This window comes from Rhopilema esculentum, chromosome 10, assembly GCF_057945365.1.
Source record: "Rhopilema esculentum isolate cy_ngs chromosome 10, ASM5794536v1, whole genome shotgun sequence".
In the NCBI taxonomy this organism is placed as follows: Eukaryota; Metazoa; Cnidaria; class Scyphozoa; order Rhizostomeae; family Rhizostomatidae; genus Rhopilema; species Rhopilema esculentum.
In genome coordinates, this window is record NC_142824.1 from 13,486,112 (window position 1) to 13,603,167 (window position 117,056).

Genomic DNA, 117,056 nt, shown 5'->3' on the forward strand with positions numbered 1-117,056 from the left:
GTCATCAGTCTGGACTATTTCATCCTCTTAACTGTGAAAAAGATTTTAAATATTTCTTTTATCTTGGCCCTGTCCTATAGAATCTTGGTTATTTTCCGAATATATGCACAGCCATGGCCAGAAAATTACTATTAATATTTTGTTTATCTGAAAACAAAATACGTATCATATCTATGCCGCTTTGTGGAAACAATGGGGGTAGTTAGGAGTTTGACATCGGGGAGGGGGGCGCCAAAATTTTTTTTACCAACATATAGAAATCTCTTCAGTGAAAATGGCATATTTGCAAAAGTTTAAGTTTGCGGTAGTTTGGGTCCAGGCCAGGCGCCCCCTGTGAAGCACCAAATAAAACTTCAAAAAATTTCTTTAGGCTCCTATAGGAAGTACGGCCCAGTTGGAAGTGCGGCCCTGTGACGTGATACGAATAGAAAAAGTTATTAGGAATGAAAAAAGAATGAATTATGACAAATAAATTTCTCTTGATTCCTTGTCTCTTTTTACCGAGTTTATACCCAAATTTTCCCTGTCTCTTTTTCATTTCTGCATATCACTCCTAGAGGACCCCGGTTTACCATATTTGTGCTGAAATGGATTACCATACATGTTAGTATAACAATTAGATATCTTATGAGCGAATTTGTTTGAAACCTGCTCAATGTATCATAACAAAACGAAGGTCTGCACAATATTTTCTCGCTTCTTCAGAAAAATATAGAAAATGAAAAATGAAAGTGAAAACTGAAAGGAATAGGATACAGCCTCGCTTTCAGGTCCGGAGCAAATTGCATCGGTCATTGCTGCGTAGGAGGAAGTAAATAATGGCGGCCTAAGACCAAGCTGTGACTGGGTTCTTGACGATTTCGCCATCAAAATGTCATCAGAAAGATTCGAAGACCTTGAAGATGAGCTCAGGTCAACTCTTGACTCATTAGAGGGTGTGATAAAAACCAGACTACCAAAGATATCTGGTGGTAAGATGTCTCTTCAGATTCTATACTTTTCATATGTCTCCCTGTTGTGTTATTACGTGTCTGAACTTGATTTCAAATCCTTTAAACATAATATCTTTACGGGAACGGGGGAGGCATCTTTCAGAAACTGTTTTAAAAATGACATTGTATAACAGGGGCAGGGAAGGCCATACATACGTACGTGGAGGGTTCTCCATTCTTTAATTTCGGGTCGAAATTTTTGTCCTGAAATATATATATTTCCTTGAATGAAATTCAAAATTTTGTATCTCTTTATGAGTTTTTATGCTAATGTAAAGCTTGTTATGTAGGATGCACTAGTCAGTGATTAATAGATAGAGAATATAACAGCATGTTCCCACCAGCATCAGGCAAAAAAAGGTTCTGAAAAAATAACAGCAACGGTGTATTTGTGAAAATCAAAATGTCCAAATTAAATATAGATTTAATTATAATTGGTCACATTGCTCACAAATCCAGATGCCAAAACATATAGTGAAGACGATTTATGAAAAACAAAGGACCAATTAAACACATCTTTCTTCCGTTCACATTGTCTTCAATCCATGCCTGGATATAAATTTTCTGTTTACTTTTGGTCATTGTCCAACGTTTATACTCTGAAGAGTGTTGAACGAAAATACTTCTGTATGCAATGTTTCTGCTATTTCATTCCATCTTAAAAAAAGGTATTGGTTCAAGAGCCAAGATAGGTTTTGTGTGAGGGAGGAGCTTCTGTTTTCTTAAATAAAGTAAATACTGTACCACAAAGCAAAGTCCTTTAATTGCTTCTTATAAGGTCCTAAGGTACCTAAAACTTATTCTGGGTTGCAAATGAATCAGGTTTTGTCAGTAGTTTTTCTGTGGTGCATGAGTCATAGACAGAAAAAAACTGTATGGTTACATTGTTCACAATTCACTAACAAAAGCAACTTTGATGAAGCAGTAAAAACTTACTGGCATAAGAACTTTATTGTGAAACTCAAGCCTCCTAGCTCCCTGCTTTTACGGCCTTTGTATGAAATTGATATAGAAAGATACCAATTGGTATGAGTCAAATGTGATATAAAATGATGCAATTGGATATGATTCACTTGTGACACAAATTAGTATTAATTTGATATTTAATGATACAAGTTGGTAATAGTCATATGACTGTGTTAATTGTAAGTATATCATCTCAGTTAGTTGAAAATGGTGAAATTTATCTTTAATGGCTTGGCTTTTGATACAAAATGTACTGATGTGATCTACTACCTTCCAGTCTTTATACTATCACATTTGAAATAGCACTTTACAAAGAAACCTGAAAAAATTATGTCTATTGTTTGCTATAATTGCAAAGCTGCAGTAATTGTGTTGCAAATTTACAAATATGTAAATTATTTTAATAACAACATAAAATGAAGCCGCCTTAAGAAATAAAAATTTAATTCAATTTGAGTTTTAAGTGTGAATGTCTTTGGGTAGTAAATTTTGGATTAGATCGGTAGTGGTAAAGGACAAAATGGTAAAGGACTGGTAAAAAACTTTTAGATCAAGTTGTTTTGTTACGTTTTGTTGTATGAACAACATCATCCCCCATAATTATTATTATTAATTATTTTCAAAGAGCAACGCAAGTCAGAGTTAAGGAAGGCTGAAAAGCAGATGGAAGATGCTTCATCCCTTGTAAGTTCGTATTTTTCTATATCAGATCTTCTATTGGCAAACCTTCTATAAGGCTACAGAAATTGGCAAACCAATTTGTGGGTAAAAATTTAAAAATGACTTTGAAAAATGCAAACATTTTATTATCAACTCAAACTTTTTGCTTAGCGCTTTTTAGAGTCTAGCACATCAAAATGTCAATTTAGAGGATATTTTTACCCAACTGTGGATCAAAATAAGCAAACCAGAATGGCAAGCATGTGACTGTTGAGGTTGCCCAGTCGATGTTGCTTGCCAATAGAAAAACCAGAATTGGTCAGCCAATTTTGCTTTGCTATAAAATTTGAAATATATTTGTATCATTTAAGTAGAGGCTTAAGTTTTTTCTCTAGATTTCTCTATCATGAATTGTACTAGAACTAAAACAGGTAAAACAATTTGAAAATTGCAAAAAACATTTTTGCATTCCTGGAATTCCCTATGCAGTAATATTACTACATGAAAGGATAAATCTTAGGCCATTATCACAATGGGAAAGATGAAATTTCTTGCCTAAAGTTGAGTATACTGTACGCTTTTGCTCTCATTTAAGGCTGATACAGAAATGTTTGTTACTTTTTTCATTTAGCATTGCTATGCAGTAACATATTTTTCATAAAGTTCACTTGTTAGCCAAGTAAACATAATGGTAAAAGGTTTCCAAATTCAATTTATCTTTAGCTTAACAACATGATGGAGGAAACCCATGGAGTTCCTGGTGCATATAGGACAAAGATGCTATCCACTATAAGATCATATAGATATCAGCTGGAAAATGTCAAAAAAGAAATAGTAAGTCTTTTTACATGTCATTTATTATTTGAATCATAACTGCACCTTAGTAAACATTTTAAATTTTTGGCCAGAAGTTATACTGTTTTGTGATAACTACAATATAATCACAATAAATGGAACCCCTGATATATTTGTCTAGATGCCTTTTGAGTGTGATGAGAGAATCACCCTTTGTTAAGTATTAAACTTTAGTTTAGATTTATGTTCCAACAGCGAAGAACATTGCTGATGTCTTTACAAAGCCAATTGCCAGTTTCAAGCTCAAGAAATTTATTGCAGTAATGATGGGAATATAAACTTGAACTATTTGATAACATCGCATTTTGTTGTTCTTCATATACTAGAATTTATAATTATATAATTACTACATAAAGTTTAAGTGGGGGTGTTAAGTATTAAACTTTAGTTTTTAATTATAGTCACAAAATTTTGTTGTTGTTAGGAGGACTGGGTCATGTAACTTTGTAACCCTGTGATCTTACCTTGTGTTCTTGTTATTTCGTTCGCTTGATGTTTTAAAAATGGCGTTAAGTATCGCGTATTTATTCCTCTACTAGCTCGTTTATCCACCATGATGGCTAGTTCAACACCCTTAATCTGCTTCACTGCTATTATCATTACAGAAAGTAATTTTTAAATTTGCTTTGAGGAGCACAATCAGCCATGTTCCTGCTAGAATCTTATAGGAAAGGCCTGTATAGTCATTCCATGTCATATCACCAAAGCCATGTCACCCACCATCTCAGACTTTGCTTTTTTTCACATATTGATTCAACATGTTAGTATTAACCCCCTGGTATGAACAGCCTTTATGCTTGCATGTATGTTGAAAAATAAAAGTTCATCACACTGGAGATTGCTTAATTTTTGACTGGTAAGGAGATTGCCAATTTTGTCAAATGGGATCATCTTTGTACCTTTCATAGGCTACTGACTTGTATGCACCAGTATAACGTGAGTTTTAGACTGGAACTCATTGTTACTAAGCCTTACCAACCAATAGTAACACAAAGCACGATAGGAATACATTTTTTTAATGACACAGGTCCCTGGAAAGCAAGATGCTGAGTTGTTAGTCAGGCAGCTCTGTCAAAACATACTGTGTGTTATGTTTGTTGGCTACAATTGTTTGCAATATTTTGCAGTACTTTTGAAAGTGGAAAGTATTTCTCTTTCTTCTAGAATAAGGCCTCTGCGCAGACACCCAGTGGAAGGAGTGATCTGTTTGGAGATTTCTCTGATCCTTCTGTAAGTGATGGTTTAGTAAAATGATAATAAAGTTCTTTTTTTTAAATATTTTATTTAAAGACCAGTTAAAAATAATTCAATCAATCAGATTTATACATACATTTATACTAGTCAGTTATAAAGTTTTCAATGCTTTACAGTCTTTTATATGTTGAAGAGGAGAATTTGAAGCTTAACACAATCAGCAGATATCTGTTCAGCCATACAATTGTTATGCAATTATACTTTTGTGACTATACACAGTAACTGTATGTTTGATATACTAGCCTAAAAATGAATTGTTTCTGTGTCTTTAATACAATTTTTCACATCGTTGGCCTTCTGGGTTATTTAGGTTGCACACAAAAATCGTATGTTGGAAGGACTAGATAGTCTTCAGAAAAGTTCTGCGAGTGTTGAAAGATCACAGAGAATTGCTGCTGAAACTGGTAATCTTCTTTTGAAGTCAATGAACACTTGCATGTTGATTCGTTGTCTTGTTGGTTTCTACAGTCAAGAGCAGTTTGTACAGTCACTTGTTCTTTCAGCCACAATACCATATCCCCCAAAGGTTGCCATATTGGATTTATCTCACTTTGAAAAGGGTTTCGTTTAAATATGCAAAGTACATTATAAAGTATTATTGACACCAGCCAAGTACTGAAGCCTTTGAGACTGGGGTAGGGGCAGGGGATTGGTGGGGTTTTTTTTACAAACGCTTTTTTAACCTGAAAAATATTATGTAGATTCTAAACGTTGGCTAAATCTTGTTAATTACATCTCTCTTTGCAGCAAGAAGCATCAGGTCGTTCAACCCTACTTCGCCTTTCTTGTTTGTGGCATAGCTTTTACTGTTGTTATTGAGCTGAACGACCGTTCATTTGTAGCAACAGATTGATCTGCAGTGATGAGAAACCTGTAGAGTTTTGTTGCCAGCTTGACCATGCCGTATCTTTGCTCAGACTTTGAAGCAATCTCTGCAAATGCTGTGCAATTCATCTGTAGAGCTTCTTTTCTTCATCGCTTCATCTTCCCATTGTGACCAGCTGTACAGAGCACAGTTTATGACGTTCTGCTCATTCCTATTGGCTTTCCTTGTTCTAGACCCCTCAGTCCTTCTTCTTTATACATTCTCATTGTCTGTTTTTGTAGAATCTTGAAAAATCTGCAGCTGGGTCGCTGCAAAGATGTTTTGAACCCAGTTTTCGAAAAGCAGTGCTTCGAAACAATTCTAGTATCAAACATTACCAATCTTCGAGCTACTGTTTAAATCAGCATCTGGGCTTTTTCTTAAATATAATAGCTCTTAATTAAGATTACATTATTTAGTTTAAGTAACTCTATAATTCGTAAAATTGAAATGCCCCTTTTCTCATTTAGACGAAGTTGGTGTACAGATCATAGGAGATTTGGAAGACCAGAGAGAATCTTTACTTCGCTCACGTGACAAGGTAAGTGTGAGATAGTATGCCGTGGCAATGCCTCATATGAGCAGTGATGGTAGTTATTGAATGTTTTGGGGCCCTAGGGTGGTCTTCTGGTCTCCAGGCTTTTTATCATCGGAATGGTTGATTTGAAAATATTTGCTCATTACAATAGTGTCTTCGGCAATTCCTCGTTTCAAATTTCGATGATGCTACCTGTATTTGTGAACAAAACTTTTCACAATATTTTTTTAGTTTTGTAACACCCCCCCTCCCCCCCCCACCTACTTCCTCCAAGTGGTGTTCTGCTGTTTCGCTCTTCTTGTCGGAGAATCATAAACCTCGGCACCAAAAAATATAAAGTTTTCCCAATACTAATAAACATTTCATGTATTATTAGATCTCCTGTTTATATATTTCACATAAATTTTGTCTAATAGTCAGCTATAGTACTTAATTTTACCCATAAATACTTTTTAAGCTGCACTCATTTCATCGATCTACGAAGAAAACAAAATTCACATTCAACGAATCAGGGAAGCTTGTTGCAAAATTCAAAAACATGTTTGCGTTTCGATACAGTTTTGTTTGATTTGTTGAATAAAAGTTGATAAAGTATTTTAGAGTGCTCATTAAAGCATCTTGACTTAATTTAGATATTTCAGCGCTACTTCAAACTTGATCTGTTTTCATTAGATTTACGTCTTTGCCAGTGACCAATGTTTATAAACCTATTTTCAGGTTAAACAAGCTCACTCAGATCTTGGCAGAAGTCGAAGGATTCTCAACTCGATGGCAATCAGGTAGCTACCACCCCGTTTGGAAAAGGGGTGTTTATCACAAAATTTAAACGAACCAATAAAAGGGTAAAATTTAAGTGAATGCCCCAAATGTTTATTCGAAATTTAATTCTATGCAACATTTCTTTGATTGTCTCAAAGTTATTAGCTGGAAAAATAAGGATATGACATTTTCATGTTTAACTTTCATTTTTAGGCTTGCAACAAACAAAGTCATCCTTGTGATCATAATTTTCCTCGAACTCATCATCCTTGGTGCAGTCGTTTATATTAGATTTTTTAAAAGTAAGAAGAAATGATTTATTCAATTCCAAGTCATCAGCATGACGTCACATCAGCATGAAGTACATTTAGGTCAAGTAGCTCATTTTGAATACACAATTTCAACTTGATTTGTTTTCTAATGTCCTTGTGATAACAATTCTGATTTAGCTAGCAATTGTTTGTCGCTAATTAATGTACGTTAACTTCTCTGGTTCTTACGCAACCAGCATGCTTTGCGACCATATTTTCAAAACAGGCCTAATAACATATTGCATGAAAATTCCAAAAACAGCCCATTTCTTCTCATGTAAGAAAACAGATGCCGCAAAGCTTGCCGGTTGCTCAAGTGCCTTTGATCAAATTCTTCCCCTCCAGTTAAGGGCATCGAATAAATGGAGGCGTTGAAAAAAGGGTGAGGGGGCCATTATTTTACTATACTACCGCTGCATTTGTCATTTAAGAGTATTTCAAGATAATTGGCCCTTAAGAGCCTTCTTAAAAAGCCTAGATTCGCTGGATCCATGTTGTTGTAATGGGTTTTAACTAATCTCTTTTTTCTACGCCATCTCTTCACGGAAACCTTGATACTTACCAACTATATTCCACAGTTAACTACTAGTGCTGTACCTTGGCAAAAAGAGGCGTATACTCTAGAGCTAAGGTATACTAGTATTTTTTGTTGATGGTTTCAAGGTGTAAGATGATATATGTTTATAAAAGTGCTACACATTTAGAAGGCTAGTCTTCAACTATCAACATATGGCTATATTTCTATTGAATCATGGTGTCTTTTAATGATTCTACAGCAGTGTTTTGCCTCGACAGCATTTGTATTGCTCAAGAGGAACTTTCGTCGTGCTTGTTGCAGCGGTCAATAGAAATTTATGTAAGAATTGTGCTTATCGAAAGCCTGAAACCTCTCTAGGGTGGCGGACCCCTTTTTGAATGATTCTCTTGCTGTGTGGTCTGCCATAATATGTTTAAAAAATGTAACTTTTGGCGGGAAAATTCTAATATCGTGGAGCCTTAAACTCAGTTTGTTATGAAAGTTTCTCATACCAACACCGATTAATCAGCTCCTAAATTGTAGATTGTGTTCTGAAACTTTGAAGGAAGTGGAAGAATTTTGCTAAATAATATACATTTTTGTCAAGTGGAAAAATTTGTAGCTCAAGATTTACCCATCCCTTTTGAAAATTTGTTTTTTTTTACTTTTTTTGAGTAGAGAGTTACTTATCTCGACATGAAGTGGTCAGCCACAAGGTTATTGCATGCCACTAGCAGCATAACATTGTGGTTCGTATGTTTGCCTCACAGATTCATATCATGATATTGATCGTCACCTCTTGATTATTAAAGGAAATCAGCTACGTACTCATCACATTAAATTGACTTATGTTAAATATTTTGAATCTTTGCAATTTAGTTGTAATGAATGCAAAAGCAGATTTGTTGATAGTAAAAATATTCGTATTGTTCACTTGATATTTCTTCTTTGTTGCTGCTCTCTTTGATTTTCGAAACATTTTGTCTGTACTTCTGAAAAGAGACCCATGTAACCTGCAAGCCATTTGATTTTTCTTTGTAAACACAAAGTCCCTTTCTGGTAAGCCGTAATTGTAATTATTCTAGCAGAGTCAGGAAAACATCACGGTCGTACGGCCACTGACCGGAAGAAGGTCCACGAAAAACAATAGAAGCTCCTAGGACACACCAAAGCCACGCCCACTTTCTATTGTTTTGTTAGGAAGGTTTGCCTTCGGGGATGTTTTTGTCTCGAAGAAGGTTAACAACTTTTCTGGACTCTGTGTTCTAGAAAATGAAATGATTTAGTTTATAAGAATGTCCATAACATAGCATCACATCTTTGTTAGGTTCTAGTACGACAGTCAGCGCAAGTACATAAAACTTAGGATTGATCACCCTTGTACTTAACGACAACAGGTAATTCCTCTCTAAAATCTAAAAATTACTTGCCACATTTTGCAAGGGGCTAGAAAATAGCCACTGCTAATTTTAATTTGGATACGTGATAAAATGTATATCGAAAATACTTGTCGTTGTGTACGCATTGTTGCTGAGCAAATATAGATTTTCGCTTTGATCAGCAGATTACAATAGCATTTCTCTGTTAAAACCACTCAAAAAAGATAAAAAGGTTATGAAATATCGTAGCCCGTTGAAGATTTGCAATTATAGAACCGGGAAACTGAATATGCAGAGGAACAGTGAACCTAGCCTAGGCCGACTGATTTTCGAATCGTTTTAAACCTAAAGCGTTATGTTTTTGAATAGTAATTTAAAATTTCAGAACAGAACAGCTAGCCTGAACTTTCATTTATTGGTTCTTTTGAAAAAGTGTGTATGGCAATAACAGATAACAGAATCAAAGTGAAATTGTCATAGGAAAAAATAGCGAATTTAAACGACGTTTGAGCATAGCCCGTTATCAAGTCAAACAAAGTCTCAACCCGGTTCAAACTCACTACCTCTAGATGTTAGAAGGGTGTTACAAACATTTCCTTGTTGCCTTTGAAGCTGTGACTTAATGACAGTGATTACGCCCTTGCCTTTTCTTTCTTTTTTAAAATGCTTTCTAGACTAAGATGGCCTCTAACCTTTTTAAGTCCACATCGTTCATATCGTCTGAGAATTTAGAAAGGTGTTCCAGTGCAAAAGTGTTCCGCAGATTGACGCAAGCATATTGAAATAAACCTTAGCTACTAAAGCCCTGTGACAAGAACGTAAACCAACCAAGGCTAGCCTTGTTTGAGTAAACCCTTCGTGGCCTCGACCAGTGTCGTGAAATTGTAGTACAGAAAAAAACCTGGGGCCAGTACCGTAGGAAGCATAGAATTATTGGAAGAGCATAATTTTTAAAACAATAGTATGAGAAGAAAATCTGTACTGAAAACAACAGAATTTCATGATTTATAGGGCACAATGCCTCTTAAGACAAAAACAGTTTCGGGACTTGCATTATCGAGCGCAGTACCCAGGCTCATCAGTTGAAAGAAAAAAAAAATTTTAAATTGACAACTGTTCATTCTTTGGTCATGTCTACACAGATCTCTAAACTATTTCTGCCTGGAAAAAATCGATTAGTGCGTTCTCAACTTAGCCTGATGTAATTTTGCAGCCCTTCTCTTACAAAATGCATGGAAAAGTCCATAGTAATTACCTGGAGCACAACAAGGAACAAATACTAAATACTATTAGATGATGCTGAAGAAAGTATCCACCAGTATTGAACTTTTAGAATCCCTTACACAGTACATTTTCAGTTATGATGACGATGCTGTCAATTCTTTTACTCAAGAAATTATTGTTTATGTACGATCAAGGGCATAATCTGCAACAGTTGTTATCTGCCATGTGATCGGCACATGACGTCACTTAGAGTACTAGATCCCAGACCTTTGTTTTCGCGGGAGTTCGTGGGATGGTAAATGGCGGACGTGGTTAGCTGTGCGTCTGTCAGACTTTCAAAATGGTGTGCTCGTGAAATTATGATTATGAATTTTGCTCCTTGAAATCAGTCGTCGAAAGACAATTATTGTTATGGATCCAGATTGCTGTTCGGTTCTTTATGAGTTAGCTGAGAAATGTGAGTGCGATTAAACAACTTTATTTCTTGTTGTTTATTGGAACTAAAAACGAAAGATGATCAAGACTTGAAATGTAACTTACATATCGTAATATTGGGGGTTTCATAATATTAAGGGAACGAATTGTCGCTAATGAATATTTGTTTCCCAAATAGAAAATGTTCAGATGAACGTCTGCATTTATAACCATGGTGAATTAGGAATATCACCAACAAAGCAATCCGTCATTCTCCAAGCCAATTCTCTCCGCCTCACTAGAGACTGAAAGAGCGACGAAAACGGTCGAATATCATCATCAAACTGTTTAATAAATTGAACAAATGGTGGAAAATTTCGGTTCTTCATCAATCCGTTGACATATTGAGTTCAACGCACTGAAATCTGTCAGCTAATTTAGATTAGGAAGCAAGATATCAGACGTCTCGCATGAAGCATATTTTAATTTGTCGAATTTCTTCCTAAAAAGCTGTTTACATAATCAAGGGCAGCCATTTCGTTGAAATTGTGAAAAAATTGGTCTGTGTTTTGGTCAGCTCATCAAAAGTTTGTCTCACAATTAGATTAAATGGTTTTAAGAACAAAAGAGGGCTTGTAGTCAATTGTAAAATGACCAAAAAGTGAATCATCATCATCATGACTGTAGCCCTTGGAGGGGCAGTTGGTGCATTCATGTATGAACATCTGTCTTTCATCTAATTCTGTCTTCAGTTCTTTCTCATTGCTTCTGTTAAGCCCAGACAATCGTCTAATATCATTGCACCAAGTTCTCTTGGGTCTTCCCACTTCTCTGCTTCCTTCTACTTGCCAGACATAATGGACTTACAGGTGGCTTCTTTTTCCTGGTGATGTGCCCAAACCATTTTGATAAAAATCAGAAAAACACAAGCATAAGACCAGAGTAGTTGTCCACTCAGCGCTGCATGCCTAAAGAATAAATTACCACTGGAGTCCAAGAGAAAAAAGGAACTTCTTCTGTCTACATAATATTGTGCCACTTTTTAGCCACTTTTTTGTTTATGGACAGTGTGGGGAAAAATGCGCATGATGATTTTGGGAGTAAAAAATGTGCACCCATTTCTACAGCACTGTGGAGGAGTAACCAACAGTTTGAGATATGGTATGATAAACCAAACCTTTGATGATAGTTTCACTGAATACCAAATTCAAAAAGAGTGTGCTTTTGTTTTTCATTGTGTACTTGAAAAGCAGGAGCTCCAGTTTCTAATGATATCAGGTTTTCCATGACAAGGGTAAACTTTTCAATTTCTCAGCTCATTGACTGCATTCCAAAGGTATTATCACAGCATTACATTACTTCATTGTTGAGGTCATTGCCCGTAAACAGATGTTGTTGCTCCTCCCAAGTGGCATGTTTAGAGGGGCCTGCGTGTTTTTTAACAGCAGAATTTCATAACTGAGGGGGAAAAATGCCCACCATAAAATTATGTTTTTCCTTAAAAAAGAGACTGTCTATTCTTATAATAAGTTGCATAGGCAAGACTAAATTGAAACTCCACAACCATATGGATTTAGGAAGATTTTGGATATATTCTATTCATAAAACCCAGTTTTTTAATGAAGGGGCAAGTTATTACTTTCTAAAGGACCCCAACTCTTTAGAGCCCCCTTAGAGCGATTTACCTTTCTAAATATTCCTTTAAAAATTCAGATCGAAAGACGACTTTCATGGAATATATTAATGAGTTACTTAATTAATGATTCAATTTGATTTCGTTATGGCAATTGAACAGAAGGGGGGAAACTGGAGAGAGTAGCCAAAATAAAGAAGAAAACTAAGTAATCTTTTATGAAGAAGATATTTCCGAGAGTTCAATGGATTCTAACAGTGGTAAAAATAGATAAATAATGGGGGAACAGTTGAAGAAATTTAGGAAGCCAGAAAGCCAAGGTGATAACAAGAATGATATTTTCTATAGTGTGTCTACTACAGGGACCAGTTTTATTGAGAAAAGGTATATACAGAAAGACATGTCACAGATCTCAACTAAAATTGGTAACGCAGTGGGGATGAACTACCTCCAAAATCGTTGATTTCAAGTACCTGTTCCTGGGAGCTTGTAGTAAGACGAAGCTCTGCACAACCATGTTTCAGTACAATACGGAAAAATGACCTTTGTGGATGTTGAATCTATTGTTATTGGACATATTTATACCATATTGACCAATCTATTCTTTTTGTAATAATGATGTATTTTAATTTAGAAATCATTTCAAACAAGTATTAACCAATTTATTGAATCAAATTAACTTTCTTTGGTAATTGAGAGGTGCACAGTTTTTGCCACATGTGTGCATTTTTTCCCCTTTTGTGGTTAAATAATGCGCAGCAGATTTTCATTCTTAAAAAATAATCGCTTTATGAATGGATGGCCAGTATGGCTGTTAATGGAACATATCTGGGCTACTTTGTAACTATACAAAATTTTTTCCAAAAGGTGTGAATTGTGAGGGAGGAAGGGAAAATATTTAAAAATTTGCGCATTTTTTCCCCTCACTGACACGTAGATCCATTCCAAAACTGCTAGATGAAAAAAGACTGGGCTCTGCCAATTATCTGAAACATGTCCTCATTATAGAGTTTTGCACACTCTGGGCTGTCTAAAAGGTGTTGCCCGATGTCAGAATCAATTTTGATTATAGAAACCTCAATTTCTGCTACAGGTGATGATAAGGCAATGCACTAATTGGAACCTCTTCAGCATAATAGTATTTCAAGTTTTTGAAATACCATTTTTCTGCCTAAGGAGACCATTTATACACCTACAATATTCTATATCATGTTACAACGATCTTTTATTTTAAAGAATTTCTATTGTAGAAGGACTCTTTTTTGAAAAACTTTAGTTAGTATGATATCAATAAGACATATTCTTGAAATTTTGGTCATGTTTAGCATGTCTAGCTTGAAATCTAGATTTGTCGCTGCTCCAATTTTCTCTTTCACTCATTTTCTAAAACAAAGCCTTAAAAGGAGTTTTTGACATTTTGGTCAATTTCTTGAAATGTAGCAAGACACTGTCATATATTTCTTGTTATACAGACTGCAAATTGTGGTTTTAGGTAATAAAGAAGGAGAGCAATTTGAAGATGATGACTGGATCCGATTTGCAGATTTTACCCTCAATTCAAGGTAGGATATCTTGCAGAATATTAGCAGTAGCCGCATGGTTAAAATGTAGAACCAATCAAATGCATCATACTTCTTCCTGTGTTTCTTTTTATCTGATCTAGATATGAAATTCTGCAATACACTGAATTATAATAATCTACCTACAAACAATCAAGAGGAAGTCTAAAAGTTTACTTTGTTCAAAACAATAGGACTTACATCTGAAACTTAATCATCTGGAGTACATTCCATATTTCAAATTTTTCAAATTTAATTCATTTCAAACAACAAGAAATGCAAGTTAAAGTTTAGATTCATATACATGAAGAGATTACATTACAAATCTAAATCTTAATCAATGAGAATAGTTGCTACAGTAATATAATTGCCAATGTAATTGCTAATATAAAAACAGTTCCAATAACTTAATATATTACTTTTACTTGTTGTTTAGGACCCTTAGAAAGGAACTGTAAGAAGGTCTATCAAGCTAAGGGCCCTGCCTTGTTGAGCATTGCTAATTAAAAAAATTTAGATTAAGAACATTAACAACAGCAAAATGATTGAAAGCATAAAAATGAAAAAGCATATCATAAGAGTACAATTGCAATTGTTATATGTATATTTGTTGGGAAGGAGGCAATAAAGTGAGAAGTCTGTTTTGCTACTTTGTCAGGATGTTAATATGATTGGCATCAATTACAGCCAGTCATTTAGTTGGTTTTTGGTGAGGGCTGAGTTTCAGTAAAGCGTTAGTAATTATAAGTTGATAAAAATTAGTAGAAGCTTAATAACCTGTCTTTGTAACTTTGAGCAGAAGTATGTTTTGATAGGGCTTGCCTAATTTCAATGGCTGTCTTATTACAAATTTTGACTCCCATTACAGATGTGATTGTTGATTTATAATTAGTTCTTGTAGTCGGTTGGGCAAAGTTCCCAGATGAGCCTGTCGTGTGTTCACTGCATGTGTATATTTGATTGGCTTAAATTGTGTCTACCATGTTATTATTTGTTGCTTGATGCATAAATTTGGAGATTCAAAGTCAGCTATACTTAATTGTTTAAGAAGAGGTTTGCTAAAGGATTTCCGAACAGAAAGTATTTAAGTTTGCTAAAGTTATACTTTCCTGTTCTATCTTCAAATTGAAAAATGATGCCATTCGCAATTCATTTGCCATTGACTAAATTGAGTAGCTCTTTATTTATGCTACAAAATTGAATGCAAGAAGGGTTTTTTTCTTAATGAATTATTAATTTTGGGAAATATCATTCTTTAATCTGATAAGACAGTTAAACAGGACATTGTTCTTCTATATTTTCAGTTTTAAGGTTCTATAATTGCAAATTCTTAACAGTCTACAATATTTGATTTCTTTTTTGAGTGGTTCTAACAGGAAAATGCTATTTAAAGACAGTGTGTTTCACCTGACCCTAGTAATTTCAACTGTAGCTTAAAAAATCAAAGCCAGTTTCATATTCAATCCCTTTAATCCTGTGCATATTTTTTAGAAAATGGTGCTTTAAAAACATAAGTTAGTTATCATGATCTGTTTGTTTAATTTTCTGTTTCCTTATTTCACAGGCAATGCAAATGCCAATCACCTGAAGAAATAGTCGAAGAAAATATTGAAAAGTTGACAAATTTGTACATAAAATTCTGTATTGAGCTGATAAATAAAGTTTCAAATGGACTTCTTAAACAGCGAGGGAATTCTGGGATATTGGGTGAACTGGACCAGTTTTTTCAAGCCCTTGTAAAATTGTTCCAAGTTCATTTTTATCTAACAGATAGAGGAAAGAAGCTGCAGGTTAGTGAATTTTTATTTTTTCAATTTATCTTTTGATATTATGAATAAAAAAAATGCTGAAATGACACCCAGATTAATCTTTTTATAAGCCTCTTTACACCTGTCTTTAATGGCATTCATTTTTATGATGCAGTATTTAATGGCTTGTGTAAAATAAGATTGTTTTAAAAAAGCCAAATTTTTGTAAGTTTTCACCAAAAGCATTTTCCTAAACCCTTATGTTAGTTAATTTGAGGGTGAAGCTTGCTTTCCATTAGTGATTGTAAAACTTTCTTAACATCAATCAGTCAAAATATACAATAACTGTTCATCTTTAATATTGTTTCCTATCCCAAAAATATAATTTGCATACAAATTAGTTTATTCCTAATTTTCTGAAGGAAAAAAATTACTGGGAAAAAACTTCTAATTTTTTGTGTTTGCAATACCTCAAAGCAATTCTAATTTTGTAATGGTTGCACTTCGATTTGTGCCTACTCTTTTGACCAACGGAGACTGCGTTAATGTTGGTATGATACTCATTGGGCCTCTCCCTTCTGCTACTTCGATAGTACTAATAAAAGTAAAGCAAAATTTTAATTGGTGTATATAGTAGATAGTGTTGGTTTTCATTTGCCATATAATAAGGTTATAAAGTGTCATGTCCCAAATGTTTATCAATAAGATATTCTAAATTGAAACCATTATGTCTTTTTCATCTATTCTGAATATGTTTCATCATTCCAAGTCAGACTATCAAACATTTAATAACTACAACTTTTTATGCCTAAATGCTCTAACTCCTTTCCAATCTTATTGCATTCCTTCTGTTGTGGTTTACTTCTTCTCCTGATTTTTTACTTCCTTTTTTGGAACTTGGCTTTTGATTTCAGTTGCCCATTCTTTTCAAACCTCTAATGTATTTTTTGGTTAATTCCTTGCTGATAATGTATTTAAAATGTGAAATTTGTTGAATTGAGTCAGTGTAAAACTAACTAACCAGGACTTAAGTTTGAATATTGCAATCTTCATGCATTGCCTCCAATCAACCTTTATGTATATTAATTACATTATGATCAATCACATTATACATTTAATTATGCATTTTACCAATATACATATTTTTTAGGGTTTATTGTCTGTCAAACACAGTTTTGTATGGACATATTGTGATATTGCTGTGAGTATTTCTGCAACTTACCTTATTCTTTATTAAAATATTTTTAAAATATTTTGGTCTATAATCACATCAGTGAAATTATTCAATTACACTTGTTTGCAATAAGTTATTGTGTGCTTTGATGTGATGATGCAAGGTTGGCTCAGTAGTTAGGGTCACAGATTACAAATCCGAGGGTCTGGGTTTGCGCTCTTGATGTGACAAAACTTTTACCAAGAGTGAGGGTGTCACACCGAGAGACCAAGACATTGCTGAATGAGTATAGCTTCTCATTTTGTCCCAAAAACTACCTTCAGATGCTCAGTAGAAATAAATACTATCATGAAAAGGTTTATCCTGCCTGTAACACATCACACAATTTTTAGTTCTTGTTATTCAGCAAATTTTAACCTTAAATGTGTATTCCTGTACATCTATGTATTTTTCTATACATACAACTTAACTTTCTGTTTTTTATATGAATTATTTATTTATTTTGGTTCTCTTGTATTCTGGATATGTTGAATTGAAATTTAATAGTGTATGTATGATGCAGATTTGAGAACAAACCTGAACTAAACTGAACTGAACTGAAAGTAGATTTTGCCAATGGTTTTGCCCATCAGAAGAGGAAGCAATAGGCAATTTAGCCCATATAATGGCCAATGACTGAAACAAGTCTAAATAGTGACAAAGATCGAAATATTTATCAATTTTCTTCATTGTAGTTTGTGAATAAGACTTATGCTTGGCTCCAGCTTGACCTAATATTGCTACTAGTAAAAGCTCTTATTCGACCCTCTTAATCAGTTGTGAGGGGACAAGTCTGATGTGGAAACAATACTTTATAATAGATTAGTGTGTACTTGTCTGACGAAATTTCTAAGTACCTGAAAAACAGCATGAGATGTACAAGAGATGTAGTTCTGTGAAAGAACTCTCATGCAAATCTTTTTAGAAAGATCAATAGCGAAAGTAGAAATTGGCTACTATTGGTATTAACATAAGGGCTTAGCCTCCGTGAGCCTATTATCGCCACCTTCCTGGTTGTTACCTAAGGATAGGAATTGTATTTATATAAAGTCATATCTGTAGTAGCAAAATATGATTTAACTATTATCTTTATTTATGACATACAGGAATTTGCTTGAATTACTTGAATTGACTATTGTTCCTTTTTAGAATGAAGAAGCTCCGGCACAGATGCTTGAGAATGTCGCCTTCTTTTGCGAGCACGGTGGCTTGGACGCAATCAAGGACTGTTTTCATTCTGATGAAAGTAGCATGCCGATATCTCTTGCAAGCTGCCTGATCAGCATTATTGCACAGGTATGGCAATATCAATTACCAGATCGAAAAATTCAAATGCACCGCCTTAGGGCTGTTCATTAATTTTAAAAAATTGGCAAGCAAGCGCTATCATATATCTGTGATCCAGCTGGTCAGTTAAAGAGAATTTATCATTCATCAAACAACCAATCAATTTGTGGTCTGCACGAATCAGGATTGTTAAAATAAATCTATGTTTCTAGTTCGCATTATTCTTGTTCAAGACGCCGTGGAGCGTTGAGGAAAGTGGGAGGGGAGTCTAAAAAGTGGAGGGGGGCTAAAACCGAATAAAAGGAGGCTTTACTAGTGGTTTATTTCTTAATATTTTGCATTTTTTGAATTTTTTGCTAAAGCCCACACAGCCCCCTCCTGTTCCGCGGTGCCTGCCCCCCACACACTGCCCCCCTCCAATCTAGGTAAAACTTTGGCTCATAATTTAGTTTTGGCACCTCGTAAATTCATATAATTCTTTATTAAACTTTCTATGACATGTTACAGAAATCAAATTTCTTTGAGCATCAGAAATAGCTTTACATTAGTGCGGTTGAAATCAACATCTAATTGTCAAGGGGGCTATTATTTGCTTTCATGTTTAAGCGCGAACATCACCAAGGGATTCGCGGCACTTTTTTGCAAAACAATTGATTTGTTCGCAAAACTTTCTTACGAGTCTTTAATTTGCCCATCACCCTAGAATTTCCAACTTGGATCAGGCCCCTGTGTCGTTAACACTTCCAACAAAAAGGGAAAACATATTGCTTTCTTCCTTGTCAAACAAGGACAAACAATATGCATATTGTTTTCCCTTTATCAAAAGAAGGGCTGATAAAATCGAGTTTGAACGACGCCTTTCTACTCTATCCATACAATACCACTTTCGAATGACACATTTGATGATTTTTTTCATGGATTTCGCGCATAGTATGGAATTGTTTGGAATAATTTCCTGTATTTTTAATATTCATGAAATCACATCGAGCAGACCATACACATATTCTCCACACAATCTGCAATGCAAATAGTGTTTCGTAGAAAATCGAAGAAGTCAGTTTTGCTGCAGTAATCTTGTAATGGGACATTCTATTTCAAGTGTAACCACCTCAAAATTTTTAACCTCTTTGATTTTGCTCAAATTTTGTACAGAGTTTTCTGGTGCAAAGATACATCTGCTGTGAAAATTTCAGCTTCCTAGCTTGAGTGGTATTGAAATTACGACCGGTCAAACTTTTGAAATTTGTTGCGACCGGTCATTACTTGTGCCACACCTAAAATTGATATCTTCCTTCACACTCAACCTATAAAGATGGAATTGGTGTCAAATGAAAGCACTTGTCAAGTTGAAACTTAATTTCCAGTGAAATTGATGCTAGCCTCAAAGGCTCAAGGGCTGAGGTAAAATGTTATTTTTCAATGGCTGACCACGCCCAAATGGCAACGCCAATTTTCATGAAAAATTTTTTTCAATAAGATAAGTTCATGATAGAGCACCTCATTAAATTTAAAGATGGGGTGGGCATGGGTTTTATCACAATCAGTCTCAGAATACTGACAAGTCTTTATTAGATCTGTATCCTGCATAAGCATGACCTACTATGACATTGTTGTACTTTATGACATTGTTCTGTTATAGATGAATATTACATCAGTGCATGTGTGGAGTATAAAAATAAAGTTAAGCCTTATGCATCAACATGACAAGCCATCGCTGAAAGAAAAAAGCTTTTTTTCATAGCCAAAAACACCATTGAATGGAAACCTCCTGCTAATTCAGGAAATGACAACTTTCCATTAATGTCATGTTAGTGAAATTTAGTCTAGACATGTTATTTAACTTTATGATTTAAGAATTCCCATCAATTTTAAATAATTTCTGAAATTGGCTGTTCGTATCCTGTAATTGTCAAACCAGGAAGTCCTCTTCAATAGCACCTGTCTATTACAAGGAAACAGTAAATAAAAAACCAATGTAAGAAATGTGCTTTAGAAACTTCAAACAGACTTCAGACTTTGGTGAAAGCATTTAGTATATTACTGAAAAGGCAGTTTTCTAGTTTACGAGATTTAAGATGGCAGAACAACTTTCAAAACTGACAAGTATACAAAACAACCGAAAATATTGCTGTGACCCATTCCAAGTGCATAAAACCAAAAGAACAAAAGATTTGAGACTCGTAACTGCAGAGCAAGCGAAGTGCAATCCATCTTTGGTTCAAGTTGGAATGAAAATATGCACTAACTGTAGAAAACAGCTACAAAGAGTGGTTGGAGTGGAGCCGCCACTCGAGAATCTGCTCTCTGAAGAGGAGGATGACTTTGTTCCGCCTGAAATTGAATTTGAAAGCCTAAATGAAACTTTAGGGAAAATTGGAGAAAGCCCTCTGAGTCAAAGAAAAATAATGTCAAGATCCCGCTACCTTCCTCAAAAAAAGAAGAGAGTGCATGACACCCTTGAAAGAAAATTTGATGCTGCATGTGGCTCCTCTCCATCGTTGATTATGGATGTTTCTTCAGATGAGGAAGATGGAATGCCAGCAGAAATTGTGCAAAAACTAATTGCAAAATTTCGCAGCACTGAAAGTAGAAGTGAAAAGATAACAGTTCTGACTATTTTTGTGCAAACATGGAGTCGTAGGAAAATAATGGCCACCTTTGGCTGCTCTCAAGGAATGGCTACACAAGCAATGCATTTATCATTGGAAAAAGGCATCCTTGCTACCCCAAATCCAAAAACTGGAAAAAAGTTGCCAGAGAATGTTTCAGAGGCTGTAGAAAACTTCTATCGGCAAGATGATATCAGCAGAGTTATGCCTGGAAAAAAGGACTGTTTAAGTATTCTTCGCAAGAAGACTCTGTTTCAAAAAAGACTAGTTTTAGGAAACCTTCGGGAAATTTATCAAACATTCAAATCCCAACATCCATCAATGAAGATAAGCTTCTCAAAGTTTGCAATGGTTCGACCTAAAGAATGTGTTTTAGCTGGAGCAAGTGGCACTCATTCTGTCTGCGTTTGTACAATCCATAACAATGTAAAATTGATGATGAACGGATCCATGATGGCGTCTGTGACAGCCAATGAAGTAGTTCCTGTTAGTCATTATGGACACGCATTGGCTAAGATGATGTGTAACCCCGCAGTACCAAACTGTCATCTTGGTGAGTGCCCATACTGCCCTGGTAAACAGCCCCTGAGAGAGATGCTTTTAAAATGCTACGAAGATAACGATGTCGATGAAGTAGAGTTTAAGCAGTGGACATCTACTGATCGCTCAAAACTAGAGACTATGGTAGAGCCAATAGAAGATTTTGTGGAAGCATTTATTGAGAAACTTGACACTCTTAAGCGACATGATTTCATTGCAAAACAGCAATCTCAGTATCTTTGCAAACGAAAGGAAGGTCTAGTAGAAGGAGAATTTCTTGTGATAGGTGACTTTTCAGAAAACTTTTCTTTTGTTGTCCAAGATGAAGCACAATCATTCTACTGGAATAACAGCATGGCAACACTGCATCCATTTGTTTATTATTTCAAAGAGGATGGACAAATCAACCACAGCAACTTTGTACTAATATCAGATTGCCATACTCACGACACTGTTGCAGTCCACCTTTTTCAGAAAGAATTGATGAGACATCTTTCAGAAAAGTTTCAGGTGCTGAAAGCAATTATCTATTTTTCTGATGGCTGTGCAGGCCAATACAAAAACCTCAAGAATTTTTGTAACCTGTGCATGCATCAATATGATTTTGGTGTGCCGGCTGAATGGCATTTTTTTGCAACAAGCCATGGCAAGGGGCCTTCAGATGGCATTGGAGGCACTATCAAAAGAGAAGCAACCAAAGCAAGTCTGCAGCGACCTTACCGTGATCAAATTTTGTCAGCTCTGAAGCTGTTTGAGTTTGTTGATTCCCATCTTAAAGGCATCAATGCAAAATTTCTCACTGCTGCCGACTGGTATTCAGAAGAAGAAATTCTTCATGAAAGATTTCAGACTGCTAAAACGATTGCTGGAACACAAAAATTACATTGTTTCAAACCAATTTCAAAATATTCTCTTCTTGTCTCAGAATACAGTGAAAGTGAAGTGACAAGGGAAGTTCAAGTAGTCAAAGCAGGCTGTGGTCATATTGAGCTCAGTAAGATTACAGGCTATGTTGCTGTAGTTTATGACAGCAAGTGGTGGGTGGCATATGTTTCCAGCATTCAACCAGAAGCCAATGAAGTGACAATAAGCTTCCTGCATCCCCATGGCCCAAACCCTTCATTTGTGTATCCAGAACCTTCTGAAGAGCTTGTTGTTGATGTCTCAGACGTACTTGTGCAACTTAATCCGGTCACTTTTACAGGTCGCACCTACACATTATCAAAAGGGGAATCACAAGTAGCAAGCATGTCATTACAAAACAGATTACAGATGGAATAATTTTCTGAAACAAAAATTCTCTCTAACTGCAATGAACATGACACTTGTTATTAAAATCAAACTACCGCTTGTATGCATTGCATGAAGACTTACATTGACTTTTAACCTTTCAAGATAATACTCATCAGTATTCTGAGACTGATTGTGATAAAACCCATGCCAACCCCAATTTTATATTTTATGAAGTGCTTTATCATGAATTTATCTTAATGAAATAAAATTTTCATGAAAATTGGCGTTGCCATTTGGGCGTGGTCAGCCATTGAAAAATAACATTGTACCTCAGCCCTTGAGCCTTTGAGGCTAGCATCAATTTCACTGGAAATTTACTTTCAGCTTGTCAAGTGCTTTCATTTGATACCAATTCCATCTTTATAGGTTGAGTGTGAAGGAAGATATCAATTTTAGGTGTGGCACAAGTAATGACCGGTTGCGACAAATTTGAAAAGTTTGACCGGTCATAATTCCAAAACCGCTTGACCAGTCAAAAAAAAATTTGAAATATAGAAAAAGATCGGTTTGCTTAACATAATACTAGATTTTAAACAAAATCCATGACAAAAATTTCAAGTTTGGACTTTTTTTGGTTACACTTGACAAAGAATGTCCCTAATATGCTATACACAAGAAGCAATTGTATAGAAACAGCCTTCTCGTCAATATGAGAAATATTTTTCAATGAAAGGTTTAAAAGTCGCAACTTCCATCACCTAACTCACTCTTTTGAGTGACCCCTTTGTTAGGCATCACATTAGCAGGCTAGAACTGTACCCCAGCCCCTAAGTTTAATTTAATTGCCCCCCTACCCTAGGAAAAGAGTCATAAAGCTTCACCTTTCTTCTTTTTTCCATCACAATTTGTTACGTAATAAATAATAATTTATGACAAAAAATAACCTTTCACTCATCGCGAAGCCAAAGTTTAGAATAACTTTAATCAGAAGCAGAAGAGACTAAAAACTTTCTCGGATCTCTATCAAGAAGATCCTTGATCCTTGTGAAGATCATGTGAAGAGAAGATTAGTTCCTTGTGTTTGTTTTTTCGGTTTCTTTTCTTTATTTTGCATTAGATTCTTGTTATTTATTAAATTAAGATGATATTCTTAGTAGGTTTTGGTTCTTTTCTTCTTTCACATGGCTAATTGTAAAGTACTAACATCAACTTTTTTTGGTCACCGACTTCTCGGTTTCTTTACTACTGTAACGAAATTATAGAAAGGTGTTTACGACTTCAGCCGTTGTGTAGCTGCATCTATCTTGGTCAACATTTTTTTTAAAATTGAAGACCACTTCCCCGTAAATATTTTAAAGCGACTCGCCTCTCATTTGACAATTTTGCTTCCTTAGGCATGGTCTACATTTTTACAATCCAAAATGTCTTTGCGTAATTTAACTTTTCTAACTAAGTTTTCTATGGCGTCAACAAAATTTGCAACTTTTTCCCGTCGAAATTTGCTACAAAATACGCCTATTTCACCCAACTCTTGCATTCAAACGTTTTGTATTGCCAAAAAGTTTGCAAAAAGTGCCGCCATTTTGAACAAGGTCGTGTAATACTTTTGATACCCTGTAGTGTATTAACAGGCAGAGAGGAGTAATTTAATTGTTTTGATAAGATATCTATAATAATTCGATATATATCTAAACTTCGATAAAAGGGACTGAGTCGCGTGTTGTCTTGTCGGGCTAAGGTGAAATTTTCCTGGAACCAATCGATTTATGGATCATACGAAGACATAAGGTCTTTAAGACTTGCAGTTTTAATTTTATTTCACGTTATTACCTTATTTTACCTGTTCACGTTTTGAAAGACTTTAATGAGACTCCTTAAACCATTTTGCCAGCACTGCTCTAAATTTGTGCTAGAAGCATCCATAAGATTTAAGTTTTAAGTGCTCAAAACTTAGTTCTTTTTAAAAACTTAAGCTAGCGCCATATCAAGCTCGTCTTTGCAGTGTAGAAATTATGCAATAGCTTCGTTTGAATTCAATCAGGCTTCTCCATCTGTGGATGAAAGGCAAACACAAGTTTAACTGCATTTAATCATTCTAACTTGAACTGTTGTTTAAATCTTTAGTCCAAAACAGGTCTTAGATTTTCAGTAACACAGTAAATTAAGTCCAGAATTTTTTAAATGATTAGAATAATCTTGACGTAGATTTTACCCGATTTCGAGAATATTCTGTTCATGAACCTGTGATACTTTTTTGTAAATGTTTTTCTGACTTTAAATAGATAGTAACAGAACAAAATTGATTTTAATTTTCTCGCTACTTGACACAAGTCGGTGTTCAAAAAGTGGATTTCAAAATGTGCCTACTAAGTCTGATAAATAGTAGCCGAGATAATTGTCCTTTCCCTTCAAAGGCAAGTTTTTTGCTATCTTTTATTTATTATCTCATTTATATTTAATTACATCTTGTTGAACTTAACAACAGCTGGTTTCAAGTTCTTTGAATTAACTTGCCGAGACTTTGGCTAGCCTTTTTGATAGCTGTGACGTCTTTTTTTGCTAAATTGAGCCACTTCACCGTCGTTTAGCTGTTAAACATTTGGCTAACTGCTCTGAATTTCCAATGTTTGCATAGAGCTCTTACTCACAATGACTCGCTCTGTATGCTGCCAAACAGGGGCTATGGTGTATTGGAATAACACTTGGAAAGTCATTTCTTCATCTAGGGGTCTATCTTCATTGCACTGATCCGGATTTCATGTGCTTGCATTGACCGAAAGGCAATATTGCAATCTCTTTGTATTAGTGTGACATTGTCAACAGTTCGTGTATGATAACCTTTGTGTATGATTTCGTCTTCTGTATCTTCGGTATCAAATTATCAAATGTTCTTATTTAATTATTATTTTCTTGTTAAGTCTTATAATATGACATTGTTTATGTTAAGTGATTCCTTCATGATGACAAGACTTGAGTTTAAATTAATTTGAATAAAATATCACCAATCTTTGCGGTTAATCTATGACACTTTTTCCGTTGTACAGATTTTCATTTCAAGATTCATCAATGGTATATTTAACTGCATTTTCAAACTTTGATTTTCTTTAATAAACCATTTAATTGTTTTTGTAGTTGCGAGTTTGGTTTAGCAGAGATGCTATAAGGAAATTTATCAAGTCTATTGCTGCCCCTGTTCTGAGGTAATATTTTACCGTTTGGTTGATGCCTGATGTTGATGCCTGAAACGAAGTTCAACATTATGTTATAGATTTCGCATGATTTGTTGTCAAGTATTTTGGACTTGATGGCCTGGTCAATTCGTTAAGGTTTTCATGCATATATTGCTAAGAAGCTTTTGTTAGACTTGGTCAATTTGCACTTTGAACAAAGATAGTTTAGTTATTGAGAATAAGAGATTTGATATTTTTCATTCAAATTTATTGTGAAATTTAAGTAATTAGAATCATGGCTGATCATATTCTGGTTGCTTTGATTATTTTTTAAAATATTTGGATCTTTTTATGATAAGGTCTAATGAAGTTTGGTTAAGCCTCTCTTTGTTTTCTTATTAGTTTGATTAACTTCTAGTTTTGATTTTTTATGATTAGAAATATTATTAATTGAATCGAAGAATGAAAATGAACTTTTTCTATCTACACGTTTAATATTTACAGTAGCTTTAAATGTTTATATAGATAAATTCTAAAACTGCTAGATGTGACGACGATCAGGCTGTGTAAATTATCACAAGCATGTCACCATTATACTTTTTAGCACAATCTGGATTTTCTATTAAATGTGCTGTTCTCTCAGGGGGAGGGTCCTGTTTTTATGTTATTAAGAACGTGCTGTTTTTTCTGTTTTCCAATCTTTGGGCTCTACGTCCCAACTTTCCAGATTAAGTCTTGCACATTTTCCAACTTAAAATTCGGAAATTACTCTGATGTGTCATACTCCAGGAAATATCAGACGATAAATCTTAGTATTTCTTCGAATTTTTTGCTTTTTCAAAGCCAGTTTCATTTTATGTTTCGCCGAAAGTTGTTTGCAGATCGGAGAATTGCCTGTCGGGAATTCTAGACCTTGTCGCTACTGCTTTTCCATCTGCGGGTCAATGTATGGCTAGGTCTTTCTACATAAATTGAGTTTATTCCTTTTTAGGTATCTCTGCAGCCTGTCAGAAGAAGAAATAAGAATGCCAAACACGCGGGCAATGGCAGATCTTATGCTGAGCACAATCAAAGTCGATTCGGAAAATGAATCACGCCTTGAGAGGTTCGTAAGAATTGTTTTCTTATTTCTGTTGTACCTTAAATTTAATGTAGTTTCTGCTAACAAAAGCTGTCCTTGACGCATTGATTGTTCGAAAGTTTCATGGTCGGTCACGAAACGCAAATTAGAATGCTAAATCTTATAGGGAATTTTCGCCAAATGTTGTAAATCTAGTAATTGCGCTGAAAGTTTCTAGCATTGCACATTTGAAATTCAGCCATGAAAAAAAGATAGGCCCACGAGTAGTTACTGCCAAAATGGTACCAGGTTCTTAATGAAAAACGTAAGCTGGAGCTACTAGGGCTTCTCATTAAACAACATCAACAACATACCGAAGACTTTTACGAAGACAGCCTTAGTTTTAAGACAAAAAGAAAAATTGTATTTGCCGTAGATACAGCCTAAGAAGTACGTAAGAGAACATTTAATGAAAATTGCTGTTTGCTTGGCTTACAAAAAACATTTATCTTCTTGTAAGCTTTATAAAATTATGAATCATTATTTCCATAAAGCTCACAGTTTTCAGCAACAAAAACTTTTCGAGACTCTTAGGTAATGGAAGTAACAATGATTAAACTTGGTTTCCCATCATCATAATCTTTTTTGCTATCGGTCTTTCTGATGAAAATTTAACTATTTGCTATTCATTTTTCCATTGCTTGCTTGCAGAAACTCCCTCGAGCTATCATTTACATATTTCATGTCGTCGACTCTCACGGTTCGAATGGAAGGGCTCAATCAAATTACGGTAATTCAAGTGTTTATTTGTTGGAAATCGTAAAGCCCTTGTCCAATTTCTAATAGCCAATATCACCTTCTCATTGTTGCTTCTTAAAAGATGACTGCAATAACTCTGTGATTATTTCTTTTTGTACCTCTTTTTGTAGTTTGCGTCACTTTTGTGAGAATGGATTGCCCCTGACGCCTTATGTATAAATTGCATAATATAATAGCAAAGGCTTAATATAAGAAGCAATTTAAACCATGTACCTCACAAAAAACGAATTTTCCTTTCGGTCAAGAAGTGCGATAACCAAGTTGCGATTCACTGTTACTGCTTTTGTTAGAGTATTGTCTAATAGTTTTTTTCGACATTGGACCCTTTGGCAAGGCACGTTTCGGGCTCTTATGTAGCGCCAGAACATGACTAGAGACAAATTCAATTGCGACACAAATGGAGCTCGCTTCGTACACACTTGGGGACCTGGATTTGTCTAGCTTTCTATTTTCAAATAATGCATAGATTTATCTTATCGAAGTCTCTTGATTATTCACAAGAAAGTTGATTTCCTTAAGGAGAACCAGGTTTTTCACTAGCATTAACTCGTTAGCGAAAAAGGCGAATAAATAGACAAAAGTCGGTTCCTGGTCAATTTTGCGATTATTCCGATCAAAATTGTTTGCTTTGTACAAACCTACTAAGATGAATAGAGTTTTTTTTATGATTCAGTGCCCTAGACCCGCGAAACACGATTTTCTTCATCTTTGGAATCCTGAAGTGCTAAACCCCAAGTTTCTGTCTTTTTTTCGTTGGTTGCAACCAAAGAGCTTTCAACTACTCTTTATTTTCCTTTTCATATTTACGTGGTTTTTTTATTTCAGAATCAAATTCACAACTTGATTGAGATGTCACAAAATGATAATTTTGGTGATGTTGATAGGTAGGTTTACTTTGTCCAAATTTTAGTGTCTCGTTTGTGCGTTTCGCTCCCAGCGGATTAGTCCCTGCAATATTGTCACTCAAAGTGAATACAAAGTAATGTCTTAAGGACATGTCTTAAAGACTGAGAAGAACAGAAATTGCGATGCATTTGTGTGAATCAGAAAGGTTTTCCAAATTATGGATACAGTTTTCCATTTCACGATAGCCATTAGTAATTGTTGGAGATCTTTAAATACAGCTGGTCCCCGTGTGCCCTTTTTTAAAAATCTGTAAAAATCCTTCAACATCAAAGAAGATGTTGAAAATTCCAAAAACGGTTTGGCACTGAAAAAGCACCATATGAACAAAACTCTTGCTTGTTTGGCATTTTTACTAGAATCTATGACAGTATCATGATGACTTTGTCAGAATTCTTTGGTGTCAGAATAATTAATTGGAAGCCTTTTAAAGTAGGATACATAAAGAGGTTAAGGACGTTAACCATGTAGACAAAGCTGAACAGTTTTTTCAGTCGTTTACCGGACAATTTGCCACCAGTGACCTCGTATATGATAGGCTTATCTGAAGCTATATGTGAAACTGTTGGCTCGCTCATGAGATTCTCATGAAACATAGGGCAGCGGGCAGAACTCTGTTAATTCCAGTCTAAAATTTGTTAAGTTTATTATTGAAAAGTGAGAGGCTTCTCAGTCATTCATGTATGAAATTGCTTGAAAAATCGAACATTTGAAGCATAATAAAGCTTTTAGTATGATACTCTTCGGAGTATCAAACGCCAAAACATGTATCGAAAACTCTTTAGCTATTTCATTGACGTTATTCAAATTGTGTGCCATTTTCAAAGCCATATTTTTTGTAGCACGTATTTTTGTAACCGGGTAATTTATTATTGCTCGTCGTAACTTGTATAATTTTTTGTAGCTTGTGTCAAGAACTTGCTAAATGGCTTATTGAGAGGGAAATGATTGAACATTTATTTGGACCAAACCATCACATTGAGGTTGGTACTCCGCAAATTGTTTTGCTTCCCTTGATATCTGCATCAAGTTACAAGTTACGTCAATGTGATGGTTTCTATTTTGATACTCTTATGGAATGAACAAGAAAGAGATACGAAATTTTTAGAATAACAGTATTTATCACAGGTTTTATCAGCTGTCTTTTGGGCTTACATTCGAAAGATGTTTTGTATGTAAAATAATGAAATGACGGAAACTGCGATGGCCAGAAAACAAACGTTGATTTAGGACGTCATCGTAAGGAAGTTTAAAATCATGAAAATTTTGATTAAAACCAATTGATTGAAAAACCTAAAATTTTGTAACCTTCTCTCACAGAATTATTGAGAGTAAAACTAAACTTGTTGCACAAAAATTCTGCTATTTGATCAAAGGAAACATAAATTTTGGCTGTTATTTGTGAGCCAAGAAGCTATGCTTTTGATCCATTGTTTTTCTTTGTGCTACTGAAATGGAGAATTTAAGGGATACCCTCAGAAAATTGTTTTGTCTAAGGGTTGAACTCACTGGCATTTGTTTATTGAAACCCAATATACCTCACTTAGAGAGATTTATTCATTTTGAAAAAGTTTGTCCAGAACTGTGGGATAGATTGTTGTGAAAAAAGCGTTTTTTACCTTCTGTCTTAACTGCCTGTCGAATTTAGTTAGAACGGGATGGATAAACTTTGACAGATGTGGTAGAGTAGATTTTCATTTTATTCAAATTGTATCGAGAAATCATCAACGTTTCATTAGCGTTTCATTTCCAGCTACTTTTTACCTTCCTTTTTCTTCTCCAACAGCTTCTAAAGCAATCACAATTTTTATTAAATTTTCTGGCACAAGAACGTCACTTGAAACCGAAGCACTTAGAGTGTGTTTGGAATGCGGCCCAGGTATATATCCTCAAAAATACAGTTGAATTCCGTTAACTCGAACCTCCTAGAGGGAAGAGGGAGGGTTGAATTCCGTTAACTCGAATCCTGAGAGGGAAGAGGGAGGATAAGGAGATTGACTCACTTAGCGAATATCCATTTTATTTTGGGCGCGAAGTTTGTTGACTGGAACAAGGTTAGAGAATCGAACGGAATGGAAAGTCATTCGGACTTGGTGAAAGTTGTAGCTATCCATGGTACGGCTTAATGGGATTCAACTATAGTTCTCTTTGAAATATCGCAATGATTTGATTTGTTTCTCTTAGATGCTTATGAAAAAACGCCATTGATGTCTAATAATTTGATTTGAACCTTATTTATAACGGAAGAAACCTCACGCAATAGGCTTTCTTTTGAGAAAATGGTTGTAGAGCCACTTGCAGGTTTGGGGTTCATATGGTACTTTTTGCATTAAATAGGGAAGTTGACATTCTAGAGCCTTGTAATGCAAGCCCTTCAGTGCGAAATTCGCTTGAAAACTGACGAAAAAACTGCTTTTAAGAAATATCGGTTTGTACATGTGTGAGGAAAAGTCTGACTTAATACTTAAATAAAGAATAATGTTATTTCCGAGTAAATTTGTGGCCCAAGATTTTTTCTTTGCAAATTTTAAACTTGTCTTATCGTATATACACTAGTCCAAACCATATCGCTGAACCCAGCCGATTTGTCTTTACTAATGTACTATTTATTCGGTGCCTGATTCTGGGAAAGGGATTACTGTTGTATGATAAGGTTTTCTCATCCAGGTTCCGTTAAAGATTGTTATCATTTTATCTACGAAAAGGCCAGAGTATTTGCCTCATAATTAAATGCTTCGATTTTAATTCTCTCACAGTTAAAGCACACTGGGAAATTCGTACTAGAATTATTGATATCGCTTACAAAGCATATGGACTTGAAATCGATACAGTATTTGTTGTCCTTGGTTGGAAAGTTGGCTGTTGGATCACACACGAAACAGACGCTTCTCTTAGCTTCATTGTTGACAAGAAGGGTGTGGTCGGCAACTCTAGCAGGGGTTGCTGCCAAAAGAGAGCTGGAAAAGGAACCAAAGGCTGACACTTTACAAGGTAAGACACGTCAAATGTCTTAAATGATCAAAATTTGCAACAGGAATAAATTGACGCGTTAGATTAGATCTCCTTCTGAGGAAACCAGCTCTTTCTGTTTTCCTAAACTTGGATTTGTTGTTTTAAGACCCAAAAAGATAAAGAAAACATGGCGACCTTGTTTTCCAAAAGCACCTGAAGTTATGATCACTTGTTCTTTTGGCAGCTTTTACACATATGTAGTGGTGTTAAATTCTGGTACTGATTTTTATCTAGTGTTCTGAAAAACGGTTTGTTTTCGTACTCTATTCTGTCCGCTATTCTGGAAGCTGTTCGCTTTACACATTGAGTTTTTTCTGGTCACAAATTTTGTCAACGTCTTAATTTTCTTTAACAACAACACAACAAGTTGAACTTGATTGTACTGTGAGGATACTACTGTAGCACGAACTAGCCCATACACTTGGAAAAATGTTTGTATGACCTTTGTTGTTCATCTGGGTATCTGCCTTTCATTTCAATTGTCTTTCCGTCACAGTTAAAAAGCGAGTCGACGTTAGTCCGACTGGAAGCGAAAGCCCGACGGCAAGCGTGAGTAGCGATGGAAGCACGGACGAGGAGGTTGCGAACATACACGCAAGCAATATCGCGGATAGTGAGAATCAGGGGGATGATTCGCGGAGGTAAGCGTGTTTTTCAAGCATCTTTTTCGGATGCAGTTAGCAAAGGCTTTGAGAGTAGGAGCTTAGGAAAGGATTGGAGGGGCTGCAAGGGTTGAGGGACTTAGGAAATGATTGAAGGGGGCTGCAGGGGTAGTGGGGCTTAGGTAAGGCATGGAAGAGGCTGCAAGAATAGAGGGTGCTTATGAAACTTTGGAGTCGGTTGCAGAGGTTTAGGAGGCAAGGAAAGGCTTAGTCGAGCTGGTACGGGAAAATGTACCAAAGAGAGCTCGTGAGGAATTGGAGGGACATTTTAAGCATTTAAAGGATTGTCAAATATAATTTTTGTAGCAATATCAAATTGTCCGATACAAACTGATATGTCGAAAATTTTAGTAAAAGGCTTTTATTATCAATGTAGTTTTAAAGTTTTATTTTTAATTTTCCAGTGAATGGGGATATAGATATTTTACAACTGTCCTTTATATATATCTATATTAAAAAAGTTTGTGAGTTATATGTTTTGTTCTAATTTATACAATTGTTTGCACAATCTATATTCTTTACCGCAGGATAATTTATAATGAAATTTTTGTTGTCTTTGGCATAAAGAGAAGTCTGAATCTTCAACCATTCTGACTATCTAAGTATAAGAGCATATCAATTTTTTTTATAACGCAGGCTGGAAATGAGAATGAGCAATACAGAATTGCAAGGATTACCAAATGATAATCTACTCGAAGTTTCGCCTCGAGATTTTGATGACTCGAACGACCTCCTTCCTTCGTCTTCATTTCAAAACGAGCAAGTCGAGGGTGACTATGATGAAGACGAAATAAACTACATGAATGTTAGTCCGGTTTCGGAACGGGAGCAAGAAAGCGAAGAATCCGAAGACGATGATGTCTCGTTGGCAAACTGCCTTGAACGCGGTCAGCAAGCAAAGTCCCCCCTTCGGGAAAAGGAAGAATTAAATGCTGAATGTTTATGCCTCGAGGGAAAAACTTTGTTGTGGGATTTGCTCCAAGACGGAAATGTTGTAAGGAAATCGATTTATTTTTTATTTTTCACTTAGAACAGTTAAATCTCCAGGGTATTTTTGATTCCCACAGTCCCCCATGCGATTTTGAATCAGCGAAATTTTTCGTTGTTAATGCTAAATTGTCAACTGCATCTAGAAATTTTCCAGAAAAAATTAGAGTTTCCATAATGTACCATTGCAAGTTCCTTTCCACCCTCTTTCGCAAATTGGCTTTTTATTCTTTCGCAAAAAACAGTCCAAAAAGGTACCCTAGTTTTATCACATACTTTCCTTTGAAAATCCTAGTCAATTTAAACAAGTTTATATATAATGGGTGCTTACCAACTGATATTATTCGCATTGATGTGGCTAAAAATATAACCTATTATCTCTTGTATTCCCGCTGCATTTTATTGATTAATCCTCTTAATTTTTTTGTGATTATTAGGGAGGCGGGATTATCATAAAGGTGGGATTAATTTTGCAGAGTATGAAATAAATGTAGTAATATTAGAGAGTCGGGAATATGAGAGGGGGCGGGAATAAGGTAAGAGAGAATTCGGTATTCATGCATTTTATTATCTTGTTTATTTTGCTTTCGTTTCAGGAGGAACTTGGAGATGGAATGGTGCAGGAGGTGCAAAAATTGCTTTGGCAGCTCGTTTGTTTCACAGGGAACAAGAATGTTGTCATGGCTTTTATCAAAGGTTGCCTTGACAATATTGAAATGAATCGGTAAGAAAATGTCTACATACGATGGAACTTTAGTTGGAAGATTTTTGTCTACGATCATTTGGAGGTTAAGATATGTACAGTTATGAATGTTAGGCCGTAATTCGTTATGTTTAAGGCAATAAATTAAATATTGTAACAGTATTTGAAATATTCCATGAATTTAATTTTTGTTTTTGGTTCTGTAAAATTGCTGCCGATAACTTCTACATCTTTACAAAAGCATCGTCTTAGTTTACCTAAACTGATGGTTAAATCTTGATATTGCCCAGGTAATCTTGATATTTTATATAATTGAACCAGGAAATGAAAAAAGGGTTGTATTTTCTAGATCTGTTGTCATATCGTTTCAAATCCTGCCGAAAATTCTTAACGGATACCCGAGGAAAAATAGCAGCGAAAGTCACTGGTTGCTAGATTGGGCTGTGAAGGAGCTTCGTATGATGGACACCTTCTTTTCAAATCTGAAGGAATACGTTGCTGCGTGGCAGATATCCTTGCAGACTGGGAACGACTCGATTCCAGGCCACCAGAGAGAGCAGCAAATTCTAGCTCGACTTGAATTTCTAACAGCTTTATACTCTAACGATTTATCACCAGACCATTTTAGTAAGTCAAATGAATCTTCTACTTAATTAAATGATTGATTTCTAAGCTGATTAATTTATTTGTTTATTCGTTTATTCATTTATTCATCTTATCTTTATCAATATATCAGATAGATTAGCTAATATTGACAATATAAGTTACCATCTCTTGTATCTATTCACAGGACTGACAATTGATCAAGTGGACTGCCTGTGGTCTTGTCTAATCACCAAGATACCTGATGGTTTTCACTATCTCCTATTAAGCTGGTTGCTGAAGCAAACTAACAACAAAGAGCTCCATGCCCTTGGACTGGATAATTACAAGCATATTTTCATGAATAAGGTATGTTTTCTCGCGTTTGTCTCTTAGCAACAATTGTTAAGGGAAGTTATGACCAAATAACTCTACCACAGTTTCGCATAGCACCCACAGTTTCATTCCATCATCTCTTTCTAATAACTTTTAGAGCTGAAAAAACCTTTGATTTCTCATGATATTATCTTGTTCCAGCTACCAGAAGTAAACCCTGAGACAATCACCTTTACCGGGCTAGGACTATTTCAGCAGCTGTTTAGCCTGACTAGACTCTCCAATGCCTCGCCTTTTGCCCAAGATTCTCAGAACGAAGAGGTCAGTGTCTGAAACATTTCTAAAATCATCCATGCTTGTAATTTGATATCTTTTGATGCACTAACTTTTGTCAAATATAATCAGAATTTTAACCCACCTTGCATCACAAATGTGTTGCCTTTAGGAGACGCTGTACCACTTGTAAAATTATTTGTGGCCTGAATATGAAGTCGAGTTTTTAATATTAAACACAAAAAAAGGTCTATCAATCTACAGAGGAATAGCTTTTGGTTTTTTACAGTTAAATGTCTTTAATCAACTTGTTCTAGCGTCTTCTTCTTGCAAGCAGTATAAAGCAAAATAAATTTTTCGAAAGGTCCAGTTCACCACAGCGTTTAAAGGCTTACTTCCCCTGAATAAGTTCCAAACGTTTAGTCTCATTTTATATTTTTCTCCAGCTTAAGTTCTACAGAGTATTCTACATGGCATTAAAGACTTGGTATAAAACTTATTGCAGATAAACTAAGTTTGTTGAAGCGTCATTTTAGAACCAGGCATTGATTTTTCCCATCAAATTGTAGATTCCTGGTATCGATTATCTGTGGAGAATTGTACTGAACGCACAAAAAGACCAGGTTGCAGATGAGGCCATGGCATATCTTAACTATCTATATATACAAAGTGAGTAAAATGTTTGTACATCATTCCTTTAATCATATACAAGGTACTGCCTAATGTTTTCCGTGGAAGAAATTAGGGGAGTATGAAAAGTTTATATTTCAGGAGGTCATCTTGTATGATAATAGTATCACTTCTAGAGTCCTATATAAGGTATTAGAGAAAAAAAGTATTTTTTGTCAATTCTTTTGTGCAATCAGTGGCGGACACTTGGGGGGGCGAGGGGGGGCGACCGCCCCCCCAATACTTTAGAGGACAATGGTCTTTTGTTCTAAAACAATGGGAAATGTGACGTCATCTTATTATAACAATAGGCTTGCCCCCCCAATATTCGATCAAGTGTCCGACCCTGTGTGCAATCTGCGTCTGAAATTTACTCCAATTTTGGCCACTTTTCTGTTTTTTTACTCATGCAATTATTGCATCAAATAAGCTTTCAATTGATCGTGAAAAGCTTCCTTTTTGGACTATTCTGAATCGACAGTAGTTGTGATTCTAATAAGGTGCAATTATTTTAATTTGGTTTTTGAATGGCAAACAATTACCTATCTTCATAATGCATGGTCGTCTAAAACATCATCTTGTGTATATCTTCAAAAGAAAACAAACATTCTTTGGTCAACTATTTTGTCTTTTCTTTTTATTTTAGTGTATGTATTCTTTATCTAATGACATTTGCTCGATCTCTCCCTCTCGGGTAGCAGACAGAAATTATGTAAAACTCTACAGACAAGGAAATTGTTTGTATCTAATAGCTCTTATTTTGATATATAAACTTATGTGTAAAATTATTTTCGCTTTTTTATATGTAGTATTTACCCCTTCTCCGGTACTTTTGTGCCTATGCTCAAGCTCTCCTTCTAGCTCCTAATTTGCTCTTATTTTAGTTGGAAATGGATCGATGGAAAAAGAAAAAGAATTTCTGGACACATGCATGGTGTATCTTCGAAAGTCAATGGAACAGATGTCAGATGTATGTCCGCTTCAATAACCAAGACCTTTCTAGGAGGAAATCTTTTATTAAGTCTTATTTTCTGTTTTATTCCCGAAGGTCTTATTTCTGTGCTTGATTAAATGAAGTAGAGATATTGTCGTTGAACATAATCGAGTTGCTAAGCAAGATTGTTTCTGCCTAAAATCTACAACAATGTATCAAACAAGCTTCAAAATGACATCATAATAGACTGTCATACTTTGTCATAGAATTGCTCAGGTTTTCTTCTGCCAGTAAATAAGAATGGGGTAGGCAATGTACTCCTTGAAAGCTGCATCTGCCGTGTCATGAAGACAAAGCTACAAAAGTTACCCATTTTACGATGTTGTCAGAAGACATCAGCGCAATCATTTAGCATCTGTATTTGTATTTGATTATATTTCAAGTCCTTTTTTCGATGATAACTTGTTTTACCTTTTTAGAGGCGAGAGGAATCTCTAAGGACAATACAACAAATTCTAACTATTTTGAAATCTCATCTTGATGCATATTGGAAAAGGTAAGTTCACTCTTAGAGTAAGTTCGTTCAGTTCACTATTGGAAAAGGTAACCATTTCACATTATCCACTATAAGTTGAAAATTTGACATGTCTGATATTAAAAAGTTAAGATTCCACATTTGTATATCCACATGTATTCAGTCCTGTAAAACCCTAAATTTTGTATTCGTGTTCCCTTCTTTTTAGACGTTCTTTTTTTCTGTGTATCTTATTCCTTGTCTTTTAGATTTGCGTATCATGTACACTTATGGCAACTCGATGGACATAATTTTGAAGGCCATCAACCGAACGTTCGATCACATGGAAAAGATCAAGTTGTTAGAATTATTTGCCAACCAGCTGGAATATCTGAAAAGGTTTGAAGTCAAATTTCATTTTTTAAATCTAATTCTAGAATATATTTAAGTGGTTATCCCTCATAAAAGGTGGGCTTTCGAAATCTTGGTTGACTGCCTACCCTACAACACTCAGCCACCTTCAATTTTGCTTTGCCATGTCATTGCAGAGACTGTATCTTTGAACTATCCTTTCGTATAAGGTAACGAGGTTGCACATGGACTTCCTTTCTCATTTCTAGTCTGTTAGGCCCAATGACAAGAACCTTGTTGAACAGTCGGCGGTGTGCCTTCTATCGAGTCTATGGTTTTCTCATTTTAAACAGGGCACTTCTTAAAGACATCTTTTTTTGCAAAGTTTTGACAAAAGCAACAGTGGAGTGCAACATCCAAATAATGAACACATTATGAATTTTCCAAAAGGTTTAAAAGCTTTGACAAAAAAGAATGAATTTTTTAACGCAATTTCTTGTTTGAGGTGCCCGTTATAAAATTAGAAGTTTAAGTGTAATTGTTGTGTCTTTACTGGGCTAAAATAGTACTTATTGGGAGATAATACGAGCGAATGACTCGATCAGGGCAACATCAATGTCATTGCAGTTTTCTCTCTTACATTTTCCTTGAGTATATTTTCCAAAATCCTTTTTTGCAACCACTAAATCGGTTGTTCCAATTGCTACGTATTTGGTGTGACACATAATGTTATTATCAAACTAGTGGTCAAAATTCGATATAAAAACCGTATTGCTAGCCAAGACTAATTCACTCTAGATATTTGCTAAAATGTTGCGATGTTCAAAGCATTTCGCAAGTAGCATTAATTGCATGCATGTTCTCACTTGTACCAACGTGGAACATATCTCCAGGGGGTTGCTGACATGTTAAGCAGATCCTACTTCGCGAGGGGTAAGGAAATGATCCGACTTCGCGATATCCTGACAATCCAATGTGTGACATTTGACTTGAATAAGGTAGGAAAATTCAATGGGAATTGAAAATCAATCCAACATAGTGAAATGCCGTGTTATCTGTGGTACGGCTTACCTTTTGAACCTAAGAAGCGCAAACAAGACCCCCTTGTACACTAACACCACAATTTTTTCGATTTTTTGGTAGCATAAAAAATAGTCGATTTGTATTCAGCAGATATTTCATCTAGATGTCTCATTTGATGTATTTTTATAGATGAAACATTTCGTGTTTAAATGTTGGTAAAATTAAAATTTGAAACTTTTAGCAAGGGGAGAAATTTGAGGCAAGGGAGAAATTTTGGAGCGAAATCATCGGTCTCCTGTTGGACGTTTACCTATCTGGGAGATTTAAACGATCTTAGTCGATGTTTTTCAGCAATGTTGTTTTTTATGCAGGTCTCATTTCGCCTGTCATCGCACGATCTCCTGGCAAAGCTTAGGGCAGAAGTCACCCATTGGTGTGTCAAACTTCAAAAGGAACAGGAAGAGAAAGGGCAACCTCAGTTAACACCACCCCTGCAGCCTCCTTTCCGGCTAATCTCTCATGGACATGAGTTGACACCCGACCTCGACCAAAAAGCTCTTGGGGAGTTAGGGATGAAAAATCAGCAGGTAAATTTTTCTTTAAGGTTTTTGATTGTACAGAATTCATTTTATCAAAGTGAAATTTGAGTTGCGCCGATACCATTGAAGTGTTATTGCTCCAGAATCAACGTCAATCGCTGCCCAAATTCTTGGAAGTGGAACATCAATATATCAGGTCGAATTCAAGTATCCCCTAGTTGAATTTACTTCAACTTTGTTTTGATTAAAATTCTTCTTACTTTTATGATATTTACCAAACTTTGTTTTTGGGGGAAATGGAAACTGTAGTATGTATTTGGGATAAAAATAATGAAAAAAACACAGTTATCAGTTGTATGCAGCTAAGGTATATAGACAATTTGTTTTTCTTGTTGGCATTTCCAACTGATTCAGTAATGAAATAATCGTTATTGAATCGTACCGGGTTAGTCGGAAAATGGTTTTCTTAAAAGACGTTAAAATATTATTGAAATTTTTTGTCAGGATTTGCTGTAAATTCTACATTGGTTTTCACAGAATAGATCTATTCGAGTATTTTTCATGTTTCGAAATTTCTAGAAATTGTCTTGACAGTGCTCATCTTGTAGTTGGGTTCCCTTTACTTGCTTTTTTCAATTTCAATTTATTTTGCTTTTTTGTTTCAGCTCGTTTTTGTATCTGTTTCACACCCACGAAAAGACCGAACGTCAAGCGGAAGCCAAGTCCCAGCCTCGCTTCAAAGATCGCCTGATATGGAGGCCTCACCGATGGTGCAACTACTGAGAGAGGAAAATTTTTCATTGTTTTTCAGACTATTGGATGTTTTACACAAAGCTTGGAAGACTGGTCCCGCGTTTGATGATTCCGACATGCAGAATACCGCAGGAGAGCGTGAGATGGGAAAAATTGACCGAATCAAGTCTGATGATAATATTGCAAGAAAGCTATCTTCAGATGATCTTGTACATAGTCTTTGGGAATTGCTCATGATTTTACCAACAAATCTTGAAATTAAACAAATACTAGAATCAACAGACGCTGACGAGAAAAACATGATAGTGCCAAAATGGACGCAGCTTGTTAACACGGAAAGCACTTTCAAGTTGTTGTATATTTTGCATATAATCGACTCGATGAGCACACATGACTATGATGTTCTCCAGGGCAGTTCTCAAGATGAGGCTAGCACTGATTCTGATAGTTCATCGTCAGAGAACGAGCAGACGGTTGCGACTTCAGCGGAACCTCTAGGTTGGGTTAAAAAGTTCATCAAGTATGGCGGGCTAAAGAGTTTGTACGATCGCCTGCTTTCGGAATCGTTGTCTGTCGATAAACTATCGGACCATTGGACCTTAGATTGTGTTGGATATCTTTTGAAGCTGCTGACAAGGTTTGGGTGTGTGTCGTTGTCGCGGGAGGAGAAGGAAGAACACGCCGAGCGCGAGGGAAAAAGAAGGAGAATGGATATTAAGCAAAAACGTCACGTGTTTAGAGCAAGATACAAGAGCATCGATGGAGATAACATTGTTGTGATCCAAGCTTTTAACCAGGTATGGGTCTCCTGGATTCTTATCGATGACCATTTCTGTATGAAAAATATGTCCCCTCTGCCACTTGAAAGGGCTGTTGAAATCATACTAAGTTGTACATCCTGATTAAGCACATTGCTTGAGAGGATTTTTTATAACAATGCTCCTTTCTTTACTATGCTTTAATAGCTGTGTATCCAAAAAAAACTTAAAGGATATAGTCTATGACCACTTTATTCCTCTTTGTAGCAGTGTTATTTCTCTTGAGGATTCTACCAGCCACCAGAGTGCCAGTCGTTTCTTTTTAAGCCTTCGCAAGATGTGAAGCCCGTAATGAAGGGATATTGTATTTGTTTGATATATGGAAATTTATTGATAGACTTCAGCTGTAATGATTAAATGCGATTATACTTTATTTACGGTTCTTTTTTTTTCATTATCAGCCTTTACTGGATCTGATCAAAGAAGAGCAATTGCTGGAGAAGCTGATTTCCTTGTTGTGTGATGTTTCGGAGAACAGAAATTGCTACGCTGCCGGAACACAAGACGTCCATGCTGCAGGTTTGTCTTAAGTTCATGTAATCACATAATCATATGATCATGTTTTGTTAATCATCTTGATCATGTTAATCACTTGATCATTATCAATCAACTTGATCATCATCAATCAACATGATCGTCATCAATCAACATAATCATCGTCAATCGACTTGATCATCATCAATCAACATGATCATCATCAATCACATGATCAGTCACATGATCTTCATCAATCTTCATCATATGATCGACAACCATCATCCTCGTTGATCTCTTTTGATCTCTCTTTCAGTTGTGTATCATTGCTTGTCCCTTCTTGTCTGTTGGACATACATGGATAACAGAGTGAAGTCATCGTTGGTCCACCATCCAAGGTTCGAGATCCTTCTGAAGCGCCTTGTATTTGAATCGCCACAGGTAGGCTCTTGGTTAAATATCTTGGTTTCGGTTAAAGGATCCTTTTTCTAAAAAATAAAATCACAATTTTTATGGAATTATGTTTGATAAAACTTGTAATATTAAATAAATTCGAAAATATGTTAGAAACCCCACTTGTGGACAAGCATTCCCTACACGATTCTCTCCCAAATCATAACTGTACTGTGACACTTCACACAGTACTTTTCAATATTTTTCGGAAACTTTTTATTTCTTGTGTATTCATTACCTTCGAAACAAATGAACTTGCAGTAAGTCAATGTATGTACCTAAAAACCAAAGACTTCTTCAGCATTGTGTACAAATTTGTTTCACATAGTGTAGTCGTAAGCCTTTCTTATTATGCAGAAAAATATAGTTAGTTTTGAAAGTAAACCTTATTTACGACGATATTATCATACATATCAATTAGCAAATCGGAAGTAAAAATATAAGGTTGAGTGGTGAAGGTGTTTACAATCGTAGGGAATCGATACAAAAGTTGCATCTTGTTTTGTATATTATTTCTTCCACTTTGTTTTTTCCCAGAAATCAGTGCGCTCTGAAGCATCACGTGGTATTTACAAGATGTGCATTAGCGGTGACAGCAACCTACTTCATGATGTTCTCAACATATTATTACGCAATTTACCCGATTTAGTTGCTTCCCATGAATCTTTACGTATGAGGTTCCCGTCCTCGAAATCAGCCACTCTAAGTTATAAAGATTACTTTTGGCTGCTGTCTCGCCTCATTGACAAAATAGACCGGTGCTTGCCCGAACCAAGTCACGTGAACATAGAGGAAGCGGTGCAAATGGTAGCAAATTTCATTGCAACTCACACCATCACCAAGGAAACGAACCCAACCTCAGATTATTGTCTGATTGGCCTACTCCAAACCTGTTCTGCGCTGCTGCGTCACGAACCAGAATTTAAATATGGAGCAGAAGGTCGCCGGCTCCTGCACAAAGTTTTCTCCGACTGCCTTTTTCGCTTGCCATCAAAAGGAGATAAATCTGATGAATTTGTGAGACCCACATGCGAAACAAAGTCTGCACGTGCAGCTGCTTTCGATCTCCTTTTGAAGCTTGCTTATGGTAGCGAGGCTAATTACAAAGAGCTGCAGACACTCTTCTTTCAAGTAAGCACTCATGATGTTCACTTACTTTAAATGCATTTTTGCTATGAGTGTTACCCTGCTTGTGATAAAATTCAAGTTATCTGATTTGGTCTTTCGTAAGTAGTACCGATGATAGCCAATCAGCTCCCTTTTAAGATTCTCAAAGGATATACAAGCCAGTGTAAATGCATTGATGTCTTAAAAGGAAGTTTTGAAACTAACCATTTTCATTGTCTCCAGCACCATACCGTTGACGGCAAGTCTGGCAGTCACACCTCCTACGGATGGAATTATTGGCCACATGAGCTGGAACGGTCCTCTGCAGGCTATGTTGGACTTGTAAACCTTGGTGCAACATGTTACATGGCATCTTGTGTTCAGCAATTGTTTATGATACCAAAAGCAAGGGCTGCGTTGCTGCAAGTCGAGTCATCCGATAAAATGAAATTTCCAACCATTCTCAAGGAGCTGCAACGCATGTTTACATATTTGCAGGTGCGTAAACTGCCACACAGTCGCATATTTCATTCTGTTGCTGAAGGTTTTTTAAAGAAAAAGTAATGATGTTCGTTGTAGTTACACGATATACTTTACATTGACATCAGAAGTGGAAATACCCTATCAGCTTTTGAATCGTGTCGTTTTTCATCTGGTCGTAAATTTCAACTTCCTTTACATCAAACGATTTTCCTCTCTTTGATTATCTCGCATTTTCTAACTTAACATTTTTTGTCACCAAGAAAAACTAGAGTGAGAGCGACACTTTAAATTAGTTTAATAGCTTCAGGATTTATACCCCCTATGCCCTTGCTCACCATCTCAATCTTGAAAAATAATTCATAATTCATTTTCAGCAACCACTGTAATTTTATCCGCTACACAATTTTTATACTCTGTACAGTTCACCAATTGCATTTTAACAGTGATAAATTCCATAGATGCATAGCTATAACACCAAAGCTTTGTTTATTTGCGTTGTTAATTGATAACCAGTACAAATATGTTTTCTTAAATAGGAAAGCTACAGAAAAGCCTACAACCCTCGATCATTTTGCAAGACATACACCATGGACAAACAACCGTTGAATACTGGAGAGCAAAAAGACATGGCGGAATTTTTCACCGATCTTATCAGCAAACTCGAAGAAATGGATGACAATTTGGTATGGATGACAGTTTTAATCATCCTATCCATTTAATCATTCGATTATGATTGATCTCTTACTTGTTTGTCTCATTGTAATTATTGCTACATCAATCAGCTCCTTTTTAAATCATTTCGTGTTTATTGTTTTCGTTCAAGAACCATTCTATTATTCATAATTTTTTAAAAGTTTAATTTAAGGTTTAAATTTTTCTGTTGTTAAACGATAGGAAGAAATGCTTTGACAAGTGGTATAATTAGTGAACAGCTTCCTTAAGCTGAAAACTACACTATTAGGAGCATTAAGATATAACACTATTTTTATTACGATATTTTTTTTACAAAAATGTTCAAGCTAAGAATCATCACGTTTTTAAGAATGTTATGGGAATGTTGCTCAGCCTGAGGTCGCAAATTTATGTCGCATTTTTCAGCAGTTGCCTGTTTTGCCATGTTCTTAGCAGGCGATAGCAGAAAGCTTGGTTTTTTTCCAAAAAGCGTGATTTTTATTCGAAGGCTAGTGAAGTTCTCCTCAAACTGTATCAGATTTAAGAAATTAGAATACTTTGAGAATATATTCAAGCTTAAAGCGAAAATTTCCTAAGAATATCGAGTCTGGAAAAAATTAATAGTGCTCTTATAAAAAAGATAATAATGAAGTACTTTTGTTTCATCAGTTCTGTTTAGAAATATCAGAGTATTCTAAATTTTTTAACGTTCCCAATTTTGTTTCAAAACCACTAGAGCTCTGTCGAGTCCTCGTGTGTACAGGTTTGTCTATACGGTATCGAACAGTATACAACTGACCGATAATCTGTGATATTTTTTAATACGTCTTGATATATGTAACAGGCTCCTTAGATCTTATTCAATAGCCAGAAGCTTGTTCCTTTGTCGAGTAACACTGGTAAGAAAATTTGTACCATAAAGAAAGGATTTTTCTCTTTTAGAAATATACAATGAGGGAACTGTTTTGTGGTGTGATTACAAACAATGTTGTTTCTTTGGTATGTTTTTTCTATATTTCTTTGGTAGATGTTCCATTGAAATTTTTTAGCATCAATAAATTGATTTTTGTAGGTAAAAGGCATTAAGTGTAATACTTTTTTTATTATTATGGCAAGCAAACAAGATTGAGAAATTTTGATCAAAAGAAGAATCAGATTTGATTTTCAGAGAATCAGTTTTTGTAATTGGGCTTTTGTTTGCCCAGGGAAGCGGTAACGCAGAAATATTTTATTCATTGTACAGTTTGAAACATGAATATTTCAAGAGTGTTCACTAACAACTCAACGGTAAAAAACCATTCACGTAATCATAAGTGATTTACAAGTTACATTAACAGATTTTGTAATTGACAGTTCGACTGCAATCTATAGATGATAGAAGGTTAACCAAAGCGAGTGATCCAGCTACAACAGTAGTGAACGAGAGGAGAACATAAAGACTTATTAACGGCTACAAGCACAGATTTGAAGAATATATCCTAGAATAGGCCTTGATGCACGAGCATATATTAATAATCCCAAATTTGAGTGAAGAATCCTTTACATGAGTGAAGAATAAGTACATATATCATACGCTTGCAAGAGAGGGGAGAAGATGCCCTATAAAAGCTCACGCATATTCCAAAAAATTACCAAGAAATTCAAAGCAAAAATTAGGGAACCTTTTTGAAATCTTCTGTAGAATTCCTCCTATGTCCATTTGATTTATAAAGTCGAAACTATAGCTAATGTTATATTTCTTCGTTTTCTCTAGGATTGTAAACATGTCAGCAAAAGAGAGGAAGAATTTTACTCTGTCAGGTGCACAGTAGCTGATATGAAAAATCTCTATGTGAGTGAATTTTTATGCTGTCTTGGTTTGGAAATTTATAAATTAGAATCGTTATGAAAACTAAAAGATATGTAAGAATAAAGAGTGTCCACGCCTTAAGGTTGATTTGGGATATGCGAAAATGGAGAATGTTTTGGTGTTTATCAGTGTTATGACTCGTCTTATTTTGAGCTTACAAGGAAAGTCCTCATTTCCCGTTTGAAGATATGTAACTATTGCTATTTCCAAGGTTGCCACCGCAAAGAAACATTATCTCATTCTAGAGCCAAAGATAGTAGAATGAAAGTCTTAATGCCTAGGTGCACGTTTGTGTCTTTGTTAGTCTCAGTTTTTATAGAACGAGTCACAAGGTTGCAGTTGCTTGTTTTCTTAATCGAAATTCATTGACGATCAAAGAGAAAAGTTGCTTTAATTTATGGATCTGTTCACGCAGGAATCACTGGATGAGGAAACAGTGAAGGATGTTCTTGAAGGAGATAACAAGTACACATGCTCACAGTGCCAGGAGAAAGTTAGAGCGGAGAAACGGTAATATTTAGATTCTAAACCTACTGCAACACCGAGTATACTGCGTTAGCTCAAGTTTTGTACTCATGTCATACCCCCATCCCCCCCCCCAACCGACAGTTAGTGCTTCTTGAGTCTTGAGTATCTCAGTCAATGACCAGTGTTACTATTCAAAAGTACAGTATACATCTTGATGCACTATTTTCTCCGTGGTAACAAAATTTTCAAAGCATTATTTAGAACATAATCCTTTAAATGTTCTGACTTTTTCTGAATAGTCAGAATGGCCTCAGAATTTGTATTTGTATTTGTATTTGTTGCTAACTAGCATCCGAAGGTAGTTTTTAAGGACACTGAGAAGGTTATGCTTTTCGAGTAGTGTCCTTTTCCTTCCTCTCGATGTGACCACACCTCGTGATCCCTACGCCTGGAATTACAGAGAGCTGGCGACTCACTCTGGGTGAAAGTTTGGTCATGCCAGGGACTCGAACCACGGACCCTTGGGTGTGTAGTCAGCGCCTTTAACAACTGAGCCATCCTTGCACCTCACCCCCTCCCGGAGCTTTGTAGTGTTTTCACTTTTTCAATTCAACACAAGGAATATTCAAGGATAATGGCTGTATCCCAAAGGCTGCCTAGTACGAGGGTTGAGGAAGTGGGGCTTATTTTAAAGGATGTAAAACGATTCGAGGATGTAAATTCATCAGTGGAAAAAATTACTTTGTTTAAGTTATCTGTTTTTTTCATTCAGGGCTTGTTTCAAGAAATTACCCAAGGTTCTTTGCTTCAATACTATGAGGTATACTTTTAACATGGTGACCATGATGAAGGAGAAAGTAAACACGCATTTCTCCTTTCCAATGAAACTCAACATGGCCCCGTATGCTGAAGAATATCTCATGCAAAATAAAGAACAAGGTAGTTCATTAATTTAAGCTTTTTTAAAAAAATTTCAAATTAAACGAATTTATTTTCCAGATTTAATACCGTTCATTTCTAGAATGTTTTCATTTGTTGAGAACATCTCTATCTAATGTCATGGCAGTTATTATGCTGTACGTCGTTGTCTGTGATCCATGGCTTGCGTAAGAATGCGTAAACAAAGCCCAAGGGGGCTTGAAAAAGTGCAACCATTTCGTGAGCCTATTAACAGCCATCTCCGGCGTGACTCTCTACAAAGGTGGATAATGACCTGAAGGTGGCTCATGATTGGAAATTTTTTATTATTGCGTATGGTCTATCTTTGCCTCAAAATTTGGGGTTGCCTCACACATTTGAAGACTTGGCACACTACCAAGACTAGGCACACCACCAGCATAAAGCATAAAAAATATAACTCTGTGGCCTATTTTTCACAATATTCAGTCGTTCTCATCAGAGTTTCTTGAAGAGGAATTGCATAAGCACAAAAAAGTATTTTATGATAGAATAAGATATTGTTTTACTCAGTGTGAATCTGGGCCTGTTTTTTAGTGTTTTTAGACCAATTAGGTGTTATTAGAGGATTTTGCACGGCACACCAGATAGTATCTTGTTGCACACTTGGTGTATCTCGCGGCACAGTGATTGAAAACACTGTCCAAGGTGATTATGCTGATGTTCAGTCAAGCATTCTTCATTTTTTCATCTGTTGTTTACAGATCCTGATGACGACCCCCGGTATTGGTACAACTTAGCAGGCGTTGTAGTACACACTGGAACAGCCGACGGTGGTCACTACTACAGTTTTATTAGAGACAGATATTCAAAATCAGGAAATTGGTATTTGTTTAACGATGCTGAGGTGAAGCCATTCGATCCATCACAAATCGCTGCTGAATGTTTTGGTGGGGAAATGATGGTTAGTATTTTTCTTTATTGTTTGTCGATTGTGCTAGGCGAGCTTCTAATGCAGAATAAAGATGATAAAGAACACAACTTTCACTCAGGGTGAGGAGGGTCGCCAGCTCTCTGTATTTCTAGGCTTAGGAATCTCAGGATGTCGTCCCCTCAAAAAGAAGGACCAGGACACTGCTCGATAAGCACAGCTTCTCAGTGTCCTAAAAACTACCTTAGGATGCTAAGTAACAAATGCAAACAAATTGAGGACAATGATTGGCCAATCATTGTGAGTGATTCAATTCAGACGCTTTGATTGGCCAATAATTGATTGACAGGTGGCTAAAGCCAATATAGTATCAGTTGAAGCAAGCCTTAAAACTATTCCGTAACTTTAACGTTCTGTTCCATGTTTTAGACAAAGACATATGATGCTGTTACCGAGAAGTACATGGATGTTTCTTTTGAAAAAACTCACAGCGCATACATGCTGTTTTATGAACACAGTTCGATGTCTGAAGAAGAACAGCCCCCAAAGCAGGTGAGATTGCGCCAGGAATTGCAAAACTGGATCTGGGAAGACAACATGCAGTTTCTACGCGACAAACTCGTGTATGATTTGAGTTACTTCAATTTCATGTGGCAATTCTGTCACTCCGTGCCTAAATCGATCAACACAAGCGCTTCAGTGATGTATTTCAGTATCAAATTGGCAACATCCTTCTTGCTAGAGACGTTTTTTCATTCGCGGGAAAAACCACACATGAAAAACTGGATGGAAGTGTTGTTAGGGGGCCTAGAAAAATGCCACGCCGCTTGTGAATGGTTGCTTGACACAATGGGCGGAGATGATTGGTGGCTTCAACAGATGTTCATCAAATGCCCAGCTCAGCCTTTGCGACAGGTTTGTTATCGTCTAGTTTCTTGCTTAGACTTTGTTCTAGTTGTATGTTTGCCTCTTTACGTTAAGTTTTCGTTTAGCGCGAAACTCGGGGTTGCAACTTAGAACCATCCTGTTCTATACACCAAGGTCGTTGACTGAAGTATAAATACTGCCATTGCAAATCTTCCTTTCATTAAAAGTTGCCAGGGACAGGGTGTCTGTGCCCGCATGGTCCTCGAAAATATTATCAGGGGATCTGGAACCTCCACCCCCCCCCCCACTTATCAATTGTCTATACTATTTTATTGTCAGCTTCTTGGTTTAAATTCCTATAAACTAACCTAACTTCGCTGTGAAAGCAGATGACAACATCCCCAATCTCTTATATGCAGTCATGTGACAAGCTGGCATATGGAGGGCAGGGCAATTAAGGGTTTGCTAAACAATTTTGCGATTTTTGTTTGGAAAGTCACATCGGCCTGTTCGATCATAGAAATTGGTTTTTGTTTATTCTCATCTCTTTGATCGACTTAAAGTTGAAGTGGCGATTTGATTTAAATATCGTGAGGTTTTCAGATTCTTCTCATCTAAAGCAAGCTGCTCTTAGTGTATCAACGTGTTAGTCGAGCGATTATTTTCTTTTCTGTTGAGTATAACTGTGACTTTAATTTTGCAGCAATTTATTTGAAGGGTTAAAGTTAATTTCTATTTTGTAGATGTTTGGACAGCTATGTTTACACGCCATCAAAATTATCAGGCCGTCACAAATCAACGAGTATTGTCAGATTTCAGAAGAGTGAGTTTTCATAGATCTTTTTTGCCAGTTTGAACTCAGTTTATTCTGCCCTCTTGTCCGCATCTGGTTTTATGATCAGAGTTATTTGATCATGATATTTCGGTATCATTTAAAGAAGTGTTTAAATGTTTCGTAGATTTTGACAAGGATTGTAGTTTTCTCTGTAAGCACATATTTATTCCTTAAAGTGTATGATGTTTTCATTGCAGTGACAGTGACTCGAACGACGATGGTGAATTTGGTTCTGGATCGCCCATAACGAGGTTCATTAAAACCAACCTCACTTTGGTTAGTATGCTTGTATTTTCCCGCGTTTTTCATGAGATGTGTAGCAGGATTTATTTTTGTTCAATACACAAATCGTTTTGATTGGTTATTCAGTGATTGACAGGAATATGTTAACCAATAAGGCATTGTCTGATTTCCAATTTGAAGACATTTTTTCATTGAAACTTAACTTCCAGTTTCGCAGTCGAGCTGTGATTATGGTCATTTTATAGAATTCGATTCAATCTTGAAAATTTTCGATTTTCGCTAAACCTTAATTTCTATGGAACGAGAAAAATAAGGCACCCCCTACTTGTACAATTTCCTTTATCTGATAAATTTGAAAGTATGAAGTTTTTCAATCTTCTCTCTTATCCTTAACATGGAACATTGAACATGAAAATGGTCGTATGCTGTAGAAAGCTGCACATTTTCGCATTTCGCGATTAATCGAAGTTTACGCGATTAATCGTAGTGGTTACGAGACAAAGGCTTGGCATATATGTTTGCTTTATAAAGATTTGAAGCGATTTAGATTCGCAATTTTTTAAAGCAAGAACAAAACTCCAACAAATGCAGTGACCTTCAAAAGATGCCTTTGAAACTGTTTTTGTCATACTTTTTCGAAATCGTAACGGTTTTGGTATCATTTCAGTTGGAAGACAACATAAGATCGCATTGCAAAAATCTTGGTGAATTGTTCCACTTTATTTACCAGTTTGTTTCCCTTGGTCAAGAAGAGGTTTGTACCATAATTTGTCCAATTTTTGTCCTTTATTTTTGTCCACTTTAGGATTTGCGTATATTGAGTGTTTTTTTATTTGCTCGAATTTTTTGCACATATTTTATTTGTAAGTTAATTCTCTTTTGATTGATTGTCAAAATAACTTCCATGGAGAAATATCTTAAATTTTCCACATAACAATGGCCTCTTCTTTCAGCCAGCTTTTTTCAGCCAGCTGAAAGATTTTCTGGATATTTAATTTCAAATAAGTGTCCAGTAGTGGTCAGTCTAGCTAAATGAAAGAGTTCTTATGATTTTCTGACATTAGTTACCATAAATAAATAGTTATGTTCATTAGGCCTAATCGTAAAAATAGCTGCTTTAAGGGAAAATAATTTTCAAAAAACTTTTCACTGCATTAAAGAATCCGAAAAGGTCAAGTAATTAGGATATGGACCTCTTGAAAAGGTCAAGTAATTTGGACAAGTGATTTCGATCAGTCATCTACCTACTGGGCCAATGTAGCAGCTTGCTCATGTGAAGTGGTTTGTTTTGTTGAGGTCTTATCTGAAGGGGAAGGAGCTATGTTGGATACTATTCAGCCTGCAGTTACGTCCTGTTAAGGATTCCTAATTATTTAAACACAACTTTACAATATATATTTTGTGACAACATTTATTTGAATAGCATCATTCTGGCTTTTCTAGTGTACGTTTATGCTGAATATTGATGCCATTTCGTCCATTGTGCATTTCTATATGGGACTGAAGACTTCTGAAGTAGTAAGTAGACCATTAGGTAGCCGTAGAAGATTTCTGAATTGTAACCTCGTGTTTACCGTGATCTACCTTCTCAAAAACATGGTTTAGTTACTGTTACGTAAAACTTACTGTGTGAATCCTTTCTTTTTCCTATACATTTTATTCTACCATGTGGAATCTAGTGGTTTTCCAATTTCGAGAAAGGTTTTGTTAACTTGAAGCTTGCATACGCAGTTTAAATTAAGATCCCGTTGATACACACATCTCTGGACAGATAGAGTGGGAAGTGCTGATCTCATCAAAGTAAATCTTTGAATTTTTAACCTATAACCTGCAAGAACACCATATCAATTACCTCTACATGTGCAAAATCAACTAGAAACTCTAACAGTTACAAAGAAGATTGCCTGAGACATTGCCACATGAGTTCAGGCTTTTCTTAAACCATTCACCGTAAATTGGCGCTGGTTCTAAAACTAACGAAACATGCAAAATAACCAGAATCCGTCAGCAAACTTCAAATCTTTCATTGGTCATTTCTCAGTTGATATGTAACAGTTGAACTGATTTTGCACATTAGTGTTATTTTACTGTGTTCTTTCTACCCATGCAGTTAAAACTTCAATACTTAACATTTAAAATAGATGTTTATGACGTCATCAATTTGCCACTTACCGAAACACGAGTCTTCTTTTCCAAGGCCGATATGACAAATGACGACGATGATGATTTGGACATGGATGAAGAAGACATATTGTCAATCTTCCCTGAAGAGCGCTACAACCCTAGTGCCTTGGAAAAGATGATTTCCACCATTGCTGTTTTGTTGGACGAGGCGAGGGATGATGGGTAAGCACTCTATTGCCTGGCTACATAATTTTATTTGATACACGTTTATTCATATTTAGTGATTAAACTTCGACTTTGTCTACATTGCATATTATATCTAAATTCTAACTGAGTTTGTACGATTTTTGGCGTTGGTTACATATCAGCCAGAAAACCCTTTGTATCAAACGCCATGCGGATATATTGAATACTTTTAGTATTGAAAGAGAGACTTAATATATGCTTATGCAAAAAGTGATTCTACAAACCAACGTCAATAAAACATATGCTTTTCGGGCCTTTTCTCAAGATTTTTCATGTAAGATTTGAATTGGTTTGTTAATTTGATTTTTATATGTTTTTGCAATGTGAAAAAAGCCTGTTAAGCATTTAGAAAATATATTTTTCCATTGTAGACGATTGAGTTTATCAGAAAATGATTATCACGCCCTGACTGGTGAAAAGGTTGGTATGCAGATCTTTGGTTCGCTGATTTCCAGTAATACAGAGGGAGCAATATTTCCATGCATTTTAGTCCCGTTAAACCTTTGAATTAAAGATAAGAGATTTCTCTAGAGAAAAGCTCTAGGAGTAAAAGGAGTTTCCCTAGGGTCAGTGGCGGATTTATGGGGGGGGGGGGGGCAACTAGGGGCAGTTGTCCTTCCCTCGACGAGTTGAAGCATGTATGGCGCCCTATTTTTTGAAATTGTGCACCCCTTTTGGAGAATGAGAATGAGGTGAAAAAGTTTCTGAGACCGATAGGTTAATTGCTTTCATACTTAAAAGTTATGTTGTTTATTCCGAAATTGGATCTGAAATTGTTGTATACAGCGTTCTCTCGTCGTCAATTTTGAAAATTTTTCAGCGCCCCCACTACCAACTGCCCCTCCTTCAAGTTTGCTCTGGATCCACCCCTGCCTAGGGTCTCAACTGACATTTTACAAAATTGCGGGTTATTATGCCAAATACCTTATCAAGATATTCTCGAATCCATTAGCAATGAAGTGGACTTTTCCTGACAAATAATTTTTATAGAAAACTCCTTATGGAAAAAGTTTTGATACTTAAAGGCATTGAGTCATTGTAAATAGGGCTTCTCTTCAGGGGGTCATTTGGTTTTAGCGTGATCACTGCTGTTTCATGTGATATTTGCATTCGTTGTTGACAACTTGCTATTGATGGAAATTGTTTTGTCAATCAGTACGAGGTGAGTTCATGTGACCAGTTCCAGGTCAACCAATAGCATCGCAGTCATGAAAATCATGACTCAGTGGATTTTGGCACTTAGGGTATACCCAATCCATTTTATCATGACTCAATGCCTTTAAAATTTGTAAGTTTTACAGAGACAACAATGTAACTCTTGGGGATCTTATGAAAAGATCCGTAAGACGTTGCAAACATGGCAATAAATGAAGAACCATGTCTCTTGTTCATTTCTGTAACTCCCTGATACCACAGAATAGAAATTCATTTCTATTCTGTGCTGATACTGATCTTATATTTGTTGATATTCTTGAAGTTAAAAAGGTTTTAAGTATTCTGAGTCTAGAGTTTCAGAAAGTGTTAACAATATGGACACTTTACTTAGAGAAACCATCAATAATTTTCTCTCTCTCCATTGCCAAAATTGACATACTGACAAAGGTCGTGAAGAGTTTATTAATAAACGAAATTTAAAGGCAGTCGACCGATATAAAAGTGGATTTAGCCATCTGTCGGTCCATATTAGCCAATCAACAAGCGTGTGGGTGAAATCACACTCACTGATTGGTCAATTTCTTACTGAAAGATGGCCTAAGCACTTTTAGTATCTGTCGATTGCTTCTAATAAAACTTTGCTTATTAAGTTTTGTTTATTTCCTTCCAAGTCCTTGTTGAATAATGAATTCATGCTGCGCTCGTTGAAAATACTCATGAAAACAATCGATATAAAATTTTTTCTATACGTCTTGGTATATGCCTCTTTTGTAGTTTTTGTATCCCTATATTCTATGTACATTTTAAGTTCTGCAGTACTTGATAAATTATCATAAAATTTTCGTATATTGTCTATTGATATCGCTCTCTCTCACTCTCTTTTAGGATTTTCCATTTATATTCCAAATAACAAAAGATGGCATCAACCTGAAGCAGACAGCCCATATCATTTTCAGCCTTAGCCAATACGATATAGAGATGGCTGAACGCGTGAGTAGCCTGCATTGGTTGTCATACATGAAGTATCTTGAACATGATGATGTCACCTATAGATGATAACACGTTGATGATTTGGAGGAGTTTTTTGTTATTTTAACATGCGTCAAACTTGCTTGTGTATCAGTTTCACCAATCCTTCATCTCAAAGCTGGTTGGATACACGCATCATGTTATACCAGAAGCATACATGTATTGATAGGAAACTCTGATAGAAGATTCTCATAGTCTCATACTTCATAGTTACGATATTTTTATTTAAGAGATTTTCCATATGAGATGTAGTCAGAAATGGGCACTTATACGCTTTATGACTAGAATCTATAAAATATAATATATTATATAGAATATATACCTTCCTTATAAGATGTAGTTAAAAACGAGTAGTCATTCATATCTTAAGAGATCCTTGAAATTAGACATGGAAAGGCCTTGTAAAAATGCTTATTGCTGGAAAGTTATTCAAATATTTTTCATATCTACATGCCATGAAAGTTTCTTTCTACTCTGACAGATTCTTCAAATGCTTGTAACAGCCATTCAAAAACTGCCGGCCGAGGTAATTTCATCTAGATACCCAGATTTATTCATCTTTTGTGACCACAACATCCTTGATTACCTACGATATATGCTAGGATTGGAATTCTTGTTTGATCACTCGTCGTATGATTATGTTGATGACATAGAAAGTAAACAGGGCAGTTTGTTGTCAATTTTTAGCTGGTTTCTATTGGCCGGGTTCAAAGATAGAGTTACTTTGCAAAAAGTGTTCTAGATTATTTTATTTTACAAAGGGAAGTGGCGAAAGTTTTTGATATTTTTTAAATTATTTCAAAACTTAGAACCTCTCCGTTTGCATCATGCTCTAGAATTTTAAACCTCGTCTCCTTTTTTCATTTCAAGCAAATACAAAACTTCTTCAAACTCCTGTCACTTTTGACGGAACATGATTCTGTTCCAAATCGCGGTCTACCTTCATTCTCCAACCTTATTTTACCAAAAATGGCTCAAGTAAGTATTTTTTGTTATTAATTTTCTAAATCCAATTTTTACAAGAAAACGCGACAGAACTTTCCATTTTTCACTAATTTGTTGTATCCGATGTCATATTGTCAGAGGTATGTCATCACCTCCCTCCTAACTTTTCATACAACCTGTGCTTGCTGTTTTTAGCCAACCGCTATACAATATTGTCATTTAAAAAGATATCAAATGATAGAATTTGAAGTATCTTTTAAAAATGATGAAATTTATTAAGCTCTCAGACAGCTTTGACAGCTTAGATTAAGATCACAGGCATCTCTGATGGCAGTAGTATTCTTATTCATATTTTAGATATTAATTTTCGTACATTAAACATATTTTTGCAACCCTGCCTTTCCAAACGAACGATCTGGTTTGGGTTAAGTAACTTGTAATCTGACGTTGTCATCCTAATTCTTTGATTTTTCTTTCAATCTTCCTCTTCTTTTATCCTCATGATTCAAATCTTGTTCATTTTGTAGGTTGCTGAACAAAATCCTGGACTCTATATTGACTGGCTGACGTCACAAGTACCAAGAAACAAAACGGTACTTGATTTTTCTTTGGTAATCATTGTTGGTAACTGGTGTCTTAAATGGTCGCTGGGCTGCTAGGAATTTTATAGCAAAATTCTTTTTGGCTTCAATGGTATGAAATGAATGAAAGGAAGATTTTAGTAATTTGCAATGTTTATTTCTGTTAATCATTGATTGTAAATATAATTATGTTTTGTTTATTAGGCTCACCAATGGACATTGCAGAATTTGGATCTGTGGGTCGAAAGATATTTAATTGCTGATAACAACCCAAGAATAAGAAATGGTTGGTGTTTTATATTATTTTATTGGTTTCTCCGTGCAACCTCCCTTGTTACCACTTTTCTGCTGTCTTTTTATGTCATCTGTCTCCCTGGCATTAGCCTCTTGTCTCTCAACCCACTTTTCTTACACCCGCTCTTCTTTTTACAAGCCCTTCCCCAAAATGATTTCCATTTTCTGTCCATGCTCTTTCCCTTAGCTCATCTAGCCCTAAGCTCCATGGTAACGCATATGTATTCTAGCAAATCATACCTACTTTCATCTACTGTATATTTTCTTTTTGTTGCAGGTGCGGCATTCTTGTTGGTGTCTCTCGTCCCAAATCCACACTTTCCACAGGCTTTCAGGTATGACATTGTTATTGGAAACCTACCTTTTTCAATCGTGAGGAAAAAATTTCTACATCCACTGACCTTTTGGTACTTCTTTTAAAAAGCCCTCCCTTTTCTCGAGAATCTTAGAATTCCCCACAGCCAACCTTTTAAATACGTTTTGGGATCACCCCAAGCATATTCCAATTTTACTAATGAAGGCTTTCCCTCGTGGCTGTTTGCCCTGGAATATCGTTACGTTCCTCCTTTTATATTACTTTTTGAGATTCTTTCAAACACTTCTCTCATATTTAAACTGCTATCGTCTAGGGCTCTTTACCTATGAATATTTTAAGGCTGCCCCCTTCATTCTACAGTTTGTGATTCCTGCCCTTAATACTATCACATTTTAAAACCTCCCAGTTCGGAATAAAGGTCTCTTTATATTTCCCTTTGAGAAACTTTCCACGTTTTTTTCTTCCCGTGAATCTCTTCCTTTCAATCTTTTGCCCTTATTTTCCACTTCATGCACCCGTTTGATTGCAGTTCTATATTTTCCAAAACATGAAAATGTCCTCAGACTTCTTACATCTCCCAACCACTTTCTTTCTATATATACTGTTTTTTAACTGTTATTTCATTAGATTTGCTCTCATAAAAAGCTCCGACTAATTTTGAATTCTGATTTAGGGCCAGAAGCTTTGCTCAGCCCCAAAAGGAATGGAAGGTGAACAGTTTTATCGATTATTCTGATAGCATTTTTAATTAATATTTTGGTATTTGTTATATTTCCTACTTTACAGATTGGCTGAAGCCATTTATTGATTTCTGTATTTTCCATAAAAATAGTAATCACGTTTAGAAGGGTGATAATTTGATGCCTTGATTTCTCATTTGAGGCTCGATTCCTTGATAAATGATTTGGCAGTTGCTTTAGGCCAAAATAACTTTTAATATCAATCAAACATCCCTTTCCACACACATAGAGCTAGCCCTGCCTTTTTGCAGTTATATGTAACCAATGTCTTAAATTCATTCCCACAGTGACCAGCTAAACTCGGGATTTTATGCTATTTCATCTATTGTTTGCACAGAACTATTGCTGTCAACATTCGATAATATTCGATCCTTTTTGTCGTAGATGTCAGCTGAAACGAAATTAGTCCTACACAAAGTGAGTTTTCTTACAGACCGCATATTGTAATAATGCAGAAAGGTTCAATTTGTAGGCTATCAAGGCAAAAAGCTATTGAATATTTCTGCATTATTTTTGATATAAAGGAGGACAAACAGCTCTAGTTTTAAAATTTTGTCTCTTTAAATTGAAGAATTTTCTTCCTTATATTTTGATTTTTCCAAACAAAATTCCACGCGTAAAGCATTTCTTTTTGCCTTTTTATTAATTCATTTCACGTTTATTTTGCATCATGTTGGTATTCAAAGCCTTTCCAATCCTATTCACCCATTAAAGTTTGCTCTTCTCTTAAGGTCATCTTCTTTTGAAAAAGGCTCATATGCATTAGAACATATTCCTGCAAATTACTCCTTTTCTTGTATCTTTAACAATTCTTATATAAATCTCAAATTTCTTTCAGATATACATTTACCTGTTGGATCTGTTAAAAAATTTGCGAAAGTATGCGGGTAAGTATTACTTATAAACATAGAGTATATTTCACCTGAGATCTTTTTTCAAACCCAAGAGACATGCTCTCTCCCTCGAGGGCTTCGGGTCTCTATTATATGTAATCAAATTTATTTTTCTATTCCCTGAAGAATTTTTGATTTTCAGGCACATTTTCCGCCCGGCATATGAAGGGTGGCATAAAGATTTCAATGCCTGGCTGTAAATCCCTCCTTTTCAGGCATTAAGCGGGTATTTTATGGAGTGATACCAGCAAGAGCACACCCTTTTACAGAATCAAATATCCCTGCCTCTCTGTCGAGTATAAGGTCCAGATCTCCAGACCTTGCAAAAACAATATTCCTAGATTTTAAGAATTAACGAAAAAAGTTAACGGATTGGTTGGCCTTTCTTGATACCATGAGCTTAAAATGTTATCAGGCTGTAGTTTGTATTTTCTGTTATTTTAGATGCAAGTCAGCATGGGACAACAAAACTTGTTAGCTATTTCTCAGTTCTTAACTACTCGTTAGTGTCTCAAGAAGAAAAATTAATGGTAAGCTTTTGAGTCTTTGATTCTAATAAACCAATAACCTTTTTTTCTGTAAATTTCTCACCTGAAGGCGAAGTTGCCTGCCTCATGAATCATTAAAATCTTTAATCTACTTCTGGGAATGCTATGCTTTTGCACGTGACTAGTACTCGGATGTAATAATGAAACTGATTGGTCAATTTGTGACTGAGACAATTCTAGGAGACCAATCATATTTCCTATTAAATGAGACCCTTCTATTGTTAGGTTCTCGCGCATGGCTTTTTGGGTAATACAGGGAATTTAACGCTTGAGGACCCTTCTGTCCAGGGTGATTCTTAGAACAGGCATGGAGCGCATTTAACATTGAGATGAAGGAACAGGGTTCTTTCTTTCAGGCATAACATGTCACCCTGGTAAAGGGTTACGTCAGATGCTTGCAAGTAACAAAAAAAGGAACTTTATACTTTATACGCAAAGACACGCCTGAATTCCATATTGTCTTTTGTTTATTTTCACATTTTGATATTTATAGTTTCCTGTTTGAATGCCATTTCATCGTTTCTACGATGGATTTTGATCATTTTGTATACACAACGAAACAACAAACCAGAACCACAAAACAGAATTATAAAATATCGAAATCACTTTTTGTATGCAGTGAGATGATTGTGCCTTTCTGTAGAGCTTGAAATATTCCAGGACTTACGATTTATGTTAATAATTTGTTGTATCTTGTTTCAAAGTTCACGCCATATAGTGCTGATTTATGGCAGCTTTTCTACCCAAAAATGACGGAGCCTGACATAGCTGTACATTTTAACAAGCAGGTGTGTTCCTCATTAATGTTTATATTTACTTTTATTTATGTTTAAATTTACATATAATATTTATGCTTCTATTAATCTTTGTTCATTTTTGCCTCTGTCACTTTTGTGTTACCTAGAAGGACTATATGATTTAGAAAATATGCTTTCTTGCTGCCAGCAAGACGTGTAATATTGAAGATAAAGGACCTAGTAAGGGTTCATTTGTCGAAGGCAGCCGAATTTAAAAAGCTTCAAATTCTTTTTCTTGTTGGTTGAACAAAAGCCATGTTTGAGGTCCAAAACACAGTAATATATCTTGCAGTTTTCATCTGCCCGATCAAAATCTATTTGAAATTAATTAGAATCTCAATCTAATCGAAATATTTCTTTTTTAGGCTCTTCTCACTTTCTGGTTTCATGTTTGTATTTCCTGCGAAGAAAATATCAGATTTATTACTGAAACACCGGAAGTTTTTCAAAATATTGCTTATAACTACATTTTGTAAGTCTGAAATTTGTTATCACATAACTTGATTTCAGTAACATAGTAGTGTAAACGATTAAAGTTTTCAGCACCACATTATTTTTTATATATTTCATGTGTAACAAAAATTAGAATCATAGTTAAAAAGTAATCATTTTGAAATCAGAAATATCTTATATCAAGATGTAATCTGAAAATACAGTCAAAAATGAATTGGATTTATAGCTTTTCCACTATTTGTTTGTTAAGAAAGTTGTATGTACCTGGTGGAAAGAGGAAAACTAAGAGATATCAATTCATCAGCTCGGGGTATCGATTTAGCTAACTTAAAACATGTCGGAGACTTTGTTATATTACTCTTTGATTCTGCAACTCTTTTAAGACATCCAGATTACTTTCTAATTCACATATTGCCTTGAGGATTCTTCTCCTTTTTATAAATCCTTGGAGATCCCGAAGCCAGTGGCGGACACTGGGGGGGGGGGGGGCGAGGGGAGGCGACCGCCCCCAATACTTTAGAGGACAATGGTCTTTTGTTCTAAAACAATGGGAAATGTGACGTCATCTTATTAAACAATAGGCTTGCCCCCCCAATATTTGATCAAGTGTCCGCCCCTGCCCGAAGCATTCTCTTTAAGACGGTAAAATTGATTTTTCCTATTTATAATCACAACACAACAAGAAAGATTCTTCATACCCCTTGTTTTTCTTCTAGATCGAATGACGAACCAGAGGTTATTGCCTTCAACAGAAACGCGCTGCCAGTATACTACGGGCTGCTTCGCGTTGCTTGCCAATACTCGCCTGAATTCTGTCAACAGTTAGCGAGCCACCGAAATATGACTTGGGCTTTCAAGCACTTGACGCCCAGAATTAACCAGTATCCACAGGTTTGCTTCATTCTCATTTGCCTCGTTTTGTAAAATCAGTGCCTAGATTTTGGAAAAACAAAGGATACAATCAGTGACACGCCACTTTTTTAATAGGCGGAAGATGCCCCCTCATTCATTCATTTCTCAGCTAATCAAAGCGGTAGACATTTTTTTGGATTTCACTGAAATCAGATTACACATCCAACCAAGATTAACTACTTACACACAGTGACAAGAAGTATAGTTTTCCTTGTCACCGGAGATAATATGTAGTTTCACCATAGCACAGTCCTTGATTCTTTTGATTACCAATCACTTTCCTTTCTTCCAAGGCCGTTGAAGAGCTGTTCAATCTACTTGGTCTTTTCACAAGCAATAGACAATCGGATGAGAATCCTGAATTGGTCAATGCATTCAGAGCAAAAGCTGTTGCATTGTTTAGCACTTCAATCGATGGCCAATCAGCATGGACAACATTGATCAGGTAAACTTTCTCGCGAAATTGTATCACAGCTTTCTAACAGGGGCAGCACATTATATAGTTAGGCCTAATTACACATTTTGTAAAGCTAAGTTTCAAGATTGCATGGAACATTGGGGAAAGGGCTTAATCGCATAGCAGTTCAATGAAAGGAGAACCATTGTTCATGGTAGACTGCCTTCTTCTCTACTGTAGGTAGGTATAATTTCGCGTTGATATCTATGTATAACGCTTAATTGCGAAGAATGGTGGTGTATGGGGGTCAAGGGGGCTTAAAGACTCCAAGGGGGTTAGCAAGGGGGCTTAAAGACTCCAAGGGGGTTAGCAAGGGGGCTTAAAGACTCCAAGGGGGTTAGCAAGGGGGCTTAAAGACTCCAAGGGGGTTAGCAAGGGGGCTTGCTAACAATGAGCCATTGCGCTACGCAAGCATCCCATAATGCATTTTTAGACAGTCTGAAATCAATTTTGGTTAATCCGTAGAAGTTTACTGCCATTGTTTGGATCGTCGCCACGCTCCCAAAGGCCCATTGTTAGCAATGAGTCTTTAAGCCAATAAGATTTGGCTATCGCCTTCGTAGGTATCTCTCACGGCTTCCCCAATGGCGTCAGCACTTCCTCCATTTTTGTTCAACTAAATCTCTTCATTTAAAAAAAAGTATATAAGTATTAAACCTAACTGGCCTTTCGTCATTTCCACGTTATTTAGTGATGGTTATTTTGTTTTAGTGCATACAAGGTTTTATTACAATCAGAAGAAGAGTTATTGATTGTGGCAACAAACAATGGCCTAACCACCTTGTCGGAGGTATGTTGCTATTTAAATCCATGCAGCTGAAAAACATTTTATTATTACTACTTAAAAACATTTTAAGAAAGAGAAAACTATACATTAACGTTTAATGGAAGCAAAATTTATTTATGTAATTTAACTTTTATTATAAAGCTGCAAGTTTACGTCTTTTTTGCATCTTGCAAGCGTTAATCATGTTGACAGAGGCTTCAATTTGCTGTTTTATTTCTAGGCCCTTTTCACCCTGTTTGTCATGTATTATGAAGCTACTGCATGCAATGTTGAAGATGACATTGCTGAAGTCTTGCACATACTGCTGAATGTTATGAATTGCTGCATGAAACACCGGGATCGTCAAGGTAAAGCTTTAGGTAATTATTCTTGCATTTTTACGCATTGCCGTTGGCAATCAACAAAGGCATGAAAAGGGTAGGCTTGATCTTCGATAATTTAGTACCTTATCAAAACGCAGTGCTAGCTTGGGAAATGATAACAGAAACCAAATATGTGTTTGCCTGAAATATTTGACCGAAGCTATTGGTTTTTTACACCAAAGCTTTATTTGTATCACGTGCCTACTAGTAAATTGTGCTTTAGAACGGCATACCCGTGTTCTTTAAGAACGCACAGGCCTTTTGGAAAAAAAAGATTTTAAGTAAACACAATGGCAGTTTCTCCATACATTTATCAAAGATTCAATTTTCAAAGAAAAATTTAGGTTATCTTCCAGTACATTTTACACGTATATTTTTTGTGGGTAGTGGTAAAAACGTGCAAATTGGCCTAAATCTACCTGCGAGGCACGTTTTTGGTCATATCCTTGAATTCTGATTGGTCAATATGGTATGCAGAATTTAGGTCGCTCTACCAATCAAAGATTTGGAACATATGCTGGCGACCATACATTCTGTATAAGTACTAACTGAGACCAGAAATATGGTGACCGGACAGTCTGCATAGGTACTAGCAGGGCCCAGAAATATGGCAACCAGACGGTCTGTGTAAGTACTAGCTGGGCCCAGAGAAATGGCGACCAGGAAGAAACGAATTCTGTAAGGTTAAACAAGACACTGCTTATTATGGACGATGGTGAACTTTATTCCATCGAATCAAATCTTGCATCTTAATTAGGTTTAATTTCCTATCTGATCTTGAAAATATCATTTTAATCATCTTCTTTCTCTTTAGAAATAAAACGAAGCCTGTTTAGTTGGAAAGAGAGAAGAGAAGTCATGCAAAAACTCGCTTCCATGCTAAATTCCTACTCTCCAAGAAAGATACGGCATTCTTGCACTGGTCAGTTACTAATTTTTATTCATATTCATATATTCATATATTCATATATTCATATATTCATATATTCATATATTCATATATTCATATCAAAATTTCACTAACGATAGCTGCAAAATTCAGAATTCTTGCCAAACTGTTTATCTTGTCAACAAAATGAAAGTTTTGTTTTGTTAGCCCACGATTGTTACTAAATCTCAGTTGACATAGACAGCGCCATTCGAAGGCCCTATTCACAGTATTGCGTTGTTTCTATGCAAAACAACTTGTGTACATGACATATCTTTGATAAAAGGAAGACAATACTCGTTAGAAAAATATCAATTTTTTTTTACTTTAAAATCATTTACTTTTGCGATCTATTTTCTATCGTATTGTGCAAGAAATTCAAATTTATGTTTGCTAGCTATCTTTTTAAAGAATTTATATCTTTATTTGTTATTATTCTAAGAGACATTTCTTTTGAAGATCTTCTCACGGCGTTTTTGATTCTCTACAACGAAGATACGATCGAGACGCTTGCACCGATCATTTATCAATCACATGTTTCGATTGGAAATCAGCAGAATCCACGTAAGATATTTGAGTCATCATCGACTCGCTGTTTACATTTTCCACAAGCAACTTTGATATTTTGTGCCTTGCTTCTCTGAAATAGTTATCTAGGGCATTCTGTTACCTCTCAAATATTTTTAAAAATCCCTTTATGATGCTAGTTTGCAACTTTTCTAGGTGAGGTTACACCTTTCAAAGCTGTTGATTTTTGTAACTATATTATCGTATTAAAACACATGTCCAGTTAATTTTGTAAAGTTTTGTTTCAAAGCCTCAGCTGTGCCTTTTCTATGATGCAAATATCATCTAGGCCAACAATTGATGTTTGCCTCTAGTTAGTTAAGTTGAGGATCATCTGTCCACAAATCATTTAAAGTTAGAACTTTATTTTGCTGCTTATGGCATCTTCTCGTATAATTTCTTCATTTTAAAGCCTTGCATAAAAGCACTCAGCCTTAGAATATCCCAAATTGCTCTTTCTATTTTGGAGCTTAAGACGTCTTTCTACAATTTTCCTATATTCAAATTTCTTTCTCTATCGTTGCTGGTATCAGCAATCCCCCTTATCGTTTTCTCTGCACTACATTTTAAGTTCTACGCCCACAATAGTCCTACATTCGGAAATCTTTTCAGTTATTCGGAAAGGGGGCAGTTAGCCTTTGATTTCTCACTCAAAAGCTTTCTTTGTACTCTTTTTTGATCCCTCTCACAATTCTTCCCAATTCAAATACCTTTCCAGCATTGACACGCCTCAAAATTTCCAGATTTTTTCCCTACTAGCTTTTTAGAATAATCCCCACATTACTCTCACGTTTAGAATTCATTTGTTACATTTTTCTTGTGTCATTGATTTCCTCTTCACAGCTTTTTTCTTTTCTATTAGTTTTAAAAATATAATGTTCCTTTAACCTTGATTTAACAACAAAGCCACTATGATTGAAATCACAGTTTAATTTTTAATATGACCTTATTCTGATTTGTCGTTTTTAGCTGTCCCTGGCCAATTTTTCCCAAGACGGGGCAATAAACCCTTACCAAGAAAACTCTCTATAGCTCCTCGTATTCCAGAACTAAATATGGTTTTACATCCAGTGTACATTGAAGCTCAAAAGGTGAGGGTTGTTATTAGATAACCTGATAGACGTTTAGTAATGTGAGTTGATAATAATTTACATGTTAGAGCTAGTATTTCGCGGCGGACAAATTAATGTCTGTTACGGACACCTCCAAGGAACGGACACCTCCATAGGACGGACACCTCCGAGTATCAGACACCTATCAACAACGAACACCTTCAAACAACGTAAACCTTCTAACAGCGGACACGTCCCAGTAACGGACACCTTTCAACAACGGAAACCTCCCTACAACGGGCTTTAACTCTTCATGTGCTCGGTATATGCAGATTCCAGCCTATGATTTTTTTCCTAACTTCTTTAAGATAGGTTAAGATTCATAATTGCTCTGATTATGACAGGTAATTCAGGATTTATCTTTTCAGGGTATCGATGAATCTTACGACCAATCCCTGGTTGAATACTTCTCCGATTACCATCATTTCGTTGATAAGTTATGCCGCTACGCATTGAATGCTGACCAGGTTCCTCGTGTGATAATTGAAATTAGTAAGTATTGCTTAAAATAATTTTCTTTAGATCTGAAAACATTTAATTAGTACTATTCCCCTTTTTTGTTTTCTGCTAGCATGTCTGTTATTTCCATCAAGCTAAAGAGGCTTATTCAAGAAATTGCCATGGCAATTTGAAGTTATTGATTTTAGTGGGTTAAAATGATATATTCTCAAAAGCATACTCTATATATTTGTATTTTATACACTATTTATGAAATAAATGTATAAAATATGCGCTTTAATATGATCGGCTTTACTCTGGTAAAATTAGATGTACCTTCAATATTTTCGAACGATTTCGTGTTAAAAATATATTTTATACAATCATTTCAAACGTAATTATTTCACTCTTGTTAGTGTACCAAGCTCTTTCTGAACTGTTTTGGCCTAAGATACATTATTTTGCAGTAATTTGTCATTAGCCATCCTTTCAATGTTTTATTATCCTCAGTAGAACCTATAATGCTTCCATGGTAATTCTCATTCTATTTAGGTTCGTTCTTTTCATTTAATTATATTTTTTTAAATATTTCTGAATAAAGACAGCACATTATCTTCCCTTTTCAACGAACTTTAACTATTTTCTAGGCTGCATTCTCGGTGTCGAAGCAATTCCATTGAGACTGCATCTTTTCCCAAAACTATGGTTAGAAGTAAAAAATAAATCTCAAGAGGTATGTTTGCACAATTCACCTATTGTGTTTTCACAGAGTCCAGAAAAGTTGTTAACTTTCCTCCAGACAAAAAAATCCCAGAAGGCAAAACTTCCTCGCAAAACAATAGTAAAAAGGCGTGGCTCTGGTTTGTCATGGGAGCTTCTATTGTTTTTCGTGGACCTTTCTCCGGTCAGTGGCCGTGCGACCGTATCAGCCAAATCTAATCATCATGCATCTATATTATTCTGACCAACTTAATCATACATTTAGTCATTATATGATTGAACAAACATATATGATTGTATTTTAAAACATATATAATTGCTTGTCTTTAATTATTTTACTAACTTCTCTGTAGGTAAACACATTTGAAAAGCTTTTTGAACTGTATATGACATAACTTCAATAAATTTTTTTTCAGAATCCACGTTTCAGAGGGTGCTTAGAAAAACTAGTTCAATGTGATCCGTTTATAGAGGTATGTGTGTTTATCTGTTATTTTTTTAACTTTTTCGAAGAGATATTCCAAGGGTTCGGTTGATTTCATTTTATGATGTAGGGGAGAGTGATGGTTCTAAACCATTTTTCAGTCTAGGAGTTTTTCCTCTTTTTTAAAGCTCGGTGATGATTTGTATTGCTTTTGCTGGAAATTCATTTCTTAGTTTTGGTTTTTTGGTTGCTTGAATTAATAAAGGCTTATAGTTGAGATTACTGTTTTCCGATTTTCTACAAATTCCTAGATGGCGGATAGACAACTGTACAATTTTATTTTTGTAGAACAGGATGTTCTTCAGTCTTAGCTTAGAGTTTCACACTTAATGCCATCACTAGGAAACTGACATTCCCCCTGGCAGTCAAGTGATTGCCTTGATTTTATTTCCCAGTATGTCGACACAATCCTTGCAGAAGAGAGGGAATCATTATCAAATCCTTCAGTGTTCAGCTTCATGCTGCAATTTTTACCAAAGGTATTATCTACAATTACTCTAGTATTAAAGTATCATTTATCTCAAACTTCATTCGATTATAAACAAGAAACCCAAAGTTGATGTCTCTCTTGTCACCTTATGATAATTTATAACAATAAGCCATCTGATGTGATCCGAAACATCTTTCTATACATAAACATTAATGATTTCCATTGAGTTTCGTTTCTCAGAATAAAACGTGATTTAATAATTGTGAACAGATTCACAATAATTATTATAATTATAATTTATACTGTATCTTTGTACTGTATAATTGTTATAATTATAATTTATACTGTATCTTTGATAGATCCATATGCGAATTTTGAGTGGACAGAAGCAGGGGTTGGTGAACACGGTCGTGAGTAAGGTGATAGCAGACTGTGCCATGCTAAATGATGATGGTGACGAAGAACTCGTCAAGACTGCCCACCGAACCAATGGGGTAGGTTGCATTGTTTGTTCAAGTTCATTATGGTCACGTGGTTTTCTAGGTTTCTGAAAGCATCGAGTCAAATGAAAAGTTTTATCAAAACAATTTGAATCAAGCTTTCCGTTCTACATTACCATTGGTAGAGTTGAGACTGATCAAATGAGGTTACCTCGAAACGATGTCAACAGCATGTTGTAAAACAAGTGTTGCTGAAGTCACGACAAACTTGATGATCTCGCTGAAAGAAACGAAACTCAGCTGAGGACGCCTTTTGTCTGCGATTTGATACTTTTAATGCAAGGCAAAACAAGATGCCGTGCATGAAATATTAGCGATTGCCTTTTGCTTTTTATGCTAAGCAGTCAATGACCTTAAAGATCTTGTATGAGTTGATGTTGTTTGTGTCTTCAGTATCAGAAATGTGTTGTTGTGGTCCTGATATGTGACGTCATTTTTGATATTATACAAAGGGAAAGGGGCGAGAAAAGAAAACGATTTTGCTTCAACTCACTGCCTTCTTGCACCTTCTGACTGGCTTTTCTAAATTACCGCCCTTACTGAACACATTCCAAATTGCTGAAATCAGTGTTTAGGCCGGTTATATTACTGCGTAAAATAAGATCCAGCAAACAACCGAAGGACTTTACGGCATAAGATAAAGCACGAATCAAATTAGTCATCATAAGGCGGTTGAGATTCCATATGGTGGCATTACTTAAAGTAGGCAATGCTATATACAGCTTTTTCGCAAGCTACTTATGTCTTGACAAAAATTTACGAAGTTCAAGTGTATACTCCTCCAATGCAAAACTACTTCTTTTTTCAGGATTTAAGAGCTCTTTCCTTGCTGTTTGCTGTTTCCTCACCCAAAGAGCTGACAGTAGGAACATTGCTGACAAGCAGCTTGGAAAAGTTGTCTGATACCTGTCAGGTATACAAAGAGAAACAATGCAAACAAGGTGAAGATATTCAGATAGAAACCACGCCCGCACAGACAGGAGATGCAGGTTAGATTTTTCAAGCTTTGAGCCAAAGAAGAAAGCTTTTTAAGTCCTAAATGGAGGATTTGCAGCCGATATGACCAGTTTTTTGGTTTTCACCTAGTAACCTCTGCAATTTGTTTTCCTAAAAATTTTTAAAGAGATATTATCAACTTACAAAATTTAGATACTTATTTATGCATTCCACTTATGAAGAAAACAAATGGTCAGAACTCTTTCGTGGGGCTCACATGTCGAATCATTTGAAACCTGCACTGAAACGTCCGCCCGTCATTTTCACGTTTAGGCGAAAAATGAGGTATTAAAAACTTTATAAAGCTTTTTATCCTTAATATCTTTTTCTTTTTTTCTTAACTTCATATCTTTTATAATTGTAAGTAGTCTTAAAAGCATGTTATTAATTTGTAAGTTTATGTCACGGCCTCCTGAAAAACTATCTGCTTAGATTGACGGGGTTAAATAAAGAATTTAAAATTAAATGAAATGAAAAGTCTTGATGAAAGTACTAAGGGCTGCTAGGCTCGACCCAGCAGCAAATAGGTGCCTTGTAGCAGCGAGGGGAGATCTCGCCAACCAATCGCATCGTAATGAACGCCCTAGGCATGTTTCTTTTCCTACTGGCATTTTCCCATGCGCTTTCTGATGGTTTCCCTTCCCTAGAAGAACACAGGAAACATAGCATTTGATATAGCTATATATAGTTATCCCCAAAACTATTTACCTTGATGATCCATTCTTGAAGTATTCATGTTTTCCCTGTTGTTAAAACTGCACTTCTTCTAAACGAGAGCTTCAGATTTAACTGAACTGACTTAACTGAACACTACAAGAAACTTTTATTACAATTTCACAAAATTGCTAGACTGACCCCATGAATTCGTGTCACAAACATCAAGAAATTCCTTCCAATCTCTATTTTCCAGCATTTCAAAGATGTTCTCCTCTAACAAGTTAATGCATTTCATTAAATAGAAATAAAGGTCACTAATTTAGGGTACAGGAGGTGAGTTGTTCAGGTGTATAAGTTGTTAGGAGCAACTTGGGGGGCCAATTCAACAGTCGGACCCTGATCGCCGATATAAGGGCATTTACAATTGGCGATTGAACCAAAATGGCCAAATTTCCTGCTCCTGTACCAATTAGTAAACCGAGGTCTACTGAGAAAAACAAATAAGTAGAAGCTCAAAAAACTATAAAGCAAAGAAAGTAGAGGTGGGATCGGTGGGGCAAGGGACTTGGACTATGCTTGCGAATTGCGAGGAAGATAAGTATACGCTCCGATGGCTACGATGAGCTAGCCAAGTGAGCAGTAAGAATAAAAGGGTAGTAGCGGTTACCGTGCGTGGGTAATTAGTAGTATGGGTCGCAATAATTGGGCGTTGCCACCGTGTACGGCAATAGGTTCGTGCTTATCATCTGAATTAACTCAAGCTAAAATGTACCTCACCACCAGAGCTATTTTGACTTTTCACTGTATTCCGTTAAAAACAGACTTGCAAATGTCTTTTTTCAAACCATCAGATGCAGAGGAAGATGCCAAAGAGGTATCAGATGCGGAGGCAAGCGGATCTTCGAAAGGAGGCTCTTCTCCAGGCGTTGAGGCAGTGCATGACGAAAATAAAGACCAGGGCGACAGTAACACTAAAGAGAGCAAGCAAGGACCAATTTTGGAGCCGCCAACAAAAAAACAAAAGCGAGGAGATTCTGTTGAAGTTGTCGAACAAAAGAATGCTGGGGATGCGGAATATTGTGATAAAAATGAAGGTGAAAATAGCTCCAAAGGAGAAGATACGACTGTATTCAAAACAGACGGGGGTTCCGATGATGACAACAACCTTAATGAAGATTCATCTGACAGCATTTCATCTTTATCTTCATCTGATAGTGAGAAGGCAGAGCAAATGGACAGAGATTCCAGACGCCAAAGTGGAGAATTTAGTAAACCTCTTCAGCAACCAGTACAAACTACAATTATTGATATGTTAAGAAAAAGTTCAAATGAACTCTTAAGCAGCTTGCAGCGGTATTACGATAGCAAATAATGGCAATGCAATTTAGGTATTTTTTAATTAAGTATATTTAAAAATGCTTGTCAACTTCTTTTAGGCCTGCCGAGAGTTTTTCTGGGGACTAGAGCAAGAAGAAAGATGTTGATTGAATGATGTTGTTAGGAATTTTGTTTTGCCGATTTGGGGCCGCTCTCAGCTTGGGACCTGGAGCAATTCGCCCCTGCCCCATCTAGGTGGACTTGACTCCTTTTCAAACCTAACTTACTTGCCTTGAAAGTTATGGATTTTGTTTAACTGTTTCAACTCTACTAGAAAACAGCAAAAAAGAGAACAAATTGGTTCTAGTGAACTTTTAAGAAATTATGTTTTGAAACAAGAAATGTGTAGAATTTGTTATCAGACTTGTTCAGTTGCTAATATCAGAAATCCTCTATTGTCCTCTTCATAGTTATGAAATGCGATCATTTTTGAATAACCCCTTGACAGCTGTAAACTTAGCCCCGCCTAGAAAGTCCAGCATTACCCCGTTTATACGTCGAGTTTTCAAAATGGTGACGAGAATGACTTTATGTTCCATCAGACTAAACCATGACTTAAGCTCATTAAAAAATCCAAAATCGCGCAAAGCTAGTATCGTGAATTAAAGACAGGTTTGGAAGACATGCTAACTACATGTGTCTTGTTTTCAATTTTTCTCAGTATTAGGTCTCTTCTACCACCCTTCCAAGATCTCAGTTCTTACACGTTACCGTTTCTTAGATAAATATTATGAAACAAAACCTTCTATATTTCCTTCAGTGGGTCAGGATACCTATTCAATGTCGCCTGTCTATTTCGCAGTTCCAGGCGATATAGTATTTCAGAAATAACCATTAAACCTTTCTATGAAATCTGCTACTTTTGTTGACAGAAGAATTGCGAAACTTGGACATCAACAGCTATCGGCCATGGAATATCCACCAAAATAACGAATAACTTCTTAGGTCGCCTTGTATTTTATCTAATTATTAGTTTTCTACCGGTGCTGTGAAATCTAACTTTGAAACGTAACAGGCCATGCCAGAAATATCAAGAGGGTCTGGATGGGTTTTAACCTTATAACTTCTTGTTATACACGCTTTTTTATGAGGAACCTACCTTTAAGGCCTAGTTCCAAAAGTTCGTTATTCGTAGACCTCAAATCATCAAATTGTAGTACCAAAAGTTCCTTAATAGTTCCTTAATTTATTTGCCTAAATAAGCCCTTACACGTAATAGAGAAAGGGGCGAGACAGCATATGCAGAAACTACTCAATGAAGCACTCGACACACGAATAGCAAACAATCAATGTGAGTATTGGCTGCAAATGAATGGAACCAGCTTTTTAGTTCTTGATGCTTGCAGTTATGAACAATTTTCAAATCGAAAAGTATCTTAGGGATTTCGTTTTTACTAGTATAAGTTCTTTAAATATTTCGGCCTTCTACATGTAGGTTCCTTATAAAAAAAGCGTGTACTTCCCATGCCGCTCTCTCGTTGCTGTAATCCATCTTTTATTTTCGGTGATCTATTCTCGGATCCCATCCCACCAAATTTGAACTGCAAAAAAGAAAACTTTTTTTATGAAATAAACTGATTTGTTTTTTTAAAAAGGTCCTGCATTAACTATTATATTTGAATTTCTTATATTAATAGACGTTAGCACATGCCAATAATGTCTTTATTACCATTAGGAATATTGAACAAATGCAGTTTCGTTTCGATAAAGTGGAATAATTTTAGTTATTTTGGTTTTCTGTACTTGAAAAACTCTAGTGGTGTTAGTTTGCTGTTTTCTCTGTATTTGTTGCTGGAACGTCCGTTGTGCACAGTGTAGTGAATCTCTGTTGGAAATTCTATGCCACAATAACCTAACTGAATGGATAAATTAAAAAGTGTCTTTTTACAGGATAAATGAAAGCCGTATGTTCGGTTCGTAGATATTTCGTATTTCAAATTCAACGAAAATTCTAGTTCTTTATTAATATGAAATCATGACCTCCTTTAGAGTTCTAATGTGATAATGTCACAAAAAGCTATTTTCAGAATTTTTGAATTTGGACCCCATAGCCTCAACCGATTTTAAGCATATTTGACTAATTTTGCAGATTTTTAAGTATTTCATGCTAATCTTTTATGTTATGTGGTTAAAATTCAGAAATGCTAAAAATAGGTTTTTGGTGACGTCACACTTTATAACTCTATTGGAATATCTTGACCCCAACGCTTATTAGGTTCTTTGAATGTCGCATTTCTTCCATCCCATCAAACAGTTTCTCCTTCATTCTCTGTTTAACGATATCGATTCCCAACCCCCAATGCAACGTCTCTGTGCTATGCACTTTCTCAGTCTAATGGAAAAGGACAACTGGTTTGTTATGGAAAAAAAAAAGCTTCGACGCATTATTTTTCATACCGTATTCTCTCTTGAATTCCCGCTGCGGGTTTATTAATTAGACCTTCTAATTTTATGCGGGGTAATTAAGAATGCAGAATTATCAGAGAGGCAGGATTGATTTTTAAAGGTGTTTTTTGAAAGCGTGCTAAAAATTTTAACATGTTCACCAGGATTTTCGCACTGAAACTTTGCTTGTAAATTGCGAAGAGCGTTGAAGAAAATTGTCTACGCAGATTGGCTGAAACATTATTCGTCGTTGCTGTCATCAAATGAAAATGGAAAGAGACTACATTCAATTCTTGAAAATCATTCAAAACGCCAATGCCATTGTATATTCATTGGTTTCTTTCGTTCATCAAACTCGCGGGATTATCAGAGAGGCGGGAATAATTTTTCAGAGTAAAGAAAAATGCCGGGAATACATTCATCCGAAAATATAACATCGACCCTGTTGTCTCGACCCAGCCCATAACGATTAGCTTTTGTTATCAATAGGCATTTTATTGTTGCAAGACGAGTATATTTATATTCTTTATGTTTAGCCAATATTTTAAAATAGATTTTTAACACGCCGATCTTGCAACGATTTCACAATTTTCGCCACAACACAAACTTTGCTGGTGTACAGGAACGGCTGAAACCTCCCCCTCTCCAGTACCCCCGCTCTCCAGTACCCCCTCTCCAGTACCCCCTCTCCAGTAGCCCCCTCTCCACTTTTTCAGAGATAAAAGTTTTTTGATCGCCTCTTTTATTATTTTTAAAAACAGAGCATGTAATAAAAAGAGAACAACAAATGTTTATTTTAAGCTTGATCTCATTCGATCTATTTACTAATTTATTTAGGCACATTTCTATTATTTATCTATTATTTGCATCAATCAAGTAGATAACTTTCTGTATCATTCCATGTCCGCATTTATGTTAGCATGGCCTACTAGAAATACTCGAGACAAAGAAATAATCGCCGCGAAAGCTATTTGTAGATTTGAATAATGGGTCACTAGGCGATGTCTACGGTGCAATTCTCTTATATCATTATCTTGAAATGCAATTCTACTTTTCAAATATATTTTTGCCGCTGCGACTGAAATAGGCAGCCATCTTGCCATGCATTTCGCTATGTTTTTGTTGTTGTTGCTTTTTGAAAAAGAGGCAGTGTTATAAAACTTATTCTCTTTGCAGAAATAAAGTCAAGACATGTCACAAAATGTTAGGCGAGTTTATGCTTTGGGTGCATTTGGTGGATTGATGGGATTGGGGTATTTGCTGATGAAGCTAACAGTTCCAGATAAAGAAAAGTTATTGGAGGTAAGTCGAATCACAACGAACGAAGAACTTGCCTTTATTAGGATTTAAAACCTTTAAAACGTTTCTACGATTGTAGTACTATCTTTGTACAAAGAAACTGGGAAAACTCTCAGTGATAATATATTTTGATGTTTATAGGAGTTTGTTATTCCTTCTTTAAAAGCTTAAAATTGGGGTCATTAGAATGAAGATATGATGTCAGATGTCAAAAAAATAACAAATTGCAATATTATCTGCTTACTTCAAGAAATATGATAACATTAATTCGTTTTCTGAAACTTATTATGATGTGAAAATTGTCTTTTATGAAATAATGTATCTAGTATCTATATCAAATTTTAGCAGGAGCAGAAAATTGTTATAAATCCCTCTACTGAGGTTTTATAAAATGTCTTAGAAGCCAGTTGTACTTTGTTTCTTATACAAAGCTGTTTGTGAAGAATGTTTACTTTATAGTATTGCATAAATGAAATGTTGAGCGTCTTGATAGCAAAGAGAGACACATTTTCATTGAAACATATCATTAAACTGAAAAAAACCTTTTTTTCTATCTTTAGAGAATGTCTGATGATTTGAAGGACCAAAGGAGATTAAACAAGACAGAAGAACAAAATAAACAACTTTTGCAAGTTATACAGAAAAACATAGCATCCGAAGATCCTATATGGAAGCTCAAAACACTTGACAATGAAAGAAAATGAGGAAATAATAGTATGTTGTCTGTTTCATTCTTTGCCTGCCTCAATTTTAACCCAGCAGCTTTATTCAATGTGTGGCTGGCATGAAGGATTTGCAGTAAAGGTTATGAGACAAAAACATATACTGGGTCTTCTTGGTGAAGCTGGGCAAGTGTGATGAGGATGGTATTGAAGTTGAAAAATAGAAACTAAGTCAAAGAGGGTGATTTCTTTGAGATGTGTATTTTGCTTGTTACGTTATTAAGTTATTTGCAATCTGTAATCCAGAAATTGTAGCTTGCACATTTTGTTTGCAAATTAAATTGTGATATGTGTGGACTATCCTCCAGTTGAGTCTTATGTTAACATTTTTCAAGTAACTGCCAGCCTAACTTGCAATAAGAGAAACTCTACCACTAAAATTTATATCTTAAATAGCAGACAGGTTTCTATCTATTTCTAAAGTTAAACAATGTCAAAGTAGACCAGATATTATGTTAATTACAGCCAATGATAGCTTAATAGATTTCCAATTTTGGTTTTTTGGTGAATTGTCTCTAGCAGTGTTATGTAATTTGTGATGATCTGTACCTATAAATATGTGATTTAAATTAATGGTAAAACTTTGCAGACATTTGCCCTTGAAAATTTTATCAAATGAATTGGTTTCAATCTCTGTGAATATTGATAATGTTTTGATTCTATGCTCAAACTGATGATTATAATATCAATTTATGTATTATTTTTCACAAAAAACAGGCTAAACCTAAATCTAAAATATTTTTGGTTTATCAATTTAATTCTTTTAGCAAAGCTTACTATCCATGATATTTTGCAGTTCAAAACATGAGAAATTATTTCCTTGATATTTTTTTGCCTAATTTTTCAATAACTGTTTTTTGTCTTATCTTTCGTCTGTTGATGCCTGTGCTGTCTACAATTTTTTTTGAAATTTTCTTCTCTCAAAGAATTTGACAACCTCAACAATATAATAACATTCCACCCACAAATCTAGTATTTTATTTTTTACTAGCAGAAAATTTTCTATATATATTTCAAACTTACATAATCTGCTGGTTATTTTCAAAATGCTGATTACAATCAGTTGCATATTTTACAATATGTTTAAATAGTTTTTAACAGCTCATTGACATATTGCAAATATTTTTGGCCCACAAATACAAGCTTTTTGTTGCCTTTGTAGTCTCTAGCTAATCAGAAGTTTTGCACATTTCACAAAGGTTCACTCAACTTATGTTTCCATGATGGATAGCTCTCGAAACTTCAATTTGCATGAAATTAGAATTTTTGATTGGTAATCAGGCACCACAGGCGGCCTCTTTTAGTCATTTTCGGCACTTCCCACTCAGAACTTTAAAAAAATTTGGCTGCTTCCTTTGCATGTGCCTAATCAAATCTGAGAATTTTACCTTGCGTTTTGAACACGCAGTGTGACTATATGAAAAGCAAATTATAGCAAAGTTGACAAATCTTTTACTTTTGTAGCAAACAAAATAGAGAAAGCTCTCTTTAACTGGCAAAGGAATTGCTTGCCATGTTAAACTTGCAATCAATAAAGCCAGAAATGCATGTTTTTGAAACTGATTCAGGAATACAAAACAACAAACTGATCATGATTCAAAACAACTCAAAACTCCCTATCATGAAACATGTCTATTAATCTTTGCTTTAGATCATTAATAGCTCAGTAACTGTACTGTTTTCAACCAAGCAACAATATTTGTCTTTATCAGATACAAACTACAGTTAAATTAAACCAAAACTACATTGCAGACAATAATTTAGACAGCTTTCATGATTTATCATTTTACACCTCTAAAAGGACAAGCCTAGTTTGAATAAGAGGAAAATCCAATAATGAGATCCAAATTGTGTTAGCTGGGACTTCTTCTAACTCATTAAGAAATTACATAAAGCAAGGGAAAAACTTGTCTAAAAATTTTGCTTGATGTGCTGGCTATTCAAGACAATATATAATTTGTTGTTATTTTCCTAACTTTTCTCTTTTTTTTCTAATTTTTTTACATTCCTTCACAATAAGGCCCCTGTCAGTCTTGCAAAACATAATTTGTTATATCATTACAACTTAATTTCTGAGAATTTATAAAAACAACAGCATCTGTTAACAAAATTATTTCTAAGAAGAAGAGAATGGAAGAAAGACGATTGTGATCTGATCATCTGTATCATGTCTTCGGTAAGAGACTGAAGTTTACAAGTAACGAAGATGATACTTAAGGAATAAATAATATAACCAACAAAAATACAGATTTTTTACGAAGCAGTTTATCTGTTTCCTATAATATCAGAATAGAGTAGGGTTCACGAAAAATACATTGGAAAGAGATTTGGATCAAAATATCTGTATTTGTGACTAAAAGAAGAACTACACTAAAACGATTCAAACTAAACCTTCTCTTGCAGACACGGAAAAAAACTGGAAAGGCTCCTTTTAATAGTAGCTCGGAGCTATGGTAAATTAGAATGCTCCTCAATGGCAGATAGGGCAGTGAATATGAACAATGAAACTGGGTAACGACTGTAGTTGTAATGAACTTCATTTGAAAGCTGGCTTGAACTTCCCATGCTCTAATTCACAATCTGCCAGTTCCAACCAGTAAGAAGACTCGGCTTATGCACATTTCTGATAATGCTTTTCCCGTACATCTACAAGATTATAAAAAAGGTATAGAATAAACCAGCATTAAATGTTGGATGTAAATAACTCAGACTTGTTGTTAAATAATCATACTAATATAGAATACTGCTAGCTTAGTATGAAAATGCTCCATGCCATGTTGGAAGAGCTACCCACACTGTATAACAGGACCGTTCTAACTTGCTACTCCAAATTTCACAATTAACGGGATCATTGGGAAACTTCGATTTAATTCCAAGAAAATATCAATAACCAAATAAATACAAAAGCCAGGAACGCAACAAAAACAGAGCAGTCTGACGTAGATTCCCTAAGTTCTCAGGCCTAAATAATCTCTTTCAGATGTCACATTATAATCATTGCTGGGCCGTGGAGCTATTGCTAATAAGGCATCATTTGGAAAAACAGCTTTATCATAGCCTCAAATAGACTGTGTCTCGCTTTTGTAATCATGGTAGAGAAGCCAGAAAATGTACATTTTCAATCTCAATTCCAGTGCTTCGATAAATTTTGCAAACAGGACCTGTTTATCAAAGGGGAAAGAAGGTCGACTGATATCAAAACTGGGCATCGAGTTTCAGTCTAAGCCAAGAAAGAAAATGAATTTCAATGAAATTAGATATCTCATAATAAAATAATGATTCCTAAATGGCCTTGCTATTCTTACAGAACTCTGCTGCTCCTATATTGTTTGTGCCACTTCTACAAAACTCTTTATAGAGGTTAATAGAGTCTGTTCTAATCTCACAATCTTTTTTCATGGCCACGATATTAATGCATCGTTTGTTAAATGCACAAACAACCAATCAGAATAAAGAACCACAACCACCGTACTCTCCCTGAGCGAGTTACTGTGAATTTTGTTTTGGCGCCAAAAGTCTATGCCATCTTCGATGATAACAAGATTAAGCATCTTTTTGTCTTGTGATGGCAGAGGAAGACCCTCTTCTAAGGTGAGGCTTTCAAGTAGGAATCAACTAATCACGGGGGGAACAGACTGCCTCTAATTTTTCTGGCTCTTCTTCCAAATTCGCGATACGAATGAAGAAAGAGTCTTTCTAATTCATTTTCTTTAATAAAACAAAATTCGAAATATTTGATATAGGACATAGTTATGGAGCTGTTTGATATAGGTTTTCTAATTGGGGCCAGCTCTGTCAGCTTTACTACAGAAGGCGTTTAGTTACGCGGGATGTTCTGCGAGACAGCACCTGTAGCTGTAAGAACCAAGATGAAAGGTATTCTGGAAAACTTTGCGACTTGTTCAGTAATATGAATTGTTTTAAGGCATGGTAATATGCATTCTGGTAAGTTGCAACCAGCAAGTAAAAGTTTCCAACAAAGTGACGTCATACGTAGTGAGATCTTCATAGAGCATTGGGTCACAATTGTAAAAAGTGTTTCAACAGAAAGGGGAAAGAAATTAGCAAACCTATTCCTTCAGGGTCAGCTTGATTGAATTCTTAGCAACGTGGCTTTCTGTTGAAGAATCTTGCGATTGGTTATCTAGCAAATCCCCAACTCTGTCCTAAAATCACGATGCAAAAGAACATTAGCATTATCATTTTAAAAGAAGGTCGTTTCTATGTCAAAGTTAACAGCAGATGCTACATAGATTAAAGTTACGGCCATACTTACATAAATCAAAACTTGTTAATTAAGTTTTGATATCTTGAAAGGTTTCTGAATCTTTCCATTAAGGCAGAAACTTTAAACCTCCATTCTTTTGAACATCGTGTTTAAACGCAAGGATGAAATGAGCCCCCATGGGTTTTCACAGTATATCTTTAAAGTCCTTGAGAAAGCTACATTGAAGATAATAATTTGATAGAGAGCCAATGTAAAATGTCCTGGCAATACAGTAAATATTTGTGTGTGAAGAGGTTAACTTGAAATCTTCTTGAAATCACAGATGAAATAATGAAGAAACTCTTACCTCAAACGCATCTTGGCTGTTATAATTGCCGCTGTCTGCCTATATTGGAAAGGCAATAGTTACTTAAAATGGTAGTTGCTTATAACATAAATGAAATACAGTGCGCATTACACGTGCTCGTGATATAGATCAAAAAAAATTTCCATAATTAGGGAAATCAACAGAAGATAAATGTAGAAGTAGCAGGTAATGAAATCTGTAAAAGTTCATGATGTGGAATATTGCTCATTTTGAGATCGGAAATAGATATGCAGATTAGGATTAACAGGACATATTATAACTTACAGTTTATGCTGTTAGGGTGGGCTCGAGGGCTTAGCCCCCCGCCCCCCTTGTTAAAATTCAGAGATATTTGGGCTCAACCCACTCTTCATGAGCCAGCATATGGTCAAAATGAAGTTGCCTTTGATATGCTTTTGATTTTACGTGTGTGAGCAATTTCTATCAGCCTTTGAGAATCAGTGAATAGACAGAATGATTCCAAATACAGAAAAAAGAATCTTTAACACAATGAGGTGTTAGCATGAGTATGGTCTTGGGTCTGGCTTCTAGAGGCTGCCTACAGCACAGCCTCCCCTTCTATCAAATCGAGGTATGGAATGTGTCTCAGTTCGTTGACACGAATATTGTGTAGAAATGTAGAAATTTATGGCCCAGAGAAAGTTCAATAAATGAATTAATTTATTAATTGAGTGGAAGGAAGTTGAGTATTTCGGCCGAAACTTTACGTTTAATTTTATCTGATATTATCATAATTTTTGAGCAAAAGCTAATGACTCGTGAATAAATCACTATAAACGCTTGGTATCCGGCGACAAATCGTGAATATTAAAGAATATTACCTGTTCTCGGATCTTTTTAATCGGACTTGCGTCTTCATCCAACGGTGAACTGGGTCGTTTAATACCGCGTTTTTTAACACCAACTTGTTGTGACGCATCAATAGAAATCTAGAAAGATGATTCAATTTAACAGATGCACAGTCATACCATTACAAAACCCACTATCTCGTTAGAAGTTGCATGGAGACTTAAGGGTGGCTTTTCTCTTTTTGCATTTAAAATGCTATGCTTAGTGTGGATTTGTTTGAAAATTTAAACATATTTGCGTCATTTTAACAGCTGTTGCATTTTGAATTTTCATCTAGAGAAGAAATATTGAAACTCTTTGGACAACCGTTTACTGTCTCGTACCTAAAAGTTTGAATTTTCAAAAAAATCGACGGAAGAACAAAATTTGACGAAAGAACAAGAATAAAAAGGAAAGAATGGAAATGTTTTTCCATTTTAAGCAGTGAACAACACAAACTGGAAATTTTTAAGATAAACATTACATTATACAGTGCCAGCAAATTCTATGGAACATTTTGGTTGGAGTTGGAAATCTCTAAGTTCGGTCTTATAAGGTAAGAATCGTTTTGATTATTAAGGTAGAGGCATCTTAATTGCAGACACCAAATAAACAGTTATTCTTTTAATTAATGGGAAGGTGTATATTTTACACTTTTGCGTGAGCGTGGGCTTCCGGCTGCGGAAGGAATTCTGCAACTGCACCGCACGAATTCACCATTACGCCAATCTATCACTTCAAGTATTAGTGGCATTAGAAAATAAAATCTAAATAAATTTTGGATTTCGATTGGAAAATCTAGTTGTCCTAGAAGAATTAACAGCACTAGAACAAAGATTGCAAAAAGACTGAAAAACCTCCTCAAGCTACATTTACTTGGCTGCTGAGATAAAACCAAACCATGTAGCGTTAAAAAGTTGCGTTCAAAAGTTAAGTGTTCAAAAGTTGCCTTCAAAAGTGTTAATGACTGGCTGAAAGCTTCAGAAAAAAGTGCTACGAAGTTACTCGAATCTGTGAGTTTTGCTTCGCTTACTCTAAAGGTAGCAAGTAGGCTGCAAAAATCAAACTGAAAAAGTGCAAAATATGGAGGCCTAGTTGTAATTTAAACAGAACTAGAAAACAGTTTGAGAATAGATGCGATTGCAGGAAACTACAGAGAGCAGATGCTGATGCAAAAAGACGATGAACAAATTAAAAATTACCCCGCTATCTACTGAGCTTCTATTTTCCTCTAAAGAACCATTGTCGGTTTCTAGAAGTATAAACAAATGTGACTCAACACAATAAAATGAACAAGAATATTTTTAAGAATCAAACCAATCAGAAATTTGAAAATGTTAACATGTGTCTCTAATAGACGGGACCCTCGTGTATTAATTTCAGAAGAATTTGCCCTCCCCCCGTCGCTTATTAGCACCCTCTTCTATTAAATTTTACAAACCTGTCATGACCAGGACACGCAATTTTCACTTGTCAATAATTCCCCTTGTTATGTTATGTAGTTATTTTTTAATAGTCAAAATTTCCCTTGTTATGTTTGTCTATCTTGATCTCTAATCATCTATCCATTATCAAGTAGCCAGTGTCACTATCCTACTAATTCCACTGCCTTTTAATAGAAAGATTTAGCAACATGCACTCCTTCTATTAGCTCCCATTTGCTATTGAAGCTTGCTGACATTTTATTGAAAACTGGCCAACCTGAATACCCTCTTCTATTAGCACCCACTTCTATTGAAAACTGGTCTACATGAACACCCCCTTCTATTAGCACCCCCTTCTATTAGCACCCTCTTCTATTTAAAAATTGGCCGGAATGAACACCCCCTTCTATTAGCAACCCCCTTTTATTGAAAACTGGCAAACATGAACATCCCCTTGTATTAGCACCCACTTCTATTGAAAACTGGTCTACATGAACACCCCCCTTCTATTAGCACCCTCTTCTATTTAAAAATTGGCCGGAATGAACACCCCCTTCTATTACCTCCCCCCTTCTATCAGAGACACTAGAGTATGGTGAAGGAAGCATTAAAGCTGAACAATGTAAATTTAAAACAAGACCTATCACGGAGAACGAGAAAGAAAATATTAACGTTTTACAGCATGTGGTACCTAAAGTTTGATCAGACTTGTGACTATCTGGGGCAGCTTCTTCAACATCACACGAGCTGTCGTCCAGCGGTTTCAATGAAGCATCCGAAGCTTGTCTTTTCAAAGTGCCAGCCTATGGTTGGAGAATACACGTACGTAGAGATAATGGATAAAAAGACGCGCGGTTGAACGCGAAATGTGATGATGATGGTGATAATGATGATGATGATGATGATGATGATGATGATGACTATGAGAGTGATATAGAGTCGCGTAATAATGACGTCATAAATATCGATTTTTCGACGTTTTTTTGACCAAACGTGGAGAAAGCACACGATGAAAAACTCCTAAAAATGAAATTTTTCGATTTTCTGAAACATTGATATCTAGATTAGAATGATTGTAAGAAGTATGACCAGGCCAAATCGTGAAATATTGCAATTTGCTTTCCGCTTGATATTTTTAGGATAATGGAAAAAAAATTGTATGAAGAAAGTGCCAGTTGATACCAGTTTGCAGGTATTGATATAAAACAGTTTATTCTTACTTGACTAGTAGTCGAGCTTTTCTTTTTAATTCTTAAAACCGAGTTTGGGAGAAATTGATGAAGTTGCTTTCTGAAAAAGAAAGAAATTTTCAAAACAGAGTTAAGAAATTATGGAAACAAGATTGAAAAACCATGAATTTATATTTGCAGTTCACCTACCTTTAAATATTTTCAAGGAATTTACCTTTAAATATTTTCAAGGAAAAGAATGTATGACAAACAATATAGAATTTAGGGCTAGTAGATAAAAAAGATAAAATCTATTAGATAACTCGCAATATGTTAGTGACGTATGCAATGAGAAAAAGACTGGAAACTAACTTTTTGACGTGCTTTGCTTCTATGCGCATGCCCTCTTTGTATATTGCACTTTGCAAGGCCTGTTTTTCAACTGGAAGAACAGATAATGAGTTGGAAAAGTTTTTATAAAGGAAAAGGTAAAAACAAAAATGGTAAAAGGGAGGAAGAGAAAATGTAAACAGGAAAATGAAAGAAGCAATTCATTCACGAAAGTTATTTCAATTAAAATTATAAATATTATTAGGGTGAGGAAATTCAGGCCAGCTCACCATGATTCGAAAACTTTTAGTCAATAACAGGGGATGGAATAAATGTCTGAAAGAATACAAGCTCAATCGTCAGAAGGAAAAAGCGAGAATAATCTCGGATAATATATTACCTGTGTTTCTAAAATAGTGAATTTCTGGAGTTAGATCAACGTTGATTGTTTGATCTACAAAAGAAGGAGGTTGGGATTAAAAACAGAAGAACCGATTAAAATAAACAAACAAACAAAATGCAATATAAAAAACGTATGACAAAGATCCATAGATAAATTGGCTTGAAGCGGAAAACAGAAATAATGTAGTTTTTGACTAAGAAAGAGCATAAGAATATAGAATGTTGGAACCATGAAAGAAAAAAGAATTTTGATATCATCAACAAACCAAAACTGATTGCCCAAAAAGACAAAATTACAATTTGTGACTTTAGACATGCATTTTCTTTGCAATAAATGGCTTAGTTTCGATGAAAATCTGTTGGAGCAATTAAAAAACTTCCTAAACTTATATATAAATAATAATGCCTAACTTACCAACTTTTCGAAACTCGAGTCCAATAAACCATCGGCGAACATTCGGTTTTCTGGAAAAAGATAATGATGCTTCAATGAAACAAAACTATTACAAAGAAGCCAAGCATCATTGCATAGGAAGGTTTTGATAAAGAGGACTGCGTAGAAAGCACCGTTGCTTCTTTATTACAAGCCAAATGGTTTGGTATACCGGAGTTGAATTTGAGACGGCCTTTAAATTTCGAACTCATCTGCATCGTAGCAAGATTTTTGCAGAGAACCCATCAAATACAATTTTATCAATTTCCCTTTATCAGGTATTAGGCTGTTTCTGCGGCAATTTATGGGTTCATGCTACCGTTTCATGCCTTTCTCTTCCATGTCTGTCATCCAATACTGCTAAAAAAGTCAGCCCCTTTCTCTTAAATACATCAAACAACCCTCAAGTGGATGTAGGTAAAATAATTCTAGACCTGCAACTAGAAGCAGTTGTACTGAGACAAAGCCATTAAGCACCAATTAATACGGTACTCAACGCGCAAAGGCATTTTACAACGTATAATAAAGCCTGAGAGTTTTATATAATCTTTTATCACTTCCATATAAGAGCTGCTAAAAGTTAAGCTTAGGACAGGAAATGTCTTGCTTTTTTATATAAAACTTTGTGGTAATACAATCAAGAAAGCTTTCCCGAATGTAAACTTTATAAATTTCATTTTCAAGCAGGTAGCACATTATAGCGAAATAAAAATCCGATTTCAAAGCAACCGTTAACAAATTAAGCACGTACTCTTCTTGTTCCGGGTTTTCAAGAGGACCATATGACGACGGGTTGACATGCGCAAGTTTTACATACTGATTCTTTTCTAACATGCCGACTAAAATACGGACTTTAGATTCTACGAGACCAGCCCTAAGAATGAATAAAAAGAAAAATAAAGTTAGCAAAAGAGCTACAAGTACAGGAACATCTTAAAATGGCGAAACTTTTTGATAAGCCTTACAATGCAGAGAAAGCTCTCAACAAGGCTTAATTAAATGACAAAATAAGGCAATCAGATTTCTGCCATCTTGTTTCTATTGAAATCTACAGATCTACAGAAGTCAAAATTTCCTTATTTGGTAAAGCCCGCTCAAGATATATCAAAAAGTGGTTTTTTGAATCTAACACTATCTGAGAGGTTTGAACCTTAATCTGTCCCTACCGGTACAAAAACTCCTCATGGGTCACGCAACTATGCCTGTCAAAATATATTAATAAGCATAAAAGAGATTTGCATTTTCGAAAAGCATGTATTTTATTAATTCTAATGTTGTTGAAGCGCCAAAGCAAAAAAACAAATATTTTCCTGTCCTCAGGTTATTGAAAAATGGGACTATGGTATGATAAACCTATGTTTAGGGCAAATAAGATAAGCAGGGGCGTAGCGTGCGATGGGTGGAGGGGGGGTGTACACCTCCCCCCCCCCCACTTTCAGAGAACTCGTCGGTAGAATCAAATTCATAACAAAATATTAATGTAACAAAATAATTTCTTTCGGTGAAATATGGTTTTGCAGCTCTCACAACCCCCCCCCCAACGAGAATGGTCACGCGACGCCACTGAAGATAAGGAAATTTTATGACTGATTCTGTGCGGGTTGTTTGACGATGGAGTTATGGGTGAAAGTCAGAGTTATTGATATCATGTCTAGGCACTTTATAAGACAAATAATCAACATAATTCTTAACAGACCCAAGGCCAATTGACAATATTTGAGATGCAAAATCTCCATACAATACCAAACAAGTGAGCCGGGGGTAGATGAAGAGGGTTTAATCTACAAAGAGACGTATTTGAGGCAACAGTTCAAGAAATCACAATAAGCTCACCATTCTAAATGACTTTCCTCTACGTCTGAATATGCCCCAAGAACTATGTAATGCCTACGGAAAAATCAACAATTATTTGCAAATCATCATCAAAAAAGGCCAAAAAGGTTGCCAGGCAGATACAATAAGAGCGGAAAACATGCTTTTGAATATAAGCGTCATCATTAACTGCTGCATCAATTTGGACATCGCGCGGTAGCAAATTGACAAACTTTTGCGGTAAAGCAAATGCAGTCGACTCTGGTTACAGTCAAAAGTCAAACTAAACGTTACTAGAAAACTGCTGACGGGGCGTGACTGTAAACAGAGCTTGAATGAGAAGCTTTGCGCATTTGGGTTTAAGTTTTATGTGACTGTAAAAGGTACTGTGACTTTAAGAAAAGTGACTACAAGCGGAGTCAACTGTGCTTTGAAACCGGCAATAACGTAGGAAGATCTTGCTCACACTGTTCTGATTTCATATGATAACGAATAAATGATATTTTAACCGTTTTGGGTTTTTGTTCACCATTTTGAGCTCTGATACGCATAGATATACAAACAGATCTTGACGGAGAACACAAAGAGAAACGGAGACAAACGGAAACAAACGGAGACAAACGAAAATAAAGGGAGACAAACGGAGATAAACGGAGACAAAGGAAGATAAGGGGAGATAAACAGAGACAAACAGAAAAGCACATTCGAAGTATCATGTCTTAGAAGGACCATGACAATATACCGTCATAGTTTTTGCAGCATTCAGCTTGAACACAGAGTAGCATAAACGGAGCCTTACTCCAATCTCATGAATAAACAACAAACCCATTACTAGACATTACACCAAGTGCCTAACTAAGTAACCAAAAACACTAGAATTAGATTCAAGTTCATCGATGGAGCAGAGCTAAAACACTGCACCTTTTGGCCGTTATCTGATAGATTTAAATAATTAAACACCATTTCAAAGCTATAGTAGATTTCAAAAGAAAAAGAGATGAAAATGGTAACAAAATTTTGATTGTTACTAAGGACATACTTATATCTGTGAAAAAATTTTGATGACGCGAAAAGTGTTTTTCATTCAGCCTTATCTGCAAAAATATCATTATGACATTTCGGCCGTTTTTCGATCGATTCAAAACAATTAAACACCATCTAAAAGTTATTAAAAGACTTAAACGAGATTTCAAAAGAAAAAGGGAGGAAAATGATAAAACAAATTTGATTGATACCAAGGGCATACTTATATCTATGGAAAAAATTCGATGACGCGAAAAGTGTTTTTCATTCAGCCTTATCTGCAAAAATATCATTATGATATTTCGGCCGTTTTTCGATCGATTCAAAACAATTAAACACCATCTAAAAGTTATTAGAAGACTTAAACGAAATTTCAAAAGAAAAAGGGAGGAAAATGATAAAAAAATTTGATTGCTCCTAAGGGCATACTTATATCTATGGAAAAAATTCGATGATGCGAAAAGTGTTTTCCATTCAGCCTTATCTGCAAAAACTTCATCCATGACCTTCAGACCTACAAAGGCAACAAAAAACCGTACATTTACAACATGTTAACTGGACTTATGACCAGTGTAGGCTGATGGGGGCTGTTGGTGTTAAATAGGGGGGGGGTCTTTTCTCCTAAATATATGTGCCAATGATCAAGTCAGAAAAACATCAAACTTTGCTTGGAAATGGAGCGTTTGCCTCAAAACAATTAAATTTAAATGCTAGCGAATGAAAAACAAAATCAGGTTAAAATTTTTTTCAAAACCATTCCATGCACACTTATGGATATTTCGTGTGAATAAAACCTCTACAATTTGCTTCTCGTCCGGTACCTTGGACTTGATAGATAGTCATACTTAATGATCCACTCTCCATAATCTTTTCATTAGGTCATTTCTACAGAGCAGCATACCTGACTGGAATTCTTCTTTCATAATGGTAAGCGTTGACACAGAAACGTTGTATGTTGAATTTTGTTGCGGATATGCAGGGGTGATAATCGGCATCAAATGGTAACGGTCGGTGGGGTTGGTCTGTTTGAAAAAAAATAGATTAATTATATAAAAATGTTTTAATTAGGTAGTAAATTATGAATGTCTAAGGAACAAACAGCAATCAATGGCTAAAAAAGTATTCTTTTTATATTGGCGAGCATTTTGTGAATCAAACATCTGATACTCTAGTCTGCGCTTCTTTTCCTCCGTTATTCCTCAAGGCAAATAAAACTAGAAACCCATCAAATCAATCAATGCAAGAAGAAAGATATCCTGTGAATCTTGCAATGAGTGATGTGACAAATAGGCCGGAACAAAGCAAATTGATGACGAGAATCCAATATAATTTTAGAATTTTAAAGTATATAGTTTAAACTAAAATTTCGCTCTTGCATACAGGGCTTTATCAGCGTGAGCCCTGTATACCCTGTATGTTGGGGCGAAATATTAGTTTTACATTTAATTCATTTTAAATTAAATTTTACAACGTATTGGATTCTCGTCGTCGAATTGTTTTGTTTTTGCTTGTTACGTAATAGAGATCCTCCTAGATTTAGAAGCAGGCTTATCAGTCTTCAAGAAAAAATTTTTTAAAAAAATAAAATTTTTATATCTGCTTGCGGAAGAAGTGTGGAAAAAAGAGGAACATTAATCAGTTGCACCTCACACGGGGTTTCATTCTGTGACACAAATTAAAAGTAGAATGAAGTATAAATAGATCAAAAAGAATACGAAACATAATACCAAATATAAAATCAATTTTGTATCAACAATGTCCTTAGAATATTACACGGTGAAATGTGCTTCTTTTTCACGCGCAATGTTCTCTTTCTACGTCACATAATATGTGCTACGTTAACAGTTTTTCTTTTCGTTTTATTTTCAAAATTTAAGGTAGGCAGTCATTTTAGATATTCTTGAATGTCCTATTAAGATGAGAACTTTGATAGATCTCTTAGGTTAAGTGTCATTTTAGTCAAATCATGATAGAAATACACCTCATTCGCTTATAACTGAGCCGAACATCAACAAACATACATACACGTGGATCCCAGACAGTGAAGCCCAGTTTATTTTCTTTTGGAATTTCTTTTAATAGAACTGGCTGTGGCCATTTCCTGCAATAAAAATTAACAGTTTATAATTTTATTAGACATGGGGGAAAATTTCTTAGGATCCGTGACCAAAATTGTCAGGACTTTGTTTTGACATTTGTTTCAAAATCAGAACATACAAAGGATCAAAATAAAATTGCCGTCCATGGTTGCAAAACAAAGCAAAAGATCTGATGATGACAGAAGAAATCTTTGCGAGGAACCCTGCAGCGAAGAAAAGAGAAGTTTTGACCTTACAGGTTGGAAAATTTGAGGCTGTAAGCGAGTGCAAAAGTAAGCAGATAGATCATGAAAACTTTTAAAACCATTTCTTTTTTCAGAAAGCGAAAAATTCATTTTGATTCAGAAAATTTAATCTTATTAAGCAAAAAAATATAGTAAGTGACCCATAATAACAAACTCACCCCACATAACAACTTTAAGGTTTATTTTTGGAAGGTGTAAAAAAAGCAGCTTGCGAAATAGGCTTGGTAACTTGACAATTGACCTTAAATGTTTATAGAAGCAACGAGGTTGGACCCCACTACACCAAAGGACTATATAGCACTGCTTTGTGGGTATGCTTCTATCTGACATTAAACCTCTAGGAGGATTCTTAAAGAGCAGATCAACAAGTCCTAAATCAACTGTGAATAAGCTACGCGCAGCTCCAGTCAACTAAGGAATATAAAAACGGCCAAACATACCACTGCGAATAAATACGAAAAAATTTCCAAACCAATGTGCCAGCCACTGCTTTTGGATACAATTGACAAATTCGCGCAACGAGCATTGCCCAGGACACACCACCAAGAAAACCGATTACATTTGAGTAAATTCCATGATCTAAAAAGACACAAATAACAATGATACGAAAGAAGGACTTTAAATGATAAGTTTCGGGATTTTAATCCCCATGGATTATTCTCATGTGTATTCTCTAGGCCAATCAGAAATGCGATTACATGGCTGACTGTAAGGTTGCCCAAAGATGACTGCAAGTTTTTCAGTGCTACATTTGGCCCATTTTGATCCACAACTGGGAACATTAATATTTCCAAGCTTAAGAATTTTTGATCAATATTCTAGGTTCTTATACTTCGAAGAGTGTCAGAAAAAAGTGTCATAATATTTTTGTTTTATTTGGCTATTTCATTGGAGATCTATAAAACATATACTGCATTGTGCAAAATAGTAAATACTATGAATCAACAGCAAAATTCCTTTAAACGTGATAATTCTAGTTCCGTATCATATATTGTTCCAAACTACGTCATTTATTGTGAAATTCTCTTTTGATTTTGACCGCTGAGCCTTTGCTAAACTGTGATAGGATAAGTTGACATTTATACAACAAAATGAAAAATCTCACTTTTTGCCCATAGCTTGATTGATCGCAAAGTCATCCTAAATTGTTCTCTGTTTGGAACTAAACTCAAAATTTCGTCGGTGACACGGCAACCTGCAGAGGAGGAAGAGAGAAGAAGGTGCATGATATTTCAATAATTGCATTTAAAAAGAAAGAGAAAGAAAGAGAAAACAAGAGCAAACGGCCACAAAAAACAGCAAGGCATTGAAGACAACTGACCATTCAAACTTCGCACGCATTTTGGATCCAAGTTCTTTAGAAGACTCTCATCCAGTAAATTTAAATCATCGGGTATCGTGGGAAGGGCCAAGCGAGCAAATAGCAAATCGATCTGTCGAAGAAAGGGATTGTTTGTCAAAATGTTTGTCAAAATGTTTGTCAAAATGTTTCATTTAACATCAAAAAGAGTCGAATATTGATTTCAATTTGACTTAAAAGGTCTTTTAATTATTTTTGCTGATAGAATAAAAAGTCAGACTCTACATAAAAACATTTGGCATCAATAGAAAAGGTTTAAAAGCTTAGTCCCGTCCAAACAAAGATTACGTTTTAGGTATCAGGGAGCATTTCTCTATAAGGCGTGTTACCTTCAAATCCGACTCTTGCTTAATTAATGCTAACTTTGAGAATTTTTTCAAAATTTTCTACGAGCAACGGAATATTTTCTTTGGAAAATGTAAGGCAAAAGCATATATATAACTTAATAAAGGGTTAATGGAGTATGCAAACTTTGGCGAGAAAAAAAGTGAAAAATTGTTTAATTCCGTTGAATCTTACCTCAGATAAGTCGGTTAAGTTGTTCTGCTTTTTAAGTCATATCAGATTTTTAAGTCCTACCGTTTTCAAGCAAAAAGTCGTACCCCGGACAAGTCGGAAATTCGCCAAGTCGGATCAGTTCTTTTCTCCTTTGAAGGTTTGACTAAACGGAATCTAACTTTATTGCAAAAGGCACTACTAGAGATTGTCTTAATAACGATAATAATAATAAATGTTTATACAGAAAGCTCTCGTCACTGGCGTGTTTTTCGGAGGGGTCTTAGCTTTGCCTGAAAAGTCAAAATGATCGAAAGTAAAAACATTTGCTAAGTAAGATACCTCAATACCATCGAACTGCATTTTCATCACAGGCACAAATGCCTCTTCGACAGCCTGCAAAACACAATAAAAACGCCTTAAGATATACAGTCGAACATTCCAGTAATTTCATTACTTTCAGAGATGTTGGCCCACATCATAAAAGCATAAAGTAACAAAAGCCACCGAACAATTGGAAAGGTTTGCAAATTACAAGATCAAGTCATGTTTATTCAGAAAAACTGGCAGCCGATTGGCACTGGCAAAGAGGGCAGTGAATTTCGCGTTCCTAAAATGAAATCTAAGGAACAAACAAGAAAATTATAAAGAAAAAATCCAATACTCTTTTACTCTGCATGTTGATGTATCATTTCCCTTTCACATTTCGTAACAGGAAAATTTAGTAATTTACTTCTTCTCTTTGTAATTCACCAAACTGAACTATTTGTGGCAATCAAAGCCGTTGTTTTTTATTTTCTGTACAACATATTAATAAGAAGAAAAAAATCTTTCATGAAATCAAAATTGAAATTCTTCCTTGGCAATTTTCCCCCATTTTTGAACACATTTAACTGACTTCGCACATTTAAAGGTATTTCACACTGTTCTTCCAAGAATTGTGGTTGAAATAAAGAAATTTTAAAAATAGACTTTTGAAGCTGTCACTGTTTGGTACTCTATTATTTTCTTTGGTGCTGTGTCTTACAAACTAAATGGCTTTCGAAAGAAGCCAATTGGTAAAGAACGTCTTTAACAAAATCCTAAATAATATGCATATTCATCGATGCCAAAATACAGGACCATCTATTGAATATTATAAATTTTAAAACCTACATTTTTTCGCTTTGCCTCGCTGTTTGTGGCCAATGACAATTAAATGCTTTTTCTAAATAAACTATACCGCCCGCTTTCAGCATCTTACAAAAGTTTATAACTAATAAATCAATGATACTGCTATTAAATACCCTAAGATCTTTGACTTCTTCCCTATCCTTGAGAAATTCGTAGAACGAATGAAAAAAATCTGATCGCTCAACGTGTCTCGGGGCTACCAACAGGGTATCGATATCAGCACCTTAAAAGGCAAGAATATAAACACTAGAAACAAGGTTTGAAAAAACAAGAAAATCACTTCAAACAACGTACTTGCACTCTGGGGTGTATACAAACAAAGTTTTACATTTTATGCATACTCCAATGGTTTCATTGTTGTCTCTCCTTGCTCTCTAAAACTATTCTATTTTGCAAGTTCTATTCTACTCTGAGAATAAGGATTTTAAAAACATCAACATGACTAAACGCAAGTTTTATATTATCTTTTAGAAAGAACTGTTAAGTAAAATTGCAAATTAAATTTACTTGGAAACTGTGAAAACGCTACAGAAAAAGCTATAAGTATGGCAACTTGGAGCTGATTTTCATCACCCAGCCCTTATTTGAATACGCCTCCCTCGAAAACGCCCACCCCCCCTCCAACAAGCTACCATCTAAACAGTTCTTATACAGGAATTCTCTAGCTGGCAATACGAGCCCAATGTTAGGCAAAAGTAATTGGGAAAGCGGGTACATCAAAATGTTGAGCTGCACCTATCTGTTAGAATACACAGATTTTCTTGACACAAACAAATTTGGTTGGCAACATGGTTAACTTGGCATCTACTAAGCAGCTTTTATGCAGAAAAGGGCAGTTACCCTAAGCAACACGAAGCTGAAGCAAAATAAAACTGCTTATCTAAAATGTGTACGCCAAAGAAAATCACTTGAAAATGAAATAATGATCGTAAAGTATGAGAAAAGAAACAAGTTTGAAAGCGATCTAATTGGGAATAAAAAAGCTTTGTAAGTAAATCTTCTCCTCGTCCAATTGCAGCAATTCAGTAACGTTGATAAGAAAATTCTCACCTTTGGTGTGAACACCGAGTCGAAAAGAACCAAAGGTGAAGATCTTCCCGCCAACATTTTTGGCGACATTCTCGGGCATGTTCTAAACAAAATTGATTCAAATGAATTATAAATATATGTCACATGTCTATTTAAAGAATAATGTAAATAACAAACATTTTCCTAGTAGAACAATTGGATCTGATTGCTAATCTCTAATAGCCAGGTAGAAAGTTAGTCATAAAAGCGGAAGATTTGTCAACAGAAGACCTCAGTTTTCATTGTTTATGCTAAAGAAAAAAATTATATACAATGCATATAGTAATTCCTCAAATTGCCCCCCCCCTCCGAATAAGCCCCCCATCGAATAAGCCCCCAACCTAGAACTACAGATTGTCAATAAGCCCCCCCCCCCTCAAAAAAGCCCCCACTGCTACCGTAAATTCTCGAATTGGACCCCTCAATTTGATGATTTTGCCATCTGAGGTTGCCTATGTCTTTTTATTGAATTACCACAACAAATTCATACTTTTGGTAGTAATCAATTAAATGCTCATAAAGAAATTCCTACTAAAAAAACGAGGTCTTTTTATAATGTCTTCTCAATGTCTACAATAATTCTATAAGCCCCCCTCGTATAATCCCCCCTCGAATAAGCCCCCCCTCGAATAAGCCCCCATCCAAAAATGTCAAAAATAAATGAGCCCCCAGGGGGGGGGGGCTAATTAGAGGATTTACAGTATAGTTCAGTTTCAAAGAAGTTTCTACGTTGTTGAATCTTTGTATTATATTAAACTGGAAAAACAACAAAGAGTTTCTGCTTTTTGTATATACTCTCTAGGGCTAACTTTTTATACACACAAAGTTCAAACCTATCAAAAGTCTTATCTTCGGGCCCCTTTTTTCACAATCATCAAAAACCATCTTTATCTTTGTCATCAAATTGAAATCCCTTCCGGTAAAATTCTCGGATTTGAAAGCCTTAGGCCTTGCTACAACTCAATTCTAATTTATGATGGACACTGTATTTCAACATTCTTTTTCACAATATTCCAATATTTGCAACCCTTTGACTAAAGTCCTTATCCAAAAAAGGAATAATCTTAAAAACCCTTCCCACAGCAATCTGGCGGTTGAATGCCTCCTGCCCTACCCCTAGGCTCAATTGATCTAGAACCTAATAGTCGCATTATTTTTAGTGCCTGTGGAAAACCTCTATTGAAATACATCCTGCTCTCAAAATTACATCATTCTCCGAGTGTTTTTGAAGGGACGGACATCGAGAGGGTTATCAAAATAAGCTTGAAATTTGTTCCATCGACAACAAACTGAATAATGGCACCAAACTTCACTTCTCCCTGTTAGCCTGCCATGGTATGCCAGCTGCTTGAGACTCGTAAATTCCTTATTTCCTGAGTATTAATATAACTCAACATAGCAAATTACGATTTCCAAACTGCCATGAAAGTAGGCAGTACGGAATACGCTAAACTTCATCTCGCAAAATGCAAAAAAAACACTAATATAAACCTATGTTGGTTCAAAAAGAACTCACACAAGAATACAAGACACTGATCGAGAACAAAATAGGGGTTTAAATACCTTGGAGAGCGAAACATCGATAATCCATTGCTTTGCAATTTCATTTAGACGACCCAAAACGACCATTCTGTTAAATACAAAATGACACATAATGTTCTAGCGACGTAAAGGTCCAAACAACGTTAACGCAAGCATAACGGAAAAACCTGATTGGTTGAGAGACAAAATCACTGCTATTGGCAAATGATTCTGTCAAAAAACCCGCTTAACAGCAAAAATTAGGCCAATTTTGATCATCTTAGCGTGGTTCACTACAATATCTATCAAAACATTGCTATCTAACCCTTGCAAGTACTGGCGCAACTACGAGGCCTTCATGGAACTGCCTTAACACAATCACCAATCCAATTTTGTGAGAGTTAGCTTATCTAATCTTCTCTAAAGGTTCTATGTACTTTCGTCGATCGTATCTTAGATACTTATGTCGAAAACCAGATTTGATACAATAACTTGACCAGAGCGCACAATATAGGCTCAGATTCGATGATTACCAAATGAAACAATGACGGTTTGTAAATCATCCAATATGATTTTTTTCGATTTCCTTCCTCACCAATCTTAACCCAGTTTAAACATTGAGAAAATATGCAAATAACAAAGCAATTTCAAGACAACAATCAAGTCATTTCGACGATGGAAATGAAAAATAAATTGACGCAGAATAAGACTGGAATCTAGAATTTAATAGGACAAATTTTGTTTAACATTAAAAAACAAAATAAAACAGAAACGAGCAATTTTGAAATAAATTACCGATGTTGTATCTCTTCTTGAGTTTCGAAAATATCAAAGGACTTCAAGGCTTCCTCTAGCTGCTTGTCCAGCGTTATGTCCTGAGAGGAAAATTAATATCATTAACAAATACCCTATTAGCCTTTTACCTTGATAGATATATTATATAGATATATATATAAAGATATATATTTATTCTGATAAGGACAAAACCGCACTATATATGGCTAGTTTGTAGCAAATGTTATGATGACATAAAGTCGTCAGATCTTCAGAAAATAATCCAAAAAGTTCGTTTTCTTAAAAACAGCAAAATAAAAGAAATCTCAAAGCTTCAATGGTTAAAAGGTTTTTCAGAAAAAACGGTAAAATTAATAATTATTAAGAAGAAAATAAGTTTGGTGGGATGAAATCAGTTTAATAACTGAAAGAAAAATTGGAGCCATATCACCGCATAATGGAGGTACGCTGTTGTCTTTACTTTATTGGAGTGGATATATGGCGACGAGAGCAGTGTACTTGGGGTGTCAAACACGACAGAATAAAAATTTACTATCTCATTACCACTGTCGAGCTACTACCACACTTACAAACATATATTTCACCGAGATACCACGAAGATACCCGCCCTTTAACTGTCTAAATCTACAAACAACATCACTTGCACACGCTGTAGTGACTTATAAACCAAAAAGCCATCTGCAGCATGCACCATACAGTAACGATATATGAATGCTTGAATAACATATCTCGTGTGAATGTCCAATATGCTTTTAAATTTAAAAACATTTCTCTTTAAACTGTCTCTTCATTGACTTAAGCTAACGAACATGGAGCCAAGATATCCTGACAACAATTTGATCGATCAGTCATGGCGATTGATATGACAAATAAGTCCTGGCCATAAAGCATCTGGGATATAAAAACAAACGACACATGCTCAAAATAAGAGATTCCGGTTTAAACCAGATTTTTGATTTCAACTTCTCAATACAGGGTCAAAGTTCAGAAAATACTAGCTATGTGAAAAACCTTTTTACAATATGAATTTGTTTAAACTAAATATATAATTAGAATCTCAAGCAAAGAAACGAAATAGGAACGGACTTAGTTTACGTTAGAGATATTCGTAAGATTCCAATCTAGATTTATCGTGGATAGAGGATGTCAATCTTGATTTTGAGTCTAGATCATTTCAAATTTTGGCTACAGTATAGGCGAAGGACCTTTGTCCCATGGATGTTCTCGTTTTGGGTACCAGTAAGTCAGACCCAGTGTTGTGTAGGACGAGAGTATGGAAATATGACAATTTAGAAAAACCAAACGTTGAATATTCTGAGGCTAGATTGTTCAGACATTTATAGGTCAAAGCTGATGTTTTTCGGTGTATAAGATTCCCGACTACAGGCCATCCCGATTTCGAGATGAGATCTAGATGCGGTGAAAACTATCAACAGTGGTGAACGATGAGTCGAAAACAAACAGAGCCCAAAAAGACTATGGAAATTGCCCCATCTAAAAAACTATAAATAAAAAAGACCTGAAATCATGGAGGATTTCAAGGCAGAAAATTGTACTTGTTACAAACAGAAGAGTCAGCCCCCTCACATTCTAAAATCTTAGTAATACTAAAAACAGTTAAAAATGGTCAACACCCTCACATTCTAAAATCTTAGTAATACTAAAAACAGTTAAAAATGGTCAACCCCCTCATATTTTAAAATGTTAAGCACCTCATATTTCCTGTAGAAAAAGCATTCTTTATTTACAGTCCAAAGGTATAAAATCATCTATAAAATGAAATTAGGACCGCCTTCTTCTACTGCGACACAAGTATTTTTCAAAGAAAGAATGAGCCTGAGAATGATTTTCAAAGAAATAAGCTCTTTTCATCAAGAGAATCCTGATGAGATGCAGCGAGATATAGTGTTTACACGAACTTGCGTTTGAACTTGTGTTGAGTGTTTACGTAAGACTGCCAATTAGTTCTAGCCTTGGAAAGAAGCAAATTGGACATGAAGAGAGCGGAAAGCGGGAATGGAAAACGGAGTATGTACTCGATATTTAGAAATGTTCATCAACATGCTAGGCCAAATGCGAGCGCAAGTGTTCTGTAATGGTTTGGCCTGTACAGTTCAAAAATTAAGAAATATTTTGTATCATGTAGTTCTTTCATTTTCTTGCTCAACTGATTTCCCGAAAAAATCCTTACATTTGCTCAAAACTCCGTCCAAGATTGACAAAAAATCTTCCCAATCTTCCTTCTACTTGATGACCTTCGTCCATTATATTCGCTGTCACCTAACCCAGGAAATTGCTTCTCGAGTTGCCTTGAACACAGAAGCTTTGATTAAGTTATTTGACTTTGTCTAGTTTCAAAGCTTTCCCTGGGTTAGTTTTGAATCTTGTTTTGGTTAGTTTTGAAATTTTCGAAACATTTGCAATTGGCAGGTAGCGACAATAAAGTTACTTATAAAGGTGACATCTTTGAGACATATTTTTGGAGTTTTCAATTTGGACAACATATCCTAAATGAACACCACGAACTACCTCTAAACATACAAAATCAGATCAATGTGTTACGAATTCGGCGAGATTTACTACAGATTAGTGCTGTTTTGCTTGGTTCATCAAGTTTAGAGCAAAAACAAAATTACTGTGATTTGATGTGGGTGTGTCTTGTGCTCATGTTGCCATATCACAGCCAGGTTTTAACACATTTAACTGGTCATGTGATCCAAGTTCAAGCATTTAAAAACAGCTCTTTGCAATGTCATGACAACTCTACGTGAATTACCAATTATGCGGAGGAGAATTTATTGTTCTCCTTTTATTTCTTTATTTTAAGTTGGTGTTTACAGAAGAGCTACAAAAGCCTCATTAAAATCGGCCAACTAAACTAAAACTTTATAACGCTGTTTGAATTTGCCAATTCAGTTTACGGGCCAACGTTTACAGTTTACAAAGTTTACAAAACTTTAAAGCTCTCAATTTCTTAGAGAATCTTTCCAAATTTTCTTCTAATTTTAATTCTTTCTTTTGCTTCCAATCGGTAAAATTCTTGAAAAAATGATAAATCTATATAAGTGGAAGCTCTGGTTGCGTGTTAAATTCCCATGTTCTGTTGCTTGTCTACTTTAAAGTTTCTTGCACCGGTAAATTTTTTCCTGACTTGAATGGAAATTATGGTTCCAGGATATTCTCGGTTTTCTGACGTGTAGTTACTGGCACCAGCAGATGGGTCCTTAAAGGCGTCACCATGAGTCTCCTGAGGAACACAGGGCCTTCGACAATGCCCTAAGTGCTGCAAAACCCTGACACGCCATCAGAAACAAAGCTTTTATCAAGTTCTGGGAGAGCAGTGCCTCAGCAATTATCTTGAAATACTGAAGGCAAATAAGGAAGTAACCGCGAAATTAGTGCTTGGCATATGGAAAGATTCCTTCTATAACATAAACGGCGTGCTTCAAATGGTTTGAAAACCGCAATCAAGACTAAACGGCAATCAGCTCTCGAACATTTGCCCCATATTTGACTTAAAGGAGCACTATCGCGAGGAGACAGGGGAACGTATGTTTCACATATCTCCAAATGTTATTCCAAGACTCTGATCTGGGGCGTCCGTTTTGGGTGAACTGTGTAGTGTTTCATACTTATTACTATGTTGCATCAATACTTCATGTAATGTATGCACGAGAGAAACAAATGGTGAATGCCTATCCGAGACGCACGCGTTCTTCAATGCTGTAGACCTATCCACAAGTTACAAACTGCAGTATATATACCCATTTGGGTCATACTTGAGGTATTATATTTTTCGATTTAGAACCGCTCTTGCATTTGTCCCATTTAAAATTGTGCTCGGATTGGTCTCGTTGCAAAATGCTCATGGAACTGTCTCATTCAGATCAACACTTAGGTTTGCCCAATCCGAGACCGTACTTGGGCTAGTCCCATTTAGAAACCTTGTCTAGGTCCTGGGCGCCGAGAGGGGACAAGGGGGCAAATTTCCCAGAGCCTCGAGGTCTAGGGGCCTAATAATTGAACGAATTCCATTTTAAGAATTGAATTTATTAAACATAACAAACCTATGCCTAAAAATAGTAAAACGTTTTAAACGATTGCAAGAAATGACTGCAAGAACTATTCTGAAATGTGTTTTAAGCTGATCTGAAGGGCGTGGTTGCAAAGTTTTCTGCTCGTTGTGCTCGCATAGGGGGCTTGTTCTCGGCATTGCCCCAGGGACTCCAAAAATGTTGCAGCCCTGTGTGAGTCGGTGATATTTGGAAACACACTTCGATTGTTATCATTAAGAATCAAGAGGCTAGGAGGCACGTTTGAAAGCTCTAGATCCAAGCTGGACCGCACTTGGATCACAAGCCATTGGATCTGTGCTTCTGTCAGTGCCTATTGGTCTGGTTATGTTTGACTTGGCAAATCTGCAATTCTGTGTTTCTTAATTTGCGAAGCCATTGTGCTACACGCACTTTGCAAAATAAAGGAACATACAAGTAAAACGTAATTTTAAATATTAAATACTTAAAATGTTAACTTTATCTTTACAAAAAAATAATAAAAAGTGACAGACCAAGAATTGTCGGGGCAAGGAAATGAAGTTCCTAAATATGTGTATCATTTTTCTTTTTGCGAGGTTTTTCCAAATTTTTGGAACTAAGAGTTCTATTGGGTTCTTAAAAAATCAAAAAAATTCTCCGCCAATTACGCAGCACGGAAGCAGATTTCAGTTTCTGTTAGAGAAAGCGTTTCCAGCAACTGTATCGTTATGAAGCACTATGAATGGTATAAAATCTGTTGGAGACAAAACCTCCAGAGTTCATATCTAGAAATAACAGCTGTCCTCTAGCTTCGGTTCATCTTACAGCATTATCATTCTATGATAAATGACAAACATTCCGGGAACGAACAGGTCAGTCCAATACACTCCCATTAAATGAGGCGTTTTATTTGAATTATATAGTCTTTCAATATGGGCGTTGTGTCCATTCATGCGTAGTCTTTCAATTCAATGGTCAATTTAGATTATATAGGGACACAACAGGAGACAAAATCACTCCTAAAAGTATCGAAACAGCAAGTAATGTCACAATGACGAAAAAGCTTTTGGCCAATATGTTGTAAAATGTTTGCTTTTTTCAAAGCCATTTTCTTATATATATATATATATATATATATATATATATATATATATATATATATATATATATATATATATATATATATATTCATTGCATCAAAGAGTCGATTGGTGATAAAAATGCCTAAATCCAAACAGCACTCCAAAACGTTTACTGTCTGTTGGATTTGCCCATTTAAATCTTGTCTGGAATTTTCCTAGTGGGTGTGAGAAATGAAAGCAAACACTGCATAGATAAACCATCATGGAAAGAAGACAATACTGTTCATATCTTAACATTACTCTTTTATTGGCAATGCTCTTGCAAACCAACTGTCAAAAAAGTGGGAAAGGGGACTTCCCTCTCCTCCACAACCTATGTCAGAAACTTTCCTGACTTTTCTGATAATAAACAGAACTTTTTATTGATATGTATTTGACAAATCTGAAGCCTAGCCTTACAGGACAAGTGACACACTTTTCACCCTATCTTTTCTTTTCATTAACTTATAGATCATCATTTAGAAGAAAGTTTTTCCTGGTTTAGAACAAAAAATTATAATCAGGGGGCGCAGAGGGCGCGATTTTGCCTTTTATCATGTGACCCTATGACGTACATTGTGATAACTCAGAATTTTCCTGTCATTAATAGAGAGTTTACGAAACACGACGCGACAGGTTTCAGACGACAGGTTGCACTGTATACCAGTAGCAGCAATAACAAACTATCAAAATCTATGTAACAGTGTCACATGATTTATTTCCCGCCATAATTTGAAAAGGGTTTTTAAGTAGGAAAATGAAATCAGAAAGAAAAAATATTTCAACAACACTCTCGTACAGCATTTTACTTTAAGTTAAAAGAAAAAAAATTTGGCGCCAAAAGCTTGTCACTTGTCCATTAAATACAGGAATTAATAGTGATTTCATAGCTGATTCAAAATAGTTTTTAATATCAAAACAATTTGTTGCTTTGAAGCAGCCCAACCACTCAATTTAAAACTTTCCTAAAGAAAACTTTGATTCACAAAAATCAAAATGGCACATTTTTTAAAAAGCAAGATGCAAAAAGCTTGGGAATAATCTCAAAGATATATACTTCAAGATTGCTATTTTATTTGGCTATTAAACCATTTCTTAAAAAACATACATTTATTATGAAATAAAAAGATCATCAAAGATATAAAAAAGTAAGCATTTGAGACATATTAAAAAGAGTAAATGTATGATTGAAACAAACCTTAGCTTTAGGCTCTGCTAGACTTATGGGTGAAGTTATTCCATACTGCTTTTCAGTGCCACTTGTTTCTGATGCAGAAATTCTAGAAATCGAATAATTATTAGAATAAATGTTACCATAAATGCAAAGATATCATACTGCTTAAATCTTGTCAGCAATAAAAACTATGGTAAATTTCCTGTACATAATTCTTGTTGCTTGTTAGGCAGTTGTATGCCAGGGTGAAAGACGGGTGGGAGATGATATAATGGATTTCAAAGATGCATTAGTGATTTTTTTATGTTATTTTCTCTTCCATAGGTAACAAATAGACTTGATTGTTGGAAAATCAGTTGCATTTAAGATTTGATAGAAAGTAAATCACCAATTCTTCTTAACTAAAGGTCATTATAGATATCTATGTCACCATTATAACCGTTCTTCTTACCATCCTGTTCATATACATTGTGGGAAGTTATAAATATTTACTATTTAAGTGTATTGATGGAATAGGTATTGATCGAGTGTATTAAAGGTATTGATCGAATACGGATGTTCATTCAAAGAGGACCCTCATTGGAGGATCTAGAGCAAACCTTTGGTAGCCCTAAATTGAAGTTAGCACAAAAAGCAGAAACATAACATTAATCTATGACCACTAAGCTCTCACCTAGTGGGAGAGTACAATAAAGAAAACAACTGTATCTTTCTACATAGGTCAAGATCTTTAGCCTTGATGTGTTAGACAGATTCCTAAACAACCTAATGAAAATACATATGCTTCAAAAGTTCCCATTTCTAAATGGGGCAGTAGTTTGTCTCATTTAGATACAAGGCATGAGGTATACTTGGGAATATCACAAAATTTTCTGACTGTTCAGACAATCATTAAATTTAACAATATCCTTGCAAATTCACTTATCTTAAGTTTTCGTGGTTGCTTTTGCAACCAACCATGAGCAACAAACATTTGAGAATCTTTCAAACACTTTGAAATGCAGAATTATAGCTTGATGTTTTGTCATATGAAAAACACGAGAGTAGGCTACAGAAACTTAGATTTGGTTCTTATAACAATAAATAAACTCTGTGGTGGAATTGCTTTATTTTACTTCACACAGGTGTGAAAAATATTTAGCTCAATCGAGATATATAGCTGAAATGATTTTAAATTTGCGTGCTACTTATATTTTAATAAGTCCTGTTTTGCAATTGATATAGCTAGATAATAACCTAAAGGTTGGTAGTCGGTTGCAAAGAGCATATTCTACAAACATTGGACATTAAGATACCAAACTTCCAAACTTGCAAATTATGCAAGATACAAGAACATCTACTGTTCACTGAAGATCATTTGTGCAGCTCTGGGCATATTTTGTAAGCTATGGATACATATTATATGTATATATCTATTTTTTCCATTTTGAATCATCAAATTACTTACAAGTTGATGGGAGAACTTTTGAACAAATGATGAGAAAAGTCTATTTTCTAAAAATATATAAATTTTGACAAATACATAGGAAGGTAGCTTTTAGGATACTGAGAAGCTTAAGCTTATCGAGCAGTGTCCTGGTCCTTCCTCTCGATGTGACCACACCTCTTGATTCTTATGCCGATTCCTATATCAAAATTTTCACATTCTATTATTGATAATAATTTCGAAAATGGCAATAATTTCAATGCCAAGTCTTCTATTGTAAGGCAAAATAAGTAAAATAGTTCAGCTTTGGGTCATTTTGTTATGCTGTGCGTGCATCTGCCATTGTGCATGAATCTGCCAAACTCTGTAGATTGGCACTTTGGTGTATGAAGCAAGATGGTTTTAAATCACAATTCTGTACTCAATGTGATCCAGCTGTTGATTAACATATTTGTTAAAATGCAGCTTTGTTACACTACAATGCTGTTTTATATGTTTTATATACCGTAAATCCTGGAATTAGCCCCCCGGGGGCTTATTTATTTTTGATATTTTTGGATGGGGGCTTATTCGAGGGGGGCAGGGCTTAAACAAGGGGGGGCTGATAGAATTATTGTGTATTAAGAAGACATTTTTAAAAGACCTCATTCATTTTTGTAGGAATTTCTTTATGAGCATTTAATTAATTACTACCAAAAGTATGAATTTGTTGTAGTAATTCAATTAAACACCATAGGTAACCTCAGATGGTGAAAATCATCAAATTGAGGGGTCCAATTTGAGAGTTTACGGTAGCAGTGTGGGCTTATTCGAGGGGGGGCTTATTGACAATTTGTAGTTCTAGGGTGGCGCTTATTTGAGGGGGGGCTTTTTCGAGGGGGGGCCAATTCGAGGATTTACAGTATGTGATACTTGATAGAGCTTTAATAATTTGTCTATAGAAATAATGTGATATGTCTATATAGCTTAATTTCTCCCTGACTGGCCTTTGAAAATAAAATTCCTCATAACTTCATGAAGACAGCCATAGTTAATGGATTATGCTTAACAAAAATATCCTTCACATTTCCACAATAATTTTATTTGTTATGTCTAAGTAATACCAACATAGCACTTAAATTTTGTGTAAGTGCATTGTAACACTTTTCACATAGTGATCACTTGTGAACTCTATCTTTAAAACTGATGAAACGGTTTTACCTCCATACAATTAATTTCCTTTACTGCCGAAATGCTTTCTTTTACTGGAGTTTTCATGACTACATGACCACGTGTGTAATCTAACCATTATAGTAAGTTCCTTCTTACCTAATTATTAAGTACAGTTTTGGAAAAGAGAAATTTACAGACCGCAAACTTGAGATATTAAATGTTTTCATGAAGTAACTAGCTTTTGAAAATATCTGGAAGCTATTATTGCTGTTCATTATATTTTCTTTTATTTGGCCTAGTTACACACGGTAGAAACAACTTTAAAAGCAAGCTTTTTTAAAACAATAACGAGGCTCAAGACGACAACCTTTCTGACAAAATGTCCTTTCGTATTTTAAAAAAACTTACCCAGACATCTTGCAGCCTCACGTTGCGAAAACCGTTGATATCCACTCAGCAAAATTATCGCTCAGGTATTCTGCATTCCGTTGCAGTCATGGGCCTAATTCAAAACACAAAATGACAACATTCCCGCGCCTGTGTGCAGCTTGTAGACTACAAACCCAGTCAGTATCACAATAAAAATGAACTAAACTTTTCCTTGTATTGAAATTGTATCAATTTTATTCTTCCAAAGTATATTTAAAAATAAAATTTCTTCTGTGAATCACTGCTACCTAGCGTGGCTGGACAGTTGATCCAGTACAAAATGCCGCACGTTACTCCTGCGCATGTGCATTAAGGGGATTCCTGATAAAGACATTTGAATTTCAGGGTCCATGAATGGAAAAATCCTCTTCTCGGCCTTGCTTCCCAAAAACCCCCTATTTGGAAGGGGGCAAGACCTTCCTACTTTTCCGTAGATAAATTGCTATTTATAGATAGTAAATCTGTTTTACTCTATGAGCCATAGAATTTGGAGTTCACAATCACGAGGCATTGTAGCATTGACCTCCTGATGCTCTCACTTGCAACTGATGGTTCCCTCTCGCATTACCCACATGGATTTTCAATACCATACCCCTAAATCCAGCCACCTCCCCCTTCTTAATATAATTATAAAAGGTCCAAGGCAAATCTAGTATACAGAAAAGAGAGAGTTTTTTTTAGTCCCCGTCCCCGACACCAGGATTCTATTTAGATTTAAATCACCCGGATTTGCTAATACAACTATGAATTAAAAAAAATGGAAAACTAAGACTCACATAAAAAAATTAGATCAACGAGAATATAAAAAAATATGCGATTTAGCATATAGATGTGCTGGCAGACGGCTTGGTGCTTAGGCTTGCTTTAAAAAAATTGAACGACGAACGAAGTAGAGTTCGTGATATATCTCCTAATTAATGGTCTTTATCACGGGTTCCTCCAGATTTACCTAGATAATCGCAAATAATTTCCCAAAGAAAAATTTCCAGGCAATCAGATTTTTAGTCGAAAGGAATACTATTCTGCAGAAGTATGCTTCTCTGAAAAAAGGATAACATTTCAGTGCAAATCTACGTTTTGGTGTATGGAAGAGGAAGGTTTGAAGTTGCACCGTACTATGAGTTTCATGCAACTGTTCTCTGCAATCATTAGGCAACTGTAGTCAGTTTCAGTACATATCTTAGTGCCAATAAGCTCTAGTTTTATTAGTTTTACACTTAATTATCGTGCATGTTTTTTGTCTTACCTTTAAGAATAAATTGAAAATATGTTTCACAGGGGCGTTGCTAGAAAATATTTTTAAGGGGGTGTCTAGTGTCGGGTTGGCGAGTAGACGATTTTTCAATTATGGTATACTCTTTCAGCCAACGAGAACATAACTCAATATTACAGCATTGGGTGCGCAAATGGCGAGAATGATTACCAGAAAATCTATTAAAACCTTCAAATAGCGTTTTGCCTGTAGATATCAATTCTTAGTGTAAGCTTGTATCATAAGGTGGTAAAATTGCTTTAAAGAGCGCATCTTCAGCGAAATAGAAGCATCTAGATTCGAAAAGTTCCTACCTTCGGCAGCGATGATAGTGTGGCCTCAGGTAGTAACTATCGTGTGGTTGTATTTTGCTCATATTGCAATAATCAGCAAGCAAGCAAACATTTATCCTATCTCTATGCATATTACCTACCGAAGTAAAAATGGTTCCTATTCTGTTTAATGATTGCACGAGAAAAGCTTTGTGATATCAAAGAAAGTTTTTTGAGGGAGAGATGCAAAACCATATTTCACCGACAGAAATTATTTTGTTACATTTGGCATAAAATCATTTTGTTAAAAATGTAAATCTACCGATGAGTTCTCTGAAAGTTAGGGGCTGTGACACCCCCACAACCCCCACACGCTACGGGGGGAAGGAATTGCAAGGAAGAAAGGAAGAGTACCCTTTTCCTCTCTTCCTTGCAATTCCTTCCCCCCGTTCTTCATCCTTCGACACTCTGAGGCTCTGGTACCCAGGGCGTATCAGGGTATGCCAGCCCATCTCTATGGAATGTGTCTTTATTTTATTTACTTGCCAAATCCCCTACTTTGGACTAGATTCTACCACCGGTCAGCTTGACCAGATGTAGTCAAAACAGCTACCCTTACATGACCCCTGTCAGCAGAGCTTATATTTAGCTGGATTTGGGCTTATCTTATCTTATAGCTGGAATTCGAAATATGGAGCTGGATATGAAATTATGTGGAATGGGAAAATTTTTCAAACAAAGACATAAGAAATGGTTTGATTTTTATTTCTTATCACATTGCGTTTGTATTGAAATAAAAAAAGTTTGACTGAACTGATGCTGGAAAGGTTTTTGTTTGTAAATGTGTACAACAGAATTTCAACCAGCGCTCAGAGCCACCGAAAGGGGGGCAGAGGGGGCAACTTCCATCAGGGCCACGATGTCTAGAGGGCTTCGTATAGTAAAGAATGAAATTTACCGAACGTTAAAATATGCCATTAAAATAGAAAAACGTGTTAAACAATTACAAGAAATTGACTGCAAGAAACCATTGACTGCTAATTAAATGCCAAGTGGTCCGCTCTAAATTAGGCCATATTACAAAGTCGCCAGTACTTCAAAGCCGCTTCTCAAAGTTTTGTACGCTCTTAACTTTAGCAAGGCATCATACTAAAGATACAGTTACGTCTAAGGTACGACATTCACTGATTACCTTCCAATTTGGTCTGGAATTTTCATTTTTTTTTTCTTTTTTCTAATTTTGCAACCGTGAACTTGAGCAGGATCGAGTGGTTTGCCAACCAAAAACGGACATAACGAATCAAAGCCCCGAAATGTTCGTCATGGGCTTCTGGCTGATGAGTTGCTTCTTTCTCCTGCCGTTTTCAAGCTAATTGCTCAAAACATACAAGGGACACACACAACCATCCCCCCTTTTAATCTGAGTTTGAGGCTGTTACCTCCTTTTTTCTCATTTTTTCCATTTTTGGATTTTACACTTTCTTCCCCACATTGGTTTTTTGTTTTTACCTTCCATGGCTATCAAAACACTTAAAGGATGTGGTTGCAAAAAATGTCTGCTCCCTACACTCACAGGAGCCTTCACTTTAATTTTCATAGCAGCCTCCGATACCTCTTGGCGGCCCAGCCAACACCTGTAACAGGCTGATCTACTACAATAAAAATGTTGTAATAGCGTATTGGTTTGCATTTGTTTTGATGGAAACCTGATTTTAAATGGTGAATAGTGCAAAGAAATATCATGGTGATATGTGGAGCTGGAAATTTTTCTTAGAATAAGCTCCGCTGGTAAACTTTACCTATTAGTACCACATTAGCCCGTACCTATAATTAAGGCCATCACTACGGCAGGGTGGGGCACCCCTTGAATAAAATTCTGTCACAAAAACGAGGAACTTTAAGAAATGAACCTTAAAGGCGTTTAGTATGGATTTAAAATGCATAAGACTCCTTTGTTTACTTGAAATTTATATTCGTAATCGTAAAGTATTGTCAAATTTTCCAGATACAGATATGGTTTGAAAGTACCATGTCATTTAGAGTCATACTTTAAATAGAGACTTTGTGTTTACCAGCTAGACCCTTTTTGCTTACGGGACCATGGACAAATGCACCTTGCCTTCCTCTCGGAGTGCCTGATTCGTTAAGCCTGTTCCCTTCCATTGCTGTTATCTTCTAAAAAAAATGAGAGCTTTGTTAGTTTTTTTAATGTGACAAAATGCTTACATTTTCATTGTAATTCATTTAAGGAGGGTTGCCCTTCAGCAGAAGCTGATTTACAAGGGGCCCTCCGCCCCTTGCTCCTAGTAAGCACTTGCTTTGTCAATGTAACAACAGCAACAAGTTATACGCACTGATAAAAGCAAACATAGCAAGGGAAAAAGAAAGTTTTGGGTCAACCAAGGTGGAACAGAAACAGATAAACAAATAAACAGCTTTTGCATTAGTTTTGGCACCAAAAGCTAGTCTCATTAGATTTTTCAGTATGTTTCCACGGCCTACAACCCTGAACAAAATAAATTGGAACTCCAGTTAATTTCAGAAATTTACTTAATATCGCCGCCCTCTCTCCCCCAGTACAGTGTTGCAAGTTGTAAATCAATTTGCCTTTCATATGCAGCATTGCTGAAAGGGAGAGAGGGTGAAAATTTCAAAGAAAACGTAAAAATCCAAACCGCTATCGATTTTTAAAGTGAGCTCCAAATTTTTTGTCCAAGATTGTAGGGCTAAGGCAATCCCACTTCTCACGACAAAATGTGGCAAAATACCAACCCATCTCAACGCAATTCTTGCGAAATTTCTTGGTAGTAGTCTAAGTAATGGTGATATTAAAAACATATCAGTTTATTTTTGACGCTTATGATTTTTTCAATACACTTTTCTTCAGTCAAGATTAATATCTGCTCGAATCTTTGAATGCTAGCAATGCAATCCAAACCCCTTTTTTAAACTGACATTTTGTGTTCACTTTTATATGCCTTATATAATTGCAGTTGCGCAGTCCCGACATGAAGGTTTTCATGTTGTTTCTGCTTCTGCAGCTCTGCACACTACTTCTGATAATCTTGTCCATTCTTTGCGGTCCTTTGCTGTGGATCGTATCTTTTCAAAATCTCCATTGTTCTTCATGTTCGGTAGTGGAAAAGACCTTTCCATTGCTCTTGCTCTGGTGATATCTTTTTTTGAGGTTGTCACGAGAGTTTCTCTAGGTCTGCCTCTGAATCCCCTCTCCAATCCCTCAAAGTAAAATCTTATTGTCTGAATGCTTGTTCAGTCAAATCAGCATACTAATCACGTGACTTTTTGTAGTCTGTACTCTGTAATCTTGTTGTAGTGCTTTCTGAGAATGCTTTTAAACCACGGCCACACAGCAAACGCTGTATCAATTCTTTAGAAAAAGCGCCATTAGTAACTTGAAACAGTTTGCTTTCATTCCTTGGAAGGAAAATGATCAACAAAGAGACACAAAAAGTATTTGGATTGTTGAAGGAACTATACAAATTTGAACCCATTGGCATGGGTCAACAGTGTCTGAGGTAGGTGTCCATTCCAAAGCTTCGACGTGTGTTATTCTTTTTCCCATTATTTCCCCAGTCTTTAAATAGAATCCTAATAAACAATTCCAGAAGTAATGGCTCTGTCATAATCATGTTTATCTTAACTAACTTTTCAGACATTCTTCATACAAGCTTTAAGTTCCCCGTCTACAACTTATGTTGCTATGGATACCGACCGGTTCAGAAGTATGGAAGCGGAGAAAGATGAGACCAGCATGGTATTCTTTCAAAGTTACAACAGCATTTGATTCTGACTAAGAAATTCTCAAATTCTCACAGCATTTAATTCTGACTAAGAAATATTCAAACTCATATTTTTCTTAAATATATCGATTCGGATTAAATAAACACCTTGCAGAGCATTGATTTGTTTCTAGAAAATGATAGAAATCAACTCTCTTCCCAGTAAACCACCTTAAAATTTTGAAAGTCAAACAAATGCATAAAGCTAAAGCGGATTTTTGAGGCACTACTGGTCCTTGCTTGCCAAAATGAAGAATTACAAAATTGCTATATTGTGGAAATCGCTAGGAATGGGCCAGAATCCGCCCCCCCCCCCTTACTATATTTTTGTTTCCACACTGCTCTAGATTTAAAATAGGCATCTAAGACTAAGTAAGTTTTACTTGGTATCATAGAGCGATGAAATTATACAAATTTCGACTTTCTTTATTTAGCACTGTCTCCATGGTTACCGATTTCTCACAGCTACAGCTATGTCTGTGAAATTGAACTTCGTACTTCTCTTATTCCTTTCTTATTGCCCTGGTTAAGCTGAAAATTTGGAATTGTGTGTATTTTGATCTCTGTTTCCCATTTCGTTGCAAAAATATAAGTTAAATGAACTTTTGACATGCTTTTATAACCATGACGCCATACAAAATGTTTACAATTGTATGACGAAATTGTTTACACAGCACAGCTAATTTAATTATTAACTTTTTATTTGTTTACGAATTAGTAACCTTTGTTGCAAATTTGGCTGTCATATCATTAATAACAGCAATCCGCCCCTCCCCAATGTTTCAAAACGCCCAGGTCGGATAGGGTTAAAGGCAATCTGTCTCGTTGTGGATTGGTTAACGGAACAATAGCTGGAACAATAGCCTAAACACGATTCCAGCGCTCCGCCATATTTTTTACAATGCGATAAATTAAAGGGGGACTGGAAACAATAAAAATCCCTTTGTTCTTATAACCAATCAACGTCGTGACAAATTGCTTTTAAGCCTTCTGTATCTTAATTTGCAAGGGGGAGAATAAATATGGCTGTTCGTAAACCCAACAACATTATCAAAACTTGCCTTTATGAAATCACATCATTAGCATCTACAACAAACTATAACAAGGCATCATTGTCTTAGTGTAATTTCAAAAGAACAGGCTAGATACTTTTGTATAGAATTGATACAATTTTGAATGAAATAAGGCATAAAATTTAACTAAAAGTATTAAAAGTTAGGAAAGATATACAGGAACAAAGCAATACGACGACGAGAATCCAATGTCACGAGATAAAATTTTCAAAATAAATTAAATCTAAAGAATATACTAATATTTCGCCCCGGCATACAGGGCTTCATCAGAGTAACTTAAAAGTTAGGATGTTACCAGAAGCGCTCTGAATCAGCTTGGTATGTAAAGGCAAATAAGAGTAGAATCAAGCACTTCAAAAACCTATAGACAAGACAAAGTTAGGTGTGTGGAAAATGAAATTCTAAGCGCTGACGCAAGTTGGAATGTGGGAAGAAGGGGGAGAATTAAAGAGTCTTAACAAAATATTTTGTAATGGACCCTTTGCAAATATTCGTTCAAGAAGCACAAAAAGAAGAAGCACAACAAGCTACTGTAAAATATTTCGGCTCAAGTTAATTTTCCTTAGAAAAAAATTCAGCATTTATGTCAATGTGCCTTGGTCTTTTCGACTTGCAAAAAGTAAGGAACATTCCCTTAACCCCGACGTCGGGGGCTCTGGATACGGAAAGAAAAAATAGGTCTGAGGCAAGTTCAAGCATAAAAACTTTAGGCATCATGCTACTAGGACTGCAAAATTTGTTCCAAAACCAGTGGATTTTGGAATCTGCTTGCAGAGGTTCACAGTAAGGGATGCAGGAGAATGGGTGAATGACTTCTGTGTTCTTCATAATTCTATGGTAACACATGCAGAAAACACGCAGAAAACATGCAGAACACATGCCACACCTATAATACTCCAGTGGAATTTTTTAAAGCACCCCTGCCTGTCTGCAGTCATGTCTTCGTGTCGATGGCAATAAAAAACGTACGCAAGAGTCCATATTTTATTTAAACTACAACCGTTAAACAGGCATTTTAGGAAACATCAGTTAACATCATAAATCTTTTTAGCTTAAATATTTGTCTGTTTTGCATTGCATTGCATTGCATTGCATTGCATTGTATTTTATTGTATTGTATTGTATTGCATTATATTGCATTGTATTGTATTGTACTGTTTTATAAACACTTAACAACGATGTATGTATGATGAAGCACGCATAAAAGTTAATGAAATCAATTCCTACTTTTACATGTTGCATAATTTAGTCACTAAAATTGTAATCATATTTATCTCTACAACGTTTTGAGCTTCAAATTTTTGAGCAAAACATTTTCAGAAACTTTATTTGTCAAAAATCTAGTTATGTTAAAAACCTCTTTCGTCAAAATGCTTCAAAGTTTTCAAGAAAACAAAGAAACGGAAAGAGAAAAACTGAATATGCTGCCACTTGCACTATGTACGAAATCTGGTAATTCAAACGAATGATGCAAAGAATTTGGTAATGATGACTTAGATTTGGGAAGCGTAGCTTGATAATATATGGAAGTGAGACATGGGTAATAAGAAAAGCAGAAATAAAAAAGATTGAAGCCTTTAAACTTTGGGTATGGAGAAGACTCCTAAGGGTGCCGTGGACATCTAGAAGAACGAATGAATGGGTATTAGGCCAAATAAAAACAGAAAGATCATTATTCAACACCATCAGAAAGAGGCAATTAACCTATTATGGCCACATAAATAGAGCAGACAACAGTTTGGAGAAACTGATAATGCAAGGACAAATTGAAGGGAAAAGAGGTAGAGGAAGACCTGCAACAAAGTGGTTTGACAACTTTAAGACGATGACAACAAGAAATGTTTACCAGCTCAACAAAGACACTAACAATAGAGCTGAATGGAGACGTCAGGTTCATACCATCGCCAGGGGTCAAACGACCTGAAGGACAACTACAACAACAACAGCTTGATAATAAACAAAATAGCAAGCACGGCGAAAAAAGAGACGTCTTTATGATTCAACATTAATCATTGTAACCAGTTTAAATCCAAATTTGACTTATTGAAAATGTTGAAAGTTAATTAAGGCTGGTTATAATGATTTATGTCAAAATATAGAGATGTCTCTCTTCTCACCGTGCTGGCTATTCTGTTAATGATGACTCATATAAAAATTTCAGGTTTTTGTTCTCTACAAAGAATTTCTTGTGGATCGTTATCATGGCCTTTATTTTCAATTTACATCAGTAATACATTCTTGATCATCAACTTCTTGGTCATGGCTACTGTGTCTTTCTTAGCTTTCTGAGCGTCAGCCATGCGACTTGCACTGATAATGAAGGAATTTGATATATACTCTAAAGAAGCTTACAAGAAACGTCAACTAAGTTGTTTTTCTATTGAGTATCTATTTTTATTTTTAAAAAACTTTAGAGTTAGGAGCTATTAAATATATAAATATACATTAACAGTAGCGGCGCCACGGAGGGGACTGGGGGGGACACGTCCCCCCCCCCCCCCAATTCTCAGCAGAATCGATTTTGTATTTCGTCTAAATTCGATGAGAAAATGTTGGAGGAGGGGTAAAATTTTGACTCCGTACTTCTCGTGATGTAATCCTATGATTTTCAAACTGCCAATTTTCAAACAAAAGTTAGTCATAGGCGTTCCCTCCGGATAAAATTTGCATTCCCTGTTGGTAAAAGGGCGTTTTCTGGTGGTTAAAAGGGGGTGGCTTAAACTTTTTTGGTTTGTCCCCCCCAGACGTTAGTGGCTGCATATATATATATATGATAGATAAAAAGACGACCTTGTCACTCTTTTGTAGGGTAGAAATATACGGTCCCTTAAGAAACTTTAGTAGACTTTGTATCGGAAAAGGATTTTGGTATTATAAAGTACTTCTTGATAAACTGGGGCTTGTGCCTGGGGCCCTTTTTGATTTCAATCAATTTTGGCCAGAAATGCTGTCATAAAACTTGCAATTGGAAATCTTTCTCGTTGTTGCAGCGTTTGGATAAGTAAGATTAAAATCATCCAATTAACACATTTCTTATAAGAATATTGTTCATTAGAATGTTTAGGATCAGAATCATCGAATTTATCTTTAAGAAAATTACAAGAATATGCTAAACCTCAATTTGCAAGTTTGTGTTTCATTCTTCGGTAGTTGCTTGTTTTGTAATGTTTTTAACAGTTGTGATGTTATTCTTATCCTAGCTATCACCCTCGCTAAAGAATTAAAATTATTGCCTAAAGACATTACATTATTTTGATATAATTGGTAATGTTTTTAATGGTGGGCAAGAGGAGTGAATTCTCAGATAGCCTTGATTCAACGTCTTTTCAACTACTTTTAAACACATCTTTTATGAAGTCAATATTTTGTGAGGAAACGTACTGCGACATGACTCGCAAACTTCTTTTTAATTCTAGCCACAAGCTGTCGTTTTGAATCAATGAAATATATCAAGCGAAGATTAAACAATTCAAGTTGCTTTATAATATCTACAGCCAGTGTCTATGAAAATTGTACAAACTATTGTAAATCGCACATGTGCAGATGAGACTGCAGCTTTCAACTATCAATTTTATTTTGCTAGACCAATTGTGGCGCGAAAAAGTTTTATCACACACATTTGCAAATCCCTATGCTCTTTTAACGCTGATACACAGGTGAAATTCCAAAGCTTATCTGATATGCCTTTTGCAATCAACGCACATGGATCACCTACATTAATTATTAAAGATACTGTTGTTGTTAAGCCAAATCTGCACACCAACTGATAATTCTAGACAATTTTCCATTCGCAATAAGAGGAGCGGGATCTAATCCGGATTGCTCAAGCGAAAAGTGATCTCATCCTATTGACAGAAATAAATTTCTCACAAAAACATGTTCGTCCGCTTTCAAGTGCACAGTTATACCAGGGGGGAAGGATTTTCGGTCAAGAATTTTGCAAAACCACAATCTCATTTCAATCGTAATCTGGGGATAGTCATGGATTTAAAGCGAGCGTTTTTGGGGTTGATTCAAGCGAAATCAACAGAATACTTGAATAATACATTTATAGAACCATCTTTTTGATGCTAGAAACCCGTAATATGCACTTTAAACAAATAGCAACATAAATTTAAATGGTGAAAGAACAACAAAATATCGCATAGAGATCATTAGATTTATTGACAAAAATTATGGCTAAGGTTACCTATGAAATGAAAGTTTCCCAATCACTACATACAATTAAGCAAAACCTGAAATCTCTATATAACTTTAAGTGTAGCAGTTAATTTTATGTTGGACTTTTAGGCTTATTATAACAATTACTTTCTACATATATTGTAAGTAGTTGGCATAAACTAGATAAATATGTTGCTAGATCTCCCTTACAACTGTAAACAAATTACTTGTTATATCATAATTATTATTATCGATAAGAAAATCAAGTGTATTGGTAGATCTAATATGCCAGGTGTTTTTGCATTGTTGCTCCATTCTTGTGACAATACACGGTTTGGCACAGGCAATCAAAGTAGTTACTAGGCAATAGAGAAAAAGTAGATAAATAGGCAAATACATATACAAACACAACAATGTCGACTTTATATCCTGAAGCTTCAAGGCATCATGTATGACTAACACTAAGGTTCAGATCTAAGCTAAGGGTTGAGTTCCCGAATTTCAAGCGTTGATGCTGGAGTACCGCAAGGATCCTGTCTCATTTTTCATTCTTTTGGAACTTCGAGAACACTGAAAGAAGCTGTCATGTATTTTTTTCTTCTGACAATGCCAGTTTATGCTGAAGTCTTAAGACATAACTTACCGGAAATCTGTTCTTAATAAAGGAATCGAAAGCATTTCAAGTTGATGCCAAACTGCATCATCTGGTGTCATCAAAATAAAAGCAGTGTCAATTTCTACTGAAATAGGAAATGGAAAGTCAAGGGAACTCAACAATAGATTAAATATCTAACTCATGATAAAAATATTGATTGGGTACAAAGTACTAAATAATTTAAAATTACAATAAACAGTTCAACAAACTGAAATTGCCTAAAATTTTCTCAAGGGTGCTTTCAACAATTCTTAACCAATGTATCTTTAGAATGATTTTCGCCAATTAAGCACTTTTAGTATGAGAACCACTCGTTGTTAAAAGCATAGGAGTTATTGGAGCCTGTTTTTCTTTAATGCAGATTTTTACTATATTTTCTAAAAGGGTTATGAATATTTTCTTTAGTAGAAATGCCATCGAAGTTATCACAAAATATGAACATTCTCCTGTGTTCTCCAGAACGTTATGACTTCAGGGTGAGTAAAGAGAAAATTAAGATTCAAACGAACGGAGACATTTTGTTTTGTGTCTAACAAAA

At 35.6% G+C, this 117,056-nt stretch overlaps 3 protein-coding genes across 4 annotated transcripts; 2 read left to right on the forward strand and 1 right to left on the reverse strand.

Annotated features, from left to right (window-relative positions):
* The first annotated feature begins 780 nt into the window (after positions 1–780).
* Positions 781–10,779, forward strand: LOC135693256 (vesicle transport through interaction with t-SNAREs homolog 1B). Its single transcript, XM_065211687.2, has 8 exons — positions 781–971; positions 2,584–2,642; positions 3,342–3,452; positions 4,638–4,703; positions 5,038–5,131; positions 6,063–6,133; positions 6,848–6,909; positions 7,103–10,779. The coding sequence occupies exons 1-8, from the start codon at positions 872–874 to the stop codon at positions 7,203–7,205; spliced, it is 666 nt and encodes a 221-aa protein (XP_065067759.2). The 5' UTR covers positions 781–871; the 3' UTR covers positions 7,206–10,779.
* LOC135693228 (ubiquitin carboxyl-terminal hydrolase 34) lies at positions 10,638–76,081 on the forward strand. 2 transcript variants are annotated; one of them, XM_089110978.1, is made up of 68 exons: positions 10,638–10,777; positions 13,860–13,929; positions 15,491–15,716; positions 16,825–16,875; positions 18,037–18,183; positions 25,689–25,756; positions 26,718–26,831; positions 27,498–27,576; positions 28,431–28,489; positions 29,413–29,491; positions 30,295–30,387; positions 31,265–31,499; positions 32,017–32,161; positions 32,819–33,176; positions 33,766–33,893; positions 34,222–34,499; positions 34,663–34,823; positions 34,992–35,111; positions 35,633–35,732; positions 36,617–36,702; positions 37,146–37,222; positions 37,450–37,579; positions 38,926–39,141; positions 39,759–40,643; positions 41,066–41,183; positions 41,455–41,579; positions 42,129–42,722; positions 42,942–43,196; positions 43,718–43,864; positions 44,796–44,852; positions 45,607–45,684; positions 46,118–46,212; positions 46,943–47,109; positions 47,832–48,031; positions 48,428–48,913; positions 49,609–49,688; positions 49,898–49,976; positions 50,611–50,697; positions 51,387–51,461; positions 52,141–52,289; positions 52,685–52,733; positions 54,354–54,458; positions 54,979–55,023; positions 55,368–55,475; positions 55,970–56,035; positions 56,228–56,309; positions 56,595–56,652; positions 57,307–57,343; positions 57,758–57,790; positions 58,212–58,260; positions 58,711–58,796; positions 59,519–59,602; positions 59,977–60,083; positions 60,781–60,955; positions 61,270–61,421; positions 62,145–62,223; positions 62,441–62,579; positions 63,397–63,504; positions 63,970–64,074; positions 65,047–65,168; positions 65,558–65,681; positions 66,275–66,360; positions 66,764–66,820; positions 67,227–67,310; positions 67,621–67,755; positions 68,570–68,750; positions 70,266–74,478; positions 75,036–76,081. In XM_089110978.1, the coding sequence occupies exons 1-67, from the start codon at positions 10,732–10,734 to the stop codon at positions 70,784–70,786; spliced, it is 9,720 nt and encodes a 3,239-aa protein (XP_088967104.1). In that variant the 5' UTR covers positions 10,638–10,731; the 3' UTR covers positions 70,787–74,478; positions 75,036–76,081. The 2 variants fall into 2 exon arrangements, with proteins under 2 accessions (XP_088967104.1, XP_088967105.1); XM_089110979.1 differs by having other exon boundaries at positions 62,441–62,567.
* A 1,267-nt stretch (positions 76,082–77,348) lies between these two features.
* Positions 77,349–105,600, reverse strand: LOC135693243 (poly(A) polymerase type 3). Its single transcript, XM_065211661.2, has 25 exons — positions 105,285–105,600; positions 102,323–102,404; positions 95,970–96,049; positions 95,217–95,283; positions 93,636–93,717; positions 92,699–92,808; positions 91,755–91,808; positions 90,879–90,990; positions 90,663–90,752; positions 89,998–90,136; positions 89,239–89,314; positions 88,115–88,235; positions 87,643–87,727; positions 86,212–86,265; positions 85,130–85,252; positions 84,361–84,410; positions 83,944–83,997; positions 83,586–83,655; positions 83,265–83,334; positions 82,736–82,847; positions 81,823–81,872; positions 80,614–80,721; positions 79,772–79,810; positions 79,268–79,363; positions 77,349–77,843 (listed from the first exon to the last, which is right to left on the reverse strand). The coding sequence occupies exons 1-24, from the start codon at positions 105,290–105,292 to the stop codon at positions 79,268–79,270; spliced, it is 1,932 nt and encodes a 643-aa protein (XP_065067733.1). The 5' UTR covers positions 105,293–105,600; the 3' UTR covers positions 77,349–77,843.
* Between the last annotated feature and the right edge of the window lie 11,456 nt (positions 105,601–117,056).

Bases quoted from the DNA above. Each gene is read 5' to 3' on its own strand.
- LOC135693256 (XM_065211687.2), top strand. From the start codon at position 872: ATGTCATCAGAAAGATTCGAAGACCTTGAAGATGAGCTCAGGTCAACT. The intron at 4,704-5,037 runs GTAAGTGATGGT...TGGGTTATTTAG, and splicing joins GAGATTTCTCTGATCCTTCT to GTTGCACACAAAAATCGTAT. The intron at 5,132-6,062 runs GTAATCTTCTTT...TTTCTCATTTAG, and splicing joins GAGAATTGCTGCTGAAACTG to ACGAAGTTGGTGTACAGATC.
- LOC135693228 (XM_089110978.1), top strand. From the start codon at position 10,732: ATGGATCCAGATTGCTGTTCGGTTCTTTATGAGTTAGCTGAGAAAT. The intron at 49,977-50,610 runs GTTAGTATGCTT...GTATCATTTCAG, and splicing joins TTAAAACCAACCTCACTTTG to TTGGAAGACAACATAAGATC. The intron at 64,075-65,046 runs GTAAGATATTTG...TGTCGTTTTTAG, and splicing joins TGGAAATCAGCAGAATCCAC to CTGTCCCTGGCCAATTTTTC.
- LOC135693243 (XM_065211661.2), bottom strand. The intron at 82,848-83,264 runs GTAAGAATAAAC...CTCCAACCATAG, and splicing joins AAAGCTCGACTACTAGTCAA to GCTGGCACTTTGAAAAGACA. The intron at 79,811-80,613 runs GTAATATTCTTT...TTTCCAATATAG, and splicing joins TTAAAAAGATCCGAGAACAG to GCAGACAGCGGCAATTATAA.